The 144,179-nt window shown below is 42.1% G+C and overlaps 4 protein-coding genes across 4 annotated transcripts in view; 2 read left to right on the forward strand and 2 right to left on the reverse strand.

Moving 5' to 3' along the window:
* Positions 1-11,211: 11,211 nt before the first annotated feature.
* On the forward strand, positions 11,212-63,760 carry LOC132867691 (zinc finger protein 345-like). The gene is made up of 6 exons (XM_060900702.1): positions 11,212-12,074; positions 20,845-21,016; positions 24,374-24,645; positions 56,533-56,600; positions 56,771-56,949; positions 61,951-63,760. Exons 1-6 carry the CDS (start codon positions 11,919-11,921, stop codon positions 63,462-63,464), a joined length of 2,361 nt encoding a protein of 786 aa, XP_060756685.1. The 5' UTR covers positions 11,212-11,918; the 3' UTR covers positions 63,465-63,760.
* Positions 63,761-65,815: 2,055 nt separating this feature from the next.
* LOC132867781 (gastrula zinc finger protein XlCGF42.1-like) lies at positions 65,816-66,442 on the forward strand. Its single transcript, XM_060900785.1, has one exon. It carries the CDS (start codon positions 65,833-65,835, stop codon positions 66,076-66,078), a length of 246 nt encoding a protein of 81 aa, XP_060756768.1. The 5' UTR covers positions 65,816-65,832; the 3' UTR covers positions 66,079-66,442.
* Positions 66,443-103,529: 37,087 nt separating this feature from the next.
* On the reverse strand, positions 103,530-104,182 carry LOC132867779 (gastrula zinc finger protein XlCGF42.1-like). Its single transcript, XM_060900783.1, has one exon. The coding sequence runs from the start codon at positions 104,137-104,139 to the stop codon at positions 103,894-103,896; it is 246 nt and encodes an 81-aa protein (XP_060756766.1). The 5' UTR covers positions 104,140-104,182; the 3' UTR covers positions 103,530-103,893.
* A 2,004-nt stretch (positions 104,183-106,186) lies between these two features.
* Positions 106,187-144,179, reverse strand: part of LOC132867702 (histone-lysine N-methyltransferase PRDM9-like) — a 64,116-nt gene continuing 26,123 nt past the window's right edge. Inside the window, exons 4-6 of the mRNA XM_060900710.1 lie at positions 112,971-113,038; positions 112,622-112,800; positions 106,187-107,600 (exon numbers count right to left, since the gene is read on the reverse strand). Coding sequence (XP_060756693.1) covers positions 106,423-107,600; positions 112,622-112,800; positions 112,971-113,038 — 1,425 coding nt within the window. The 3' untranslated portion in view covers positions 106,187-106,422. The remainder of the gene's footprint in view (positions 107,601-112,621; positions 112,801-112,970; positions 113,039-144,179) is intronic.

Below are 144,179 nucleotides of genomic sequence, written 5' to 3' on the forward strand. Positions count from 1 at the left end.
TTTTTAACTTCCTGAAGGCTCTGTTCCTATCCCTCACAACCTCTTCACACTCAGCATTCCACCATGGAACTGCTCTTTTTATAAATTTTCCTGAGCTTTTTGGTATTGCAGTCACTGAAGCCATATAAATACTCTGACGCACCTCTATTTCATTCCTTTCTATATCATCTGTTAACTGGACTGAACTCATGTGCAAATCACTAGTTTCCATAAACTTCTCCCAGTTTGCCTTTTTAAAAATCCACCTCCCATGACTGTCGTCTGTACTCATCCTTACATCAATGTCTAGCTTACATATAATTGGGTAGTGATCACTTCCCATAGTACTTCCTCCATGTACTTCCCACTCACATTTTGATGCCAGTCTGCTAGATAAAATTGTCAGGTCTAGTACTGACTCTTTCCCAGTTCTAATATCAAACCTTTACCATCATTCAAACAAACTAAATCTTTTTCATCCATTAACTCCTCAATCACCTGCCCATTATTATCTATCCTATCTCCCCCCCACAATGTATTATGAGCATTAAAATCACCACACCAAATATTATCTCTATCCTGCCCTTCTATTTCTTCTAACTCTTTTAACTGTATTTGCCTACATGGGTTATAGTAATTAATTACTACTATTTTCATATTGTCTGCCCATATTTCAACTACCACATATTCTTGTTCCTTCCCTATACCCAACACCCTATATGGCATATCCTGTTTTACAAGGGTAATACAGCCCCCACCACTCCCTTCCTCTCTATCCCTCCTAATAGCTATATAGTTAGAAATACCAAAATCAAACCTAGGTTTTAACCATGTTTCCTGGATACATATTATGTCTGGAACCACACTCCTGTTATCTATAAACTGTTTAAACTCTTGGTCATTTGCTAACAAACTCCTTGCATTCCACTGTAAAAGTAACATAACCGGTATGGTCATCCCACACTACTTCCCTCCTGGCCTGCTGATGCCACACTAAGGCCATCATCTTCTTCTTCTTCTTCTTCTTCTTCTTTGTGGTTTTAAGGCAGCCGGCATCCAAAAAGTTGCATTGCTGCCACCTATAGAACTAAAACGCCATTGGTCTAGATCCTTCCGTACAGTCCAGTGTCCAGTAAAAACTTGAAGAAGTGACGTTTGCACTTCACACTTGTCCCCATATCCAACACGCTTTTCAAAGACACCTCTGTCATGCCATTCTGTCTCAAGTGACTGAACAATTCTTGTCTACAGCTGTCATAATTCCTACAAAACAACAAAACATGCTGAACTGTCTCCATCTCCTGGCAAGAGCATAAGCCGTCTTGATGTTTTCCTAAAATAAATAAAGTACTGTTTAGGCCAGTATGACCTATTCTCAATCTAGCAATGATTACATCTTCCTTACGTCTACCACTACTGCAAACTTTAACTGAGTCAGTAACACTACTAGTGATTGAGAACAGAGGTCTTCCCTTTGTGTCATTCTCCCACAGTTGTTGCCATCTCAAAAGAGACTCCTGCCACACAATACTCTTGCCTTCTGATTTTGATAGGCTCACACTGACATCGATGGATTCCCTTTGAGTTGCCTCCTTAGCTAACTTATCCACCTTTTCATTCAGTCTGATTCCTACATGGGCAGGTACCCATAAAAATGATACCTTCACTCCATGTCTTCCAACATCTCTAATTGCCAGTAAAATGTCATGTATCAAATCTTGTCTTGCCTTGGACATTCCCTTCCCAAGACTTCTAATAGCTGACACTGAATCACTGCATATTAATACCTTCTTATTCTATAGTTGTTCAGTCCACCTCACAGCCATCAGGATGGCATATAACTCTACTGAAAACACACTTAAAAAATCAGAAGTTCTCTTCAAGGCCTGCACATTCATTCCCTGAACAATAAAAGCTGCCCCAGTAGCACCTGTGCCCTGATCCTTTGACCCATCAGTAAATATTAAGACATAGTCTTGATACCTATTTTCTACATGACAATAAAAGTTATATACCAGCTCTGCTTCAGGATCCCTTTCCTTAATTTTTAGCAACATTAAGTCAGTGTCTGGGACCCCCAGCTGCCACACAGGAATCAACGGCCACAATACTCCTGGGCAAAAGGTACTATGGTACATGGTTTTCATGTCCTGGGCCACAGATTCTACCGTCCATCCAAAGCTTGACAGATTTGCCACCTCTTTCTCCCAGCTTGGCTCAATTATTCCCCTAACAGGGTGATCAGGTCCTTGTCCCATCAGATTTACCCAATAATTGGCCTGCAGCTGTTTTCTCCTCAAACCAAGAGGCATTTCTCCTACCACAACTTGCAAGGAACATACTGGGGAAGAACATATGGCTCCGGTACACAATCTCAAAGCAACAGCTTGGACTACATCCAGCCTGGCCAGTACAGTCGCCACTGCATATGCATAGGCCAAACACCCATAGTCAATTATTGCTCTAATTAGGTAAATATAAATCTGTTTTAAAGACGTCAAATCTGCCCCCCATTCCTTTCCAGTAAGACACCTCATTAAGTTCAGTACAGTTTTACATTTATCTACCACTCTGGAGATATGTGCTCTCCATGTAAAGTCTTGTGTCAAAAAACACACCTAGGAATTTAAAACAAGGAACTCTCTCCAAGGGATGGTTGTAAAATTGTAGTTCCAGACTGTCACATATCTTCTTCCTGGTAAGAAACATTACTTTGGTTTTCTCAACTGAAAATCTAAAACCCAACTTCCTACTCCAATTCCCCACAATGGTTAGGGCTTCCTGAATCCTCTTCAAAGTGTGTCTTACATTTTTCCCCCTTTTCCACAAACTACCATTGTCTGCAAACAGAGACTGGCCAATGTCTGGTTGAACATTACAAAAAATATCATTGATCATAATATTAAATAACAGTGGACTGATCACGCTCCCTTGTGGAGTTCCATTTTCAGCTAGACATTGTCTTGATATGTCTGTCCCTATTTTGACCTGAATGCTTCTGCCACCCAAAAAATTCATTACCCAGTTAAAGATATTTCCCCCAATGCCCAACAAATGCATCTTAATTAAAAGTCCCTCCACCCAAAGCATATCATACGCTTTTTCAATATCTAAAAACACTGCCACAACAGCTTCTTTCTTTACCTGTGCTTTTCTAATTGTATCTTCAAGACATAGAATAGAGTCAGTTGTATTCCGCCCCTTCCTGAAACCACTCTGATACTTTGTCATCAACCCCTTCTCCTCAATTAAGTGCATTAATCTCCCATTAACTAATCTTTCCATCAATTTACCCAACTGGCATGTCAAAGCTATCGGCCGGTAATTGGCAGGGTTACTTGCATCTTTTCCTGGTTTTCTAATCGGAATAATGACAGCCTCTTTCCAGCCTGCAGGAATCCGTCCCTCCTCCCACACCCTATTATATAATTTTAGGACTGTCTTCAAACTCTCATCACTCAGATGACACAGCATTTTATAACAGACTTCATCACGGCCGGGGGCTGAATTTCTACACCTTTCTAAAGCATTTTTAAGTTCCAACAGTGTGAAAGGAACATTATACTTGTCCTCAGAGTTATCTTTTCTTTGAACAGCCTCACCATAAACCCTCATTGTCTCTTCCCTACCCTGTCTTTCCTCTTCTGACAGATTATCAGAGCTATGAACCTTGCTCAAAGTCTTCACAAACATTTCTGCTTTTTCCATGTTAGATACGGCCAACTGGTCTCCATCTGAAAGAATTGGATAGTTCCATTCTCTTCTGTTACCCTCCATTTTTTTAATCATGCCCCATACTTCATTTATATCAACACTGTTACCTATTGAGCTGCAGTAATCTCTCCAGTAGGTCTTTTTCCTTTGTCTGATAACCCTCCTGACTATTGCTTGCGACTGTTTATATTCAATTAAATGTTTAAAATTATGTGTTCTTTTCAGCCTTCTAAAAGCCCTGTTTCTACCTTTCACAGCCTTCTCACACTCATCATTCCACCATGGTACTGCACTCCTAACCAATTTCCCTGAACTTTTGGGAATTGTTTCCATCGCAGCCATACAAATCCTCTGGCGCACCTCCATTTCATGTCCCTCAATATCATCTGTGTCTGAAACTGACCTAAGATATATTAAATCACTAATTTCCACGAACCTTACCCAATCTGCCTTTTCGAATGTCCACCTCCCTGACCTCACTCCTGGTCTTAATCTTATCTCAACATCCAAGGTACAAACAATAGGATAATGATCGCTCCCTAAAGTATGTCCACACACTTCCCATTCACATCTTGGGGCTAATCTATTTGATAAGAGTGTGAGATCTAGCACTGACTCACGGCCCGTCCTCACATCAAACCTAGTTCCCCTACCATCATTTAAACAAACTAGGTGCCTATCATTTACCAAATCTTCAATTACCTGACCATTGCTGTCAGTTCTATCTCCACCCCATAATGTGCTGTGGGCATTAAAATCCCCAACCCACATCACATTTCCTCTATCCTGTCCTTCTATTCCCTCTAGATCAGTTAGTCCCAACTGTTTGCAAGGATTATAATAATTTATAATTACTATATTTCTATTACCTGCCCAAATTTCCACCACCACATATTCCTGCTCTTGCCCTACACCCAATACCCTATATGGCATCCCCTGCCTCACAAAGGTAGCACATCCCCGTCCATTTCCTCCCATTCTGTCCCTCCTTACAGTTATATAATTAACCAAAACAAAGTCAAACCTGGGTTGAAGCCATGTTTCTTGGACACAAATAACATCTGGTTTTATGATCATACCATCTATATACTTTTTAAACTCTTGCCCATTTGCAAGCAAACTCCTTGCATTCCATTGAAGAATTAACATAATGTAAAAGATCAACCTGCGCCTCCCTCCGGATTTGCTGGTACTATACTAAGACCATCCCTCACCTCCTCCCATTTCAAGCCCACCATACCCAGATGCTGGATTGCTGCCTTTGTAATAATCTGAATTCTTTCAGTCTTCGATTTGACCTCCGCTGTTGCATTTATCACACCTGCAATAAATATGACCAGGTCTCTTTTCTCCTTCCATTCATATTCCTTTGTTTTAACAGATGCTAGCCCAACCCCCCCTATCTTTAGCTGCAGCCAAGTCCCCTCTGACATTTCTTCCGTCCTTTCTAGCCTGATCCACCTTTTTAACTGCTTCCGCATACATTATTTTGTTTTTCAACTTTACATTATGAATTTCAATCTCCCTTCTCATGACTTCGCATCCCCAATATGCTGCACTGTGCGCTCCTCCACAATTACAACACTTAGGACTCGTTCCCACATCACACTTCCGTATTCGTGAGCTCCCCCACATTTTGCGCATGTTTGCACCCCTTTACAAACTTTGGCAATATGATTGAATTTTTTGACATTTAAAGCATCTCATAGGCTTATGAATGAACTCCCTCACCTTATACCTCATGTACCCAAGATAAAGCTCAGTTGGTACTTCTCTAGTGCTAAACTGAATCAGAATTGATTCAGTCTCCTTTTTCTCAACTCCCCTGGTCAATCGAGTTGCACTCTGAACCGCTTCACACTTTTCTTTTAGATTCTTTACCAAATCGCTCATCTGCACTGACAGAGGAATGCCATATATCACACCTTTACTTCCCTCACTACCAACTCTCACCACTCGCACAACTTTTGCCTTCCCAACAACTTGCAACCTTTCAGCCTTCGGTATCTGTTCCTCAGACACACATCCAATTAATAAATTACCATCATCCAATATTCTGGCATTATTTATTGTCCCAACCTGGTTTTTAAGTATATTCGTCAGTTTTATTGGGTCCATATTTTTAACACCACCTCCTTCAAACCTCACAACAACAAAATAGCATTTCTCCCTCTCTCCCCCCTTGTCTCTAGTCATAGCCAATCTAAACCTTTTCCTCGATTGCCAGCTACCATCATCATCATCAATGCCATCCATACTAAAACACTCATCTCCCTGACTCTCCGCCATGGCAGAGCACTCATACAGGCCATCGGCCGACACCCTCACAGAGTTCTCCAAACACAACCTAGCCCTAACCTAAACAAACAACCAATCGAACAAACAGAAAACAAAATCCGCCTTTCTCTCTCTCGCCTCACTTCACCCCGGATCAATGAGTTGGCCGGTGAGTCCACTAAGGCCATCTCTGATCTCCTCCCATTTTAAACCCAACATACCCAGATGTTGAGTCGGTGCTTTGGCAATAATCTGAATTCTCTCTGTTTTGGACTTAACTTCAGCTGTTGCATTAATCACCCCTGCAATAAAGATAACTAGATCTCTCTTTTCCACCCATTCCTTTTTCTCCTTCTCTTTAACAATTTCTTGTCTCATCAACCATTCTTTATCTGTGGCTAATTCCCCTCTAATGCTTCTTCCATTAGTCCTTGACTGTTCCACCCTTTTAACTGCTTCTGCATAGATAACTTTGCTTTTCATTTTCACATTCTGAATTTCTGTCTCCCTTCTCATTACTTCACACCCCCAATAAGCTGCACTATGACGTCCTCCACAATTACAACATTTAGGAGTAGTTCCTTCTACACACTCTCCATAATCATGAGCCCCACCACATTTTGCACATCTTTTCTCCCCTTTACACATTTTAGCAACATGACCAAATTTTTGACACTTGAAACATCTCATTGGCTTGTGGGTGAATTCTCTCACACTGTATCTCATGTATCCAAAATAAAGCTCTGTAGGCATCTCTTTAGTACTAAACTGAATTAAAATCGACTCAGTTTCCACTTTCTCAAATCCCCTAGTTAACCGCTTTGCACTCTGAACAGCGTCACACCTTTCTTTTAGATGCCAAACTAGCTCCTTGATCTCCACTGACAAGGGAATCCCATAGATCACACCTTTACTCCCTTGATCACCAACTCTAACCACCTTCACTACCTTTGCTTTTCCAATAGCTTGCAACTTTTCAGCTCTCCCAGCTTGCTCTTCAGACGTACATCCTAGTAATAAATTGCCATCATTTAGAATCCTAGCATATTTAACCTCTCCAACCTGATTCGTAATTATTTTTGTCAGCTTTATTGGATCCATGTTTTTAACTCCACCATCTTCAAACCTCACAACAACATTCCATCTCTCCTCAGAACCTTTAACTCTCAGTCGTTTAGCTTTATGCATTTTCCTTAATTGCCAACTACAGGGATGTGATTTGGGGCTGGTGAAATTATCTGAAAATTTTAGCCGGGGGTCTGGGGGCCGCAGGCCCCCAGCTGGTCCAGGGCAGCGGCCTGGTGGGGGGACAAGGGGGGAAGCCCCCCGAAGCTCCTGGGTTCTGGGGTTTTCTGACTTAAAAATTGTACTAAAATGGCAAGCAAACACACAAGAAAAAAACTTGTCATGATTAACAAATTCAAGCCAATTTAATGGTCAACATGCAACTCTGACACACACACACACGCGCGCGCGCGCTCTCTCACTCTCTCTCACACCCCCCCCCCAAAGAACCAGCGCGAGCAGGGCCCGCTAGCCCCGCGCCTTGTGACGTAATTCGCCCCGAGGCGAGCCGCGGTTTTTCTCCAACCATTCCCAGCGGAACTTTTTTTTCACTATTCTGTCGATTTCTTTAACTCGATTTGCATCTTTACGCTCGATCATGGAGGCTGCCATCTTTCAACTCTTTGTACAGCTATCTAACAAGCGCGTTCATTGGTTGTTAGCGTGATGAGCCAATCACGTACCTCGTTTCATCTCATTGACGTAATTACGTCAATGAGATGAAACGAGGTACGTGATTGGCTCATCGCTCTGTAACAACCAATGAACGCGCTTGTTAGATAGCTGTACGTAAGCTCGCTTCAAACAAAGAGTTGAAAGATGGCAGCCTCCATGATCGAGGCGTAAAGATGCAAATCCGAGGCTGCCATCTTTCAAACAAAGTTGGAACGAATAGGATACGAATGTGGATGAGGGAAAAATCGGAAAAAAAAATGTTCTTCAAGTTTTGAGGTGAAAAAAGCGGAATTCCGCGAATTCGTGGAAAAATCACATCCCTGCAACTACCATCATCCCCATCTAAATCATCCATGCTCCAGCAATCCTCCTCTTCCTGACTACACGCCATGGTAGAGAATATTGTGCAAGTGTATCGTCTACCGGACCTATACAGGCCATCGGCCGATACTCCCACAAAATACCCCCTCCACTCAAACTACTATAATCCTAATAAGCAAAGAAAAGGAAAATAGAATGATGCTGTATTATGTAACACCACAAACTTTCCAAGAACTGCGATTGACACCAACCACCGCCCCGTCGAAGCAGCTCTCCAACCAGGAGGAAGCTTTCTGTATCTCGCCCTCCTCTTCCTCTAAATTGACGGTAGGCAATTATCCAACTTCCAGCGAGTGCAGCATCATTAGATGTGCCACCTACCATAGGGGAGTGTGTACAGAAGGGAACGCCTCTCTGCCTGTTTAGCCGTGCGTAAGGCGTAATTGATCGATCGCAAGTGGTTGGCGCGACGCAATGGGTAGCCTAGATCAGATAGATAAACTAGATTTTTTTTTTTCTAGCGTGAGAAATCGGAGGTAAGGCGTGTGAGCGTGTGAAGACAATCAAATGCGTGTGTTTCACGCTCATTGCATGAGAGTTGGCAGCCCAGTCTTAGATTCTGGCGTAAAGGCCAGAGGATTTTAAAAATCTAACTAGACTGGATGCAACTTTAGAATCCTTCAGTTGAAGCAGAACAGGGAGGGAAACAGTAGTAACACCCAAGCCGGACAAGTCGTTAAAAAACGTACATCTAGACTCACAAACTCGCACTTCCTGTCTCACGGAAACTGACTTGAGAAGGGTTCGTGATGGCTTTGCGACACCAGCGATGCATTTGCGGCTATTTTGAGAGAAATTTTGTCGCACTAATTTCTTGAACATGTTCAAAATATCAGTGATGAAGGAGCGACACTTTGCAACTCATGCGAGGAAATTGAGAAGCCCCGCGAATGTTTCAAGACACTTTTGAAACTCTCTCGCGCATGACGTTCGCAATTTGTCGCAGCCCAGTGAGATCCTGGCTTTTGGGTTGAGCTGGGATAGGCGTCCTCCACCCTGAAACTCCGCTCCAGTCCAGGTGGTGGCGGTAACGCGTCCAGTAGCTGCTTCTCCAACCGCCAGAAAACACTGGAGAAGAAAAAACCGCTGCTCGTCTGAGCCGCTTTAGCCCCTCGAGTTATAAAAATAAAAACACGTTATTGTGTCTGGCTCTGAGGATTTAAAACCCTGAGGTAAGTTAAACTGAAGGTGTGTGGTCGAATCCCAAATATATCTCCACTTTACTGTTTCAGGAACTCCGTTCAGTATGAAATAATGCCGTGTGCACCCTAGATAGTGCACTATTTATCCACTCAGGAGAGAGTTGTAGTTTGGCTAACCTGTTTAGTTGTATATTGAAAGTATTTAAATCTTCACTTCAAGTTTATTTCCATCACGGGTTGTTTTTTTTTCCTCTTTCTCTAAATTGCGACTTCCTCGCAATTCCAACTTTTTATTTCTCAAAATTTCAACTTGATTTCTCACAGACTTTTTTTTTTTCCCTCGGGGTTTTTATTTATTTTTTAAAATTATTATTGTTAAGCTAATCAGGCAGCCTCACCCCCTCTGTAGTGTGTTGAGAAGAAAGCTTTACACACTGAAAATGAAAATAGATGAAATCATAGGGGACTGTTTTAGGCATGGTTTCCCGAACCGGGAGGTCTGGGTAACACCAGACCATATCACAAGTGAAATATGGTCTAGAATCCGCCTATTGAATTTCTCGTAGGGGAGGTGTGGTGTACGATTGTCAACGGCCGTTTATTGGACGTTGTGAATGTCTCTCATTTGGCGTATATGTAGCCCATGGCCAATCATGGCAGTTGTACCCGGTGATGTAGTTAGAGCGACGAAGAGGCAACTCTTGATAGCATTTTCCTGCTCTGGACCAAGTTGTGCCGCAGAAATCCCGAGATCGCCTGCCTCCTTTACCTGGTCTTCCACCAAGGCAGTCAGTGGCGAGACTACCGCAACGACCAGGGTTTGGCTAAACCCCATCTGCTTAGCCACTAAGGGGCCTAGTTGGTAAATGAGACTTTTACCAAACCCTGTCGGTAGCAAGGCAAAGGCATCTGTCTTCGTGTCAACGAAAGACTGTAACGCCAAATGATGTTGTTTTTTTTTAAACAAACTTTCACTCTAAACTATTCAGAACAGTGTCTAAAGCTTGATCGAAAGTTTGGTTCGTATCGCTCGCCGCCATGTTAAATGTGATCCGTAAACAGTCCCAAATAAACTACAAGCTTCCGTTTGTCGAGTAGTACGCGTCACTGTCTTTCCACCCCTCCCCACTCTCTGATTGGCTCCCTAACTCAGGCGAGCCTTTAGACCATAGTTTCTATGCTGTCTTTTCAGATCGGAACGATTGTGCAAAGCAGCATGGGATTTCCCAGGCTACGAACCGGGAGGTCTTGTTGTTGGAAGAATCGTATGGTGTTGAGCTCGAAGCCTCTGATCCCTGGAGAGAGAGAACTGTGTCTAACAATTAGCTCTGGCAGCAATGAAACCTCTTACTTTAACTCAGGGCTGGTTTTATACGCAGGGCTTTATTAGGCACTGCAAACTCTTCTTCTTCTGCGTGTTTCTTCTTCTTAAACTTATTCATCTTCCGTACAAATTTCGATTTCGAATAACCCAATAACTGTACATCGCACACAGACAAACAATACATCAAAATGTGTGGCTCGATTGGACTCGCTGTGCTATTACTTTGTTCAGCATTCTATGATTTTTTTTTCGACGTAGTCGCGAAAAAATCACGCAAAATTTCCCATTCATTTCAATGGGAATAAATGAAGAAAAAATAGCACATTTTCAACGTTTTTCGAACATCCGCTGCTCTGGCATGCTTTCACCTAGAGACATGATTCAAACTTTAAAATGGAGACAAACTTCTCCTGTGTGGATCTGGCATTCAACTTTTTTGCTAGGTTCTATACTTTTTGATCAGTCACAGATCAATCCCCATGATAAATTCTGGAGAAATTCAGACTTTGTAATGGGTGTCTATGCAGTCGAGTTAGTGTACACAGCTTTTTTTAAAAAATGCTCTACATTTCTCATTAAAGCTGTGTTTTCAGCCACAAATTTCACTCTACCAGAGCATTTTTTAACATAGTTACTGTGAGACCAAATGGTCTCCCAGTGGCCAGATTTGGTCTCCGAGTCAATGCCAAACCAGCTTCACTGGGAGACCAAATTTTAAACCAAGTTATGTCTTATCATTTGGTTCAATCAGTTGCAATTAATTAACCAAGTACCATGTAAGTATACATTTAACAAGGAAAACGAAGATCTATGTTATAAGATATACACACAAGATCATGTTGGTTAAGAAAAACAAAACTAAAATTTGGTTACTGAGATGGCTGATGTCAGAATCCGATGTCATTACTGTGTAACTTTGAGTGTCTTTGACATAACACAAGGGCAAATACAGCCCCAATTACATACCGTATAACGGCGCCCAAATTACGGGCTTGTCAAAAGGCCCAAAATAGAAGAAAATATCCTGTTTCATAAGGGTGGAGAATCCAAAATATTTTTAAATTATGTCATTTTTTTGGCATATATATTTCAATTTGTTGTTCAGTCGCTTCATAACATGAAGTGAACATGAAATGCGTCTAGTGATTACCGTAAACCGTGTCTGAGTCTCTGACGTCTGAATGTCATAAAATATACTTTCTTTGTTTATGTTGTGAAATTCTCAACGATTCATGATAACACGTGGCTGTCGGTTTGTGATGCTGTTGATAGTATAGATTGACAAGTGGTCGTCATGCCGGGTCGTGGTAGACCTAAGACAACTGGTAAATCGCATAATAAGAACAGCAGTTCATATATTCATGGAAAACGCACAATCGATGGCATTATTAAGTCTACAGGCGGGGGAATGGGGAGGTTTATCACACGACAGAACAGTCAGAAGACATCAGACGATATTGTTGACAAGGTCGAGGTCATTGACTTGTCGTCTGCAACAGCTGCCTTACAGTTGCCAGGTACGCTATGGATTTTTATTACATATTTTATGTGAGACTTTTATGTAATCTGCTTTGTACCAGCTTATTTTTAAACTTAAGTGAAAATTATTTTTATCCCATTTATGCCCAAATTAATTTATACCAAATTATATTGGAAGTTGAATTGAAATAGATGTGCGCCCAAATAGATGCTGTGATCATAATTAGGCTTACAAAATATTTTTATCTTTTTTATTTATTCAGAATGTTGGAGAAAACCTTTGACTTTTTAGATACAGCACTACTTTATACTTGCACATGATTATGTAATTTATATTATTTTTATTGCTCGATATATTTATAATTGGTTAAAAAAATTACAAAAAAATGATACGTCAAAAATTTTCGGCACGCTACGCGCGAAAATAGTAAAAAAAAAAAGTTTAAGCTCGCCATGGTGCCCAAATTAAAAACCTGTCTTTGCCCCTGTAACATTTGTGCTTGGTAATTGCTCTTGATAGCTGTGTAGTCACTCACTACGTTTACATGCACATAGAGAGAATCGAATTTCTGCCGTTGCTCGACTGAAATCGAAGTTCAAAATGCCATGTATACACCTTAATTCGGCTGAAATTGAACCGAACTTGATTTCTCGGAATCGAGCTACACGACCTAGTTTATGCGATTTCTGCCGAGCTACTTTGTGCATGTATACCCTATCGAGCTAGTTGTCGAGCTACTTCCGGAAGTGACAAGTGACGAGACCACAAGCGGGAAACACAACAGCCTCGGTCGGCATGACAACAGTAGTAGCGAGCAGCAGAAGAGGTCAGGAGGAACAAATGAAGAAGAGAAAATGTGGATGTAGAGCTCTCTGAAGTGTGGGTGGAGCACAGAGGACGGCAGGACAAAGCTTCTGGTACTAATAGGCTTTTTATTGTCAGACTTTTCAGTTTAACAGCCTACTTTTATTCTTGAGAGAAGCACGCACGCGCGCAGTGTTCTAGTCCTGGGATGAGCTTTCCCCTCTGCTCTCCCTCTGCCTCCTTAAATAGGGCGTGGTTACTGGGAAGACACACAAACACAGGTTAATTACCGTCGGGTGTACCGTTATTCTGCCACTCACCTTCCCTGGCTCCGCCCTCCTGTCACAGACCGGCGCTTGACCACGCCCCCACCGCCACAGGCAAGCAGAAACGTGCACTTCTGGAGCAATGAGGAGAAAGAGTTCATGCTCATTCAGCTTAAGGAGTTGAATATATTAAAATTCATGGACGGGAGAAAAACGCGCAATGGAGAACACAGAACTGATAACTTTGTTTACACTCTTGAATAGCTCTTCTTCATGACGACAACTGGAAGTGTACCAACACGATGGGGCGTGTAGCGCCACCTGTGGCTTGGGTGCACAATGCACCTCACACAATAGCCCGATTTCATTGTGTGCATGTAGGATTGGATTTCTCTGGCACCCTGCTGGGACCTTCAGCTCGATTACCGACAGCAGCTCGATTTGGATGTGCATGTAAACGTAGTCACTGTAGTGTGTTTGTCTGTATGGTGATTGGTGAACCATTTTGCATCACAGAATATGCCGCAGCGGTGCAGCCGCATGGACTCTGGGGCCTGTGATTGTATTGCCCAGACCAGTTGGTCTCCTAGTGGAAAATCCTTAAAAAATGCTCTGCACTCTACACACACAATTTTCTCAAAAGTTGGAGTCACACTTGTCTTGATTCACACGATGTGTCTACCTAAACGATAGGATTTACAGTTTTCGCACAAGAAGCCTCAAAGTGACAGGTTCACAGCCCAACTGCTCCATTGACTCCCATTATAATCCCGACAGTGCTTTTACTACAAAATCAGAAATGTCAGTTGTTTTCAACTCGCTCTGTTGTCCACATTTTTTACACTAGGGACAAAAAATTACATCAATGTGTTCATGAGAGCCTTGTAGCGCTCAATATGAAAGAATTTTGTGAATACCTCCTTTCATTTTCGTGTAAATCGTTGTTGTTCGAGAAGAAGGAAATCTGAGAAAAAGCTCTCTCTGCCTGTAATCTTATGTCTCTGCCTCGACCTGTGCACCGTCACCAAGGCAACCAGCTCCAGTCAGGGAGCAGATGGGGGAGGGGCTGCTCTCTCTCTCTCTCTCTGTCTCTCAAACACACACATGATCATAGCATCGGAGCGTCATAGCAAGTCATACATTCACACAGTACAGTACAACTCCTGCAATAGCGACTGCTACGCCCACTGCATCACTCTCACGATTTCCGGATCATAATTACACGACTGCCAGATCATAATTACAGTAAACTAGTAAATACAGTAAAGGAAAAACTTGAGACTGAAAGGTTTTAACAGTCATCCAAATGACTGAACGTAAACATTGCTACAGTAACATACTAGCTACTATGTTGTTGACATTAGCTAGTGCTAACAGCTAGCTGCTAGTACACTGCTACAACACAGACACCGACCCTAATAATACAGTTCTTGGTCATTGCCTGGTAACAGCAAATTTATAACGGGCCATGTCTCAACAGACTAAGAAGTTATTTCAATGACATTTAATAACATTTTGTTTATCCTGAGGACCGAAAGTAAATGAAAATGTGAACAAACCTTAGCTGTAATAAGATGGCGACCATCGGCTCCAGGGACGACCCACTGATGTAGGCATGTTACCCAGCCTGACACAAAATATTTGTAGGCATCCAAACTCTTATACACTTTCAGATCAATACCTGTGTATGGCGATGGGTTTTTAACGACATAGGTATACAGATCATGTGGGCCGAAGTCAGGTAAAGACGAGGGCTTCGTGTCCTTCCGTACGTCAGTGAAAAATCCTGGTGGAAGCAGGTAAACGTCGTTCTCTAAGCCTGCTAACCTCAATTTTTGCAAATACCTCTCCCTCTGCTCGCGCTGTAAATGCCCTACGTTGCTGGATAGTGAAGGTGTTTTCTGCATCTCGCTCCTTTTTCTTTTATGTTTTTCGTTTGTCGCCTTCCTCGCATTCAAACTGATTCGAGCTGTGACGTCCAAAATGGCAGCCTAACGATGCATGAGGGTCTAATTCATGCCGTGACGGCACTTTTTTCCCACTAGTTCCATATCATGCGAATTCCCTTTACTGTCTATCTGCGCATCTCAGAATGACACAGGACAATGGGCGAACTAGATTTTTTTTTTTCCCCAGCCACGGTATGCCGGAAATCCGGCGCGGCGCCGGAATGCTATCACCCCTAGGTCACGTGGGTGAAAAACCTCAATATCCCTTTGTTAAATCCAGTGTTGAATAAAAGTGAGCAGCATCTAACCGATCAAGCAACTCATCAATGCAAGGCATTGGGTATGTGTCGAATTTAGACACCACGTTGACTTTTTTCTATAGTTTACAAAGAACCGGACCGATCTATCAGTCTTGGGTACCAGGACCGCCGGGCTGCTCCAGTCACTGTGTGACTCCTCAATCACAGACGCGGAAGGAGAATACAGGAGGACACCACTGGTGCGGTGGGCCAGCTGTGGGGAGCCGGCCAGCTGTGGGGAGCCAGCCCCCTTCTCTGTCGTGGGGGAATGGGGTGGGGACGGGAAGAGAAGGGAGAAGAGGCGACCCATCCGCCTGCTGTCGGAACCGGCATCAGATGGCCCTCCACCAACCTGATGGCTTGCTCCAGGGACGCTGAGCGATGATGCTGGACCCAGTCTGCCGTTCCTTCCGGAAGTTGAGCGATAAACTGTTCCAGTGTCACCAGATCGATGATCCTGTTGGTGTCATGGTCTTCCACCCTCAGCCGCTATTGGTCGAATGCTGGCAGTTTGGCTGGCTGACCTCTTCCAACGTCCATGTCCAGAAGCACTGGCTATGTTGTTCCGGAGAGTGGCCGACACACTGCAGGATGACTCTCTTCAGGTCGGTGTATATGAGCTGGCTGCCGGCAGCGAGCTGCTGTGTGGCTGGCTGTGCCTCGCCAGTCAGGAGTGGAAGTAGGCATGCTGCGCGCTGCTCAACTGGCCACCCCCACACTTTGGCTGCTGGCTCGAAGTGAGCAATTAAAGCCTTCCGGATCGTTGTACGGGCCCATCTTTGTGAGGGTGCTGTGGGGAGGGTCCGCTGCGGTCGAGGTCCCCGACAACACAAGCAGATGCCGGAACGCTTGGCGATCTTCCTGCTGGGCCAGTATCAAGGCTTCAAAGCATTGCTCTTGTTCCTTCCGGAGGGCGGTCAGCGCTTGATTCTGGTTCTGCTGGGCAGTAGCGAGGGCATGGATGAGATCCTTCAATGGGGAAGACTTCATGTCGTGGTTCCCTTCTGTACTCCCGGGTTTCGGCACCACTCTAATACGTCCCTCATGTGGGTGGAGTACAGAAGCATGGCAGGCGAGAGATGACGCTCACACACACCTTTTTTGTGTTGTTTTTCAGCTTTAACGTCCATTTAGGTACACAGACGTGTGCGTACACAGAGTTGTGTTTTGGTCTGGGGAAATCTCTTCTCTCTGCTCTCTCCCTCTTTTTCTGTTCTCCACAGTAGAGGTCTGCGGGGGTCGGATTTTTCAGTCCCGCTCGCTAGAGCTGTGGTCAAAAAATCGATCCACGATTTGATATCGATTCACGCGAAAAAAAAAAACACGATATCGATCCAACAACATGTGAATCGATTTCTTCCAGGTGCCTATAACACTATTTTCTCGAACGCGCAAGGGACTATTTTCTCCAACGCGCAAGGAGCACTATAAAAGCGGGTGCCGGCAAAACGAAACTTATAAAGAAAACAAGAAGATGGACGAAGCTGCCCGGTTAAAAACACCGCCGGGGATGAAGTCGGATGTGTGGAAACACTTCGGCTTCAAACGGTATGAGGACAGAGACGAACTGGACAAAACGAATGCAGTTTGCAAGTTGTGCCAAATAGAAGTAAAATATCTGGGCAATACCACCAATCTAAAGAAACCATTTATCCAGGCACCACCCCGAGACAGCTAGTGCTAAACCTGACGCGAAGCAGACGGCACTTGAAAATGCATTTGGTGTGAAATTTCCCCCACAGTCTAATGCCGCTTTTCCACTACAAACGCGGCTGAGCCGTGCCGTGCCGAGTCGAGCTGAGCGGGGCTGTTGGAGTTGCATTTCGACTACAACCGCGCTGAACCGTGCTGGCTGGAAGTGGGTGGACACATTGGGTGGAGTTAGCGAAAGTGGGTGGACGTCATGTGATGTCGTTAAGCAGCGCAAACAGTGACATCAGTGACAGTGGCGGAACAAGTCAGAGCCGGGCCGGGGGCGGGGCAAATGACCGGGCCCTTTATTAAAGCTTATCATAACATCATTTTAGGCTACAAAATGTCCACAACTGCGGTGTTTACCAATTTCAACACTACCGGGTGCAACTATGTTATTTAGTACATTAAGTCCTTCAAACGAACATGTAACTCAGAAACAAAAAACATTAGGATACTGTACATGGCTCATAATAAAACATCAATAGCCTATACTGCGCACATTATTTGAAGGGCATACGAATGAGCGCTCAGAGGTTGCAACGGTGACAGGAAGAGTCAGAAATAAAAGGAGGGCGGTGCAAACCTCACTGAATGCACTGTGTTTACCAATTTCAACACTACGGGGTGCAACTATGTTATTTTGTACATTAAGTCCTTCAAACGAACATGTAACTCAGAAACAAAAAAACATTCGGCGACATACTGTACATGGCTCATAATAAAACATCAATAGCCTACTGCGCGCATTATTTGAAGGGCATACGACGAGCCTTGCGCTCCGCGAACTCGTCCACGATGCTCTGTATGTCACTGATTCAGTGATCTTTTAAGCAGTAGTCTCACGACCCGAATAGTAAACAATAAACATGGAGTCGTTAGTGTTGCTGGTCTTGGTGCTGTGGCTTGTTGTCACCGACAACGCGGACAGATACTGGCAAGAGCGTATAGATGAGGCGAGGCGCATAAGGCTTCAGGAATTCTCGTAATTCGTAATTATTCTTCTTCCGGGTTTGCGGTGTTTACAGATCCCAGCGCGCTCATGGGGCGTGTGTGGGCATGTGAGGACACGCCTCCTCACCAATCAGTGCACAGGGGAGTGTCTGCTCACGCCCCCAACCTCACTCGGCACGGCTTGGCTCGCTTCAGCCCCACTCCAAAACGGTGCGAGTTTTAGGGGCTAAGCAGGGCTGAAACGAGCTGAGTCGTGCTGGTTTTTGGTAGTCGAAACGCGAGCCGTGTCGGGCTGAAGCGAGCTGAAGTGAGCTGAAAAAGGGTAGTGGAAAAGGGCCATATGCGTGCTATGAGCCTTACAGAGGGAGTCGGGATCTTTATTTGTAAAGACCTCCGCCCCTACAGCGTAGTCGAAAATGCTGGGTTTAGGCTACTAGTAAAGAGGTTAGAGCCACGCTACGTCTTGCCCAGCCGAAAACATCTAAGCGAGACAGTAATTTCTTGACTGATGAGCTATTTTTTTTTTTTTTGTGTTCAGAAACCCAGACCTGGGTATGTTATTTAACTAAAAGAGGGCCACCAAATGTCATAGTTTGTTACACTCTGAGACTTATCAGTCAAACATAATTTCTTGACTGATGAGCTATTTTTTTTGTGGTCAGAAACCCAGACCTGGGTATGTTATTTAACTAAAAGAGGGCCACCAAATGTCATAATTTTGATTTAGACTTCAAATAAAACCTGGATATGTTTCATTCCAAAATAAATAAGCTTTCTTTCAAACTTGAACTCTTGTCTCTCTGTGTGTCCCTCTTACACATACACAGATACAAGCACAAACAGACATGGAGCTGTTTGTCAATAGGGTCAGTTTTTATTTAAAAGTTTTAAAGTGACAATACAGCAATATGTACATGAATCGATATCTGATCGAATCGGATCGTGACCTAATGAATCGAAATCGAATCGATCCAGGAAATCCCGAACGATTCCCAGCCCTACCGCCCGCGCCCGCATTGTGCAGTCCCACTCCCGCCCGCGCCCGCAAAGAATTATGATTTTCAGTCCCGCTCCTGCCCGCGCCTGCCATATTTTGTCCCGCTCCCGCCCGCAAATCCCGCATGATGCAGATGTTCGCGTTATTTCTCAGGAAAGTTCTTGTCTTGACACAGCGTGATGGTGCCCCGCCCCCTACTTTGAGTGGATTTGAGCATAAATATCTACAGCTCACGTTTGTTATTTACCTTGTTTCTGAATTCAGCATGTAGTGTCTCTAATAATAATAATTAGTGCTGTCAAGTAATTAAAATATTTAATAGCAAATCGCACATTTGTCACATGAGAAACCATTGTAATTCTCTGATCAGCATAAAGTGAATGGGCTTGCTTTGTACCAATGTTTTTTTTTTTGTTTTTTTTTTTTTATATTGCAAAGCAGAGCTAGCAAGAGAACCATGAGTGAACAACTCTAATCAGAGAGACAGGTTACACAGTGACGGTAGGCTTGACTCAATGCTATCCAAGAAATCCTTCCTGTAATATGCAAATTTGGCCGCCTCTGATTGGACAGCCAAATTTGCATATTACAGGAAGAATTTCTGGGATAGCATTGAGTCAAGCCTACCGTCACTGTGTAACCTGTCTCTCTGATTAGAGTTGTAGACTAACTCAAACAGTAAATCACTTTACTCATGGTTCTCTTGCTAGCTGGGTGTGAACGGCGAGTCATTAGAGTTATCAAAGGATTTCCCGTTAGCGTGATCAATGGCAAATTTAGGCATCTTAAAATGTTTTTATTAATGCCAAATAAAATATCCAGCACAAATTATATATGATAGATATAAATTAATAATTTATAAATTTTATTTCAAACACATTTTTAGTTAGCGGGACTGCAGCTTATCACCGCTCCCGCCCGTGCCCGCATATGTGCGCTCCCGCCCGTGCCCGCATATGTGCACTCCCGCTCCCGCCCATGTGCACTCCCGCTCCCACCCGTGCCCGCATATGTGCACTTCCGGTCCCGCCCGCGCCTGCAATGAGCTTTCAAAATTTGTCCCGCGCCGCATTGCTTTGCGGTGGGTCCCGCGAGTCCCGCGGGAGTGCAGGGCTCTACTCCAGTCACTGCAACAAACACACACACACTTAATTGGCAACAGGTGCATTGACTTTGCCACTCACCTTCCCTGGCCCCGCCCTACATTCACAAACTGACATTAAGCCACGCCCCCACTGCCACAAATGCATTTGAAGTTCTTCATACTAACTGTCCAGGTTTTTGTGTCATACTGAGATAATCATTATAAAGAATCACGATGCCTTCTCTGCCAGTTAGACGAGGCTGGTGTATATAACTGCAACCAGGAGGACTAGTTTCATTTAATGCTACAGACTCCTTTGGTTTAATCCATGTTTCTGTTTAAACACAGTACATTAAACTGCTGATCAGTAAGAAGTTCATTAACAGTTCGTGCTTCAGACATAAGAGAGTACATATTTAAGTCTTAGCTTTTACAGTAGGTCAAAGGTGCTGGCAGCGGCTGTACAGTCAGTATGATCTAATTTTATATTAATTAGATTATTAGAACAAACTGAGTATTTCTACTTTTTTGTATAGCTCGGGGAACAGGCACAGTCTCAATGTAATGAAACCTGTGTGATGACTCTGTGCAGGTAGCAGACACAGTTTAGCCTGTCCGTCTGCTCCCTGGCCTTGGCTCTGGATTGTCGTGGATTAACTAGGCCTGTTCTGAGACTATGAGCTATGCTGCGAGAAATGAGAGCAGCATCTTCCTGAGTGGGATGGATACCATCCTGCCCTAACAGATTTGTTTGATTTTTAGCTGTGTGAGGACATGAAAACAGAGACATCCATGGATGGAGAGACCTCAGAAGCCTGTGTGAAGAAAGAGGAGACGCTGGAGCTGAATATCTACAGCTATGGAGACGATCTCGACAACCCACCTGAAGGTCTCTCCATTAAAGTGGAAGATCCTGATGATAAAGACTATCTCTGTAAGACATTAGGCCACTCTGGCGCTCAGTAACACTCGCTGTTTATTCTACCCTGCACACTATCTGGTGCACTAAAAGTTCAATACAGTACATTTGGCATGTAGCCTCAGTCTCTCTTATAATTTTAATCAACAAATTGACATTGAAATTTAGATTTTTTATTGATTAAAGTATGAACTTTGTTTACAGAGCGTGTAACATGGTAGCGAGGAGTGAGAGAAACTTTATTTGTTTATTTATTTAAAATACTTTAGTCGTTATAAACCGAGGATGTTAACCTGAACAAAAAAAGCATGGAATATCACATGATGGGTGTGTATTAAAAAAATCTATGCTGCATGGTTTTATTTTCATGTTACAGCATGGCCCAAAATGTATGATTCCCCTCAAACCATAGTGATTTGCTTGTTATTGCAATTTTGAATTTATTAATGAATGACACATTCAATGTTTAATTTGTTTCTGTTTACATTTAATGTGGCATAATGTCTGTCATTCTCTCCAGCCACTCCTGTGTTTTATTCTGAGACAAAAAAATATATGTGGGATGTCGTGTGACTGAGAAACCAGAAAGCACAAAGTCCTCTGTCCTGAAGACTCTTCCATCTTGGGAAACTTACTGACTGATACCTGGGTCTCCTTCCATAAATGTTAAATAAATGTGTCGTAACGTCTTCACCACATTAGAAGATTATAGGTTTTTCCCCCCTCTTTCTTCCACCCATTTGTCGTCCAGTGTGGTCACCTGCTAGTATCCACCCACTAGCCAGGTCTCTCTAACCATGTGAGTGAAGGCTAACACGTACTTCCTCCAAGACATGTAAAGCCATCAAACTCCTCTTTTTCAATTGCAGCTCATGCTGTGTCACATGATAGCAAAATACACCTGGAGGACAGTGTTATGTGCTCTGTTCCCCACATGCATAAGCTCGCAGAAGATCCCAACCAGCTGTGATTTAATAGGGGACAGAAAGTATGCCCCTCATTACGCCTCTGGAATGGAATGTTCAATAAGAGACAGTGGCTGTGAGAGACAGGAGTCCAAATATACGGATTTTGGGGCATCACAGTGGTGCAGCTCCGGGGTCCTGGATTCGATTTTAAGCTCTGGTTGCTGTCTGTGTGAAGTTTTGCAAGTTCTCCTCCCCGTTGGACTATTTATTTATTTACTTTCTTACTTGCTGTGTGGACAGAAGAAGAAGAAACTTTTTATTTGTCACATGCACACTTCAAGTACAGTGAAATTCATCCTCTGCATTTAACCCATCTGAAGCAGTGAACACACACGCGTGCGCACACACCCAGAGCAGTGGGCAGCCACACCAGAGTGCCCGGGGAGCAGTCAGGGGTGATTTTCATAACAAATTTGGGAAATTCTGTTCCCCAGAAGATAAGCAAACAAGTAGCTGAATTTAAAACAACCCTGCCCAGGCAAGTCCTATGAGAATACTGTAAATACGTCATGCAGTGCCACAGTCATATGAACATTCGTTTTATTTTGCCCTGCAAGCTTCGTATCTGACCATTTGTTTACTCCCACAAGGAAGTAAAAAAAAAAAAAACCTCATACTCGTATACAGTGCTGGCACAAAATAAGGCAATGCCTAGGAAAAGATCGATTTTGCATACTTAATCCGTGCAAATGACATCAGAATCTGCACTGAAGGCAACTGAAATACATTATGAAGATACAGAGACACATTTTAACCACAATTTTATACTTTACCCATGAAAATACTAGCAGTTTTGGCCATCGTTGTGTGATAAACATCATAAAAATATTGGAAATAGTATCTCTTTTTGTTTAGTTTAGCCCCAAAAACCACCTTAATCACTCCTTGTTGGGCAATCCTACCATGATATGCTAATTATTCCACAGGTGAAAACCATTAACTAAATCATGTGGTCTCTACAAATAATTCATTAGAAAAAGTATTTATCCTCTGACTACAGCCAGGCAACAGGCAGAAATGGCATCAGAGAGAGAAACTACAGAAGAGCAGCGTATTAGGATGAAAGTTTTGCGGGAGGAGGGCCATTCATAATGAGCCATAGCAAAGAAACTGCATGTGACCCACAGTGCTGTCTGGAAATGCCTCAAGCATCACCAGAAGACTGGGAACTTCAAGAACATTTCAGGCAGAGGAAGGAAGAAAAAGTTGACTAAAGCTGATGTCCAGTACCTCAAGACTCCATCCCTACGAGAGAGGAAGAAATCCAGCAAGGAACTGGCACAGGACCTCCAAGATGCTACAGGCAAGGATGTCTCCCCACACCTGGTTAGGAAGACACTCTCAGCAGAAGGCCTCAAAGGTCATGTGTCAGTGTGCAAAACTTTTGTTGAGAGGTGGAAATAAGCAGAAGAGATTTAACTGGGCAAAAATTCACAGGAGTTGGACTTCTGAGCAGTGGACAACGGTCATGTTCTCAGATGAGAAGAAATTTAGAATTATTTGGCAACGCTATGCAACAGTAAGTCAGGTGCAGAAAGGGAGAAAGATGCAAGGCAAACTGTATTTCTCCCACAGTAAAACATGGCGGAGGGGTCCTGCAAGTATGGGGAGCCATCACCTACAATGGAGCTGGTCATCTCTACAAACTAGATGGGACCCTCACTGCTGACAAGTACAGACAAATCCTTATCCATCATGCTGTGCCTTCTGGAAGAGCTCTCATTGGCAACAACTTTATCTTCCAGTAAGATAATGACCCAAAACACACAGCTGGGATGGTTAAACAGTATTTACAAAACAAAGAACAAGATGTCAGCTTGACAATTCTTGATTGGCCAGCCCAAAGTCCTGACATGAATATAATTGAGCAAGTCTGGAACTACATGGAGCGAGAGAAGGTGAAAAGGGCTCCTTTAAACCTGCCACAGCTCTGGGAAATGTTGCAAGACATATGGAGATCAATTCCACTTGATTTTATTCATAAACTTTATGATGGCATGCCTGATCGTGTCAGTGCACTTCAGTGTCAAGGGGTTCCATACCAAATATTGATAATATTTTAGAATGATTTACTCTGGTTACTTGTAACATTTGTTTGTTATGATGAAAATGTTTAGTTTATTAAGAGAACTTGAGAACAAAAGGTCAAATTGTGGTGTTTTGTCATTTTGGTAGGTGTTTCCATATTTTTTGCCAATACTGGTACTTTGTTGTGTCCTGTTTGATCCCAGTCCTGATGGACACCTCTAGTCTCAACCAGATGCTCAGTGAACCTTACTGGCAAGCTTTCTTAGGATAATCTTTATACAGTACTAATGTACCGTATATGGTCTTAGAGAGACACACACAGATTGCACACACATTTGGGCCTCATTTCTTCCTGTTGTGTTTTCTCTACTCCTAGACTGTGAAGTTTGCAAATCCTTTTTCCTCAACAAATGCGAGGTTCATGGACCACCCCTCTTCATCCCCGATACTCCTGTTCCCATGGGAGTCCCTGACCGAGCCAGACAAACCCTTCCTCCTGGGCTAGAAATCCAGAAGTCCAGTATTCCTGATGCAGGCCTGGGAGTGTTTAATAAGGGGGAGACTGTTCCAGTAGGTGCACACTTCGGCCCCTGCCAGGGAGAGCTGGTGAACCGAGAGGAAGCCAAGAACAGTGGAGACTCCTTGGTTGTGAGTTTGTCATAAATTTTATTATAAAGATTGTATATTTTTATGTAACAAAATATGATGACTAGATGAAGGTAGCTCCAATTAATATCAATTTCTTCTTGCAGATGATATGTGGAGTAGTGGTGTAAATCGCAAGTTTGAGCACAATGCGGTCCGACATCGGTTCTTTTAGCCAATGTGGTGGAACTTGTCTGTTAATAAAAATACTAGTAACACCTCAGTGCTCAAGTTGTCTGTGTCTATGCGTCAGCCCTGTGATGACCTGGCGACTTGTCCAGGGTGTACCCCGCCTTTCGCCCGTAGTCAGCTGGGATAGGCTCCAGCTTGCCTGCGACCCTATAGAACAGGATAAAGCGGCTAGAGATGATGAGATGAGACAGTATATACCCGGTGTGCTGTGAGAGAAAGTGAAGTGTGCTGTGGAATTTTGAGCAACCCCATGCATTTTCATGCAGGCTCATGAAATAATATATTTTTTAAATACAACAATGACTGTACTTTTTCATTAAAAATGTTTGTAGGTAGTCACTTTTTTTTTTAATGTAAATGGCCTTTAATTCCATTTTGAAAATAAATTTGGCTCCAGGGAGGAGGATTATTCATGTAGCGACCAGAAAAGGCAGTCGCTTTAGTTGTTGCCAGTTCCACGGAGCCTTGCCAGAGTGCAAAGGCTCATGGGGCTGTTAATGTTAAAGCTTGGAGAACATTAGGGGCTAAATAGCAATGAGCCACCTTGACCAAGACTCCTGCAGTAATTGACCACCTCTGTCCAGTATTTCTGATAGGCATGTATCTTGTAGTAAAATAAAACAACATCTAGAACCATGTTATGTACAGAGCATAGGATGTCACATAAGTCAATCAGTCCCTATACCAGTCCACCATCCCACCCTGCCTGAAGTCCTCTACCATCTTCCATTGCCAAAAAAAGACCATTAGCAGCCTGAATGACCACTAACCAGTGGCACTTACTTCCGTCATCATGAAGCACTTTGAGCAACTGGTTCAGACTTGCATCATCTCAAGTCCCCCACCCATGTTAGACACCAGTATACTTGTAGAGCTAATGGGTCTACAGAGGACGCCATAGCAACAACTCTCCACACTGCCCTCACTCACCTTGAGCAGCAGAAGAGCTATGCTAGGCTTTTCTTTGTGGACTTTAGCTCAGCATTCAACACCATTCTCCCTCACAGACTGGTGTCCAACCTGACAGACCTGAGACTGTCTTAATCCATCTGCCTCTGGATAAAGGACTTCCTGTCTGATGGCCTCAGCAATGGCTCCCCACTCTTCACCCTCTAGTCAAGTCAAGTTTATTTGAATAGCGCTTTTAACAATAGATATTGTCGCAAAGCAGCTTTACAGAATTTGAACGACTTAAAACATGAGCTAATTTTATCCCTAATCTATCCCCAATGAGCAAACCTGTGGCAAGGAAAAACTCCCTCAGACGACATGAGAGAGAAACCTCGAGAGGAACCAGACTCAAAAGGGAATCCATCCTCATTTGGGTGATAAGAGACAATGTGATTCTAACATTTTTAACATGAAATCAGTTTTGTTGATGTTCTAACTCTTCATTGATGGAAACTTGAGTGCAAAACTGTTCATGACAACTGCAGTCCTAAAGTTAGCAAGTCAGATGTAGTCCTCAGCCATAAAAGCATTACTGTAAGAGTCCAGAGCATCTTCCGAGTGTGACTTTCAACTGTCCATATGGGGCCATCCTCCACAGGAGCGACGTGATGAGACTCCAACCAGATGTAGGGCATCAGAATGGATCAGGCAGGTCTGGGGAGCAGAAGAGGTCAGGATTGCCGTGTAACTCAGAGGGACAGATGGGGGGAGAGAAAGAGAGAAAACGCAGGTTGTTGGGTATGCCCAATGTCACCTGATGAGTAGGAACAGTATACATTTTGCACTCAGTACAAACAGGGACTCCGGCAACTAACTATGACAGCATAACTAAAAGGGGAGAGCCAGAAGGTAGCACAGGCATGAGGGAGCCCCGGGACATAAAGCAGCAGCCACTACAGGATCAACAAACTCGAGCGAGCAAGTGAGTGGGGGACTGACAGCATCCATACATCCCAGTTTACCAAAACACTCTGTCTGAGGACCCTCCAGATCTACTCCTTTACCTCATAAACACCATTAATAAAAGGCTTGACTAAACAGATATGTTTTCAGCCTAGACTTAAACACTGAGACTGTGTCTGATTCCTGAACACTACTTGGAAGGCTATTCCATAACTGTGGGGCTTTGTAAGAAAAAACTCTGCCCCCTGATGTAGCCTTCACTATGGGAGGTACCAGCAGATAGCCTGCACCTTTTGATCCAAGTAGGCGTGGCGGGTCATAGAGGAGCAGAAGTTCACTCAGGTACTGTGATGTGAGACCATTCAGTGCTTTAAAGGTCAATAGTAGTACATTATAATGAATACGATAATATACGATAATACGATATAATGAATCTACACCTTTACCTCATAAACACTCTTAACAAAAAGCTTGGCTAAACAGATATGCGCTCAGCCTTGACTTCAACATGGAATGTTTCTGATTCCCGAACACTATTTGGGAGGCTGTTCCATAACTGTGGAGCTTTGTAAGAAACGGCTCTGCCCCCTGATGTAGCCTTCACTATAGGAGGTACCAGCAGATAGTCAGTCAAGTTTATTTGTATAGCGCTTTTAACAATAAACATTGTCGCAAAGCAGCTTTACAGAATTTGAACGACTTAAAACATGAGCTAATTTTATCCCTAATCTATCACCAATGAGCAAGCCTGTGGCGACGGTGGCAAGGAAAAACTCCCTCAGACGACATGAGGAAGAAACCTCGAGAGGAACTAGACTCAAAAGGGAACCCATCCTCATTTGGGCAACAACAGACAGCCTGACTATAATATTAACAGTTTTAACATGAGGACAGTTTCATTGATGTTATAACTCTTCATTGATGGAAACTTGAGTGCAAAACTGTTCATGATAACTGCAGTCCTAAAGTTAGCAAGACAACTGTAGTCCTCAGCCATAAAAGCATTACTATAAGAGTCCAGAGCATCCTCCAGGTATAACCCTCAACTGTCCTCATGGGGCCGTCCTTCACAGGAGCGGTGCGATAAAACTCCGACCAGACACAGGGCACCAGGATGGATCAAGCAGGTCCGAGGGGCAGAAGAGGCCAGCATCTCAATCACAGGACCAACATGTAACTCAGAGGGACAGATTGGGGGGGGGGAGAGAGAGAGAAAGAAAACACGTTGTTAGGTATGCCCTAAAAATGACAAGTATTCAATCTGTGTGGTAGGCTCGCAGAGACGAGAGTCTTTACATCAGGCATAACACACAACAATGGCATGTTAATATGGTAAAAAATATATCATGACCTGCTCTGGCTTGATGCTTGATTGGGTGATGGGAGCACACTCCTCAGCAATGATGAGATGCAGATGGGACCCTTAGGGCTGGCCAAGACAATTCAGTTACATTTCACCGGGTCTGGGACATGCGACAGAAAGTCTGACGGCCGATTCCCTGCAGGCTACGATAGCCAGTCGAGGTCTCCACCAAAAGATTTCCTGTTGACTCCATGTAACTCAGAGGGACAGATTTGGGGTGGGGGGGGAAGAAAACACAGGTTGTTAGGTATGCCCAATGTCACCTGAATAAGTAGGAGCAGTATACATATTGCACCGAGTACAAGCAGGGACTCCGGCAACTAACTATGACAGCATAACTAAAAGGAGAGAGCCAGAAGGTAACACGGGCATGAGGGAGCCCCGGGACATAAAGCAGCCAGCCACTACACCGTCAACAAACTCGAGTGAGCAAGCGAGTGGGGACTGACAGCATCCATACATCCCAGTTTACCAAAACACTATGTCTGAGGACCCTCTAGATCTACACCTTTACCTCATAAACACCATTGACAAAAGGCTTGACTAAACAGATATGTTTTCAGCCTAGACTTAAATGCTGAGACTGTGTCTGATTCCCGAACATTACTTGGAAGGCTGTTCCATAACTGTGGGGCTTTGTAAGAAAAGGCTCTGCCCCCTGATGTAGCCTTCACTATACGAGGTACCAGCAGATAGCCTGCACCTTTTGATCTAAGTAGGCGTGGCGGGTCATAGAGGAGCAGAAGTTCACTCAGGTACTGTGGTGTGAGACCATTTAGTGCTTTAAAGGTCAATAGTAGTATTTTATAATCAATACAAAATTTGATTGGGAGCCAATGCAGTGTGGATAAGACAGGCGTGATGTGGTCATATTTTCTAGTTCTAGTAAGGACACTTGCTGCTGCATTTTGAACTCACTGGAGCTTGATTATGCACTTATTGGAACATCCAGACAGTAAGGCATTACAATAATCCAACCTGGAGGTAACAAAAGCATGGACTAGTTTTTCTGCGTCACGCAATGACATTAAATTTCTTATCTTTGCAATATTTCTGAGATGAAAGAAAGCTATCCGGGTGATGTTATCAATGTGAGTTTCAAATGAAAGACCGGGGTCAATAATCACTCCGAGGTCTTTTACTGCTGCACGTGAAGAAACAGAAAGGCCATCCAGAGTCACTGTGTAATCAGAAAACTTACTTCTAGCTGTATGTGGTCCTAGCACAAGTACTTCAGTCTTGTCAGAGTTAAGCAGAAGGAAATTAATAAGCATCCAGTGTCTAATGTCCTTAACACATTCCTCAATTCTATTAAGCTGGTGTCTCTCATCAGGTTTTGCAGAGGGGCAATTCCAGCGTTATGGACGTGACACTTGAACTCAAAATGGCAACAAATGACCCAGTGCATGTTTTATTGTCTCCCAGTATTTAAACAGGTGTTGCATATTTTAAGGCTGTACCATACTGGAGAAGTGATAGAACAAGAACAATTCCCATAGTACATCTAGGGCATGCCAGAAAACGCCAATAAAAGATGCGTTATGGATGTGACAGAAAAAGTATCACTTTTCTTGGGTGACTGTACATTTTTATCGAACTCTGTGAAATTGTAAACCTAATGTCGAAATGGAGATATCCATTTGATAGAGGGGTCCAAGGTGAATATTAAAAAACCTTTGTTTAAAATATTTTGTATTTCATGCAGAGTTTTGGAAGGAAAAGTCAGCGTTATGGATGTGACGAAATTCCGTTATGGATGTGACGCGTCTGAAATAGACATGGCATATGTTTAGAAAATCAGCAATTTAACCACCATAACCCTTTGAAAAACTCTCTAAATATCAGCTAAAACTATCAAAGTTCTTAAATAATATTTAGGATGGCTATTGTTTTGCTGTTTTGTGGATTTTAGCATACGTTTCTGTGGCTTGTGGCAATAATATAGAATTGTACATGATCAAAGTTGATTTTAGCTTGGGGTTTACATTATAAGAAAGACTGACAGTGACATATTAGGTTGGTTACAAATTGGTTCAACTTATTCACATCTGTAAAATACAGGCCTAGGTGATATCTCTGGGAGTGGTTTTGATGCATTACATGTTGCTTTATTTTTGCATGGTGAGGTTGACATTTACATGGAATTGCCCACAGACATACAACTGTGTGTCATCAGCATAACAGTGGAAACTAATACAATGTTTATGAATAATATTACCCAGAGGGAACATATATAAAGAAAAAAGCAGTGGACCCAAGACAGAACCTTGTGGAACACCAAAATTTACCTTGGTACGTCTAGAAATATCACCATTTATATCAACATACTGATAACGATCAGTTAGATAAGACCTGAGCCAGGAGAGGGCCATTCCCTTAACTCCCACACCATTTTCTAGTCTATCCAGAAGAATGGAATGATCAATGGTATCAAATGCTGCACTAAGGTCAAGCAACACAAGTAGTGAGACACAGCCCTGATCAGACGCCAACAGTAGGTCGTTTACTACTTTAACCAGTGCTGTCTCTGTGCTATGATGAGGTCTAAATCCTGACTGATACATTTCATGGATGTTATTCCTATGTAAATATGAGCATAACTGCTGTGCCACAGCTTTTTCAAGGATCTTGGAGATAAAGGGGAGGTTTGATATTGGCCGATAATTGGACAGCTGACAGGGATCAAGGTCAGGTTTTTTACTCAGGGGTTTGATAACTGCTAGTTTAAAGGATTTGGGTACATAGCCAATCATAAGAGAAGAATTTATTATTTTTAGAAGCAGTTCAATTACTCCAGGCATTATCTGTTTGAATAGACGTGTAGGTAAGGGATCTAGTACGCAAGTTGAGGCTTTTGATGTAGAGACTAATGAAAGTAATTCCGTTTCTTTAAGGGGAGTAAAACATTCTAACTGATGATCTGATACAGTTATATAGTTAACTACAAGGTCACTTTGATTGTCTGACCTTAACTTAGTAGTTTGAATTTTTTGTTGGATATTCTCAATTTTGTCATTAAAAAAAATTCATGAAGTCGTTGCTACTACATACTGCAGGTGTGCATGTGTCTATAGTGGACTTATTCCTGGTTAATTTTGCTACAGTATTAAATAGGAATCTAGGATTATTTTTGTTATCTTCTATTAGGGAGGAGAAATATGTTGATCTCGCAGCACTAAGAACTTTTCTATACTTCAGGAAGCTCTCCTTCCAAGCTAATTTGAACACTACCAATTTTGTTTGATGCCATTTATGTTCCAATTTTCGAGTGGTCTGTTTTAATGTGCGAGTGTCATCATTATACCAGGGTGCTAATTTTTTGTCTCTGACCATTTTCCTTTTTAGAGGAGCTATATTATCTAAAGTATGGCGGAATGTTGACTCTAAGCATTCAGTTGCCTGATCAAGTTCTGCAGGGGCTGACAGTGACCCAATCAAAGTTGACAACTCTGGGAGATCATATATAAAGCTCTGTGTAGTAGTTGACGTGAAAGTACGTTTAATACAGTAGCGTGGTGAGGTGCATATATTATTACTCAGACATAGTTTGAATGAGATGAGATAATGATCTGAGATAACTTCAGACTGTGGAAGTATGACTATATTGTCTACGTTTAATCTGAATGTTAGTATTAGATCAAGGGTGTGACCACCATTATGGGTCGGTCCTATGACATTCTGCTTAATCCCGACTGAATCTAAGATGGACACAAACGCTGTTTTTAAAGGGTCTTCTGGGTTATCGAAGTGAATATTAAAATCTCCGACAACTAAAGCTTTGTCGAAGGAAATAACCAGATCTGAGATAAAATCTGCAAAATCAGAAAGAAACTCAGAATATGGCCCCGGGGGCCTGTAAATAATAAGCAATGGAATTAACTGGGTAGACTTATTTTTTGAGGCTACATACATTATATGAGTATGAAGAACTTCAAATGTATTAAATTTATAACCAGGTTTGTGTGTTACACCTAGATAATCGTTATAAATAACCGCAACGCCTCCTCCTCTGCCAGTTAGACGAGGCTGGTGTATATAACTGTATCCAGGAGGACTCGCTTCATTTAATGCTATATATTCATTTGGCTTAATCCATGTTTCAGTTAAACAAAGTACATTAAACTCCTGATCAGTAATGAGTTCATTAACCATTAGCGCTTTAGATGTAAGAGATCTAATATTTAATAGCCCCACCTTTAGATCAAAGGTGCTGGCAGCAGCTGTACAGTCAGTATGATCTAATTTTATATTGATTAGGTTACTGGAACAAACTCTCTGAACATTTTTTACCTTTTTGTTGAGCTCGAGGAACAGACACAGTCTCGATGTAGTGGACCCTGAGTGACGACTCTGTGCAGCTAGCAGACAGTCGGTTTAGCCTGTTCGTCTGCTCCCTGGCCTTGGCTCTGGATTGTCAGAAATTCACTAGGCCTGTTCTGAGACTATGACCTATGCTGCAGGAAATGAGAGCAGCACCTTCCCGAGTGGGATGCAGCCCACTCGGGATAGCCTGCACCTTTTGATCTAAGTAGGCGTGGTGGGTCATAGAGGAGCAGAAGTTCACTCAGGTACTGTGGCATGAGACCATTCAGTGCTTTCAAGGTCAAGAATAGTATTTTACAATCAATGTGAAATTTGATTGGGAGCCAATGCAGTGTGAATAAGACAGGGATGATGGGGTCATTTTCTAGCTCTAGTAAGGACTCTTGCTGCTGCATTTTGAACTAACTGGAGCTTGTTTATGCACTTCTTGGAACATCCAGACAGTAAGGCATTACAATAATCCAACCTGGAGGTAACAAAAGCATGAACTAATTTTTCTGCGTCGTGTAGTGACATTGAATTTCTTCTCTTAGAAATATTTCTGAGATGAAAGAAAGCTAACCGGATAATGTTATTGATTTGAGTTTCGAATGAAAGTCCGGGGTCAATAATCACTTCGAGGTCTTTTACTGCTGCACGTGAAGAAACAGAAAGGCCATCCAGAGTTACTGTGGAATCAGAAAACTTACTTCTAGCTGCATGTGGTCCAAGTACAAGTACTTCAGTCTTGTCAGAGTTAAGCAGAAGGAAATTAATAAGCATCCAGTGTCTAATGTCCTTCACACATTCCTCAATTCTGTTAAGCTGGTGTCTCTCATCTGGTTTTGCAGAAACGTGCAACTATGTGTCATCAGCATAACAGTGGAAACTAATATCATGTTTATGAATAATATCACCCAGAGGTTGGTTTTATATATATATATATATATATATATATATATATATATATATATATATATATATCTCAGGGCTTTACATTAACTTTTTTGCTCACCGGCCACTGTGGCTAGTGTTTTTCCTGAGTCACTAGCCATTCAGCCTTTTCACTAGCCACAATTTTGTTGCCAGGAAATCGCAGTTTTTTTCTTCACCATGATATGTTAAAGTTGGGAAGATCTAGGTTTAATTATGAATGGCAGCGTATAATGTATCTGTACAGTAGCACTCAAGTATTCAGTGCTGTTAAGGTAGCTCCCTCTATGAAAACATGGAACCAATTCAGACAAAAATATAAGCAGAGTATTCTGTTTATTGAACTCAAATTCAAGCCCCTTTCAATATGAAATCGTATATGAAAAATAACATTCAGTACAACTGAACTGATTCTAATATTAAAAGTCCAATTCAAAACATTTATCATTGAAAAACATTTGATGTTTTGATATGCAAGTATTATGTGTATTATCAAGTATTATTATGTATATTATGTATTATCTATTAAGTGTGTGTGTGTGTGTGTGTGTGTGAGAACATGTGTAGAGAGAGACATTAAATGTCCTCATTACATTCATCATCAGATGAGTCTGAATGGTCCATGAAAAATGGTCTTCGTGACCTGAGGCTTCCAGCAGGTCATAAGTTGATAGCTGGGGCGGGATCAACTTCTTTACAATCATGTGAACGTTTCTAAACGGCAGCTCCATCCTCTCCAGCTCAGCCGACTTCATGACAGCCAGGGACTGAAAGCAATGCTGTCCTGTAGTGAACCAGCCGTCTTCGCCGGTTTTGATGTTATAGTACCGATGTGTGCATTTGACTTTTCGTGGTCCTTTTTATAGTTTCGAGTTTAAAATTACTGGTGCCTGTCTTTGCCAGACTTTCTGCAGTCTTCGCAGTACATGGTATTTTCGGTTTTGCTATGAACGAGCCAATCTGGGCGGCATGGTGGTGTAGTGGTTAGCGCTGTTGCCTCACAGCAAGAAGGTCCGGGTTCGAGCCCTGTGGCCGGCGAGGGCCTTTCTGTGCGGAGTTTGCATGTTCTCCCCGTGTCCGCGTGGGTTTCCTCCGGGTGCTCCGGTTTCCCCCACAGTCCAAAGACATGCAGGTTAGGTTAACTGGTGACTCTAAATTGACCGTAGGTGTGAATGTGAGTGTGAATGGTTGTCTGTGTCTATGTGTCAGCCCTGTGATGACCTGGCGACTTGTCCAGGGTGTACCCTGCCTTTCGCCCGTAGTCAGCTGGGATAGGGTCCAGCTTGCCTGCGACCCTGTAGAACAGGATAGAGCGGCTAGAGATAATGAGATGAGATGAGATCTCGTGTGGTGTGTAATTCACCCCTCTCATTTAAATATGGGGAACTTTTTTCAGCGCGCGCTTTGCGCATCACGGACCTCGGTGATTTTAAAATGCTGCTCCGGCCCTGCTCATTTCTGCCCCTTTTTTCCTGAGCAGCAGGGTTTGAAACTCCAGCTATATGCTGCCACACAGTGCGCTTGTCAGTCGTCAGCAACTTTGTTGCTTTGTTCATTAACCGCAGGTTACCGTATCATTTGATTTTATCTGAGACGTTAACGAACATTCTAAACAATTCTAACATGTTGTCAGAATGTTTACGCAGGTGCTCATGGGAGTTGTAGGCGTGTAATATTACATTGCAATGTGTTTATTATATCAGATGCCTTCAGAGAAAACTACAATTAAAATATATTGTCATACCACAGAATAAACCACCCGCCAAAGTGGCTAGTGAGACTAAAGTTATTACCCGCCAAAGCCGAATTTTACCCGCATTTGGCGGGTGCTAATGTAAAGCCCTGAGATATAAAAAATGCAGTATGTCTAGAAAAATCACCATTTACATCAGCATACTGATAGCGATCAGTTAAATAAGAGCTGAGCCAGGAGAGGGCCGTTCCCTTAAAGGAACAGTCCACCGTACTTCCATAATGAAATATGCTCTTATCTGAATTGAGACGAGCTGCTCCGTACCTCTCCGAGCTTTGCGCGACCTCCCAGTCAGTCAGACGCAGTCAGACGCGCTGTCACTCCTGTTAGCAATGTAGCTAGGCTCAGCATGGCCAATGGTATTTTTTGGGGCTGCAGTTAGATGCGACCAAACTCTTCCACGTTTTTCCTGTTTACATAGGTTTATATGACCAGTGATATGAAACAAGTTCAGTTACACAAATTGAAACGTAGCGATTTTCTATGCTATAGAAAGTCCGCACTATAATGACAGGCGTACTAACACCTTCTGCGCGCTTCGACAGCGCATTCATACCTGTCGAAGCACGCAGAAGGTGTTAGTACGCCTGTCATTATAGTGCGGACTTTCTGTAGCATAGAAAATCGCTACGTTTCAATTTGTGTAACTGAACTTGTTTCATATCACTGGTCATATAAACCTATGTAAACAGGAAAAACGCGGAAGAGTTTGGTCGCATCTAACTACAGCCCCAAAAAATACCATTGGCCATGCTGAGCCTAGCTACATTGCTAACAGGAGTGACCGCGCGTCTGACTGACTGGGAAGTCGCGCAAAGCTCGGAGAGGTACGGAGCAGCTCGTCTCAATTCAGATAAGAGCATATTTCATTATGGAAGTACGGTGGACTGTTCCTTTAACTCCCACAACGTTTTCTAGTCTATCCAGAAGAATGGAATGATCAATGGTATCAATGCTGCACTAAGGTCAAGCAACACAAGCAGCAAGACACAGCCCTGATCAGACACCAACAGTAGGTCATTTACTACTTTAACCAGAGCTGCCTCTTTGCTATGATGAGGTCTAAATCCTGACTGATACATTTCATGGATGTTATTCCTATGTAAATATGAGCATAACTGCTGTGCCACGGCTTTATCTAGGATTAAACAAGTTGTTGTTCTACACTTACAACTGCACCCTGCTCGCTCCTGTAATGGCATCATCATATTTGCGGATGATACTACCATAGTGGGGCTCATTTCTGGGGGGAAGGAGTCTGCTTATCAGCACAAGGTTGAGCAGCTGTCTGGGTGGTGCTGAGACAACAAACCTGGTCCTCAACCACCAAAACCAAGGAGCTGATCATAGACTTCAGGAAAAAGAAAACGGACTTTCAGCCTATTCTCATCAGTGCGCAATATGTGGAGAGGATCCTGGACTTCTGGTTCCTTGGGGTGCACATAGAGGAGGAGCTGACCTGGAGCTCTAATGCCACACAGTGATAAAGAATGCACAGCAGAGACTTTACTTCCTGATGATCCTCAGGATGAACGACCTCCCTCAAAAACTGCTTGTGTCCTTCTATTGTTGCTCCATGGAGAACATACTTACATACATACTGCATCAGTGTGTGGTTTGTCAGCTGCACAGGAGCAGAGAGAAAAGTGCTCCAGAGGGTTGTCACCACCACCCAGATGATCATCGGATGCCCTCTTCCCTGCCTGGAAGAGCTTTACGGTTCCTGCTGCCTCAAAAGAACCCTCAATATATTAAAAGATCCGTCCCACCCCAGAAATTCTCTGTTTGAACTGCTGCCCTTGGGCAGGCAGTTCAGGTCAATTAAGAGATGGACAAATAGACCCCTTGCACATGACGTTACGCATCACGTGATAATTGACCCCCAGGTGAAAAGACACCAGTTTTCGTGTAAGCAAGGCTTAACCAGTCTTAAATATGGTTCATTTTTGCGCTGTTTTTGGTTGTTCCAATCATTTAAATCGAGGAATAGATAAAAGATATTACCATTTCCCTGCTATGAAGAAAATTGTTAACAAAGAGAAGCAAATGCTTCAAGAACAATGAAGAAATGAGTGGTTAAAGAGAATACAGCGAGAGGAGTTAACCCTGAAAACTCCAGAGAAATTTGTGACTATTTAAAAGGGTTTTTTTTTAAAATAGACAGGCGCAACAGAGTATGGAAGAGTTTGTTTAAGAATCTCCTTTTATTTCTGCTCACATTTGAATTAGCTTCTTCATGAAAGTGTTCAGACAAAATCAAATGATTTTCTTCCAGATGAACCAACTTCCTCATTCGACATGGAAAACCCAGATTGGGTACCAAACAAACAACGCTGACATAATTCGTTAAAAAACCCAACAAGGAGCGACATGCTCCTGATGCATCCTGAAAGAACAGAAAAGATTAAGAGCAAAAAGTGCTGAAGCTTTGCTTCTGTTATCAGAGGAACTCAGTCCTATGCAGAATGTCAACCTGGAGCCAGAGTGTAGTAATGAACCTACAGTTTGAGAGAGTTCTACACAAACGCACTGAACTTTACAACAGCTGCAGGCATGTGAAATGGAAATAAACCGACTAAGGCAGGAAAAACTATTTTGGATAAAATTGTTACTGTCTGTTGCACACTTATCAACCTGTGTAACTCAGTTGTGCCTTTTTGAATAGAGAATAAATGAAGAGGGAACTGAACATGAACAGTTTATTGAAATTATTATTACAAGGGTGATTATAGTTAACTATATGATTATAGTTAGCTATATGACTACAGCTACAACTGGAATGTGCCGATTCTGTTTGCATTTATAATTATTGTACCATCCACTATTAGATAAAATTTAAATAAAATCTTACAACATTGTTTGAAAGTCTAGAGCAAGATAACGTTAGTTTACAAATAATACTACTTCAGAGATTTGTTTCTTTTTTAACAAATCATAAATATCAATGTATAAATTTAGACTTCTTTTGTCCATTAAACTTGCATGAAATGGAAATTTCTCTTTAGTAGTGGCATAAAAGACACACAGAGACAAACACACATCACAGTCAGCATAATACTCAATAAATAAATAAATGGGGAAGAAAAAGTGTTCTTAAGGAACAGTTACTCTGTCCATTTCACTCAGTTAAATATTAAAAAGTTAAAAGAAAAAGATGTAGAAACACCATACTAATACTAAAAACTTTTAAGATGCACAACCTAACTATAATGTGTCACTATCGCTTAGGCAGTTCTTTGTTGAGAATGGTCACAGCTGATGGAATAAATGACCGCTTGTAACCATTCTTCCTAGTCATTGGGACTTTAAGTCTCCGTCCTGATGGCAGCATCTGGAAAGCACAGTGTAGAGGGTGAGTGGGGTCCTGGTAGACTTGAAATGCTTTTTTTGTTAGAGCCTGTGTATATAGGTGTGAAAGTTGCAATTGTTTGTGTCCAATAATTTTTCCAGCCTGGTTGACGATCTGTATCAGTGTGGTTTGTTTGTTTGTTTTTTGACAGAGAGGTGCCCATACCATGACACGATGTTAAATGTCAGCACACACTCTGTCACTGATTTGTAGACCATGGTCATTGTCCGCTGACTAGTGTTCAGGTTCCTGAGTTTCCTCAGAAGAGCCAGGTGCTGTCTCCCTTTTTTGAATGTATAGTCCACATGTTCTTGAAATTGTAACTGACTGTCTATTATTGTTCCAAGGTATTTGAATTGAGTGACCTGCTCCACTTCCTGACCCTTCATGCTGATTGGCCTGAAGGCATGCCCAGAATCTTTGTTGCCTCCCTTCTTGCTGCTTCCCAGCCACATCTCCTTGGTCTTGGTGACGTTGAGATCCAGGAAGCTGCTATCAAACCATGCAGCTAGGGTGTTGATGTACTGCAGGTAGGGGGAGCTGTCTGTGTCCCGCAGGCAAGCAATTAGGGCCATGTCATCTGCATACTTGATGAGGGAGAGGTCATCACTGTTGCATTGTATCTCGTTTGTGTATATGGAGAAAAGCAGGGGTGATAATACACATCCTTGAGGAACACCGGTGTTGAGGACTAGAGAGTCAGAGAGGCAGTTGTTAATACACACACGCTGGGGCCGGTTTCTCAGAAAGTCCCTGATGAGAAGGACTAGGCCACTACTAACTTTCAGGTCACAGAGGCGCTGTAAGAGGAGGTGTGGCTGCACAGTATTAAAAGCTGAGGAGAAATCCATGAAGAGAATGCGGGCATGAGTTTTTGGTTTATCCAGGTGACCTATGTATGTTGTGTAGGAGGGTGTGTGGGGCGTCCTCCACCCCTCTGTTGGTACGATAGGCAAATTGCATAGGGTCCAGTGATCCTGCTACCTGGCGGGTCAGATCATTGCGAATTAGACGCTCCATGCATTTGCTGAGGATGGGTGTGAGAGCAATGGGTCTGAAGTCGTTATTTGTTTTGGCATGGGGAGTTTTAAGTACAGGGATGATAGTCGCTGTCTTCCAAGCTTGAGGATAGAAGTTGCAGTCCAGGAACAGCTGGAATACTTTGGTGATAGTTGGACCTAGTTGGGCCGCACATTCCTTTAACACCCTCCCCTTGAGTCCATCTGGACCTGGGGCTTTGTGAGGGTTAAGCCTCTGGAGTATGGAAGTTACTGTGTGTTCTTGAATAATCATTGGGTCAGAGATCAGACCAGTGCAGACAGCGTCACACTCTTTTTGAAAATCATGTATATCGAATCTAGAGTAAAATCTGTTTAGATTGTTTGCTAGCTGGACAGGGTCCTCGTCACACTGGCAAATGTGTTTTTTCTCCCTACCCATCATTTTGTTCAACCCTCTCCATGCATCTCTAGCATTACCAGTCTTCAGTTTTCCTTCAACCTTATCCTTGTAATCCAGTTGGGCCTTTTTTATTAGCCGTCTGACTTCCTTGGTCAGTTCTTTTGTTTTTTCTAGGTTACTCTCCATGAAGGCTATTTTCTTCAGATTTAAATGGTGTTTCAGTTCTTTAGGCCAAAAAAAAAAAAGTGTGTTTCCGGTTACGTAGATTTCAAAACTAGGGTCGGTAGGCAGGCTTTTTTTTTTTTTTGAATTTTTTTTTCAAGATGGCTGCCATAACCTATATTTAGACAGGAATAATTTCACAAAATTTAATGAATTTCCTTGCAGGTCACCTAAGTTACCACCTTCTGATGAATCTGATGCAGCATGAGACACCTTTTAACATGAATATTTCTGTAAATATAACAGCTCAATGGAGCACTTGCATGTGACGTCACAGCCAATCCAGATTGTGACTGACGCCATCTTGTCGGTCAAACGCCATATTCCGCCTTCTACTTCTGCTTCTGGTTCTACTTCTGCTTTTACTTCTACCTTTTCTTCTGGAAAACCCTACTATATACAATTCTACTACAACGGCTGCGGCTACAAGCTCTCCCTACCTGTGCACGTTTTTTATGTTTTTTGTATGTATTTTTGCGTGTTGTTCGTCTGTACCGGACTTCAATATCCACTACAAACGTATGGACTTACTGGGCATTGGTTTCCAGCAGAAAATGACGGTTTGTAGCGATTTCCATCGCATGCACAACATTCCGGATGAGATAGCGAGACCAGCGGGGTCTCCGTGGATTGTTATTGGAAGCAAAGCGAAGGAGGCGGCGTCGGGAGCGGAAGCAAAAGCGAGGCTGCAGGCAGAGCCGACCTGTTGACTAAGCTCAGAAAACAGCCACTCAAACCTCCACTGCTAAGCCCCTACCTCTCCAACACCAGATCCATGTAAACAAGACGGACGATTTGGAATCACAGCTGGAATTACCTTATTCTATTCTATAATCGGCTGGTCAGTGCTATACTCAATACTTAAGTGACTTACCCATCCAATGAGGATTCTTGTTTACAATATGCCACATCTGAGTCGCTGACAAATCCTGAATTTCTGTAAAGATAACTGTCCAGAGATTTATAGGCACGCAGTGCTTCACCACTGAACAGCAAGGGAAAGTTAATGAGGTAATTATACACGTCCGGGTATTCCGCTGGCAGTTCAAAATCCGGTCGTGAAAACTCCGTCCGGTAAGCCATAAGGGTCACTAATCTGTAGATCATTTATTTTAGACATATATCTAGTTACAGTGGTGCTTGAAAGTTTGTGAACCCTTTCGAATTTTCTATATTTCTGCATACATATGACCTAAAACATCATCAGATTTTCACACAAGTCCTAAAAGTAGATAAAGAGAACCCAGTTAAACAAATGAGACAAAAATATTGTACTTGGTCATTTATTTATTGAGGAAAATGATCCAATATTACATATCTGTGAGTGGCAAAAGTATGTGACCCTTTGCTTTCAGTATCTGGTGTGACCCCCTTGTGCAGCAATAACTGCAACTAAACGTTTGCAGTAACTGTTGATCAGTCCTGCACACCGGCTTGGAGGAATTTTAGCCCATTCCTCCGTACAGAACAGCTTCAACTCTGGGATGTTGGTGGGTTTCCTCACATGAACTGCTCGCTTCAGGTCCTTCCACAACATTTCCATTGGATTAAGGTCAGGACTTTGACTTGGCCATTCCAAAACATTAACTTTATTCTTCTTTAACCATTCTTTGGTAGAACGACTTGTGTGCTTAGGGTCGTTGTCTTGCTTCATGACCCACCTTCTCTTGAGATTCAGTTCATGGACAGATGTCCTGACATTTTCCTTTAGAATTCGCTGGTATAATTCAGAATTCATTGTTCCATCAATGATGGCAAGCCGTCCTGGCCCAGATGCAGCAAAACAGGCCCAAACCATGATACTACCACCACCATGTTTCACAGATGGGAGAAGGTTCTTCTGCTGGAATGCAGTGTTTTCCTTTCTCCAAACATAACACTTCTCATTTAAACCAAAAAGTTCTATTTTGGTTTCATCCGCCCACAAAACATTTTTCCAATAGCCTTCTGGCTTGTCCACGTGATCTTTAGCAAACTGCAGACGAGCAGCAATGTTGTTTTTGGACAGCAGTGGCTTTCTCCTTGCAACCCTGCCATGCACACCATTATTGTTCAGTGTTCTCCTGATGGTGGACTCATGAACATTAAGATTAGCCAATGTGAGAGAGGCCTTCAGTCGCTTAGAAGTTACCCTGGGGTCCTTTGTGACCTCGCCAACTATTACATGCCTTGCTCTTGGAGTGATCTTTGTTGGTCGACCACTCCTGGGGAGGGTAACAATGGTCTTGAATTTCCTCCATTTGTACACAATCTGTCTGACTGTGGATTGGTGGAGTCCAAATTCTTTAGAGATGGTTTTGTAACCTTTTCCAGCCTGATGAGCATCAACAACGCTTTTTCTGAGGTCCTCAGAAATCTCCTTTGTTCGTGCCATGATACACTTCCACAAACATGTGTTGTGAAGATCAGACTTTGATAGATCCCTGTTCTTTAAATAAAACAGGGTGCCCACTCACACCTGATTGTCATCCCATTGATTGAAAACACCTGACTCTAATTTCACCTTCAAATTAACTGCTAATCCTAGAGGTTCATATACTTTTGCCACTCACAGATATGTAATATTGGATCATTTTCCTCAATAAATAAATGACCAAGTGTAATATTTTTGTCTCATTTGTTTAACTGGGTTCTCTTTATCTACTTTTAGGACTTGTGTGAAAATCTGATGTTTTAGATCATATGCAGAAATGTAGAAAATTCTAAAGGGTTCACAAACTTTCAAGCACCACTGTATCTGTTCATTAGAAAAATGAGCCGTGTAGTCCGTCGGTTGAAATTGATCCATTCTGTACACGAGTGCAGCAGTATTCAGCGGTGTTTTTGACCGACAAGATGGCGGTTGTGTACTTTCTGGTCACGTGACTGCAAGATCTCTATACACCCTGGGTGCCCACTACGTCGATCGCGATCGACCGGTCGATCTCGAAGGCAGGGATGGTAGATCTCATGATTGATATGTAAATATTAATATATTTGTTATGAAATTAAAAAAAAAAAAAAAACGTTGTGGTCATTTTTACATGTAAACAAATTCGCTTTTTCCCTGAAGCGAAATGTCAGAGCGCTGCGTCAAAAAAATTGTTACATTAGGTTACCATGACAACCAGCAAAATGAAACTGCTGGTTTCAAAGATGCAGCGCCGTGATTTAGGAAACTTCTGAAACCTCGCCTCGGAGCTGGAGATGCAAGGGAGGGCGTTTGCGCAACTTAACAGTGCACGCTACACTGAGCAGATTGAAATTCTCCAGTCAGAGTTTGAGAAGCGATTTCAAGACTTTGCTTTGCTCAAGCCACTAGCTACATTCATGTGCCACCCATTCGGGGAAGATACTGAGGTGGATTCCCTCGCCTCAAAAGTTGCGGCACTGTTTCAGCTGAACACGTCTGCCGTGGAAGACGAGATGCTGATGCTGCAGTCTGACATCGAGTTGAAGTCCAGGGCGCATGGGCCGTTTTGGAATTTACTCACGGAGGCGAAGTACCCGAACATGCGGCAATGTGCCACCTCCTTAACCGCATTGTTCGGCTCCACTTATTTCGCATATGAAGATCATTAAGTCCAAATACCGCTCCAGTATGTCCAACGATCATCTCGAGGCCTGCTTGAGGCTCGCTACCAGCAGCTACTGTCCGGACTATGCAGCCCTCTCTGACTCCCTCCAGTGCCGATCATCATCGGATTAAGATCTGATTTAGGGCCTACATCAGTATGCTATGTATTAAAGTTGTGCTGTTGCTAAGTTCCACGGTTAAAAAAAAAAGAAAAGAAAGAAGGAAAAAAATATAAAAGAAGGAAAAATGTTTTTATATAAAATTGTTGTAAATGTCAAATCTCTGTCTAGCAGGCTATACAAAAGTCAATTGATGTGAACAAAAATGTTTTGGGGTTTACAATGCCTGTCTGGATGCATTTAACTTTTTTTTCTAAACATAGCCCATTTTTTTTTTTACAGTGGGCTTGTTCCATGTTTACATATTAGTAGTTTGCGGTTTATAAAAGTTAACAGTGATTTGAACAAAAATACGTTTAGGAGTACAAAGCTTATGCATTTAACATAATTTGAATGTAGATTTCAGTCACCTTTTTGTATGCATGTTTGCATATTATTAAACAAATTGCATGTGAATGTTTATAAATCAAAACAAGTGTCATTATTGTTATTATTATTATTATTATTAGTAGTAGTAGTAGTAGTAGTCCTAGTAGTAGTAGTACTAGTAGTCATAGTAGGCCTAGTAGTGGTAACAACCTAGTCCGAGTAGATCATATTAACATGGTCATTTTAAAAGTAGCTCGCGAATCAAAATATTGTGGGCACCCCTGCTATACACCATGAGAGAGAGAGAGAGAGAGAGAGAGCAGCCCCTCCCCTCTCTGCTCCCTGAGTGGAGCTCGTCGCCTTGGTAACGGTGCAGGGAAAAGACACAATATAACAAGCAAAGAGCGCTTTTTCTCAGAGTTCCCTCTCCTCGAACAACGCTGATTTACACGGAAACGAAAGGAGCTATTCACAAAATTCTTTCACACTGAGTGCTACAAGGCTCCCATGAACACACGTATTTTTTTTTTTTTGTCCCTAGTGTAAAAAATGTGGACACTAGAGCGAGTTAAAAACAAGTGACTTTTCTGATTTTGCAGTAAAAGCGCTGCCACGTTTATAATGTGAGTCTATGGGAGAGCGCGGCTGTCCTCTCCTTACTTTCAGGCTTCTCATTCAAAAACTGTAAATCCTATCGCTCAGGGAGACACTTGTCTTGATTCACACAATGTGTGACTACAACTTTTGAGAAAGTTGTGTGTGTAGAGTGAAAATTGTGGCTGAGAAAACAGTTTAAATGAGAAAGTCAGCTTTTTTTTTCAAGCTGCCTACACTCTAAACTCCTGAGCTCCACTGGTGTGTAACGCCATAGACACCCATTATAAAGCCGGAATTTCTCCAGGTGTGATCATGGTGCTTGATCTGTGACTGATCAAAAAGTATAGAGCCTAGCAAAAAGTTGAATGCCAGATCCACAGAGGAAAAGTTTCTCTACGTTTTAAAGTTTGAATCATGTCTCTAGGTGAAAGCATGCCAGAGCAGCGGATGTTTGAAAATGTGTGTAGTTTTTCAAATAATTCCATAGAAATGAATGGGAAATTTATCTAGGTCAAAGAAAATGAAATTAAGCACTGTAAATAATGTAAATGATTTATATGACTAAAGGTTACAATAAAAAAAAACTTGGATTACATTGCTTTGTTTGCACTTATATGATATGACACTTTTATCCAAAGTGACTTTACGGTTTTTTACAGTGTTACAGTCCCTGTAGCAATGTTGGGGTAGGTGCCTTGCTCAAGGGCATTTCATCTATTGATGGTATGGCTGATGGCTTTCAAAACATCTCTGAATGGGGCAACAGGTATATTACATAAAAATGGATAACGGTAATGGTGAAAATGATAAGTTGGCCTTATATATGCCAACAGATATTCAAGGTATAAGTAGATGAAATGAACATAAAAGGGGTCTTATTTTCAACTAAAGTGTACTGCAGATGTAGTGAGTTGAAACATTTTCTGAATGAGCTAGTTGGCCCCTTTAAATAAACGGGTATCTATTCATACAGTGAGATCACCAAAGTTTAATAAACTAAAATGCAATAACTAATTTTGAAGTAGATGATGTATAGGACATGTGTCACTTGTGTTTTGTGACTTATTGTAAAAATGATATAAAAGGTTCAAAATCGCATAGTTACAAATATAATAGTAACTTCATATGATAATATTAACCACTGGTTATTTCAGAGAGGAAAAAAATGGGGACACTATTGCTTCCATTCGGGACAATACAACACAGAATTCGGGACCACTGGGGGACACAAAGAAAAAAAGTTAATTTTGAGCCCTGATCACCTGGCTTCATTTTACAAACTTACTACAGAAAATAAACAGACAAAGACAAATTCGCCACACGCCACTACCGAGGGTCAGCACATACGGATGCGCCCCTCTAGCACGTTGCACATTGTTGAGTGCAAATAGCTCTGTAACTTGATGTCCTTGAGGTTGTTGAGACATGGCGGGCCGGGAATACCATCTAGCCCACAGTTCAAGTAGTAGTCCTTTGAGAGTAAATGCTCAGGCTTTTGCAGCATTCTGTTCCCTAAAGCTGATGTCGGTAAAAATTCTTTACACAAAGGTTTTCTTGTTTATATAGTAGGGTGTGCAGTTTTTTTTTTTTTTTTTTGAACTGTTCTTCCATGTCCGGATTCTTCCGGAAAAGGAAAGTACATTCCAACATGTAGCCAACACTAGGCCACAAATCTGCACCGTCACTCCATTGGTTTTGAGGAATTTTGTACAGATCATAGCCACTAATAAACTCTAATTTCCATGTATCCTTCACTTCTTTAAGATTATCCAAGTAATCCGTTAGTAGAGCTTTTTTAGCTGTCTGAAGAAAACTACAACAGCAACGGACGTCTGACATCTTTGCTTGGCTTCAGTATGTAAACAAAGTTTGCTTGTCCTACAGGTATAGGGTAGGGTAGTAACCATTGCTAACGTAAATGTGATGTCAGTGTAAGGGGTCTATAGACCGAAAAAGAGCTTCTACCCAAGAGCCATAACTGCACTAAACAGTGCTTGTTTTAAAGGGACCGTGCAATTTAAAAACAAAAAACAGCAGTGTGAATGTTTTGTGCGTGTATGTCTTTTTAGAGTTTTTGAGTTGTTAATATATATTATATGGACATATTTCTTTATTTTTAATAAGCAGATGTTGCACTGGTAGGATGGCATCCAATTTCGTTGTACGATATGCAGTGACACGTTTTTATATTCAAAAGTGGAGCTCTCCGTCTCATGATTTCTCCTTCCACACACACTTGCCACATTAGTTCGCTACCTGTCAAGTTAAACGTGTAAAAACAAAAATGTCCAAGTCTATTGCAATACTTCATAAAACTAAACACATTCCAAGCCAAAAATCATTGCACGCACTTTATAATTCTCTGCTTGTTCCATACATAACTTATTGTGTGGAGGTCTGGGGAAATGCAATCACAAACCCGATCTTCATATTGCAGAAAAGAGCTATTGGGATCATACACAACGTATGTTATAGTGAACCAACCAATCAGTTTATAAACTTGAATGGCCTTAAATTTCGTGATTTTGTGGATTACAAAATTGCTCAATTTATGTTTAAAATCAAAAACAAAACTATCCCTGACTGTATTCAGAGTTTTTTTCAAATCAGAGAGAATCATTATGAATTGAAAGGAACTCATATGTTTGTTAAAACAAAGTTCAGAACAAATGTGAAATAGAGGTGTATATCTATAACAGGAGTTAATTTATGGATTGGTCTTGAAAATGAAATTAAACTGTGTAAAGGCCTTAAAGCATACAAACATAAGATTATCAGTAAGTACAAAACTGAGATATGAAATATGTTTGGAAAAAAATGGTTTGATTTAAATTTGATCCAGCTACTTGATATGTAACGCTACAGAATACGAACACGGCAAAATCCAATATGTATGTTTTGGTGTTCATTTGAAATTAAAAGCTGTAAAATTGTATTGAACAAAATGTAACAGATACTATTGTTACTATTATAATTTTAGGGTTTTTTTTCCTTTTTATTTCTTTCCTTAATTCCTTTGGCATAAAAAAAAAGATTTATTAATTTATGAAATGTGATGAGGGTAGACGCATTAAGCTTTTGCTTCAGTCTAATCCTTTTCGGTCTTTCTTGCTGATATGTATGTAACCAGTGTGTGTTATTGAAAGTTGAAATGACCGAAATAAATAATTAAATCTAAAATAAGCAGATGTTGCACTGGTAGGATGGCGTCCAATTTCGTTGTACGATATGCAATGACACACTTTTATATTCAAAAGCGGAGCTCTCCGTCTCATGATTTCTCCTTCCACATACACTTGCCACATTAGTTCACTACCCGTCAAGTTTATTTTTGAACATCAACATGCTTCAGGATATGTTGCATAATCACGATCACCTACTTCTATGTTTGAGTTGAGAGAGATTTCTTTCACAGCTACCCTAACTTGCAAAAGAACAGGTAGCTTTTCCACTGGCAGTAGTTATTTAAAAAAAAACAGACAGAATAATAGTGTTTCCCTCAGGATTTTGTGAAACTAGGGTCAGTGGCCCTCGCTCTGGGGGCATGCTCCCCTGTGAGATAATTTTGTTTATTTTAAAGTTAAATGTATCAAACTGGTGCACTTTGAGAGCAAAATTAAGAGTTTTAGATCTATGAAGAACTTGTACAAAACAATTTTGTGCTTTAGTAATTTAAGCATAAACACACTGGTTGTATCGATATGAATGGTGATGCCACAGCAAAAAGGCCAAACCCGCAAAGCATGGTTAAGGAGTTTCACAGTTCATAAACAGTTAAAAAAATGACTAGAGCATACACTTCAGCCCTCAAAGAAATGAAGCAGAAGTGGTTACCTGTGTTCAACCGGTTTATTTATTTTTTTAGAAAATTTAAAATATTGAATAGAGAACATGCAGAATAATTTCATTTTAGCCAAAAATAAACCTATTTTGAACTCTGGTTAGAGCATGCACTTGTGTTTTGAATGACGAATACATGCTACCGGATGTGTTGGCAGCTTTTCTGACTCAAATAAGCTAAAACTCTACAAATTTAACCGTGCACTGTTTTCAAGCGAGGAGATGAGATTCGGACATGCTGATGTTAACGTTCTCTAAGCTCAAGTTTGATGAATGCTAATTATCAATGCTAACTTCTCCATTGATGTTATCTGTTTGCTGTTTTAAATTGATAACCATTGTATTGTGTTTGGACTAGTGGATGACTGGAGTGGACACTTCATGTTATCAGTCTCAAATCAAATGGTGTTTGTGTTCTGAAAATGCTTCCGTCACTACAGTCTAGGTAACTCATGGAAAACACTGTAATGAGCGTTGCCTCACGTTTTTAATAAATGATACAATTGCCTGTCTGATTTACCTATCTGTTTTAATAATTATTTGACAATCTGCTGTCATGCAATCTGGGTCAAATTTTGCAAATGACCTTCTAGCCCATCATAATGTGTGTGACATTCTTCATAATCGATAGCCAACTTTTAATTTGGTGTGCCTTGACATTCTGATTTGACCTTTAATGTGCTTCAGCCCCAACAAGCTTGGAAATCTCTGGTACATATGATAATCAGTTATGGTTGGGCAAGTTACAGCAGTTTTAAGTGAACATGCAGCCTAGCCCATCTGTAAAGTCCTTCCCGCTCCATGCAGTCAGGCACATTGGGCGGCGCTGACCTTCGTTTCCATAGCCCTCGGCCTCTCACCTATACAGCTAGGGTTACAGGGGGGCTAGTCCTCTGGTAACCGCGAGAGGCAACAGCCTAGTCTATAGCTATGTTTTAATGTCCATTTTAAGCTCTTCATTCTGGTCCTTGAAAATGGCATTGCAGGCCAATTCAGGGTGCTGATGCCCAAACAGTTTGTAGATTTATTTATTTTTTTAAACATTTGGAAGCCTATGCCTCTAATGCCTGGTTTGTTTGTTTTTTTAGCTCCTCCTTAAATTTTTGACCTTTCCATGGCTTTTGTTTCACTGCTGCACACTGCTTTTGCATTAGTGTAGAATGTTAATGTGCATTAGCTAACTTGGTTGTGATTGACCGGTGAGAACACGTATGCTGTCATGTGAACCTGAAATGACAGGCCCACAGAGAGGGCCGGTAAAAGCATGGCAAAACAAAATCTCTGTTCATTATGCCCTGACGAATAAATGTGACCCAAGATAGCTGGTTCTGTTAACACAGTCATCCTAGCTTACTTCTCAAGGGAATTTTTACAGCTAGGGGAAATATCCTGAGCAAAATCCATTCCAGTATGTTGCCTTCCCTCTTTTTCACATTCCTGACCGTAGTTGGGAAGCGGGAGTGAATCCGGTTTGCTAGACTCGCTCACTTCCCTGCTCGTATGGCTTTCATAATGCTCCTGGATTCTAACGGGTATATGAGTCAGGACACACACACGACATTGGTCTGAACAAACATCTTCATATGAAAATAGGGCTCATCACCATTACAGTCATGGCTAACTCCACATACAGTGCTCAGCGTAAATGAGTACACCCCCTTTGAAAAGGAACATTTTAAACAATATCTCAATGAACACAATTTCCAAAATGTTGGCAAGACAAAGTTTAAAATAACATCTGTAATTTATAACGTGAAAGTAAGGTTAATAATATAACTTGGATTACACATTTTCAGTTTTACTCAAATTAGGGTGGTGCAAAAATGAGTACACCCCACAACAAAAACTACTGCATCTAGTACTTTGTATGGCCTCCATGATTTTTAATGACAACACCAAGTCTTCTAGGTATGGAATGAACAAGTTGGCGACATTTTGCAACATCAATCTTTTTCCATTCTTCAACAATGACTTTTAGTGACCGGATGCTGGATGGAGAGTGATGCTCAACTTGTCTCTTCAGAATTCCCCATAGGTGTTCGATTGGGTTCAGATCAGGAGACATACTTGGCCACTGAATCACTTTCACCCTGTTCTTCTTCAGAAATCCAACAGTGGCCTTAGATGTGTGTTTAGGATTATTGCCATGTTGGAAAAGTGCATAACGACCAAGGGCACGGAGTGATGGTAGCATCTTCTCTTTCAGTATAGAGCAATACATCTGTGAATTCATGATGCCATCAATGAAATGCAGCTCCCCGACACCAGCAGCACTCATGCAGCCCCACATAAGGACACTGTCACCACCATGTTTCACTGTAGGCACCATGCATTTTTCTTTGTATTCCTCACCTTTGTGACGCCATACAGTTTTGAAGCCATCAGTTCCAAAAACATTTATCTTGGTCTCCTCACTCCAGAGTATAGAGTCCCAGTAGGCTTCATCTTTGTTAGCATGGGCCCTGGCAAACTCGAGGCGGGCTTTTTTGTGCCTGGGCTTTAGGAGAGGCTTCTTTCGTGGACGGCATCCATGCATGCCATTCCTCTGCAGTGTACGCCGTATTGTGTCACCGGAAATAGTCACCCCAGTTTGGCTTTCTACTTTAGGTAACTGCAGTGAACTTGCATGCCAATTTTCTTCAACCCTTCCCATCAGAAGACGCTCCTGTCGAGGTGTTAACTTCCGTGGACGACCTGGACGTCTCTGTGAGATGGTTGCAGTTCCAGCTTTCTTAAATTTTTGTACCACTTTTTCTACAGTATTCTGACTGATAAGCTTTGCTGATCATCTTGTAGCCTTCACCTTTGTGGTGTAAAGAAATTTATTTTCTTTGGGGAATTCTGAAGAGAAAAGTTGAGCATCACTCTCCATCCAGCATCCAGTCACTAAAAGAGGTCATTGTTGAAGAATGGAAAAAGATTGATGTTGCAAAATATCACCAACTTGTTCATTCCATGCCTAGAAAACTTGTTGATGTCATTAAAAATCATGGAGGCCATACAAAGTACTAGATGTAGTAGTTTCTGTTGTGGGGTGTACTCATTTTTGCACCACCCTAATTTGAGTAAAACTGAAAAAAAAAAAAACGTGTAATCTAAGTTATATTATTAACCTTACTTTCACGTTATAAGTTAAACAGATGTTATATTAAACTTTGTCTTGTCAACATTTTGGAAATTGCTTGTGTTCATTGAGATTGTTTAAAATGTTACTTTTCAAAGGGGGTGTACTCATTTATGCTGAGTACTGTAACTTCTGCATAGTGACAAAACCAGCCATATGCTGGGGGGGAATCCGGCTAAACCCCTCCTGCAACAGGTCCTCTTAAAACTGCAGGGCATATTTTACAAGTACCATGCAACTATCTGAGGAAATTATGATTAAAACATTGATAGAATTAGACTAAAATTAAAATTGAGTTCCATTGATGAAATCTTGACCAAAAAAAAAGACTAAAATGTAACTACTATTTTCAGGACACAAGACTAAAAGTAAATTTAAAATAATTTAAATTAAAGATGAACACTGCTACACTGAACTAAAACAACATTGGCGCCCAAATAAATATTACTTGTACAGATAAAAAAATATTTTATATAAAACCCATTTAGAGACAGAACTGACTTTTAAAGTTGTGTATTTTTGTAGCTGTCTGTTTAGAGACCAAAACACAAGGGACAGATGGATATTTATCAGAGAGGTCTGAGTCACAGCACAGCTTTGCCATGTCAGAAGTAAAGGCTTTTATGAGAAACCTTTCCTTTGGCTAAATTCTGATAAAGCCTTGCCTGCATTTTCCTATAGTTACTAAATTCATCTCGGAGCTTGTCAGCTGTTTTGTGAATCTTACGATACAGTCAAAAACCTTTAATTCAGCCTTTGTGAGGCTTAATAATTTTGGCATGAGTCATTGTTCTTGTTTCTGTAAACCTCATTTAAAGCCATATACAGTGGGGCAAAAAAGTATTTAGTCAGTCACCAATTGTGCAAGTTTTCCCAAAGATGAGAGAGGCCTGTAATTTTCATCATAGGCATACCGCAACTATGAGAGACAAAATGAGAAGAAAAAAAAATCCAGAAAATCACATTGTATGATTTTTAAAGAATTTATTTGCAAATTATGGTGGAAAATAAGTATTTGGTCAATAACAAAAGTTAATCTCAATACTTTGTTATATACCCTTTGTTGGCAATGACAGAGGTCAGACGTTTTCTGTAAGTCTTCACAAGGTTTTCACACACTGTTGCTGGTATTTTGGCCCATTCCTCCATGCAGATCTCCTCTAGAGCAGTGATGTTTTGGGGCTGTCACTGGGCAACACGGACTTTCAACTCCCTCCAAAGATTTTCTATGGGGTTGAGATCTGGAGACTGGCTAGGCCACTCCAGGACCTTGAAATGCTTCTTACAGGGATGAGAATTTTCCACCGATTGGCGGATTTCTGACTTTTTCAGACCAAAATGATCGTTTTTGAGATCGATGTAAATCCGTTGAGAAAAAATTTTTTTTTTGGGGGGGGGGGTATGATTAATGATCTGTGGTCACCTTATAACACAGACATCCCAAGTCTACCGGAAGTTCTGGGAGTCTCCTGCATATTGATAGAAGCGAGCAAGAGCGTGCGCGCGCAACATTAAGGTCTGCATCACGCATCTTAGAATGTGCGCGCGCGAGGGGGTGCGTGAGGGAGACTGTGTGCAGTGTTGCCAGATACTGCTGATGTTTTCCAGCCCAAAATATGTTCAAAACCTGCCAAAAGGCACTTAAAACCACCCAATCTGGCAACACTGCCTGTGTGCCTGTTCATGTAGCGCATGCCAGACAAAGAGCATCTTGATTGGGTTACTCAGCAAAATAAGCCAATCAGCTTTCAGTGTGGGCGGGCTTTTATCTTTTTTTTTTTTCCTCGAGGACCGGAGTTTTCAGTTGTATTGAGTCAGTGCAGCCTACAGGATCGGCATGACAGAGAGCGCGCGCCCCCAAAAATATATATCAATTACATGTCATATATGTGTGTATCTTTTATAAATGGGGTTAGCTTATCTAATGTAGCATGTTGGGGAGAATCATAGTATCATATCTATTGCCGCTTTTCCACTACAAACGCGGCTGAGCCGTGCCGTGCCGAGTCGAGCTGAGCGGGGCTGTTGGAGTTGCATTTCGACTACAACCGCGCTGAACCGTGCTGGCTGGAAGTGGGTGGACACATTGGGTGGAGTTAGCGAAAGTGGGTGGACGTCACGTGATGTCGTTAAGCAGCGCAAACAGTGACATCAGTGACAGTGGCGGAACAAGTCAGAGCCGGGCCGGGGCAAATGACCGGGCCCTTTATTAAAGCTTATCATAACATCATTTTAGGCTACAAAATGTCCGCAACTGCGGTGTTTACCAATTTCAACACTACCGGGTGCAACTATGTTATTTAGTACATCAAGTCCTTCAAACGAACATGTAACTCAGAAACAAAAAAACATTAGGCGACATACTGTACATGGCTCATAATAAAACATCAATAGCCTACTGCGCGCATTATTTGAAGGGCATACGACGAGCCTTGCGCTCCGCGAACTCGTCCACGATGCTCTGTATGTCACTGATTCAGTGATCTTTTAAGCGGTAGTCTCACGACCCGAATAGTAAACAATAAACATGGAGGACATGGAGTCGTTAGTGTTGCTGGTCTTGGTGCTGTGGCTTGTTGTCACCGACAACGCCAACAGATACTGGCAAGAGCGTATAGATGAGGCGAGGCGCATAAGGCTTCAGAAATTCTCGTAATTCTTCTTCTTCCGGGTTTACGGTGTTTACAGATCCCAGCGCACTCGCGGGGCGTGTGTGGGCATGTGAGGACACTCCTCCTCACCAATCACTGCACAGGGGAGTGTCCGCTCACGCCCCCAGCCTCACTCGGCACGGTTTGGCTCGCTTCAGCCCCACTCCAAAACGGTGCGAGTTTTAGGGGCTAAGCAGGGCTGAAACGAGCTGAGTCGTGCTGTTTTTTGGTAGTCGAAACGCGAGCCGTGTCGGGCTGAAGTGAGCTGAAGTGAGCTGAAAAAGGGTAATGGAAAAGGGCCATATATTTCTGATGAAATTTTAAGTATGATAGCATGTATAACTCTCCTACTTATTGCTCATTTCATGGGGGGGGGGGGGGGGGGGGGAATGCTGGTGTGTGCCGCGCGGGAGCATCTGCCCAAATTTTTTAGGCCGAGATGAACTTGTAGTTTTTGATTTAAAAAAAATTTCCAATATGTAATTCCCATTGTACATGCCTGTTCTTTAATTCAAAATCACCATCTCGATCTTCAGATTGACCACATGGTATATGTATTACATTACACAACATCCTGTCCAGATAAAACCTAGTTAGTCCACACAACAGTTGAAAGGGAAGTGATAAGTGATGTTGAATGTTGCCTGCTTAATATGCAAGACCTCCTGATAATATCAGAAGAAAGCTTAAGAGAATTATATGATAGAACTTTTTTCTGGTTTGCACTTCATTTTAAAGGATTAGAGTATTCAAAGACATGAATAGCTAAAATGCAGAAATATAATACTGTAGAGCTCGTTTATATTAAAAGGTGCATTGATTTTTTTGAAATCATCAAATGTGAATTGATTAAAAACAAGTCTCTTGTACCATATTAATCATTTTCACCTGGGAGTCCACCAAGAAGGGGAATTTATTTCCAAATAAATTGCAAATTTTTGCTGATAAAATTAATAGTTTTGGGGTTAAAAAAAAAAAAAAAAGCCAAAAATCATTAGCTCCATGGGCCCCCCCCCCCCCGGGCCCTGCCTCGCCCCGCCCCGCCCCGGTTTTTTCAGACTTTTAAAATATTTTTCATTCTCATCCCTGTTCTTACGAAGCCACTCCTTCGTTGCCCGGGCGGTGTGTTTGGGATCATTGTCATGCTGAAAGACCCAGCCACGTTTCATCTTCAATGCCCTTGCTGATGGAAGGAGGTTTTCACTCAAAATCTCACGATACATGGCCCCATCCATTCTTTCCTTTACACGGATCAGTCGTCCTGGTCCCTTTGCAGAAAAACAGCCCCAAAGCATGATGTTTCCACCCCCATGCTTCACAGTAGGTATGGTGTTCTTTGGATGCAACTCAGCATTCTTTCTCCTCCAAACACGACAAGTTGAGTTTTTACCAAAAAGTTCTATTTTGGTTTCATCTGACCATATGACATTTTCCCAATCCTCTTCTGGATCATCCAAATGCTCTCTAGCAAACTTCAGACGGGCCTGGACATGTACTGGCTTAAGCAGGGGGACACGTCTGGCACTGCAGGATTTGAGTCCCTGGCGGCGTAGTGTGTTACTGATGGTAGCCTTTGTTACTTTGGTCCCAGCTCTCTGCAGGTCATTCACTAGGAACCCCTGTGTGGTTCTGGGATTTTTGCTCACCGTTCTTGTGATCATTTTGACCCCACGGGGTGAGATCTTGCGTGGAGCCCCAGATCGAGGGAGATTATCAGTGGTCTTGTATGTCTTCCATTTTCTAATAATTGCTCCCACAGTTGATTTCTTCACACCAAGCTGCTTACCTATTGCAGATTCAGTCTTCCCAGCCTGGTGCAGGTCTACAATTTTGTTTCTGGTGTCCTTTGACAGCTCTTTGGTCTTGGCCATAGTGGAGTTTGGAGTGTGACTGTTTGAGGTTGTGGACAGGTGTCTTTTATACTGATAACGAGTTCAAACAGGTGCCATTAATACAGGTAACGAGTGGAGGACAAAGGAGCCTCTTAAAGAAGTTGTTACAGGTCTGTGAGAGCCAGAAGTCTTGCTTGTTTGTAGGTGACCAAATACTTATTTTACCGAGGAATTTACCAATTAATTCATTAAAAATCCTACAGTGTGATTTCCTGGATTCTTTCCCCCCCATTCTGTCTCATAGCTGAAGTGGACCTATGATGAAAATTACAGGCCACTCTCATCTTTTTAAGTGGGAGAACTTGCACAATTGGTGGCTGACTAAATACTTTAAAAAAATAAATAAATAAATAAATGTGGTATTTTTCTACAGGTATGCAGGAGCATGCAGTGTGAAGAATACATCAATGCCAAAAGAGAGACGCATGTGAATTGGATGAGGTGAGCAGTACACTAGCTGTTGGGTCGTTTTTGTGATTTGATTTTACAGCTCTTCATTTGTTGGAAGAACTTTATCTTCATGTCATTGATATCTCCACCATGCTTTCTCCAAGTCTGTAACTCTGATCTGATTTTTTACCTTTTTCTGAAACGTTGCCTCACTCTTTTAGGTATGTGAATTGTGCCCGTAATGAAGAAGAACAGAATCTTGTGGCATTTGAGTATCAAGGGAGAATTCTGTATCGTTGCTGTCAATCCATTAACCCAGGACAGGAGCTCTTGGTGTGGTATGAAGAGGAGTACACCAAAGAACTCAGTCCTGCACCTACAGGAACAACCAGACAGCAAGGTGTTACTTTTGTTTAAGAGGTTATAGAGGTTATTTTCTGCATCATTTCGTGACGTTTCTGAGCCTACCAGTGTTTCTGGGATGAAAGCTGTTGTACAATGCAGTCTGCAATAACTAGAGCATTCCCCAGAGAACTCATTTTGGCCTGTTCCACCAACCAGATAGGTCTTCTCGATCATATGACCATGACCAACCAGAGAGGGTGAAGTCTATCAGCTTCCTTTGAGACACGTGAAGTCCGCCCACTGCATATCTTGCTATTGCAAAACTGAATACAGTGTTGCTGGAAAGTTTGTGAACCCTTTAGAATTTTCTATATTTCTGCATAAATATGACCTAAAACAACATCAGATTTTCACCCAAGTTCTAAAAGTAGATAAAGAGAACCCAGTTAAACAAATGAGACAAAAATATTATACTTGGTCATTTATTTATTGAGGAAAATGATCCAATATTACATATCTGTAAGTGGCAAAAATATTGCCGCTTTTCCACTACAAACGCGGCTGAGTCGAGCTGAGCCGTGCCGTGCTGAGTCGGGCTGAGTCGAGCTGAGCGGGGCTGTTGGAGTTGCATTTCGACTACAACCGCGCTGAACCGTGCTGGCTGGAAGTGGGTGGACACATTGGGTGGAGTTAGCGAAAGTGGGTGGACGTCACGTGATGTCGTTAAGCAGCGCAAACAGTGACATCAGTGAGCTTTTAAGCGGTAGTCTCACGACCCGGAGAGTAAACAATAAACATGGAGGACATGGAGTCGTTAGTGTTGCTGGTCTTGGTGCTGTGGCTTGTTGTCACCGACCACGCCAACAGATACTGGCAAGAGCGTATAGATGAGGCGAGGCGCATAAGGCTTCAGAAATTCTCGTAATTCGTAATTCTCCTTCTTCCGGGTTTGCGGTGTTTACAGATCCCAGCGTGCTCGCGGGGCGTGTGTGGGCATGTGAGGGCATGCACAGGGGAGTGTCTGCTCACGCCCCCAGCCTCACTCGGCTCGGTTTGGCTCGCTTCAGCCCCACTCCAAAACCGTGCGAGTTTTGGGGGCTAAGCAGGGCTGAAGCGAGCTGAGTCGTGCTGTTCTTTGGTAGTCGAAACGCGAGCCGTGTCGGGCTGAAGTGAGCTGAAGCGAGCTGAAGTGAGCTGAAAAAGGGTAGTGGAAAAGGGCCATATGTGAACCTTTTGCTTTCAGTATCTGGTGTGACCCCCTTGTGCAGCAATAACTGCAACTAAACATTTCCGGTAACTGTTGATCAGTCCTGCACACTGGCTTGGAGGAATTTTAGCCCATTCCTCCATACAGAACAGCTTCAACTCTGGGATGTTGGTGGGTTTCCTCACATGAACTGCTTGCTTCCGGTCCTTCCACAACATTTTGATTTGATTAAGGTCAGGATTTTGACTTGGCCATTCCAAAACATTAACTTTATTCTTCTTTAACCATTCTTTGGTAGAACAACTTGTGTGCTTAGGGTCGTTGTCTTGCTGCATGACCCACCTTCTCTTGAGATTCAGTTCATGGACAGAGGTCCTGACATTTTCCTTTAGAATTCACTGGTATAATTTAGAATTCATTGTTCCATCAATTTTGGCAAGCCGTCCTGACCCAGATGCGTCAAAACGGGCCCAAACCATGATAGTATCACCACCATGTTTCACAGATGGGATAAGGTTATTATGCTGGAATGCAGTGTTTTCCTTTCTCCAAACATAATGCTTCTCATTTAAACCAAAAAATTCTATTTTTGGTCTCATCCGTCCACAGAACATTTTTCCAGTAGCCTTCTGGCTTGTCCATGTGATCTTTAGCAAACTGCAGATGAGCAGCAATGTTCTTTTTGGAGAGCAGTGGCTTCTCCTTGCAGCCCTACCATACACACCATTTGTTGTTCTGTGTTCTGCTGATGGTGGACTCATGAACAGTAACATTAGCCCATGTGAGAGAGGCCTTCAGTTGCTTAGAAGTTACTCTGGGGTCCTTTGTGACTTCGTCGACTGTTACACGCCTTGCTCTTGGAGTGATCTCTGTTGGTTGACCACTCCTGGGGAGGGTAACAACGGTCTTGAATTTCCTCTACTTGTACACAATCTGTCTGACTGTGGATTGGTGGAGTCCAAACTCTTTAGAGACGGTTTTGTAACCTTTTCCAGCCTGATGAGCATCAACAACGCTTTTTCTGAGGTCCTCAGAAATCTCCTTTGTTCATGCCATGATACACTTCCACAAACGTGTTGTGAAGGTCAGACTTTAATATATCCCTGTTTTTTAAATAAAACAGGGTGCCCACTCACACCTGATTGTCATCCCATTGAAAACACCTGACTCTAATTTTACCTTCAAATTAACTGCTAATCCTAGAGGTTCACATACTTTTGCCACTCACAGATGTGTAATATTGGATCACTTTCCTCAATAAATAAATGACCAAGTATAATATTGTTGTCTCATTTGTTTAACTGGGTTCTCTTTATCTACTTTTAGGACTTGTGTGAAAATCTGATGATGTTTTAGGTCATATTTATGCAGAAATATAGAAAATTTTAAAAGGTTCACAAACTTTCAAGCACCAGTGTATATAGTAAACCACAAGATATTGTTGTAGTTTTATTCATCATGCCCAGCTTAACTAGAAGTAGTGTGAAATGCATGTCCTGTGGATCCCGAGTGGCACAGCAGAAAAGTGTCATCCTCCCCATCATCCAGATATTGCCACTTTCAAATCCTGATGACGCCACAATCATCTGTGGTTGGGAGCTCAAGAGAGCAAAATTGTCTGGGCTCTCTGGGAGGGAGAGATGGCATGCTCTCTCTTCTCTGCCCTGTCAGTTACACTGGCCAGTCATGGGTGTGAGAGAGCACATTTAATAGGAAGTAAGTGGATTGGGCTTTCGTCCGAGTGTGCTTTGCAGCCCCCTGACATTGTATGAGTAAAACATGGTCAACTGGTGTTTCTTGTCTTGGAGGAAGCACATGATAGCCCTCCCTGGTTGGTAGCTGTTATGTGATACTGGAGAGGAGTCTGATGGGTGGGAATTGGCCATGGCTAAATTAGGGAGAAAATTGGGGAGAAATCGGGGGGGGCAATGCCCTGTCACAGCAAACACATAATATAGGATAATGTTAGACCTCCCCATATTACAGAAACACTGGGGGCGGCATTATAATACCTTCAGTGCAATATAACCAGCTGGCTGGAAAGAAGTTAGTTGAACACGCACATGCAGTGTGTCTGAACCAAGCGAAGTTGTTAATTGGATAATGCAGATGTCAATCAAACCCATCAACCATTATAAAAATCAATTGCAACACATTTGCTTTATTTCAGGAGCATATGTGATGGTTATATTATCAAGCAATAACAGTTTTAGTATTTTTATGGAATTCAATAATTCCACAAGAGTCATACCATGGAGAACTTATCTTTTTAATTATGTTAAATTTTAGCTCCTTAAAGTGCATATCACGGGTAAATTCAGGAGCAAGATCAATGTAATTCTCCTATTTTATATTAAACTTTGGTCAAATATCTATAACATTCTGCATTCTCTTAAATTTTTTTACCTTGCGCAATACCAGAAAAATTCAGTTGAAATCAAGCCATTTGAGGCAAGTCGGTCTGCCTCTGGAAAAACTTGACATTTGAATTTCCCGGCAAACACTGATTTTCGTGATGTCGCGTGCGGAACGCCTCCCTCTGAATCCTACATCAGCGCTGGTTTATGAGAAAACGACCTGGTGGTTTTCTGCAAATTTCTTCAACGTTATCACGTAATTATTAAAATGGTTAATAGATGTATCGTAGGAGGGTGTAGCAACACCAATCATGATGGGATTAGTACTTATCGTTTCCCAAAAGACTGGACAATGAGAGAGAAATGGGAGCGCTTGGTCTACACAGGCTGTGCACTTAAACCGTGCAAGCGCTCGCAGCCTACTGACGCTTCCGCAGGTGACGTCACGAATCTGGCTCCAGACTCCCTTGGGATTTTTCCAGACGCATTTTGTTATTTGATTTTTTTCTGCTGTCGACAGATGGTCTTGTGCAAAATTACCCTTCTGGATGAATGTGTAAAGGGACATACTTTTCATATATAAAATAAATAAATTGGTCCAGGATATGCACTTTAAACTCTTGCAGCTGAAGAACTTCAACATGTTAAGGAACAAATAGTGTCTGATGAATTAACGAACAATTAAACACATGGAGGTTTGGTTGCTTTACTACTACAAATCACACAGTGGCATTCTTCAAATACTGCAGTAAGGAAATTCCTACTGCTGCAGACCTACTTGAATGCCATCTGAACCGATGCAGTGTGTCCCTTTTTTTTTTTATACGCCTACATTTAAATTAAATGACTATTGTTATATGTCTTAATTTATGGATGTTGGCTTGCTTTCATCATTTACATTAATATGAATCATGGGGCTTCACAAAATCCCACAAAACTTAATTTCATGAAATTAGTGTGTAATTGAAATTAATAAGTGTTTTTAAACTTGACAACCTAATCCATATAAAAAAATCCAGATAGAAAATACATATTTGCTTGTGTAAATGCTACTAGAAACTATTTGCAAATAAATCTATCCATATCCAGTTTGATAAGGCCCATTTTTGGATCTTTCAGAACCTTGAGTGTGAGGGCTGAATTTCCTTCTCAATCCTGGATGAGATGTAAATAAGGCATTGCCATTACCTAGACTTGACATGATGTCGAACAGGAACCAACAACTCCCCTTTGGTCGCTCAGACCCATGGGGCTATGGCCAATGCTGTGCATAGCTGCTGTTCCAGGACCTTATTGAATCTCCCAGTATTCCAAGCTAGAGGCTGCTATATCTTAGTACGCAACCTTTTGTTTTTGTCTCCGTCTTAATTCATGTAGAATCTTGATTAAGTTTCAGTAAAAACACTCCTTACATTGGGTTAGTGTTGTTATATTTTACAATCTTGTTGCATTTCATGTTCAATTTGTTATTGTTGTCCTTTCATTTCTCCAGAAGTAAAGAACGCTCTGCTGCAAGTCTTTTCATGCTCCACATGCTCTCGTTCCGATGCATCTCCAATTTACCTCGACAAGCATATCAAGAGATGCTACTATGAAGAGTACGTGAGACTGCGAGAATCAGGAGAGATTAAATATAAGCTTCAGATCCCCTCCAAATGCTCCAGTCGTCAACCAACATCAACTGATATTATCCATTCTGATACTTCCCATAATGATATACAGAAGGAAATTCACCACTGCTCAGATTGTGGAAAGAGTTTTAGTTCTCAGAATGCACTCAAGACACACCAGTGCAGTCACACAGGAGAGAAGCCGTATCACTGCTCACAGTGTGGGAAGAGTTTTACTCAGCAGAGGAATCTCCAAACACACCAGCGCATTCACACAGGGGAAAAGCCGTATCACTGCTCACAGTGTGGGAAGAGTTTTACTCAGCAGAGGAATCTCCAAACACACCAGCACATTCACACAGGGGAAAAGCCATATCACTGCTCACAGTGTGGGAAGAGTTTTACTCAGCAGAGTAACCTCCAAACACACCAGCGCATTCACACAGGGGAAAAGCCGTATCACTGCTCACAGTGTGGGAAGAGTTTTACTCATCATAGTAATCTCCAAACACACCAGCGCATTCACACAGGAGAGAAGCCGTATCACTGCTCACAGTGTGGGAAGAGTTTTACTCATCAGAGTCATCTCCAAAAACACCAGCGCATTCACACAGGAGAGAAGCCGTATCACTGCTCACAGTGTGGGAAGAGTTTTACTCAGCAGAGTGATCTCCGAATACACCAGCGCATTCACACAGGAGAGAAGCCGTATCACTGCTCACAGTGTGGGAAGAGTTTTACTCAGCAGAGTCAGTTCCAAATACACCAGCGCATTCACACAGGAGAGAAGCCGTATCACTGCTCACAGTGTGGGAAGAGTTTTACTAATCAGAGTGCTCTCCAAAAACACCAGCACATTCACACAGGAGAGAAGCCGTATCACTGCTCACAGTGTGGGAAGAGTTTTACTCAGCAGAGTGATCTCCGAATACACCAGCGCATTCACACAGGAGAGAAGCCGTATCACTGCTCACAGTGTGGGAAGAGTTTTACTCAGCAGAGTCAGTTCCAAATACACCAGCGCATTCACACAGGAGAGAAGCCGTATCACTGCTCACAGTGTGGGAAGAGTTTTACTAATCAGAGTGCTCTCCAAAAACACCAGCACATTCACACAGGAGAGAAGCCGTATCACTGCTCACAGTGTGGGAAGAGTTTTACTTATCAGAGTGATCTCCGAATACACCAGCGCATTCACACAGGAGAGAAGCCGTATCACTGCTCACAGTGTGGGAAGAGTTTTACTCATCAGAGTAATCTCCAAACACACCAGCGCATTCACACAGGGGAAAAGCCATATCACTGCTCACAGTGTGGGAAGAGTTTTACTTATCAGACTGCTCTCCAAAGACACCAGCGCATTCACGCAGGAGAGAAGCTGCATCACTGCTCATAGTGTGGGAAGAGTTTTACTCATCAGAGTGATCTCCAAATACACCAGTGCATTCACACAAGAGAGAAGCCGCATCACTGCTCATAGTGTGGGAAGAGTTTTACTTATCAGACTGCTCTCCAAACACACCAGCGCATTCACACAGGAGAGAAGCCGTATCACTGCTCATAGTGTGGAAAGAGTTTTACTCGTCAGAGTGATCTCCAAATACACCAGTGCATTCACACAGGAGAGAAGCCGGGTCATTCCATGCCAAATCAACAAGAGGTTATGCTCAACCATCTCAGATTTCAATGAAATTTGGAGGGCTCAGAGATACTATTAAAAGAAGTTAATCCCCAAAACTTGAGCTTCCTATCACCAATAGTTTCAGAGATACAGGCATTTGAATTTTTCAATTTTTTTTGCATTTTGCTCAAAACATACATATTTCAAAGTGCAGTATAATCTTTATTATGCAAGATAGAAACCTAAAATTTTGCACAGAGAGACTCAATGTCTTGTACTACAAGCTTCAACTTAGAATTTCAATGGTCATTGTATATTAGATGGTGATTTTAACAAGGAAATTAAAAAGACAAATTTGCATTTTTTGCATTTTTAATTCATTCTGGAAGCTTGCCTGTGGCAGTAATGCTTAAACTAAGAATGTTATTCAAATCTACACAGAAATATCTACCAATTTCAGTTTTACCAAGTCTCCACTATTCCTAGTTTGTCTGTAATAAGGTTTTGAAATTCAACGATTTCTAAAACATGCCATTTTCAGTAGCAAGAAATCCAATGTGGGATAGCAGTTAGGAACTTGTAAATTTTTTTCAGTAATCCCCAAGACCCATATTTTATATTTCCTAATTTTTGTTCTGTGTCTCAAGTATTTTTAAACTACAGGGGTTTAAAAAATCCATTTTCACCAAATTCGAATTTTTGATATATTTTCATATAACTGATATTTGAGGGTTAATAAATGCTTCAATAAGGCTCAAGTAGGTTAGGAGACATGTTTCTCCCTCAATTTTAAATACAATTTCAATTAATGCTCAGTATTAATTATTTGTAAATTGATTTTAATCTAAGACTGTGCAACATTAGCAATCAATGACCAGCTATTGTGTACCAGTCAACAGCCAGCCTTATCAGTATCAACACAGCACAATAGGTGACCTTTGATACCAGAACAGGTGGCTCATATCTTATAGTTTTAGAGTCTGTAAACTGCATACTTGTTCAGATAACATTTATATTGCTTGGATTATATTAAATACATTGTAATACAGAGCACTGAGAAAATTTACCAGTGTTATTAACTGAATGTGTTTCTTTGCAAGGATTGGATATTTTGAATAGTTGACTAGGGAATTTAATTGTAGTTGCTTTCAATTTGAGATCAGTATAAATGAGTTTGTTCTTAGACATCTAGAAATGGCTGAACTTCCTCCCTGTTCTATAGGAGTTGGACTAAAGAAAGATTCTGACTGCCACAAAGTAACATACAACAGAAATTGTAAGTTAAGTGATTTATCTGAAAAATGACTGACTTCTTTAGTTTTTATATATATATTTACTGAAAAATGTGAAATGTTCATATATTATTTAGCTTATTTCAAAATGATATTTTTAAAGCCATATTTCTGTGACATGAACACAAGTAAAATGTTTCCTTATCTATACAAATCATTTAGTTGTATTTATCAGTCCTTAATCATCAATAAAATGGAAATATCAAAAATTTGAATTTGGAAAAAATGGATTTTTTAAACACCTGTAGCTCAGAAATATTTGAGACACAGAACAAAAACTTGGAAATATAAAATATTGGTCTAGGAGATTACTGAAAAAGATTTACAAGTTCCTAACTGCTATCCCACATTGGAATCCATGCTACTGAAAATGGCATGTTTTAGAAATCGGCGAATTTCAAAACCCTATTACAGACAAACTAGGAATAGTGGAGACTTGGTAAAACTGAAATTGGTAGATATTTCTGTGTAGATTTGAATAACATTCTTAGTTTAAGCATTACTGCCACAGGCAAGCTTCCAGAATGAATTAAAAATGCAAAAAATGCAAATTTGTCTTTTTAAATTCCTTGTTAAAATCACCATCTAATATACAATGACCATTGAAATTCTAAGTTGAAGCTTGTAGTACAAGACATTGAGTCTCTCTGTGCAAAATTTTAGGTTTCTATCTTGCATAATAAAGATTATATTACACTTTGAAATATGTATGTTTTGAGCAAAATGCAAAAAAAATCGAAAAATTCAAATGCCTGTATCTCTGAAACTGTTGGAGATAGGAAGCTCAAATTTTGGGGATTAACTTTTTTTAATAGTATCTCTGAGCCCTCCAAATTTCATTGAAATTTGAGATGGTCGAGCATAAATTTGTCAGATATTTGTTGATTTGGCATGGAATGACCCAGCCGTATCACTGCTCACAGTGTGGAAAGAGTTTTACTCAGCAGAGTAATCTCCAGACACACCAGCGCATTCACACAGGAGAGAAGCCGTATCACTGCTCACAGTGTGGAAAGATGTTTGCTTGTTTAGTTACATTGAAGACCTTCAAGTGCACTAACTCAGAGACATTGCATGATTTAAAGTTGTCAAATTAAATATGGTTATTTAAGTTTTGACTGAAAATGACCTGTACTTTGAACTTTATTTTTCATGTTACACTGGTCAACAATTTTTCAGAAGTTGTCTGCTTCAGAGACGAAATTGGCTATTATGAAATTTGGTGTGTTGAATTAGAAGTGACAGCTAATCAGCTGATTGGCTGTGGCTTCCAAGATATTTAAGATTTTAAATGTTATACTTATGTACATTGTGTAGATCGTAATGTTTTAAATATAAATTGTAAAACTGGGTATCTTCATGTGTTTATGGTCGGTTTACATGATATTTCACCTGTTCTCTTTATGTAACACTAGAAAATCAGCAAAAAGTTTATATAAATAAAATGTATTATGAACCAAATTGCAAAAACCAATTATGTATTAGTAATGAATAGGTTTTGTCCTTATTCTGTGTGTACGCAGTGGGGTTTTTATTTATTTATTTATTTATTGTCAGCTTGTATTCATGAAACGGAGCATCTCTTGTCGAGCAAAGACTTGATCTCGAGTGCATAGCACTGTATGAATTTTTTTTTGAGCTGATATAAGACCAGTTTGTTCAGCGGAGTGATGTCAGTTGACTTATGATTGCATCATCAGTGACTTCTAAGAATAACATAATGTCATGTATGATGCAATACCGGCTTCAGATTGCATCATTCATTGTTTTGCCAAAAAAGTAAGTACTGTCCAAACCCACTCATAGATTTATTCATAGAGCCAATCTTGAAAACGAGCCAATGAACAATTTTAAGTTTCATTTTCGTTCTCAGCGATCCAGAGTTAGTAAAGTTTGACTATATTTATTTCAGAAGCATTTTGGCTGTAGACCAGTGTTTTATGACTGTTTTAAAATATGTAACCTTATAGTGATGTTTAAAATGAGACTGTTAATGTTTTGCTCTTAAGTAGTCATTAATTACCAACATACAAATAATGATTTAACTGTAACACTTATCAGTGTAGTACTGCAGCATGAGACTAATTGTTCATGGAATTATTACTGATCAGGATTTTAATGTTTAATGGAAATGTCGATCAAACCAAATGAGTACGGAGCACTTAAATGAAGCTCGTCCAACTATATACATCCACCTCGTCTCACTGGTTGAGGAGAAGGCATCAAAGTTGTTTATAATAATGTAGGAATTGTACAAAAACCTGAACAAAAATTCAGTATGCTTGAAGTTCTTTATCCTAATGTATGTAGCTAAAAAAAAAATCTACGCAGTTGATTCAACTAATTATTTACAGATCCGTGGTTTAAATTCTGAAGTTGTTTCTGAATTTGCGGAATTTCTCAAACCTGGTTGTATCTTTAGACAACAAATTAAGTGTTAGAGACATTATTTGTTTTGATCACCTGGAAGACTGAGAACAGCATCCGTGTCCATTCTAGATTCAGTAGGGGTAAATCAGAATGTCATAGGACCTAACCCTATTTTTGTTCAGGTTTTTGTATGATTCCTAGTGGTCACACTCTCAATCTAGCACTTGCATTTGTATTAAATATAGAAAATATAGTCATACTTCCACAGTCTGATGCTCCCTCAGACCATTACCTCATCTTTTTTGAAATGTCTTAACAATAATATATGCACCCTGCACACCATCACATCAAAAGTACATTCACAGCAACTACTGTATAAAGTTTTATCAGTAGTTTCCCAGAGTTATCAACTATGATTGGACCTCACAGAACTTGATCAGACAACTGAATGCTTCGAGTCAACATTCTGCTTTACTTTCGATAATGTAGCTCCACTTAAAAGAAAATAATTCAGGAGAAAAAAAAAACCCTAGCACCTTGGTATAGCAATCACACATGTAAAATTAGAAAATGGTGTCAAACAAAATTGATAGTATTCCAATTAGCATGGAATGAGAGCCACTGGAACTCCAGAGACAAGCTTCTAATGCTGTTTGTTCAATGTTTCTCTCCACCATAATAGAAGATTATAAAAATAATCTTACATTTTTATGGAATGCTTTTGCAAAATTAACTAGGAATAAGACCACCACAGAAACATGCAAACCTTCAATATGTAGTAGCGATGGCTTAATGAAGTTTTTTTCAATGGCAAAATTGAAAATATCAGGCAAAAATATCAAACTATTAATTTGAAACGACAATTTGATAGGTATCCAACACTATGAGCAATGATTTGTGTTTTACACTCCTTAAAGAGACCGAACTAATTTCACTTATTCAATCCAAATCTTCAACTTGTGTACTTGTGGGGATTTTTTTCACCCCTTACCTATATGATTCTTTAAACAAATAACACCAGAAGCAATCAAACCTCTTTTTGAAAAACAATCAGTTATTCTTTTAGCAATGGCTATGTACCTAAATCCTTTTACCTAGCAGTTGTCAGACTCTTGATTAAAGAACCTAACCTCAACCCTTGTCAGCTGTCCCATTATAGGCCAATATCAAACCTCCCTTTTATCTCCAAAATCCTAGAAAAAACTGTGGCATAACAGTTATGCTCATATCTACATGGGAATAACATCCATAAAAGGTATCAATCAGGATTTAGATCTCATCATAGCAGAGCCACAGCACTGGTTAATGTAGTAAATTACCAACTAATGGCTCCTGATCGGGGGTGTGTCTCCTTGCTTGTGCTGCTTAACCTTGGTGCAGCTTTTGACACCACTGATCATTCCATTCTGCTGGATAGGCAAGAAAATGTCATTGGAGGTAAAGGAATGGTCCTCTGCTGGCTCAGGTCTTATTTAACTGATCATTGTCAGTTTGTATATGTAAATGGTGACTTTCGTATGCATGCTAAAGTAAAGTTTGGTGATCCAGAAGGTGCTATCTTTGGCCCACTCCCCAAAATAGGCTACCTCTGGTTAGGATTAGGGTAGGGTGAAAGTTTTCCATTGCCCCAGCAAAAGCTGGGGCCTGCGTTCTGCACGGGCCTGTCCAAAGTCCATCTACTCTCTCACCCCCCACAGCCCAGACACCACACTCCCAAGCAAACAATCTTTCTGTACCTTAATCTGGATGTTGGTCGAAGGGGTTGGTGATCAGTCTAATGGTCCTCAACCAGGGTTCGGGAACGGGATCAGGGGAAGGTCTAGATCCAAGATTTGATTTTAGTAGTTGAGATTAGGTTTAAGGGTTGAGGGGTTGGGGTTAGGGTTGGGTACTGGGATCACGGCTAAGTTTAGGTGTAGAGGTTGTGGTTAGGTTCGGGGCTTGTGGGGAATAGCCCTTAAAACAAGTCTGATTGACTGGATACCCCCACTTGGCTTGATTGGCTGCTTACACTCAGAGCCTTCTAATTTTGTATACAATACCTTGACCCTTTTACTAGCAATGATTGCTGTTTTAACCTCAAAACCCTCTAATTCTTGACCCATGACCTTAACCACTTAACTAGCCATAATTGCGTTCTTAAACTCTAAATGTTCTGCTTCTTAACCCAAAACCTTCACCACTGATCAGCAATGATTGTGATTTTTGACCTCAAAATTCTCCGTTTCCCAAGCCAAGCCCTTGCCCAATGATGGATACAATTTAGATAGATAGATAGATGCCTGCCCACCCCCCTTTCTCTGGTGGGTCCAGAGTTGGAATTTGTACTCAAAAGAATAATCCCTGAATCGGGAAAATTCAGTGTCAAAAAATTATGTTCTATAGCAATTTAGTTTCTTGTGATGTTCTTGGGGATTCCTACGCCATCCCCTATGTCGTGCATTGACCATTTCTAAGATGAACCAAGCCTTCTGTTGCAACATAGGCTCCAGCTTGCCTGCCACCCTGTAGAACAGGATAAAGCGGCTAGAGATGATATGAGATGTTGGCCTTGGCCTTAAGTGGAGCCCGGTACATGAAAGGGTTAATTGGTTCACCTGCGCTAATCAGCGGAGCGCGCATGAGTGGTCAAGTGTGTATGGAAAGTTTAGAAGCTTGGAGACGCCAGCAGGCACACGGTTTTGGAAGATTGGAAGCTGCGTTGTCGCACGCTTGTGGATTACTTGTCAGGAGTTCGTGGATGTGGATTTACGTGCTTGTAGGATTGACTGACTTTTCTGGTTGGTGAGAATAAGGCTGAACTGCTGAACGGGCCACCGTGCTCGCATTTGAACTTGAGCCGCCGCGCGCACTTTACAAACTGAACCGGCCTGTGCGCGCGCTGCCTTTCGCTTTTCCTACTGCGCTGTGTTCAACCTTTTTAAGTTAGTAACGAACTTTTGTGTTTAAAGCTTTTGAGTTAAGTTTCAATATGACTGAGGAAGAGACTGAAGACCAGGATTTCTCAAATGAACGAGAACTGTTTAAGTTAATTGTAACACGCAGAGGGAAGCTTGGTGTTCTAACACATAAACGTAACAAAATCAACAGCCTTATTGAATCCGGCCAAGATAAAGAAACTGTTGAGAAACAAATGAAGTTATTTGAGGCATTTTTCGTTGAGTTTAATAACTTGCAAGCATCAGTACAGAGATCGATAAAAGAGGACTCTGAAAGAGAGGCCGATCATACAGACTGGTACGAACCAAAATTTCAGTTTTACAAAGACTTCTGGGATGGCGTTATAAAATGGGTTCAGTGCGAACAAAGTGATGAAAAGGAGGAAGCGGGTGACAAGGAAGAAGAGGGACAGTGTGAACGTGCCTTCAATATTAAACCCCAGGATAGCGCATCTCAAACAGCTCCCAGTGTTCCGCAGAGCTATAAAGCAACACGCGTTCTCATGGTGCGTTTACACGTAGCCGGATATCTATGAAGACATTTATTTATGCGGTTGCACCTCTCATTTACACATAAACAGAGGTTTCAGTCACTGAAAACGGATATCTTTGAAAACTCCGTTGTCATGCCTGCGTGTAAATAGTGGAAAACGGAGTTTTAGGTTTTCCCGACGTCACGATATGCGTCACAGAACAATATTTGCGTCAGGCGCTCAGTATTTTGGTTTGATGGTCTCATGGATGCAACACGGGTGGTCGTCGTTTTTACATATTTGCAAACACTTTTGGTTTGTTTGCATTTGCAAATAGGACTACAACTGCTTTATGAGGAGCAGAGGAGAAGAACTGCGAGGAGGGTCGCAGTTTTTCAGGCACTTTTCCTCCCACCAAGACAAAGGCTTGCTGCTTACCAATGTCACCGCCGCTTTTGGATCCGACCCGGGCGAACTGCTGCCTGGTGGCTAAACTTCACAAATGAAGTTGTTCTCCCGGAGGAATGGCACGAGAACTTCCGAATGTCGCAATCATCGCTGCTCTCGCTTGCGGAGTTACTGCATCTCTACATTGAAGGCCAGACGACTGTCATGCAGAGCCCAGTCAGTGTATTGACAAAATTAGTAGCCTGCACCCCATATTATTTAGCTGATGAGGGTAGAATACGGAAAACGGCAAATACATTCGGGCTCTCTAGGTCGATGGTTTCCATAATAATCAGACAAGTGTGTAAAGCGATTACTGTGCATCTTGGTCCTAAGTACATACGACTGCCGACAACAGAAACTGCTGTCCAACAGCTTGTGCACGGATTTCAGCAAGCGCACGGCCTCCCCCAGTGTCTAGGTGCTGTAGACGGTGCACACACACAGAGATAAAACAACCTTCAGCCAGTTCTACAGATTACATTAACAGGAAAGGCAGGTATACTTTAAATATTCAAGCTACCTGTGACTACAAATAATGGACGTGGTGGTGAAAGGTTCAAGGTATTTTTAATGTCCCCTGAGGGCAATTAATTTTGCAGCCAGCAGAAAAAACACGCACCAACAATTAATACAGTCACAATTGAGACATTAACCAACCATAAATAATTAGAACAATAAAAACATTCATCAAGAAGTGTTTAAAAGGACGGTTACAGTAGGTAAAAAATGAGTTTTTGAATCTGTTGGTTCTACAACCTTTTAAAACAAATCTGCGTCTGGATGGTAAAAGGGAGAACTCTGAGAACAGGGGGTGACTGGGGTCAGCTAAAATTGCCTGTGCTTTTTCGAGTGACCTGATTTTATGGTGAATGGAGATATTGTTCAGGGGAGTATTGGCAATTTTGCTACAGAGACTGATGTTAAAAATACGGTTCTTGTTTTTCTGTGTCAGCAACCCAAACCAGCAGATAAAAGAAAAAGTAAGAACAGATTCAATAAAACAACTGTAAAACATTCTCATAAAACTGCTGTACATGTTAAAATTCCTTAGTTTATGATAAAAAATGCATACGTTGGTGAGCTTTCTTGCATACAGTGTCCACATGTTTGTCAAAAGTAAATCTGTAGTCGATTATGGTACCCAAGTATTTATACTCCTCCACAACTTCAATTACCTGATCACTAATATATGCAGGGGAGATGACATTTGTTTTTTCTAAAATCAATGATCATTTCTTTAGTTTTACTGACGTTTATGTCTAAAAAGGATGACTTACACCAGTTAATAAAATCAGACACCACTGAGCAATGATCAGGATCATCTGACTTTAAAAGAGACACAATAACAGAGTTGTCAGCAAACCTTAAAATATGCCATCCTGTGTGCTGGCTTTGACACAAATTTGTGTATAAAACAAATAAAAGGGGGGAGAGAACACAACCCTGCAGTGAACCAGTGGAGGAGAGCAGAGCATCAGATAAAACATTGTTGACCCTGACACGTTGGGATCTGACGGTTAAAAAACCCATCAACCAAGAAATAAGACCAGGGTCAATGTTATGTGTGTTCTTTAACCTTTTAGCTAAAATATGTGGCTGGATACAGTTAAAAGCAGAGGAAAAATCAATAAAAACAAGACGTGCAAAGGTGTTAGCTGCCTCAAGGTGTGAGAGCACCAAGTTCAGTAAAGTGCATATGGCATCGTCCACCCCTCTACCTGGCCTATAGGCGAATTGCAATGGGTCCAAGCCGGTTTTCACAGTGGATAATAGTGCATTCTTTATCTTCTCAAATGACTTCATAACAAGGGATGTAAGGGCAATAGGCCTTTAGTCATTCAGCTGTTTTGGAGCTCTGTTTTTAGGGACGGGGACAATAATGGAATCTTTCCATGAGCAAGGGACCTTATTGAGATGGAGGGAGCGTCTAAAAATATAGCAAAAAATATCAGACAACTGATCTGCACAATTCTTGAGTAAGTGGCCACTGATACCATCAGGGCCTGGACTTTTCCTCTCCTTCACACCCTGGAAAAGTCTCCGGACCATACCTTCCTCAATGTGGATGGGATTTTGGCCCACTATCACAGCCTTAAAATGGGATTGTTCCACTGCAAAGTTGTGTGTATTAAAACGATTATAAAAAACATTCAGTTCATTGTCAGACATGTTGCCATGGGAAATAGGACATTTTTTGGTTTTCATACCCATCATGGATTTCACCCCTTCCCATGCAGGGCAGGAGCAACTGGCACAAAGCAGGTTCTCCACTCTATAGCTACACTTGACAAGCTTAAGTTCTTTCTTAACTTGTTTTTGTAGCTCTCTATACTTAGTAGTGTCCCCCTGATTAAAACAAATGTTACACTGATTTATTAAGTTTTTAACTGATTTTGAAATCCATGCTTTGTTGTTCGGAAAGAAAGAAACCTGTTTGAGTGGAATAACCAAGTCCTCACAGAAGATTACATATGCTGACACAGTCTCTGTGAGATCATCTAGATCAGTACAGACCTCCTTAAACAAGGCCCAGTCTGTACAGCTGTAGCAGTCCTGTAGACTTTGGATTGATTCCTCCGACCAAACCGGAACCAAATGTTTCACTGGCTTGTGTTCCTTCAGGACTGGTTTATAGGACGGAAGTAAATACACGGCATTGTGATCCGACAAACCAAGTGGGGCTCTGCGCAAGGACTTGTAAGCACCCTTCACAGAACCGTAACAGAGGTCCAGACATTTTCCATGGCGAGTCGGACAAGTCACATACTGGTAAAAATTACACAGGGACTTCCCTGGTTTACAATGGTTAAAATCGCCCATGACAAGGACCGGCGCATCCGGGGAAATCCCTTGTAGCCGCTGCAGCACCTTGACTATAACCTGGGTTGCTAACTCGGCGTTAGCTTTTGGGTGAATGTAGACAAGTGTTACAAATAACTGTGGAAATTCCCTTGGTAAATAAAATGGACAAAGGGACACAGACAACAGTTCAATGTCGGGGGTACATAGTGACTCTCTGATTATCACCGTGCTGCACCAGTTCTTATTAACATAGAGACATAAGCCTCCCCCCAGTGATTTACCTGTCACCGAGGGATCTCTGTCCAAGCAAACAGGCTCCCCAAAGCTGTCGATCCCCAAATCAGACTGGGGGTCATGATCTTTGAGCCATGTCTCAGTCAAGGCAAGGAGACGAGTGTTCTTATACTCAGGTGAAAACTTGACGTTTGCCTGGAGCTCGTCGATCTTGTTGCGAAGTGACTGGATGTTGGCTAAGATGACAGTGGGCAGAGGAATCTGGCGGTGGCCTTGCCTCTTCAGTCTCTGGCGCACACTACCCCGTCTCCCCCTCTTCCTCAATGGCCTGGGACCCCAGCCCTGGTTACCGCTGATGTATACTGGACGGATGATCTCCATGGGGAAGCTGGATGAGGGATCCACACTGCCAGTGTTGTTGTCCGGCAGAAGCAGCAGGAAATCGCGGCCACATAATCCACTCAGTAGGTGACAGAAGAAAGTGATGAGAAATAGAAGGCCCAACATACCGTGGTAAGTCATTGTAATTGTTGCAGTAAATAGTAATGATAGTCCGAACTTGTTAGTAATGACGATAAAGACAAAAAACAAGGAGGTTAGAGCTTTAAAAAAGTGCACTGACATTCATATGCTCACAACGCTCACGCACCACTGCTGCTGCCTGTCACCATTACCAGCGCCACCATCATGTTAAAATAAATGGCTGGTGAGCATCCATGATGCTCGTATGTTTGCAAATTCTAATCTAAACACATACCTGAAAAATGGAAATATTCCACCCTGTCCCAGGCAAATTATTGATGAAGAGGCCATACCAATTTACCTACTGGGCGACCCCGCGTATCCACTGCTCCCATATCTGATCAAAGAATATGCCAATGGGGGGAGCACTGCCCAAGAGCAGTACTTTGGAATGTCTTTGGGCTATGCACGGATGGTAATAGAATGTGCGTTTGGTAGGCTAAAAACCCGGTTTGGAGCCCTGAGAAGGTCAATGGACATCAATCTTGATGACCTCCCTTTTGTCATTTTCCTGGCATTACCGGTAATCTGCCACCACCATATGTAGCCCCCGGTCTGTAGGCCAAATTGAATTTAAAGTGCTGAAGGGTGATACCCAGAGTGATCCGCGTGGTGGTCCCACTGGTCAGAACAGAGGGTGAACGGGTGTCCGAGAAGGTAGTACCGGAGAGTGAGGACTGCCCACTTGATGGGCAAACACTTTTTGTCCATCGATATTTTCCACTCATCCAGCATTCAAGAGTGACCTGGAAAAAGCAGTGTTGTCACACAGATTCGAACTGGAGCTGTTGCGACCACAGTCCCATAAGAGCGTCTGCTAAATGCCTGTAACATATTCTAATGTAATCTCAAAACAAAATTTCGGCTTGCTGTATGTATTTGACGAGGGACAAATTTTGTATCCAGCTGTTTGGATAGAGCCATGACGTAATTGCCCCAGGAGTTGCTGAAATAGCTCAGTTGGGAGTGTGTTAGACTGAAACTCTAAGCATCTTTGGTTCAAGCCCAGATTTCAGCATCAAGGACTGTGGCTTGTGTCCATCTTGGTCTGTGTTTTTTTTTTTTTTTTTTTGCCAGGTCGATGCTAGTAATTTGATGGTTAAAACAATCACACTGTTTGACTTGGGTTCCATGGTGCAATGGTTAGCACTCTGAATCCGGTGATCTGAGTTCAAATCTCAGTGGAACCTGTGAATCCTTCATTTGCAGCTTCCAAACTAAGGTGGGGTTTACATTAGACCATATCAGCGGATCATCAGATTAACGTTTTTAAAACGATTAGTGTGCACACAGCAACGCCAATACACGATTCGCGTGCACACAGCAACGCCAATACACGGATATGCTCGGCTCCGCAGGCATCCTGCGCTCCAAATCACTCTGCCCTGAAAAGCGAGTGCCCTCTGGAGGGTGCGCACTCCGGCCCTGCGCAGCTCACAGAGCACGTGAGTGAAGTGCACAAGCAGTGATTCGGACTGAGCCGCTGTGTGTGTGATCTCAGTGCATATCGGGCATGCGCGTCACTTACCACTTGCAAGTGGAAGGATGGCAAGCCTAAAGACAATCATAACTATTGAATACGTGTTTGAATACGTGGACCCTGGCGGATTCCCGTTTCCCGGCATTTCCAGGCGTTTTAATGTAAACGGACAGTGCAGCCGCGAAGAAAACGAGACAGATACGGTCTAATGTAAACTTGGCCTAACATGCACAGACTGTCTCAACAGAAGACTCCTTTTGGTCAAGCCAGCTTTTATGTCCCAAACCCTTTGTGTCCATCACCATGAAACAACTTCTTTTCAAGATGGGTACGGGCCAGTTCTGCAATTTTGAATCTGGGCTTTATTGCAATATCATCGCAGCTTCAATGGTATTGGCCACTATATGTCTGTATTGATCTTCCAAAAAGCACAAGTGCTGAATGATTTGGCTCCATGGTGTCATGGTTAGCACTCTGGATGGTGAATCCAGGCATCTGAGTTCAAATGTTGGTGGAACCTGTAAAAGATTGTGCCTGCACTGAATGATGGATAAACAAGACAATTTTGTTTCGGTGAGGAAAATCCCACTTTTTATGCAATGCATGATCAAAATACATGAAAAACAGAAATGTACCCCCTTTTAATTACAAAGTTGTACTGATCGGTCAGCATTTTCTCCAATTTGGACAGAGAAATCCTGTTTGTTGTAGAAGAAAGAAACCGTTGCTCCAAGTTGTCATTGTTTCTAGTCAGTGGCCCACTGATGACCCATTCCAGCAATGTCTTAATGGCATATGGACCATTCCTACAGCTGTTGATGACCTCCCAAGGTTCCATTATCTTGGGAGCATTGATACCAATTAACAGCACAACATTTGCCTTAATGCTTGGGATGTACACCTTTGACAAATATGGCCAATTAGTCAGGTCTTCAGGAGTTACCAGATCATTTACAGTGACAGGCATTTCCTTCTGTGTAAAAACCTTGAGAAGGATGTGAAAATCATTGCTGTCCAGACCAGTTATCTCTTAACCAGTCAAAGAATAGGCTGGAACAATCTTTTCTTACCCATAGTCCGCAACAGGAGGCTAGTTCTTCTGCCTGTTACCGGCCCCTGTTGGGCTACATGTTTTGAGTGGGGTCAACTGATTATTGGATGGTTCCTTTGATTGTTCCAGAGTTGCAAGATGCCCCTTAATATGAAGCACGGTAGGATGAGTTTGACTGCATGCTTTAGACATCAAGCACTGCTGGCAATTATGGCTACGTTTACATTAGACCGTATCTGTCTCGTTTTCTTCACGGATGCACTGTCCATTTACATTAAACCACCTGGAAAAGCCGGGAAACGGGAATCCGCCAGCGTCCACGTATTCAATCCAGATCGTGTCAGCTCCGGTGCTGTGTAAACATTGAGATACGCGAATACGCTGTGCTGAGCTCTAGCTGGCGTCCTCATTGGACAATGTCACTGTGACATCCACCTTCCTGATTCGCTGGCATTGGTCATGTGACGCGACTGCTGAAAAACGGCGCGGACTTCCGCCTTGTATCACCTTTCATTAAAGAGTATAAAAGTATGAAAATACTGATGCAAATACTGCCCATTGCGTAGTTATGATTGTCTTTAGGCTTGCCATCCTTCCACTTGCAAGTAGTAAGTGATATGCGCTGGGATCACACACACAGCGGCTCAGTCCCGAATCGTGGCTTGTGCACTTCACTCGCGCGCTGTGTGAGCTGCGCAGGGCCGGAGTGTGCACCCTCCAGAGGGCACTCGCTGTTCAGGGCGGAGTGATTTGGAGCGCAGGATGCCTGCGGAGCCGAGCGTATCTGTGTATTGGTGTTGCTGTGTGCACGGCTAACGGTTTTAGTGTAAACGCAAATCGTTTTAAGAACGTTAATCTGATGATCCGCTGATTCGACGTAATGTAAACGTAGCCTATGACTCAGAAGCCCAGAATGTAAACATGCAAAGCAAACTCCCCTTTCCTTCAGGAAGATTATCTTTTCCTTGTGCCCCTTTCTCTGAAACTTCTTGCACTCATCCAAAGTGTGACTATAAGCACAACAAAGACATTCAACTCCTTTAGATGTCTCTAAATCTGAAGTTGGTTCAAGAACTCCCTCAGACAAATCCATAGATGTTACTGTTGTGGTGACAATATTTCCTTTTATTCTATCCCTGGGCTGCAATTTAAACTTGTTGGGATTCTTTTCCCCTACGGCACCAAATGATGGATCTTGTATGTCATCAAACAAAGGATCGGAGAGAATTTTGACTTGTCGTTCAATGAATGTAACCAGATCACTGAAACAAGCTCTATGGTTACTTGTTTCCATTATTTCATGTGCTTTAGTCCTCCATTGCTCCCTCATCTTAAAAGATAACTTTGAGATGATGGTCCTCATATTCACTGGCATGTCCTGCTCTTGCACATATGGCAGCTCCTCTATTACATTTACAGCAACCATGCAAGAATAAGGAGTAGGCTCGAAGTGATTTAACATCCTCAGATTTTATTGTTTGCCGTGCCAGAGCTCTTTCCATATAGGCAGTTGCAATTTTCTATGGATTCCCAAAGCATTCCTGTAAAAGATCCCTTGCCACTACTGAGGTATTTCACTCACGTGACCAAGTCATGTGATGCTGCCATTTTGGACGGCACGGCTCGAATCAGTTTGAATGCGAGGAAGGCGACAAACGAAAAACATAAGAAAAAGGAGCGAGATGCAGAAAACACCTTCACTATCCAGCGACGTAGGGCATTTACAGGGTGAGCAGAGGGAGAGGTATTTGCAAAAATTGAGGTTAGCAGGCTTAGAGAACGACGTTTACCTGCTTCCACCAGGATTGTTCACTGACGTACGGAAGTACACGAAGCCCTCGTCTTTACCTGACATCGGCCCACATGATCTGTATACCTATGTCGTTAAAAACCCATCGCTATACAGGTATTGATCTGAAAGCGTATAAGAGTTTGGATGCCTACAAATATTTTGTCAGGCTGGGTAACATGCCTACATCAGCGGGTCGTCCCTGGAGCCGGTGGTCGCCATCTGATTACAGCTAAGGTTTGTTCACATTTTCATTTACTTTCGGTCCTCAGGATAAACAAAATGTTATTAAATGTCATTGAAATAACTTCTCAGTCTGTTGAGACATGGCCCGTTATAAATTTGCTGTTACCAGGCAATGACTAAGAACTGTATTATTAGGGTCGGTGTCTGTGTTGTAGCAGTGTACTAGCAGCTAGCTGTTAGCACTAGCTAATGTCAACAACATTGTAGCTGGTATGTTACTGTAGCAATGTTTACGTTCAGTCATTTGGATGACTGTTAAAACCTTTCAGTCTCAAGTTTTTCCTTTACTGGATTTACTAGTTTACTGAGCTAGCGCGCTCGGCCGAGCCGGGAGCCATCGCGCGCTCTCCGGCCGGGCCGTGAGCCATCGCGCGCTCTCCGGCCGGGCCGGGAGCCATTGTGCGCTCTCCGGCCGGGCCGGGAGCCATCGCGCGCTAGCTCAGTAAACTAGTAAATCCAGTAAAGGAAAAACTTGAGACTGAAAGGTTTTAGTCATCCAAATGACTGAACGTAAATATTGCTACAGTAACATACTAGCTACTGTTGTTGACATTAGCTAGCTTGCCGTCCAAAATGGTGGACACCGGGGCGTCACGTGACCCTGTGACGTCAGGTGAAATACCTCAATATACAGTGCTCAGCGTAAATGAGTACACCCCCTTTGAAAAGTAATATTTTAAACAAACCAATTTCCAAAATGTTGACGAGACAAAGTTTTATATAACATCTGTTTAATTTATAACGTGAAAGTAAGGTTAATAATATAACTTAGATTACACATTATTTTTTTTTTTTTAGTTTTACTCAAATTAGGGTGGTGCAAAAATGAGTTCACCCCACAACAAAAACTACTATATCTAGTACTTTGTATGGCCTCCATGATTTTTAATGACCGCACCAAGTCTTCTAGGCATGGAATGAACAAGTTGGTGACATTTTGCAACATCAATCTTTTTCCATTCTTCAACAATGACCTCTTTTAGTGACTGGATGCTGGATGGAGAGTGATGCTCAACTTGTCTCTTCAGAATTCCCCAAAGAAAATAATTTCTTTACACCACAAAGGTGAAGGCTACAAGAAGATCAGCAAAGCTTTACTTATCAGTCAGAATACTGTAGAAAAAGTGGTACAAAAATTTAAGAAAGATGGAACTGCAACCATCTCACATACCCCTTTTCCACCAAATCAGTTCCAGGGCTGGTTCGGAGCCAGTGCTGGTGCTGGTTCACAACTCGTTCAACTTGCGAGCCGGCTGAGAACCAGTTTGCTTTTCCATCGCTCGCGGTGCTAAGCGGAGCCACGTCATTACGTTGCTGTATACGTCAGTTACGTCGCTGTATACGGAAGTTACGGCGCTACGTTTACATAAACCTTGGCGCGAATATCAAAGCAAAAACAACACGGAAGAAGCAGCAGCGGCAACAACAACAACAACAATAATAATAATGGATGACTTCACGTTTGTACAGCTGCTGCTTTTCGTCGCTTAAAAATGGCGATCTTTTACGGTCTTGTTATTGATGTTGGTCTTAACAACTCTGCCCCCCCGCTGACGTAAGTGGTTCTTTCCTCTGGCCCAGCAGAGAGTTGGTGCTAGCCTGGAACCGGTTTTTCTGTCCCCAGAGCCTTTGTCAGTGGAAACAGAAAACCCAGTTCCAAACCAAGCACTGGCCCCGAACCAGCCCTGGAACTGCTTTGGTGGAAAAGGGGCAACAGAGACATCCAGGTCATCCATGGAAGTTAACACCTCAACAGGAGCATCTTCTGATGAGAAGGGTTGAAGAAAATCGGCATGCAAGTTCACTGCAGTTATCTAAAGAAGTAGAAAGCCAAACTGGGGTGACTATTTCCCGTGACACAATACGGCGTACAGTGCAGAGGAATGGCATGCATGGATGCCGTCCACGAAAGAAGCCTCTCCTAAAGCCCAGGCACAAAAAAAAGCCCAGCTAGATTTTTCTAGGGCCCATGCTGACAATGATGAAGACTACTGGGACTCTGTACTCTGGAGTGATGAGAGCAAGATAAAAGTTTTTGGAACTGATGGCTTCAAAACTGTATGGTGTCACAAAGGTGAAGAATACAAAGAAAAATGCAGGGTGCCTACAGTGAAACATGGTGGTGGCAGTGTCCTTATGTGGGCCTGCATGAGTGCTGCTGGTGTCGGGGAGCTGCATTTCCCATCACTCCATGCCCTTGGTTGTCATGCACTTTTCCAACATGACTAAACACACATCTAAGGCCACTGTTGGATTTCTGAAGAAGAACAGGGTGAAAGTGATTCAGTGGCCAAGTATGTCTCCTGATCTGAACCCAATCTAACACCTATGGGGAATCCTGAAGAGACAAGTTGAGCATCACTCTCCATCCAGCATCCAGTCATTAAAAGAGGTCATTGTTGAAGAATGGAAAAAGATTGATGTTGCAAAATGTCGCTAACTTGTTCATTCCATGCCTAGAAGACTTGGTGCTGTCATTAAAAATCATGGAGGCCATACAAAGTACTAGATGTAGTCGTTTTTGTTGTGGGGTGTACTCATTTTTGCACCACCCTAATTTGAGTAAAACTGAAAAATGTGTAATCTAAGTTATATTATTAACCTTACTTTTTCCCGTTATAAGTTACTGATGTTATACTAAACTTTGTCTTTTCAACATTTTGGAAATTGTGTTCATTGAAATATTGTTTAAAATGTTACTTTTCAAAGGGGGTGTACTCATTTTTGCTGAGCACTGTAGCCTCGTTCAGGAGCTATCTGCTGACAGCTGCGCACTAGTTCTTGTGGTCGTCCTCTTGTAAACTGCTCCAAATGGTACAAGCAGTCTGCCTTTCCTGCCTTTTGCTCCACTCCTTGTTCAAAGGCTTTGATAAATGCCCTTTACTGGAGTGGATTCCTTTCAAATATGGGAATTTCTTGGGGTGGCAGGGACAATGTACTGTTGTCACACTCAAGATGCAGCCGTTTTGTCTGTGCATGATGGTAAGGAGGTCACTAGATGAATATTGACCATTTTGCTGCTTTGAGAATTGCCTCTGCTCACCCTCCATTGGTGCCATTGTTGGCTGGCGACAAATTTGTTATAATGTTCCCATAGTATTGGTTTCTTGCTGTTGCTCATTGGGATTGTCTCACTGCTTTGAGGCAGCCTCAGACCACTGTTCCATTTCCTTTCTTTGCACATCCGGTAATTGTGGGTCATTAGATGGAAATGATCCCTTCATCACACTTTTTGTTGGCTTCCAGAATCACAGATTGTATTCCTTCACTATAGATAGTTTTCACATGACGTCACAGAGTCGGGGATTCCCTAGTGGTGGCCATCTTGTGGGTCAAGCTTACCATACGGGTCACTGAGCACACATTGTAACGCGCAAGTACAAAGTCTTCAAAAGAACCCAAGCAGGCTATTTAAAGCTAGCAATGGTGCACACCTGTTGTATTCACGGCTGTCGTAATAGGTCAGATGATGACGTCAAGCGGAGCTTTTATGAAATTCCCACTGTACGGGAGCACGAAGGTGAGCAAACAAAGAAGCTCAGCATACAAAGGAGAACTCTATGGCTTGCGAGAATCAACCGCAAGGATTATCAGCCTTCCAAACACAGCAAAGTCTGCTCCGATCATTTTATAAGTGGTAAGTTGTTTAAATAAGCAATCAGTTGTGTTTAAGTTTGTTTTTGGAAACCAAAACATCATGTAAACAATCTCTGGAGAATGCCTAACTGGAACCGCTGAGTGTACGTTTACATTGTAATGTACACTTAATATCGCTTGTTTGTCACGTTTCTATTTGACACTTGTCACTTCACTCACGCAAGGGTCATTTTTGAAAAACATTTTAGGTCTATGGGATGCAAACAGTGCGCCTTTTGACGGATGCTGCCTTTTTCATGGCTGAATCGCGCAGATCCGATTTTTTTTTTTTTTAGGGGGGGCGTTGGAGTGTCTGATTATAATTTCAAAGTAAATTCTGTATTAAAATTACTAAATAAGCAAATCCGTTACAGTCCATGAAACAGGAAGTATAAGGATGAGAAAAAAACAGTTTAAATCGGAAAGCTGCGCACATGTGCGCAGCTCGCGCAAATGTGCGCAGCTTTGATTTAAACTGTTTTTTTTCTCATCCTTATACTTCCTGTTTCATGGACTGTAACGGATTTGCTTATTTAGTAATTTTAATACAGAATTTACTTTGAAATTATAATCAGACACTCCAACGCCCCCCCCCCCCCCCCCAAAAAAAAAATTGGATTTGCTGTGAAAAAGGCGGCATCCGCCAAAAGGCGCGCTGTTTGCATCCCAATGCATAACATTCAACAGTCTATTTAATGCTAGAATATATAAAGTTGTATATATCAGACAGCCTTTAAAGTTTGATGAAGTCAGTTTCAGGCTTTGGTAGCCCTGCACAGTCACTTGAAAATGCATCTTTGTCCACTTCGTAGGGGTCAATTCTCCCAATCAAGGCCAGTTTGGCTGCATACCGTTGTCGTGAGATGTCGTCTAATGTATCTATATACTTCTGTTTGCTTGATTTTGCCAACATTGATCTTTATTTTAGAAAACTGACTATATAACTTCATAAATTCGTCCGAGATAACGTAGCCGGTTATGGCGATGGTCCATTTTGTTTGACCCACAAGACGGCGGCTGGAGGGCGTTCCCTGGAATGCCGTGACGTCAGTGAAAACTATCTATAGGATTTAAGATGTTGATGGATTGCCATTTCCATTTTTCCCTTTCGAGATAGGAGTTCATGCCATCTGAGGGTGCTTGAGAAGAACTTTACAGATCTGAGGCCTGCAATACAGCCAGTTTAGCAGTTGATGCAGCCAGTTCAGTCTCATCTCAGTTAATTCTATGATAAATTGGACATAAACATTATCCTTCACAATAAAAGGAAATATTTTAAAAATATCAGCATTTGCCCAGAAGACTTTAAGTTTATCAGTCATTCATTTATTTACTTATTTATTAATGTGTTTGTTTATTTTACTGAGACATGCTCAAGTCCCAGGATGAGACAAAGAATGCAAAGGAAGCCAGTATTAAGTAGAAGGAACTTGGAATTTTGCATTCGTGATCTGCATCCAAGACCCTCCAATTTCCCTCTTCTGGTACATGGCTGAATAGGATTGCTCTTGGAAGGTGCATTTCCTGAACGTCAAGTCAAGTTTATTTGTATAGCACTTTTAACAATAAACATTGTCACAAAGCAGCTTTACAGAATTTGAACGACTTAAAATATGAGCTAATTTTATCTCTAATCTATCCCCAACGAGCACGCCTGTGGCAAAGATGGCAAGGAAAAACTCCCTCAGATGACATGACGAAGAAACCTCGAGAGGAACCAGACTCAAAAGGGAACCCACCCCCATCCGGGCAACAACAGACAACATGACTATAACATTAACAGTCCGAACATAAAGTCAGCTTTGCTGATGCTATAAACCCCCCCACCGACGGAGACCCGAGTGCAAAACTGTTCACAACAACCACAGTCCCAAAGTCAACAAGTCAACTGCAGTCCTAAAGTAAGCAAGTCAACTGCAGTCCCCAGCCACAAAAGCACCACTGTAAGAGTCCAGAGCGTCCTCCAGGCGCGACCCCCAACTGTCCATATGGGGCCCACCCTCCACAGGAGTGATGCGATGAGACTCCAACCAGACACAGGGCACCAGGATGGATCAGGCAGGTCCGAGGAGCAGAAGAGATTCAGCATCTCGATCCCAGGACCGACATGTAACTCAGAGGGACAGATTTGGGGGGGGGGGAGGGAACTGAGAGAAAAACACAGGTTGTTGGGTATGCTCAATGTCACCTGAATAAGTAGGAACAGTATACATATTGCACTGAGTACAAGCAGCGACTTCGGCAACTAACTATGACAGCATAACTAAAAGGGGAGAGCCAGAAGGTAATACAGGCATGACGGAGTCCCAGAACATAAAGCATGTTAGTTATGCTGTCATAGTTAGTTGCCGAAGTCGCTGCTTGTACTCAGTGCAATATGTATACTGTTCCTACTTATTCAGGTGACATTGAGCATACCCAACAACCTGTGTTTTTCTCTCAGTTCCCCCCCCCCCAAATCTGTCCCTCTGAGTTACATGTCGGTCCTGGGATCGAGATGCTGAATCTCTTCTGCTCCTCGGACCTGCCTGATCCATCCTGGTGCCCTGTGTCTGGTTGGAGTCTCATCGCATCACTCCTGTGGAGGGTGGGCCCCATATGGACAGTTGGGGGTCGCGCCTGGAGGACGCTCTGGACTCTTACAGTGGTGCTTTTGTGGCTGGGGACTGCAGTTGACTTGATTACTTTAGGACTGCAGTTGACTTGTTGACTTTGGGACTGTGGTTGTTGTGAACAGTTTTGCACTCGGGTCTCCGTCGGTGGGGGGGTTTATAGCATCAGCAAAGCTGACTTTATGTTCGGACTGTTAATGTTATAGTCATGTTGTCTGTTGTTGCCCGGATGGGGGTGGGTTCCCTTTTGAGTCTGGTTCCTCTCGAGGTTTCTTCGTCATGTCATCTGAGGGAGTTTTTCCTTGCCATCTTTGCCACAGGCGTGCTCGTTGGGGATAGATTAGAGATAAAATTAGCTCATATTTTAAGTCGTTCAAATTCTGTAAAGCTGCTTTGTGACAATGTTTATTGTTAAAAGTGCTATACAAATAAACTTGACTTGACGTTCAGGAAATGCACCTTCCAAGAGCAATCCTATTCAGCCATGTACCAGAAGAGGGAAATTGGAGGGTCTTGGATGCAGATCACGAATGCAAAATTCCAAGTTCCTTCTACTTAATACTGGCTTCCTTTGCATTCTTTGTCTCATCCTGGGACTTGAGCATGTCTCAGTAAAATAAACAAACACATTAATAAATAAGTAAATAAATGAATGACTGATAAACTTAAAGTCTTCTGGGCAAATGCTGATATTTTTAAAATATTTCCTTTTATTGTGAAGGATAATGTTTATGTCCAATTTATCATAGAATTAACTGAGATGAGACTGAACTGGCTGCATCAACTGCTAAACTGGCTGTATTGCAGGCCTCAGATCTGTAAAGTTCTTCTCAAGCACCCTCAGATGGCATGAACTCCTATCTCGAAAGGGAAAAATGGAAATGGCAATCCATCAACATCTTAAATCCTATAGATAGTTTTCACTGACGTCACGGCATTCCAGGGAACGCCCTCCAGCCGCCGTCTTGTGGGTCAAACAAAATGGACCATCGCCATAACCGGCTACGTTATCTCGGACGAATTTATGAAGTTATATAGTCAGTTTTCTAAAATAAAGATCAATGTTGGCAAAATCAAGCAAACAGAAGTATATAGATACATTAGACGACATCTCACGACAACGGTATGCAGCCAAACTGGCCTTGATTGGGGGAATTGACCCCTACGAAGTGGACAAAGATGCATTTTCAAGTGACTGTGCAGGGCTACCAAAGCCTGAAACTGACTTCATCAAACTTTAAAGGCTGTCTGATATATACAACTTTATATATTCTAGCATTAAATAGACTGTTGAATGTTATGCATTGGGATGCAAACAGCGCGCCGTTTGGCGGATGCCGCCTTTTTCACAGCAAATCCAATTTTTTTTGGGGGGGGGGGGGGGGCGTTGGAGTGTCTGATTATAATTTCAAAGTAAATTCTGTATTAAAATTACTAAATAAGCAAATCCGTTACAGTCCATGAAACAGGAAGTATAAGGATGAGAAAAAAAACAGTTTAAATCAAAGCTGCGCACATTTGCGCGAGCTGCGCACATGTGCGCAGCTTTCCGATTTAAACTGTTTTTTTCTCATCCTTATACTTCCTGTTTCATGGACTGTAACGGATTTGCTTATTTAGTAATTTTAATACAGAATTTACTTTGAAATTATAATCAGACACTCCAACGCCCCCCCTAAAAAAAAAAAAAATCGGATCTGCGCGATTCAGCCATGAAAAAGGCAGCATCCGTCAAAAGGCGCACTGTTTGCATCCCATAGACCTAAAATGTTTTTCAAAAATGACCCTTGCGTGAGTGAAGTGACAAGTGTCAAATAGAAACGTGACAAACAAGCGATATTAAGTGTACATTACAATGTAAACGTACACTCAGCGGTTCCAGTTAGGCATTCTCCAGAGATTGTTTACATGATGTTTTGGTTTCCAAAAACAAACTTAAACACAACTGATTGCTTATTTAAACAACTTACCACTTATAAAATGATCGGAGCAGACTTTGCTGTGTTTGGAAGGCTGATAATCCTTGCGGTTGATTCTCGCAAGCCATAGAGTTCTCCTTTGTATGCTGAGCTTCTTTGTTTGCTCACCTTCGTGCTCCCGTACAGTGGGAATTTCATAAAAGCTCCGCTTGACGTCATCATCTGACCTATTACGACAGCCGTGAATACAACAGGTGTGCACCATTGCTAGCTTTAAATAGCCTGCTTGGGTTCTTTTGAAGACTTTGTACTTGCGCGTTACAATGTGTGCTCAGTGACCCGTATGGTAAGCTTGACCCACAAGATGGCCACCACTAGGGAATCCCCGACTCTGTGACGTCATGTGAAAACTATCTATAGTGAAGGAATACAATCTGTGATTCTGGAAGCCAACAAAAAGTGTGATGAAGGGATCATTTCCATCTAATGACCCACAATTACCGGATGTGCAAAGAAAGGAAATGGAACAGTGGTCTGAGGCTGCCTCAAAGCAGTGAGACAATCCCAATGAGCAACAGCAAGAAACCAATACTATGGGAACATTATAACAAATTTGTCGCCAGCCAACAATGGCACCAATGGAGGGTGAGCAGAGGCAATTCTCAAAGCAGCAAAATGGTCAATATTCATCTAGTGACCTCCTTACCATCATGCACAGACAAAACGGCTGCATCTTGAGTGTGACAACAGTACATTGTCCCTGCCACCCCAAGAAATTCCCATATTTGAAAGGAATCCACTCCAGTAAAGGGCATTTATCAAAGCCTTTGAACAAGGAGTGGAGCAAAAGGCAGGAAAGGCAGACTGCTTGTACCATTTGGAGCAGTTTACAAGAGGACGACCACAAGAACTAGTGCGCAGCTGTCAGCAGATAGCTCCTGAACGAGGCTACAGTGCTCAGCAAAAATGAGTACACCCCCTTTGAAAAGTAACATTTTAAACAATATTTCAATGAACACAATTTCCAAAATGTTGAAAAGACAAAGTTTAGTATAACATCAGTAACTTATAACGGGAAAAAGTAAGGTTAATAATATAACTTAGATTACACATTTTTCAGTTTTACTCAAATTAGGGTGGTGCAAAAATGAGTACACCCCACAACAAAAACGACTACATCTAGTACTTTGTATGGCCTCCATGATTTTTAATGACAGCACCAAGTCTTCTAGGCATGGAATGAACAAGTTAGCGACATTTTGCAACATCAATCTTTTTCCATTCTTCAACAATGACCTCTTTTAATGACTGGATGCTGGATGGAGAGTGATGCTCAACTTGTCTCTTCAGGATTCCCCATAGGTGTTAGATTGGGTTCAGATCAGGAGACATACTTGGCCACTGAATCACTTTCACCCTGTTCTTCTTCAGAAATCCAACAGTGGCCTTAGATGTGTGTTTAGTCATGTTGGAAAAGTGCATGACAACCAAGGGCATGGAGTGATGGGAAATGCAGCTCCCCGACACCAGCAGCACTCATGCAGGCCCACATAAGGACACTGCCACCACCATGTTTCACTGTAGGCACCCTGCATTTTTCTTTGTATTCTTCACCTTTGTGACACCATACAGTTTTGAAGCCATCAGTTCCAAAAACTTTTATCTTGCTCTCATCACTCCAGAGTACAGAGTCCCAGTAGTCTTCATCATTGTCAGCATGGGCCCTAGAAAAATCTAGCTGGGCTTTTTTTGTGCCTGGGCTTTAGGAGAGGCTTCTTTCGTGGACGGCATCCATGCATGCCATTCCTCTGCACTGTACGCCGTATTGTGTCACGGGAAATAGTCACCCCAGTTTGGCTTTCTACTTCTTTAGATAACTGCAGTGAACTTGCATGCCGATTTTCTTCAACCCTTCTCATCAGAAGATGCTCCTGTTGAGGTGTTAACTTCCATGGATGACCTGGATGTCTCTGTTGCCCCTTTTCCACCAAAGCAGTTCCAGGGCTGGTTCGGGGCCAGTGCTTGGTTTGGAACTGGGTTTTCTGTTTCCACTGACAAAGGCTCTGGGGACAGAAAAACCGGTTCCAGGCTAGCACCAACTCTCTGCTGGGCCAGAGGAAAGAACCACTTACGTCAGCGGGGGGGCAGAGTTGTTAAGACCAACATCAATAACAAGACCGTAAAAGATCGCCATTTTTAAGCGACGAAAAGCAGCAGCTGTACAAACGTGAAGTCATCCATTATTATTATTGTTGTTGTTGTTGTTGCCGCTGCTGCTTCTTCCGTGTTGTTTTTGCTTTGATATTCGCGCCAAGGTTTATGTAAACGTAGCACCGTAACTTCCGTATACAGCGACGTAACTGACGTATACAGCAACGTAATGACGTGGCTCCGCTTAGCACCGCGAGCGATGGAAAAGCAAACTGGTTCTCAGCCGGCTCGCAAGTTGAACGAGTTGTGAACCAGCACCAGCACTGGCTCCGAACCAGCCCTGGAACTGATTTGGTGGAAAAGGGGTATGTGAGATGGTTGCAGTTCCATCTTTCTTAAATTTTTGTACCACTTTTTCTACAGTATTCTGACTGATAAGTAAAGCTTTGCTGATCTTCTTGTAGCCTTCACCTTTGTGGTGTAAAGAAATTATTTTCTTTGGGGAATTCTGAAGAGACAAGTTGAGCATCACTCTCCATCCAGCATCCAGTCACTAAAAGAGGTCATTGTTGAAGAATGGAAAAAGATTGATGTTGCAAAATGTCACCAACTTGTTCATTCCATGCCTAGAAGACTTGGTGCGGTCATTAAAAATCATGGAGGCCATACAAAGTACTAGATATAGTAGTTTTTGTTGTGGGGTGAACTCATTTTTGCACCACCCTAATTTGAGTAAAACTAAAAAAAAAAAAATAATGTGTAATCTAAGTTATATTATTAACCTTACTTTCACGTTATAAATTAAACAGATGTTATATAAAACTTTGTCTCATCAACATTTTGGAAATTGGTTTGTTTAAAATATTACTTTTCAAAGGGGGTGTACTCATTTACGCTGAGCACTGTATATTGAGGTATTTCACCTGACGTCACAGGGTCACGTGACGCCCACCATTTTGGACGGCAAGCTAGCTAATGTCAACAACAGTAGCTAGTATGTTACTGTAGCAATATTTACGTTCAGTCATTTGGATGACTGTTAAAACCTTTCAGTCTCAAGTTTTTCCTTTACTGGATTTACTAGTTTACTGAGCTAGCGCGCGATGGCTCCCGGCCCGGCCGGAGAGCGCACGATGGCTCCCGGCCCGGCCGGAGAGCGCGCGATGGCTCCCGGCCCGGCCGGAGAGCGCGCGATGGCTCCCGGCCCGGCCGAGCGCGCTAGCTCAGTAAACTAGTAAATCCAGTAAAGGAAAAACTTGAGACTGAAAGGTTTTAACAGTCATCCAAATGACTGAACGTAAACATTGCTACAGTAACATACCAGCTACAATGTTGTTGACATTAGCTAGTGCTAACAGCTAGCTGCTAGTACACTGCTACAACACAGACACCGACCCTAATAATACAGTTCTTAGTCATTGCCTGGTAACAGCAAATTTATAACGGGCCATGTCTCAACAGACTAAGAAGTTATTTCAATGACATTTAATAACATTTTGTTTATCCTGAGGACCGAAAGTAAATGAAAATGTGAACAAACCTTAGCTGTAATCAGATGGCGACCACCGGCTCCAGGGACGACCCGCTGATGTAGGCATGTTACCCAGCCTGACAAAATATTTGTAGGCATCCAAACTCTTATACGCTTTCAGATCAATACCTGTATAGCGATGGGTTTTTAACGACATAGGTATACAGATCATGTGGGCCGATGTCAGGTAAAGACGAGGGCTTCGTGTACTTCCGTACGTCAGTGAACAATCCTGGTGGAAGCAGGTAAACGTCGTTCTCTAAGCCTGCTAACCTCAATTTTTGCAAATACCTCTCCCTCTGCTCACCCTGTAAATGCCCTACGTCGCTGGATAGTGAAGGTGTTTTCTGCATCTCGCTCCTTTTTCTTATGTTTTTCGTTTGTCGCCTTCCTCGCATTCAAACTGATTCGAGCCGTGCCGTCCAAAATGGCAGCATCACATGACTTGGTCACGTGAGTGAAATACCTCAGTAGTGGCAAGGGATCTTTTACAGGAATGCTTTGGGAATCCATAGAAAATTGCAACTGCCTATATGGAAAGAGCTCTGGCACGGCAAACAATAAAATCTGAGGATGTTAAATCACTTCGAGCCTACTCCTTATTCTTGCATGGTTGCTGTAAATGTAATAGAGGAGCTGCCATATGTGCAAGAGCAGGACATGCCAGTGAATATGAGGACCATCATCTCAAAGTTATCTTTTAAGATGAGGGAGCAATGGAGGACTAAAGCACATGAAATAATGGAAACAAGTAACCATAGAGCTTGTTTCAGTGATCTGGTTACATTCATTGAACGACAAGTCAAAATTCTCTCCGATCCTTTGTTTGATGACATACAAGATCCATCATTTGGTGCCGTAGGGGAAAAGAATCCCAACAAGTTTAAATTGCAGCCCAGGGATAGAATAAAAGGAAATATTGTCACCACAACAGTAACATCTATGGATTTGTCTGAGGGAGTTCTTGAACCAACTTCAGATTTAGAGACATCTAAAGGAGTTGAATGTCTTTGTTGTGCTTATAGTCACACTTTGGATGAGTGCAAGAAGTTTCAGAGAAAGGGGCACAAGGAAAAGATAATCTTCCTGAAGGAAAGGGGAGTTTGCTTTGCATGTTTACATTCTGGGCTTCTGAGTCATAGGCTACGTTTACATTACGTCGAATCAGCGGATCATCAGATTAACGTTCTTAAAACGATTTGCGTTTACACTAAAACCGTTAGCCGTGCACACAGCAACACCAATACACAGATACGCTCGGCTCCGCAGGCATCCTGCGCTCCAAATCACTCCGCCCTGAACAGCGAGTGCCCTCTGGAGGGTGCACACTCCAGCCCTGCGCAGCTCACACAGCGCGCGAGTGAAGTGCACAAGCCACGATTCGGGACTGAGCCGCTGTGTGTGTGATCCCAGCGCATATCACTTACTACTTGCAAGTGGAAGGATGGCAAGCCTAAAGACAATCATAACTACGCAATGGGCAGTATTTGCATCAGTATTTTCATACTTTTATACTCTTTAATGAAAGGTGATACAAGGCGGAAGTCCGCGCCGTTTTTCAGCAGTCGCGTCACATGACCAATGCCAGCGAATCAGGAAGGTGGATGTCACAGTGACATTGTCCAATGAGGACGCCAGCTAGAGCTCAGCACAGCGTATTCGCGTATCTCAATGTTTACACAGCACCGGAGCTGACACGATCTGGATTGAATACGTGGACGCTGGCGGATTCCCGTTTCCCGGCTTTTCCAGGTGGTTTAATGTAAATGGACAGTGCATCCGTGAAGAAAACGAGACAGATACGGTCTAATGTAAACGTAGCCATAATTGCCAGCAGTGCTTGATGTCTAAAGCATGCAGTCAAACTCATCCTACCGTGCTTCATATTAAGGGGCATCTTGCAACTCTGGAACAATCAAAGGAACCATCCAATAATCAGTTGACCCCACTCAAAACATGTAGCCCAACAGGGGCCGGTAACAGGCAGAAGAACTAGCCTCCTGTTGCGGACTATGGGTAAGAAAAGATTGTTCCAGCCTATTCTTTGACTGGTTAAGAGATAACTGGTCTGGACAGCAATGATTTTCACATCCTTCTCAAGGTTTTTACACAGAAGGAAATGCCTGTCACTGTAAATGATCTGGTAACTCCTGAAGACCTGACTAATTGGCCATATTTGTCAAAGGTGTACATCCCAAGCATTAAGGCAAATGTTGTGCTGTTAATTGGTATCAATGCTCCCAAGATAATGGAACCTTGGGAGGTCATCAACAGCTGTAGGAATGGTCCATATGCCATTAAGACATTGCTGGAATGGGTCATCAGTGGGCCACTGACTAGAAACAATGACAACTTGGAGCAACGGTTTCTTTCTTCTACAACAAACAGGATTTCTCTGTCCAAATTGGAGAAAATGCTGACCGATCAGTACAACTTTGTAATTAAAAGGGGGTACATTTCTGTTTTTCATGTATTTTGATCATGCATTGCATAAAAAGTGGGATTTTCCTCACCGAAACAAAATTGTCTTGTTTATCCATCATTCAGTGCAGGCACAATCTTTTACAGGTTCCACCAACATTTGAACTCAGATGCCTGGATTCACCATCCAGAGTGCTAACCATGACACCATGGAGCCAAATCATTCAGCACTTGTGCTTTTTGGAAGATCAATACAGACATATAGTGGCCAATACCATTGAAGCTGCGATGATATTGCAATAAAGCCCAGATTCAAAATTGCAGAACTGGCCCGTACCCATCTTGAAAAGAAGTTGTTTCATGGTGATGGACACAAAGGGTTTGGGACATAAAAGCTGGCTTGACCAAAAGGAGTCTTCTGTTGAGACAGTCTGTGCATGTTAGGCCAAGTTTACATTAGACCGTATCTGTCTCGTTTTCTTCGCGGCTGCACTGTCCGTTTACATTAAAACGCCTGGAAATGCCGGGAAACGGGAATCCGCCAGGGTCCACGTATTCAATCCAGATCGTGTCTGGTCCGGTGCTGTGTAAACATGGAGGATACGCGGATACGCTGCGCTGAGCTCTAGCTGACATCATCATTGGACAATGTCACTGTGACATCCACCTTCCTGATTCGCTGGCGTTGGTCATGTGACGCGACTGCTGAAAAACGGCGCGGACTTCCGCCTTGTATCACCTTTCATTAAAGAGTATAAAAGTATGAAAATACTGATGCAAATACTGCCCATTGTGTAGTTATGATTGTCTTTAGGCTTGCCATCCTTCCACTTGCAAGTGGTAAGTGACGCGCATGCCCGATATGCACTGAGATAACACACAGCGCCTCAGTCCGAATCACTGCTTGTGCACTTCACTCACGTGCTCTGTGAGCTGCGCAGGGCCGGAGTGCGCACCCTCCAGAGGGCACTTGCTGTTCAGAGCAGAGTGATTTGGAGCGCAGGATGCCTGCGGAGCCGAGCATATCCGTGTATTGGCGTTGCTGTGTGCACGCGAATCGTGTATTGGCGTTGCTGTGTGCACGCTAATCGTTTTAAAAACGTTAATCTGATGATCCGCTGATATGGTCTAATGTAAACCCCACCTTAGTTTGGAAGCTGCAAATGAAGGATTCACAGGTTCCACTGAGATTTGAACTCAGATCACCGGATTCAGAGTGCTAACCATTGCACCATGGAACCCAAGTCAAACAGTGTGATTGTTTTAACCATCAAATTACTAGCATCGACCTGGCAAAAAAAAAAAAAAAAAAACACAGACCAAGATGGACACAAGCCACAGTCCTTGATGCTGAAATCTGGGCTTGAACCAAAGATGCTTAGAGTTTCAGTCTAACACACTCCCAACTGAGCTATTTCAGCAACTCCTGGGGCAATTACGTCATGGCTCTATCCAAACAGCTGGATACAAAATTTGTCCCTCGTCAAATACATACAGCAAGCCGAAATTTTGTTTTGAGATTACATTAGAATATGTTACAGGCATTTAGCAGACGCTCTTATGGGACTGTGGTCGCAACAGCTCCAGTTCGAATCTGTGTGACAACACTGCTTTTTCCAGGTCACTCTTGAATGCTGGATGAGTGGAAAATATCGATGGACAAAAAGTGTTTGCCCATCAAGTGGGCAGTCCTCACTCTCCGGTACTACCTTCTCGGACACCCGTTCACCCTCTGTTCTGACCAGTGGGACCACCACGCGGATCACTCTGGGTATCACCCTTCAGCACTTTAAATTCAATTTGGCCTACAGACCGGGGGCTACATATGGTGGTGGCAGATTACCGGTAATGCCAGGAAAATGACAAAAGGGAGGTCATCAAGATTGATGTCCATTGACCTTCTCAGGGCTCCAAACCGGGTTTTTAGCCTACCAAACGCACATTCTATTACCATCCGTGCATAGCCCAAAGACATTCCAAAGTACTGCTCTTGGGCAGTGCTCCCCCCATTGGCATATTCTTTGATCAGATATGGGAGCAGTGGATACGCGGGGTCGCCCAGTAGGTAAATTGGTATGGCCTCTTCATCAATAATTTGCCTGGGACAGGGTGGAATATTTCCATTTTTCAGGTATGTGTTTAGATTAGAATTTGCAAACATACGAGCATCATGGATGCTCACCAGCCATTTATTTTAACATGATGGTGGCGCTGGTAATGGTGACAGGCAGCAGCAGTGGTGCGTGAGCGTTGTGAGCATATGAATGTCAGTGCACTTTTTTAAAGCTCTAACCTCCTTGTTTTTTGTCTTTATCGTCATTACTAACAAGTTCGGACTATCATTACTATTTACTGCAACAATTACAATGACTTACCACGGTATGTTGGGCCTTCTATTTCTCATCACTTTCTTCTGTCACCTACTGAGTGGATTATGTGGCCGCGATTTCCTGCTGCTTCTGCCGGACAACAACACTGGCAGTGTGGATCCCTCATCCAGCTTCCCCATGGAGATCATCCGTCCAGTATACATCAGCGGTAACCAGGGCTGGGGTCCCAGGCCATTGAGGAAGAGGGGGAGACGGGGTAGTGTGCGCCAGAGACTGAAGAGGCAAGGCCACCGCCAGATTCCTCTGCCCACTGTCATCTTAGCCAACATCCAGTCACTTCGCAACAAGATCGACGAGCTCCAGGCAAACGTCAAGTTTTCACCTGAGTATAAGAACACTCGTCTCCTTGCCTTGACTGAGACATGGCTCAAAGATCATGACCCCCAGTCTGATTTGGGGATCGACAGCTTTGGGGAGCCTGTTTGCTTGGACAGAGATCCCTCGGTGACAGGTAAATCACTGGGGGGAGGCTTATGTCTCTATGTTAATAAGAACTGGTGCAGCACGGTGATAATCAGAGAGTCACTATGTACCCCCGACATTGAACTGTTGTCTGTGTCCCTTTGTCCATTTTATTTACCAAGGGAATTTCCACAGTTATTTGTAACACTTGTCTACATTCACCCAAAAGCTAACGCCGAGTTAGCAACCCAGGTTATAGTCAAGGTGCTGCAGCGGCTACAAGGGATTTCCCCGGATGCGCCGGTCCTTGTCATGGGCGATTTTAACCATTGTAAACCAGGGAAGTCCCTGTGTAATTTTTACCAGTATGTGACTTGTCCGACTCGCCATGGAAAATGTCTGGACCTCTGTTACGATTCTGTGAAGGGTGCTTACAAGTCCTTGCGCAGAGCCCCACTTGGTTTGTCGGATCACAATGCCGTGTATTTACTTCCGTCCTATAAACCAGTCCTGAAGGAACACAAGCCAGTGAAACATTTGGTTCCGGTTTGGTCGGAGGAATCAATCCAAAGTCTACAGGACTGCTACAGCTGTACAGACTGGGCCTTGTTTAAGGAGGTCTGTACTGATCTAGATGATCTCACAGAGACTGTGTCAGCATATGTAATCTTCTGTGAGGACTTGGTTATTCCACTCAAACAGGTTTCTTTCTTTCCGAACAACAAAGCATGGATTTCAAAATCAGTTAAAAACTTAATAAATCAGTGTAACATTTGTTTTAATCAGGGGGACACTACTAAGTATAGAGAGCTACAAAAACAAGTTAAGAAAGAACTTAAGCTTGTCAAGTGTAGCTATAGAGTGGAGAACCTGCTTTGTGCCAGTTGCTCCTGCCCTGCATGGGAAGGGGTGAAATCCATGATGGGTATGAAAACCAAAAAATGTCCTATTTCCCATGGCAACATGTCTGACAATGAACTGAATGTTTTTTATAATCGTTTTAATACACACAACTTTGCAGTGGAACAATCCCATTTTAAGGCTGTGATAGTGGGCCAAAATCCCATCCACATTGAGGAAGGTATGGTCCGGAGACTTTTCCAGGGTGTGAAGGAGAGGAAAAGTCCAGGCCCTGATGGTATCAGTGGCCACTTACTCAAGAATTGTGCAGATCAGTTGTCTGATATTTTTTGCTATATTTTTAGACGCTCCCTCCATCTCAATAAGGTCCCTTGCTCATGGAAAGATTCCATTATTGTCCCTGTCCCTAAAAACAGAGCTCCAAAACAGCTGAATGACTAAAGGCCTATTGCCCTTACATCCCTTGTTATGAAGTCATTTGAGAAGATAAAGAATGCACTATTATCCACTGTGAAAACCGGCTTGGACCCATTGCAATTCGCCTATAGGCCAGGTAGAGGGGTGGACGATGCCATATGCACTTTACTGAACTTGGTGCTCTCACACCTTGAGGCAGCTAACACCTTTGCAAATCTTGTTTTTATTGATTTTTCCTCTGCTTTTAACTGTATCCAGCCACATATTTTAGCTAAAAGGTTAAAGAACACACATAACATTGACCCTGGTCTTATTTCTTGGTTGATGGGTTTTTTTAACCGTCAGATCCCAACGTGTCAGGGTCAACAATGTTTTATCTGATGCTCTGCTCTCCTCCACTGGTTCACTGCAGGGTTGTGTTCTCTCCCCCCTTTTATTTGATTTATACACAAATTTGTGTCAAAGCCAGCACACAGGATGGCATATTTTAAGGTTTGCTGACAACTCTGTTATTGTGTCTCTTTTAAAGTCAGATGATCCTGATCATTGCTCAGTGGTGTCTGATTTTATTAACTGGTGTAAGTCATCCTTTTTAGACATAAACGTCAGTAAAACTAAAGAAATGATCATTGATTTTAGAAAAAAACAAAGATGTCATCTCCCCTGTATATATTAGTGATCAGGTAATTGAAGTTGTGGAGGAGTATAAATACTTGGGTACCATAATCGACTACAGATTTACTTTTGACAAACATGTGGACACTGTATGCAAGAAAGCTCACCAACGTATGCATTTTTTATCATAAACTAAGGAATTTTAACATGTACAGCAGTTTTATGAGAATGTTTTACAGTTGTTTTATTGAATCTGTTCTTACTTTTTCTTTTATCTGCTGGTTTGGGTTGCTGACACAGAAAAACAAGAACCGTATTTTTAACATCAGTCTCTGTAGCAAAATTGCCAATACTCCCCTGAACAATATCTCCATTCACCATAAAATCAGGTCACTCGAAAAAGCACAGGCAATTTTAGCTGACCCCAGTCACCCCCTGTTCTCAGAGTTCTCCCTTTTACCATCCAGACGCAGATTTGTTTTAAAAGGTTGTAGAACCAACAGATTCAAAAACTCATTTTTTACCTACTGTAACCGTCCTTTTAAACACTTCTTGATGAATGTTTTTATTGTTCTAATTATTTATGGTTGGTTAATGTCTCAATTGTGACTGTATTAATTGTTGGTGCGTGTTTTTTCTGCTGGCTGCAAAATTAATTGCCCTCAGGGGACATTAAAAATACCTTGAACCTTTCACCACCACGTCCATTATTTGTAGTCACAGGTAGCTTGAATATTTAAAGTATACCTGCCTTTCCTGTTAATGTAATCTGTAGAACTGGCTGAAGGTTGTTTTATCTCTGTGTGTGTGCACCGTCTACAGCACCTAGACACTGGGGGAGGCCGTGCGCTTGCTGAAATCCGTGCACAAGCTGTTGGACAGCAGTTTCTGTTGTCGGCAGTCGTATGTACTTAGGACCAAGATGCACAGTAATCGCTTTACACACTTGTCTGATTATTATGGAAACCATCGACCTAGAGAGCCCGAATGTATTTGCCGTTTTCCGTATTCTACCCTCATCAGCTAAATAATATGGGGTGCAGGCTACTAATTTTGTCAATACACTGACTGGGCTCTGCATGACAGTCGTCTGGCCTTCAATGTAGAGATGCAGTAACTCCGCAAGCGAGAGCAGCGATGATTGCGACATTCGGAAGTTCTCGTGCCATTCCTCCGGGAGAACAACTTCATTTGTGAAGTTTAGCCACCAGGCAGCAGTTCGCCCGGGTCGGATCCAAAAGCGGCGGTGACATTGGTAAGCAGCAAGCCTTTGTCTTGGTGGGAGGAAAAGTGCCTGAAAAACTGCGACCCTCCTCGCAGTTCTTCTCCTCTGCTCCTCATAAAGCAGTTGTAGTCCTATTTGCAAATGCAAACAAACCAAAAGTGTTTGCAAATATGTAAAAACGACGACCACCCGTGTTGCATCCATGAGACCATCAAACCAAAATACTGAGCGCCTGACGCAAATATTGTTCTGTGACGCATATCGTGACGTCGGGAAAACCTAAAACTCCGTTTTCCACTATTTACACGCAGGCATGAAAACGGAGTTTTCAAAGATATCCGTTTTCAGTGACTGAAACCTCTGTTTATGTGTAAATGAGAGGTGCAACCGCATAAATAAATGTGTCTTCATAGATATCCGGCTACGTGTAAACGCACCATGAGAACGCGTGTTGCTTTATAGCTCTGCGGAACACTGGGAGCTGTTTGAGATGCGCTATCCTGGGGTTTAATATTGAAGGCACGTTCACGCTGTCCCTCTTCTTCCTCGTCACCCGCTTCCTCCTTTTCATCACTTTGTTCGCACTGAACCCATTTTATAACGCCATCCCAGAAGTCTTTGTAAAACTGAAATTTTGGTTCGTACCAGTCTGTATGATCAGCCTCTCTTTCAGAGTCCTCTTTTATCGATCTCTGTACTGATGCTTGCAAGTTATTAAACTCAACGAAAAATGCCTCAAATAACTTAATTTGTTTCTCAACAGTTTCTTTATCTTGGCCGGATTCAATAAGGCTGTTGATTTCGTTACGTTTATGTGTTAGAACACCAAGCTTCCCTCTGCGTGTTACAATTAACTTAAACAGTTCTCGTTCATTTGAGAAATCCTGGTCTTCAGTCTCTTCCTCAGTCATATTGAAACTTAACTCAAAAGCTTTAAACACAAAAGTTTGTTACTAACTTAAAAAGGTTGAACACAGCGCAGTAGGAAAGGCGAAAGGCAGCGCGCGCACAGGCCGGTTCAGTTTGTAAAGTGCGCGCGGCGGCTCAAGTTCAAATGCGAGCACGGCGGCCCGTTCAGCAGTTCAGCCTTATTCTCACCAACCAGAAAAGTCAGTCAATCCTACAAGCACGTAAATCCACATCCACGAACTCCTGACAAGTAATCCACAAGCTTGCGACAACGCAGCTTCCAATCTTCCAAAACCGTGTGCCTGCTGGCGTCTCCAAGCTTCTAAACTTTCCATACACACTTGACCACTCATGCGCGCTCCGCTGATTAGCGCAGGTGAACCAATTAACCCTTTCATGTACCGGGCTCCACTTAAGGCCAAGGCCAACATCTCATATCATCTCTAGCCGCTTTATCCTGTTCTACAGGGTCGCAGGCAAGCTGGAGCCTATGTTGCAACAGAAGGCTTGGTTCATCTTAGAAATGGTCAATGCACGACATAGGGGATGGCGTAGGAATCCCCAAGAACATCACAAGAAACTAAATTGCTATAGAACATAATTTTTTGACACTGAATTTTCCCGATTCAGGGATTATTCTTTTGAGTACAAATTCCAACTCTGGACCCACCAGAGAGGGGGGGGCGGGCAGGCATCTATCTATCTATCTATCTATCTATCTATCTATCTATCTATCTATCTATCTAAATTGTATCCATCATTGGGCAAGGGCTTGGCTTGGGAAACAGAGAATTTTGAGGTCAAAAATCACAATCATTGCTGATCAGTGGTGAAGGTTTTGGGTTAAGAAGCAGAACATTTAGAGTTTAAAAACGCAATTATGGCTAGTTAAGTGGTTAAGGTCATGGGTCAAGAATTAGAGGGTTTTGAGGTTAAAACAGCAATCATTGCTAGTAAAAGGGTCAAGGTATTGTATACAAAATTAGAAGGCTCTGAGTGTAAGCAGCCAATCAAGCCAAGTGGGGGTATCCAGTCAATCAGACTTGTTTTAAGGGCTATTCCCCACAAGCCCCGAACCTAACCATAACCTCTACACCTAAACTTAGCCGTGATCCCAGTACCCAACCCTAACCCCAACCCCTAACCTCTCAACCCTTAAACCTAATCTCAACTACTAAAATCAAATCTTGGATCTAGACCTTCCCCTGATCCCGTTCCCGAACCCTGGTTGAGGACCATTAGACTGATCACCAACCCCTTCGACCAACATCCAGATTAAGGTACAGAAAGATTGTTTGCTTGGGAGTGTGGTGTCTGGGCTGTGGGGGGTGAGAGAGTAGATGGACTTTGGACAGGCCCGTGCAGAACGCAGGCCCCAGCTTTTGCTGGGGCAATGGAAAACTTTCACCCTACCCTAATCCTAACCAGAGGTAGCCTATTTTGGGGAGTGGGCCAAAGATAGCACCTTCTGGATCACCAAACTTTACTTTAGCATGCATATGAAAGTCACCATTTACATATACAAACTGACAATGATCAGTTAAATAAGACCTGAGCCAGCAGAGGACCATTCCTTTACCTCCAATGACATTTTCTTGCCTATCCAGCAGAATGGAATGATCAGTGGTGTCAAAAGCTGCACCAAGGTTAAGCAGCACAAGCAAGGAGACACACCCCCGATCAGGAGCCATTAGTTGGTAATTTACTACATTAACCAGTGCTGTGGCTCTGCTATGATGAGATCTAAATCCTGATTGATACCTTTTATGGATGTTATTCCCATGTAGATATGAGCATAACTGTTATGCCACAGTTTTTTCTAGGATTTTGGAGATAAAAGGGAGGTTTGATATTGGCCTATAATGGGACAGCTGACAAGGGTTGAGGTTAGGTTCTTTAATCAAGAGTCTGACAACTGCTAGGTAAAAGGATTTAGGTACATAGCCATTGCTAAAAGAATAACTGATTGTTTTTCAAAAAGAGGTTTGATTGCTTCTGGTGTTATTTGTTTAAAGAATCATATAGGTAAGGGGTGAAAAAAATCCCCACAAGTACACAAGTTGAAGATTTGGATTGAATAAGTGAAATTAGTTCGGTCTCTTTAAGGAGTGTAAAACACAAATCATTGCTCATAGTGTTGGATACCTATCAAATTGTCGTTTCAAATTAATAGTTTGATATTTTTGCCTGATATTTTCAATTTTGCCATTGAAAAAAACTTCATTAAGCCATCGCTACTACATATTGAAGGTTTGCATGTTTCTGTGGTGGTCTTATTCCTAGTTAATTTTGCAAAAGCATTCCATAAAAATGTAAGATTATTTTTATAATCTTCTATTATGGTGGAGAGAAACATTGAACAAACAGCATTAGAAGCTTGTCTCTGGAGTTCCAGTGGCTCTCATTCCATGCTTTGGTTTGATCGACATTTCCATTAAACATTAAAATCCTGATCAGTAATAATTCCATGAACAATTAGTCTCATGCTGCAGTACTACACTGATAAGTGTTACAGTTAAATCATTATTTGTATGTTGGTAATTAATGACTACTTAAGAGCAAAACATTAACAGTCTCATTTTAAACATCACTATAAGGTTACATATTTTAAAACAGTAATTGAACACTGGTCTACAGCCAAAATGCTTCTGAAATAAATATAGTCAAACTTTACTAACTCTGGATCGCTGAGAACGAAAATGAAACTTAAAATTGTTCATTGGCTTGTTTTCAAGATTGGCTCTATGAATAAATCTATGAGTGGGTTTGGATAGGACTTACTTTTTTGGCAAAACAATGAATGATGCAATCTGAAGCCGGTATTGCATCATACATGACATTATGTTATTCTTAGAAGTCACTGATGATGCAATCATAAGTCAACTGACATCACTCCGCTGAACAAACTGGTCTTATATCAGCTCAAAAAAAAAATTCATACAGTGCTATGCACTCGAGATCAAGTCTTTGCTTGACAAGAGATGCTCCGTTTCATGAATACAAGAGACAAGCTGCCAATAAATAAATAAATAAAAAACCCACTGCGTACACACAGAATAAGGACGAAACTTATTCATTACTAATACATAATTGGTTTTTGCAATTTGGTTCATAATACATTTTATTTATATAAACTTTTTGCTGATTTTCTAGTGTTACATAAAGAGAACAGGTGAAATATCATGTAAACCGACCATAAACACATGAAGAGACCTAGTTTTACAATTTATATTTAAAACATTACGATCTACACAATGTACATAAGTATAACATTTAAAATCTTAAATATCTTGGAAGCCACAGCCAATCAGCTGATTAGCTGTCACTTCTAATTCAACACACCAAATTTCATAATAGCCAATTTCATCTCTGAAGCAGACAACTTCTGAAAAATTGTTGACCAGTGTAACATGAAAAATAAAGTTCAAAGTACAGGTCATTTTCAGTCAAAACTTAAATAACCATATTTAATTTGACAACTTTAAATCATGCAATGTCTCTGAGTTAGTGCACTTGAAGGTCTTCAATGTAACTAAACAAGCAAACATCTTTCCACACTGTGAGCAGTGATACGGCTTCTCTCCTGTGTGAATGCGCTGGTGTGTCTGGAGATTACTCTGCTGAGTAAAACTCTTTCCACACTGTGAGCAGTGATACGGCTGGGTCATTCCATGCCAAATCAACAAATATCTGACAAATTTATGCTTGACCATCTCAAATTTCAATGAAATTTGGAGGGCTCAGAGATACTATAAAAAGAAGTTAATCCCCAAAATTTGAGCTTCCTATCTCCAACAGTTTCAGAGATACAGGCATTTGAATTTTTCGATTTTTTTTGCATTTTGCTCAAAACATACATATTTCAAAGTGTAATATAATCTTTATTATGCAAGATAGAAACCTAAAATTTTGCACAGAGAGACTCAATGTCTTGTACTACAAGCTTCAACTTAGAATTTCAATGGTCATTGTATATTAGATGGTGATTTTAACAAGGAATTTAAAAAGACAAATTTGCATTTTTTGCATTTTTAATTCATTCTGGAAGCTTGCCTGTGGCAGTAATGCTTAAACTAAGAATGTTATTCAAATCTACACAGAAATATCTACCAATTTCAGTTTTACCAAGTCTCCACTATTCCTAGTTTGTCTGTAATAGGGTTTTGAAATTCGCCGATTTCTAAAACATGCCATTTTCAGTAGCATGGATTCCAATGTGGGATAGCAGTTAGGAACTTGTAAATCTTTTTCAGTAATCTCCTAGACCAATATTTTATATTTCCAAGTTTTTGTTCTGTGTCTCAAATATTTCTGAGCTACAGGTGTTTAAAAAAATCAATTTTTTCCAAATTCAAATTTTTGATATTTCCATTTTATTGATGATTAAGGACTGATAAATACAACTAAATGATTTGTATAGATAAGGAAACATTTTACTTGTGTTCATGTCACAGAAATATGGCTTTAAAAATATCATTTTGAAATAAGCTAAATAATATATGAACATTTCACATTTTTCAGTAAATATATATATAAAAACTAAAGAAGTCAGTCATTTTTCAGATAAATCACTTAACTTACAATTTCTGTTGTATGTTACTTTGTGGCAGTCAGAATCTTTCTTTAGTCCAACTCCTATAGAACAGGGAGGAAGTTCAGCCATTTCTAGATGTCTAAGAACAAACTCATTTATACTGATCTCAAATTGAAAGCAACTACAATTAAATTCCCTAGTCAACTATTCAAAATATCCAATCCTTGCAAAGAAACACATTCAGTTAATAACACTGGTAAATTTTCTCAGTGCTCTGTATTACAATGTATTTAATATAATCCAAGCAATATAAATGTTATCTGAACAAGTATGCAGTTTACAGACTCTAAAACTAAGATATGAGCCACCTGTTCTGGTATCAAAGGTCACCTATTGTGCTGTGTTGATACTGATAAGGCTGGCTGTTGACTGGTACACAATAGCTGGTCATTGATTGCTAATGTTGCACAGTCTTAGATTAAAATCAATTTACAAATAATTAATACTGAGCATTAATTGAAATTGTATTTAAAATTGAGGGAGAAACATGTCTCCTAACCTACTTGAGCCTTATTGAAGCATTTATTAACCCTCAAATATCAGTTATATGAAAATATATCAAAAATTCGAATTTGGTGAAAATGGATTTTTTAAACCCCTGTAGTTTAAAAATACTTGAGACACAGAACAAAAATTTGGAAATATAAAATATGGGTCTTGGGGATTACTGAAAAAAATTTACAAGTTCCTAACTGCTATCCCACATTGGATTTCTTGCTACTGAAAATGGCATGTTTTAGAAATCGTTGAATTTCAAAACCTTATTACAGACAAACTAGGAATAGTGGAGACTTGGTAAAACTGAAATTGGTAGATATTTCTGTGTAGATTTGAATAACATTCTTAGTTTAAGCATTACTGCCACAGGCAAGCTTCCAGAATGAATTAAAAATGCAAAAAATGCAAATTTGTCTTTTTAATTTCCTTGTTAAAATCACCATCTAATATACAATGACCATTGAAATTTTAAGTTGAAGCTTGTAGTACAAGACATTGAGTCTCTCTGTGCAAAATTTTAGGTTTCTATCTTGCATAATAAAGATTATACTGCACTTTGAAATATGTATGTTTTGAGCAAAAAACAAAAAAAATTGAAAAATTCAAATGCCTGTATCTCTGAAACTATTGGTGATAGGAAGCTCAAGTTTTGGGGATTAACTTCTTTTAATAGTATCTCTGAGCCCTCCAAATTTCATTGAAATCTGAGATGGTTGAGCATAACCTCTTGTTGATTTGGCATGGAATGACCCGGCTTCTCTCCTGTGTGAATGCGCTGGTGTGTCTGGAGATTACTCTGCTGAGTAAAACTCTTCCCACACTGTAAGCAGTGATACGGCTTCTCTCCTGTGTGAATGCACTGGTGTATTTGGAGATCACTCTGACGAGTAAAACTCTTCCCACACTATGAGCAGTGATACGGCTTCTCTCCTGTGTGAATGCGCTGGTGTGTTTGGAGATTACTCTGCTGAGTAAAACTCTTCCCACACTGTGAGCAGTGATACGGCTTCTCTCCTGTGTGAATGCGCTGGTGTCTTTGGAGAGCAGTCTGATAAGTAAAACTCTTCCCACACTGTGAGCAGTGATATGGCTTTTCCCCTGTGTGAATGCGCTGGTGTGTTTGGAGATTACTCTGATGAGTAAAACTCTTCCCACACTGTGAGCAGTGATACGGCTTCTCTCCTGTGTGAATGCGCTGGTGTATTCGGAGATCACTCTGATAAGTAAAACTCTTCCCACACTGTGAGCAGTGATACGGCTTCTCTCCTGTGTGAATGTGCTGGTGTTTTTGGAGATGACTCTGATGAGTAAAACTCTTCCCACACTGTGAGCAGTGATACGGCTTCTCTCCTGTGTGAATGCGCCTGTGTGTTTGGAGATTACTCTGATGAGTAAAACTCTTCCCACACTGTGAGCAGTGATACGGCTTTTCCCCTGTGTGAATGCGCTGGTGTGTTTGGAGGTTACTCTGCTGAGTAAAACTCTTCCCACACTGTGAGCAGTGATATGGCTTTTCCCCTGTGTGAATGTGCTGGTGTGTTTGGAGATTCCTCTGGTGAGTAAAACTCTTCCCACACTGTGAGCAGTGATATGGCTTTTCCCCTGTGTGAATGCGCTGGTGTGTTTGGAGATTACTTTGCTGAGTAAAACTCTTCCCACACTGTGAGCAGTGATACGGCTTTTCCCCTGTGTGAATGCGCTGGTGTTGTTGGAGATTACTCTGATGAGTAAAACTCTTCCCACACTGTGAGCAGTGATACGGCTTCTCTCCTGTGTGACTGCACTGGTGTGTCTTGAGTGCATTCTGAGAACTAAAACTCTTTCCACAATCTGAGCAGTGGTGAATTTCCTTCTGTATATCATTATGGGAAGTATCAGAATGGATAATATCAGTTGATGTTGGTTGACGACTGGAGCATTTGGAGGGGATCTGAAGCTTATATTTAATCTCTCCTGATTCTCGCAGTCTCACGTACTCTTCATAGTAGCATCTCTTGATATGCTTGTCGAGGTAAATTGGAGATGCATCGGAACGAGAGCATGTGGAGCATGAAAAGACTTGCAGCAGAGCGTTCTTTACTTCTGGAGAAATGAAAGGACAACAATAACAAATTGAACATGAAATGCAACAAGATTGTAAAATATAACAACACTAACCCAATGTAAGGAGTGTTTTTACTGAAACTTAATCAAGATTCTACATGAATTAAGACGGAGACAAAAACAAAAGGTTGCGTACTAAGATATAGCAGCCTCTAGCTTGGAATACTGGGAGATTCAATAAGGTCCTGGAACAGCAGCTATGCACAGCATTGGCCATAGCCCCATGGGTCTGAGCGACCAAAGGGGAGTTGTTGGTTCCTGTTCGACATCATGTCAAGTCTAGGTAATGGCAATGCCTTATTTACATCTCATCCAGGATTGAGAAGGAAATTCAGCCCTCACACTCAAGGTTCTGAAAGATCCAAAAATGGGCCTTATCAAACTGGATATGGATAGATTTATTTGCAAATAGTTTCTAGTAGCATTTACACAAGCAAATATGTATTTTCTATCTGGATTTTTTTATATGGATTAGGTTGTCAAGTTTAAAAACACTTATTAATTTCAATTACACACTAATTTCATGAAATTAAGTTTTGTGGGATTTTGTGAAGCCCCATGATTCATATTAATGTAAATGATGAAAGCAAGCCAACATCCATAAATTAAGACATATAACAATAGTCATTTAATTTAAATGTAGGCGTATAAAAAAAAAAAGGGACACACTGCATCGGTTCAGATGGCATTCAAGTAGGTCTGCAGCAGTAGGAATTTCCTTACTGCAGTATTTGAAGAATGCCACTGTGTGATTTGTAGTAGTAAAGCAACCAAACCTCCATGTGTTTAATTGTTCGTTAATTCATCAGACACTATTTGTTCCTTAACATGTTGAAGTTCTTCAGCTGCAAGAGTTTAAAGTGCATATCCTGGACCAATTTATTTATTTTATATATGAAAAGTATGTCCCTTTACACATTCATCCAGAAGGGTAATTTTGCACAAGACCATCTGTTGACAGCAGAAAAAAAATCAAATAACAAAATGCGTCTGGAAAAATCCCAAGGGAGTCTGGAGCCAGATTCGTGACGTCACCTGCGGAAGCGTCAGTAGGCTGCGAGCGCTTGCACGGTTTAAGTGCACAGCCTGTGTAGACCAAGCGCTCCCATTTCTCTCTCATTGTCCAGTCTTTTGGGAAACGATAAGTACTAATCCCATCATGATTGGTGTTGCTACACCCTCCTACGATACATCTATTAACCATTTTAATAATTACGTGATAACGTTGAAGAAATTTGCAGAAAACCACCAGGTCGTTTTCTCATAAACAAACCAGCGCTGATGTAGGATTCAGAGGGAGGCGTTCCGCACGCGACATCACGAAAATCAGTGTTTGCCGGGAAATTCAAATGTCAAGTTTTTCCAGAGGCAGACCGACTTGCCTCAAATGGCTTGATTTCAACTGAATTTTTCTGGTATTGCGCAAGGTAAAAAAATTTAAGAGAATGCAGAATGTTATAGATATTTGACCAAAGTTTAATATAAAATAGGAGAATTACATTGATCTTGCTCCTGAATTTACCCGTGATATGCACTTTAAGGAGCTAAAATTTAACATAATTAAAAAGATAAGTTCTCCATGGTATGACTCTTGTGGAATTATTGAATTCCATAAAAATACTAAAACTGTTATTGCTTGATAATATAACCATCACATATGCTCCTGAAATAAAGCAAATGTATTGCAATTGATTTTTATAATGGTTGATGGGTTTGATTGACATCTGCATTATCCAATTAACAACTTCGCTTGGTTCAGACACACTGCATGTGTGTGTTCAACTAACTTCTTTCCAGCCAGCTGGTTATATTGCACTGAAGGTATTATAATGCCGCCCCCAGTGTTTCTGTAATATGGGGAGGTCTAACATTATCCTATATTATGTGTTTGCTGTGACAGGGCATTGCCCCCCCCCCCCCCGATTTCTCCCCAATTTTCTCCCTAATTTAGCCATGGCCAATTCCCACCCATCAGACTCCTCTCCAGTATCACATAACAGCTACCAACCAGGGAGGGCTATCATGTGCTTCCTCCAAGACAAGAAACACCAGTTGACCATGTTTTACTCATACAATGTCAGGGGGCTGCAAAGCACACTCAGACGAAAGCCCAATCCACTTACTTCCTATTAAATGTGCTCTCTCACACCCATGACTGGCCAGTGTAACTGACAGGGCAGAGAAGAGAGAGCATGCCATTTCTCCCTCCCAGAGAGCCCAGACAATTTTGCTCTCTTGAGCTCCCAACCACAGATGATTGTGGCGTCATCAGGACTTGAAAGTGGCAATATCTGGATGATGGGGAGGATGACTGGGACAACACTTTTCTGCTGTGCCACTCGGGATCCACAGGACATGCATTTCACACTACTTCTAGTTAATCTGGGCATGATGAATAAAACTACAACAATATCTTGTGGTTTACTATATACACTGGTGCTTGAAAGTTTGTGAACCTTTTAAAATTTTCTATATTTCTGCATAAATATGACCTAAAACATCATCAGATTTTCACACAAGTCCTAAAAGTAGATAAAGAGAACCCAGTTAAACAAATGAGACAACAATATTATACTTGGTCATTTATTTATTGAGGAAAGTGATCCAATATTACACATCTGTGAGTGGCAAAAGTATGTGAACCTCTAGGATTAGCAGTTAATTTGAAGGTAAAATTAGAGTCAGGTGTTTTCAATGGGATGACAATCAGGTGTGAGTGGGCACCCTGTTTTATTTAAAAAACAGGGATATATTAAAGTCTGACCTTCACAACACGTTTGTGGAAGTGTATCATGGCATGAACAAAGGAGATTTCTGAGGACCTCAGAAAAAGCGTTGTTGATGCTCATCAGGCTGGAAAAGGTTACAAAACCGTCTCTAAAGAGTTTGGACTCCACCAATCCACAGTCAGACAGATTGTGTACAAGTAGAGGAAATTCAAGACCGTTGTTACCCTCCCCAGGAGTGGTCAACCAACAGAGATCACTCCAAGAGCAAGGCGTGTAATAGTCGACGAAGTCACAAAGGACCCCAGAGTAACTTCTAAGCAACTGAAGGCCTCCCTCACATCGGCTAATGTTACTGTTCATGAGTCCACCATCAGCAGAACACAGAACAACAAATGGTGTGTATGGTAGGGCTGCAAGGAGAAGCCACTGCTCTCCAAAAAGAACATTGCTGCTCGTCTGCAGTTTGCTAAAGATCACATGGACAAGCCAGAAGGCTACTGGAAAAATGTTCTGTGGACGGATGAGACCAAAAATAGAATTTTTTGGTTTAAATGAGAAGCATTATGTTTGGAGAAAGGAAAACACTGCATTCCAGCATAATAACCTTATCCCATCTGTGAAACATGGTGGTGATACTATCATGGTTTGGGCCCGTTTTGACGCATCTGGGTCAGGACGGCTTGCCAAAATTGATGGAACAATGAATTCTAAATTATACCAGTGAATTCTAAAGGAAAATGTCAGGACCTCTGTCCATGAACTGAATCTCAAGAGAAGGTGGGTCATGCAGCAAGACAACGACCCTAAGCACACAAGTTGTTCTACCAAAGAATGGTTAAAGAAGAATAAAGTTAATGTTTTGGAATGGCCAAGTCAAAATCCTGACCTTAATCCAATCAAAATGTTGTGGAAGGACCGGAAGCAAGCAGTTCATGTGAGGAAACCCACCAACATCCCAGAGTTGAAGCTGTTCTGTATGGAGGAATGGGCTAAAATTCCTCCAAGCCAGTGTGCAGGACTGATCAACAGTTACCGGAAATGTTTAGTTGCAGTTATTGCTGCACAAGGGGGTCACACCAGATACTGAAAGCAAAAGGTTCACATATGGCCCTTTTCCACTACCCTTTTTCAGCTCACTTCAGCTCGCTTCAGCTCACTTCAGCCCGACACGGCTCACGTTTCGACTACCAAAGAACAGCACGACTCAGCTCGCTTCAGCCCTGCTTAGCCCCCAAAACTCGCACGGTTTTGGAGTGGGGCTGAAGCGAGCCAAACCGAGCCGAGTGAGGCTGGGGGCGTGAGCAGACACTCCCCTGTGCATGCCCTCACATGCCCACACACGCCCCGCGAGCACGCTGGGGTCTGTAAACACCGCAAACCCGGAAGAAGGAGAATTACGAATTACGAGAATTTCTGAAGCCTTATGCGCCTCGCCTCATCTATACGCTCTTGCCAGTATCTGTTGGCGTTGTCGGTGACAACAAGCCACAGCACCAAGACCAGCAACACTAACGACTCCATGTCCTCCATGTTTATTGTTTACTCTCCGGGTCGTGAGACTACCGCTTAAAAGCTCACTGATGTCACTGTTTGCGCTGCTTAACGACATCACGTGATGTCCACCCACTTTCGCTAACTCCACCCAATGTGTCCACCCACTTCCAGCCAGCACGGTTCAGCGCGGTTGTAGTCGAAATGCAACTCCAACAGCCCCGCTCAGCTCGACTCAGCCCGACTCAGCACGGCACGGCTCAGCCCGACTCAGCCGCGTTTGTAGTGGAAAAGCGGCAATATTTTTGCCACTTACAGATATGTAATATTGGATCATTTTCCTCAATAAATAAATGACCAAGTATAATATTTTTGTCTCATTTGTTTAACTGGGTTCTCTTTATCTACTTTTAGAACTTGGGTGAAAATCTGATGTTGTTTTAGGTCATATTTATGCAGAAATATAGAAAATTCTAAAGGGTTCACAAACTTTCCAGCAACACTGTATTCAGTTTTGCAATAGCAAGATATGCAGTGGGCGGACTTCACGTGTCTCAAAGGAAGCTGATAGACTTCACCCTCTCTGGTTGGTCATGGTCATATGATCGAGAAGACCTATCTGGTTGGTGGAACAGGCCAAAATGAGTTCTCTGGGGAATGCTCTAGTTATTGCAGACTGCATTGTACAACAGCTTTCATCCCAGAAACACTGGTAGGCTCAGAAACGTCACGAAATGATGCAGAAAATAACCTCTATAACCTCTTAAACAAAAGTAACACCTTGCTGTCTGGTTGTTCCTGTAGATGCAGGACTGAGTTCTTTGGTGTACTCCTCTTCATACCACACCAAGAGCTCCTGTCCTGGGTTAATGGATCGACAGCAACGATACAGAATTCTCCCTTGATACTCAAATGCCACAAGATTCTGTTCTTCTTCATTACGGGCACAATTCACATACCTAAAAGAGTGAGGCAACGTTTCAGAAAAAGGTAAAAAATCAGATCAGAGTTACAGACTTGGAGAAAGCATGGTGGAGATATCAATGACATGAAGATAAAGTTCTTCCAACAAATGAAGAGCTGTAAAATCAAATCACAAAAACGACCCAACAGCTAGTGTACTGCTCACCTCATCCAATTCACATGCGTCTCTCTTTTGGCATTGATGTATTCTTCACACTGCATGCTCCTGCATACCTGTAGAAAAATACCACATTTATTTATTTATTTATTTAAAGTATTTAGTCAGCCACCAATTGTGCAAGTTCTCCCACTTAAAAAGATGAGAGTGGCCTGTAATTTTCATCATAGGTCCACTTCAGCTATGAGACAGAATGGGGGGGAAAGAATCCAGGAAATCACACTGTAGGATTTTTAATGAATTAATTGGTAAATTCCTCGGTAAAATAAGTATTTGGTCACCTACAAACAAGCAAGACTTCTGGCTCTCACAGACCTGTAACAACTTCTTTAAGAGGCTCCTTTGTCCTCCACTCGTTACCTGTATTAATGGCACCTGTTTGAACTCGTTATCAGTATAAAAGACACCTGTCCACAACCTCAAACAGTCACACTCCAAACTCCACTATGGCCAAGACCAAAGAGCTGTCAAAGGACACCAGAAACAAAATTGTAGACCTGCACCAGGCTGGGAAGACTGAATCTGCAATAGGTAAGCAGCTTGGTGTGAAGAAATCAACTGTGGGAGCAATTATTAGAAAATGGAAGACATACAAGACCACTGATAATCTCCCTCGATCTGGGGCTCCACGCAAGATCTCACCCCGTGGGGTCAAAATGATCACAAGAACGGTGAGCAAAAATCCCAGAACCACACAGGGGTTCCTAGTGAATGACCTGCAGAGAGCTGGGACCAAAGTAACAAAGGCTACCATCAGTAACACACTACGCCGCCAGGGACTCAAATCCTGCAGTGCCAGACGTGTCCCCCTGCTTAAGCCAGTACATGTCCAGGCCCGTCTGAAGTTTGCTAGAGAGCATTTGGATGATCCAGAAGAGGATTGGGAAAATGTCATATGGTCAGATGAAACCAAAATAGAACTTTTTGGTAAAAACTCAACTTGTCGTGTTTGGAGGAGAAAGAATGCTGAGTTGCATCCAAAGAACACCATACCTACTGTGAAGCATGGGGGTGGAAACATCATGCTTTGGGGCTGTTTTTCTGCAAAGGGACCAGGACGACTGATCCGTGTAAAGGAAAGAATGGATGGGGCCATGTATCGTGAGATTTTGAGTGAAAACCTCCTTCCATCAGCAAGGGCATTGAAGATGAAACGTGGCTGGGTCTTTCAGCATGACAATGATCCCAAACACACCGCCCGGGCAACGAAGGAGTGGCTTCGTAAGAACAGGGATGAGAATGAAAAATATTTTAAAAGTCTGAAAAAACCGGGGCGGGGCGGGGCGGGGCAGGGCCCGGGGGGGGGGGGCCCATGGAGCTAATGATTTTTGGCTTTTTTTTTTTTTTAACCCCAAAACTATTAATTTTATCAGCAAAAATTTGCAATTTATTTGGAAATAAATTCCCCTTCTTGGTGGACTCCCAGGTGAAAATGATTAATATGGTACAAGAGACTTGTTTTTAATCAATTCACATTTGATGATTTCAAAAAAATTAATGCACCTTTTAATATAAACGAGCTCTACAGTATTATATTTCTGCATTTTAGCTATTCATGTCTTTGAATACTCTAATCCTTTAAAATGAAGTGCAAACCAGAAAAAAGTTCTATCATATAATTCTCTTAAGCTTTCTTCTGATATTATCAGGAGGTCTTGCATATTAAGCAGGCAACATTCAACATCACTTATCACTTCCCTTTCAACTGTTGTGTGGACTAACTAGGTTTTATCTGGACAGGATGTTGTGTAATGTAATGCATATACCATGTGGTCAATCTGAAGATCGAGATGGTGATTTTGAATTAAAGAACAGGCATGTACAATGGGAATTACATATTGGAAATTTTTTTTAAATCAAAAACTACAAGTTCATCTCGGCCTAAAAAATTTGGGCAGACGCTCCCGCGCGGCACACACCAGCATTCCCCCCCATGAAATGAGCAATAAGTAGGAGAGTTATACATGCTATCATACTTAAAATTTCATCAGAAATATATGGCCCTTTTCCATTACCCTTTTTCAGCTCACTTCAGCTCGCTTCAGCTCACTTCAGCCCGACACGGCTCGCGTTTCGACTACCAAAAAACAGCACGACTCAGCTCGTTTCAGCCCTGCTTAGCCCCTAAAACTCGCACCGTTTTGGAGTGGGGCTGAAGCGAGCCAAACCGTGCCGAGTGAGGCTGGGGGCGTGAGTAGACACTCCCCTGTGCAGTGATTGGTGAGGAGGAGTGTCCTCACATGCCCACACACGCCCCGCAAGCGCGCTGGGATCTGTAAACACCGTAAACCCGGAAGAAGAAGAATTACGAATTACGAGAATTTCTGAAGCCTTATGCGCCTCGCCTCATCTATACGCTCTTGCCAGTATCTGTTGGCGTTGTCGGTGACAACAAGCCACAGCACCAAGACCAGCAACACTAACGACTCCATGTCCTCCATGTTTATTGTTTACTATTCGGGTCGTGAGACTACCGCTTAAAAGATCACTGAATCAGTGACATACAGAGCATCGTGGACGAGTTCGCGGAGCGCAAGGCTCGTCGTATGCCCTTCAAATAATGCGCGCAGTAGGCTATTGATGTTTTATTATGAGCCATGTACAGTATGTCGCCTAATGTTTTTTTGTTTCTGAGTTACATGTTCGTTTGAAGGACTTAATGTACAAAATAACATAGTTGCACCCCGTAGTGTTGAAATTGGTAAACAGAGTGCATTCAGTGAGGTTTGCACCGCCCTCCTTTTATTTCTGACTCTTCCTGTCACCGTTGCAACCTCTGAGCGCTCATTCGTATGCCCTTCAAATAATGTGCGCAGTATAGGCTATTGATGTTTTATTATGAGCCATGTACAGTATCCTAATGTTTTTTGTTTCTGAGTTACATGTTCGTTTGAAGGACTTGATGTACTAAATAACATAGTTGCACCCGGTAGTGTTGAAATTGGTAAACACCGCAGTTGCGGACATTTTGTAGCCTAAAATGATGTTATGATAAGCTTTAATAAAGGGCCCGGTCATTTGCCCCGCCCCCGGCCCGGCTCTGACTTGTTCCGCCACTGATGTCACTGTTTGCGCTGCTTAACGACATCACGTGACGTCCACCCACTTTCGCTAACTCCACCCAATGTGTCCACCCACTTCCAGCCAGCACGGTTCAGCGCGGTTGTAGTCGAAATGCAACTCCAACAGCCCCGCTCAGCTCGACTCGGCACGGCACGGCTCAGCCGCGTTTGTAGTGGAAAAGCGGCAATAGATATGATACTATGATTCTCCCCAACATGCTACATTAGATAAGCTAACCCCATTTATAAAAGATACACACTTATATATGACATGTAATTGATATATATTTTTGGGGGCGCGCGCTCTCTGTCATGCCGATCCTGTAGGCTGCACTGACTCAATACAACTGAAAACTCCGGTCCTCGAGGAAAAAAAAAAAAAGATAAAAGCCCGCCCACACTGAAAGCTGATTGGCTTATTTTGCTGAGTAACCCAATCAAGATGCTCTTTGTCTGGCATGCGCTACATGAACAGGCACACAGGCAGTGTTGCCAGATTGGGTGGTTTTAAGTGCCTTTTGGCAGGTTTTGAACATATTTTGGGCTGGAAAACATCAGCAGTATCTGGCAACACTGCACACAGTCTCCCTCACGCACCCCCTCGCGCGCGCACATTCTAAGATGCGTGATGCAGACCTTAATGTTGCGCGCGCACGCTCTTGCTCGCTTCTATCAATATGCAGGAGACTCCCAGAACTTCCGGTAGACTTGGGATGTCTGTGTTATAAGGTGACCACAGATCATTAATCATACCCCCCCAAAAAAAAAATTTCTCAACGGATTTACATCGATCTCAAAAACGATCATTTTGGTCTGAAAAAGTCAGAAATCCGCCAATCGGTGGAAAATTCTCATCCCTGTAAGAAGCATTTCAAGGTCCTGGAGTGGCCTAGCCAGTCTCCAGATCTCAACCCCATAGAAAATCTTTGGAGGGAGTTGAAAGTCCGTGTTGCCCAGTGACAGCCCCAAAACATCACTGCTCTAGAGGAGATCTGCATGGAGGAATGGGCCAAAATACCAGCAACAGTGTGTGAAAACCTTGTGAAGACTTACAGAAAACGTCTGACCTCTGTCATTGCCAACAAAGGGTATATAACAAAGTATTGAGATTAACTTTTGTTATTGACCAAATACTTATTTTCCACCATAATTTGCAAATAAATTCTTTAAAAATCACACAATGTGATTTTCTGGATTTTTTTTCTTCTCATTTTGTCTCTCATAGTTGCGGTATGCCTATGATGAAAATTACAGGCCTCTCTCATCTTTGGGAAAACTTGCACAATTGGTGACTGACTAAATACTTTTTTGCCCCACTGTATATGGCTTTAAATGAGGTTTACAGAAACAAGAACAATGACTCATGCCAATATTATTAAGCCTCACAAAGGCTGAATTAAAGGTTTTTGACTGTATCGTAAGATTCACAAAACAGCTGACAAGCTCCGAGATGAATTTAGTAACTATAGGAAAATGCAGGCAAGGCTTTATCAGAATTTAGCCAAAGGAAAGGTTTCTCATAAAAGCCTTTACTTCTGACATGGCAAAGCTGTGCTGTGACTCAGACCTCTCTGATAAATATCCATCTGTCCCTTGTGTTTTGGTCTCTAAACAGACAGCTACAAAAATACACAACTTTAAAAGTCAGTTCTGTCTCTAAATGGGTTTTATATAAAATATTTTTTTATCTGTACAAGTAATATTTATTTGGGCGCCAATGTTGTTTTAGTTCAGTGTAGCAGTGTTCATCTTTAATTTAAATGATTTTAAATTTACTTTTAGTCTTGTGTCCTGAAAATAGTAGTTACATTTTAGTCTTTTTTTTTGGTCAAGATTTCATCAATGGAACTCAATTTTAATTTTAGTCTAATTCTATCAATGTTTTAATCATAATTTCCTCAGATAGTTGCATGGTACTTGTAAAATATGCCCTGCAGTTTTAAGAGGACCTGTTGCAGGAGGGGTTTAGCCGGATTCCCCCCCCCCAGCATATGGCTGGTTTTGTCACTATGCAGAAGTTACAGTACTCAGCATAAATGAGTACACCCCCTTTGAAAAGTAACATTTTAAACAATCTCAATGAACACAAGCAATTTCCAAAATGTTGACAAGACAAAGTTTAATATAACATCTGTTTAACTTATAACGTGAAAGTAAGGTTAATAATATAACTTAGATTACACGTTTTTTTTTTTCAGTTTTACTCAAATTAGGGTGGTGCAAAAATGAGTACACCCCACAACAGAAACTACTACATCTAGTACTTTGTATGGCCTCCATGATTTTTAATGACATCAACAAGTCTTCTAGGCATGGAATGAACAAGTTGGTGATATTCTGCAACATCAATCTTTTTCCATTCTTCAACAATGACCTCTTTTAGTGACTGGATGCTGGATGGAGAGTGATGCTCAACTTTTCTCTTCAGAATTCCCCAAAGAAAATAAATTTCTTTACACCACAAAGGTGAAGGCTACAAGATGATCAGCAAAGCTTATCAGTCAGAATACTGTAGAAAAAGTGGTACAAAAATTTAAGAAAGCTGGAACTGCAACCATCTCACAGAGACGTCCAGGTCGTCCACGGAAGTTAACACCTCGACAGGAGCGTCTTCTGATGGGAAGGGTTGAAGAAAATTGGCATGCAAGTTCACTGCAGTTACCTAAAGTAGAAAGCCAAACTGGGGTGACTATTTCCGGTGACACAATACGGCGTACACTGCAGAGGAATGGCATGCATGGATGCCGTCCACGAAAGAAGCCTCTCCTAAAGCCCAGGCACAAAAAAGCCTGCCTCGAGTTTGCCAGGGCCCATGCTAACAAAGATGAAGCCTACTGGACTCTATACTCTGGAGTGAGGAGACCAAGATAAATGTTTTTGGAACTGATGGCTTCAAAACTGTATGGCATCACAAAGGTGAGGAATACAAAGAAAAATGCATGGTGCCTACAGTGAAACATGGTGGTGGCAGTGTCCTTATGTGGGGCTGCATGAGTGCTGCTGGTGTCGGGGAGCTGCATTTCATTGATGGCATCATGAATTCACAGATGTATTGCTCTATACTGAAAGAGAAGATGCTACCATCACTCCGTGCCCTTGGTCGTTATGCACTTTTCCAACATGGCAATAATCCTAAACACACATCTAAGGCCACTGTTGGATTTCTGAAGAAGAACAGGGTGAAAGTGATTCAGTGGCCAAGTATGTCTCCTGATCTGAACCCAATCGAACACCTATGGGGAATTCTGAAGAGACAAGTTGAGCATCACTCTCCATCCAGCATCCGGTCACTAAAAGTCATTGTTGAAGAATGGAAAAAGATTGATGTTGCAAAATGTCGCCAACTTGTTCATTCCATACCTAGAAGACTTGGTGTTGTCATTAAAAATCATGGAGGCCATACAAAGTACTAGATGCAGTAGTTTTTGTTGTGGGGTGTACTCATTTTTGCACCACCCTAATTTGAGTAAAACTGAAAAATGTGTAATCCAAGTTATATTATTAACCTTACTTTCACGTTATAAATTACAGATGTTATTTTAAACTTTGTCTTGCCAACATTTTGGAAATTGTGTTCATTGAGATATTGTTTAAAATGTTCCTTTTCAAAGGGGGTGTACTCATTTACGCTGAGCACTGTATGTGGAGTTAGCCATGACTGTAATGGTGATGAGCCCTATTTTCATATGAAGATGTTACTTTGTTCAGACCAATGTCGTGTGTGTGTCCTGACTCATATACCCGTTAGAATCCAGGAGCATTATGAAAGCCATACGAGCAGGGAAGTGAGCGAGTCTAGCAAACCGGATTCACTCCCGCTTCCCAACTACGGTCAGGAATGTGAAAAAGAGGGAAGGCAACATACTGGAATGGATTTTGCTCAGGATATTTCCCCTAGCTGTAAAAATTCCCTTGAGAAGTAAGCTAGGATGACTGTGTTAACAGAACCAGCTATCTTGGGTCACATTTATTCGTCAGGGCATAATGAACAGAGATTTTGTTTTGCCGTGCTTTTACCGGCCCTCTCTGTGGGCCTGTCATTTCAGGTTCACATGACAGCATACGTGTTCTCACCGGTCAATCACAACCAAGTTAGCTAATGCACATTAACATTCTACACTAATGCAAAAGCAGTGTGCAGCAGTGAAACAAAAGCCATGGAAAGGTCAAAAATTTAAGGAGGAGCTAAAAAAACAAACAAACCAGGCATTAGAGGCATAGGCTTCCAAATGTTTAAAAAAAAAATAAATCTACAAACTGTTTGGGCATCAGCACCCTGAATTGGCCTGCAATGCCATTTTCAAGGACCAGAATGAAGAGCTTAAAATGGACATTAAAACATAGCTATAGACTAGGCTGTTGCCTCTCGGGGTTACCAGAGGACTAGCCCCCCTGTAACCCTAGCTGTATTGGTGAGAGGCCGAGGGCTATGGAAACGAAGGTCAGCGCCGCCCAATGTGCCTGACTGCATGGAGCGGGAAGGACTTTACAGATGGGCTAGGCTGCATGTTCACTTAAAACTGCTGTAACTTGCCCAACCATAACTGATTATCATATGTACCAGAGATTTCCAAGCTTGTTGGGGCTGAAGGACATTAAAGGTCAAATCAGAATGTCAAGGCACACCAAATTAAAAGTTGGCTATCGATTATGAAGAATGTCACACACATTATGATGGGCTAGAAGGTCATTTGCAAAATTTGACCCAGATTGCATGACAGCAGATTGTCAAATAATTATTAAAACAGATAGGTAAATCAGACAGGCAATTGTATCATTTATTAAAAACGTGAGGCAACGCTCATTACAGTGTTTTCCATGAGTTACCTAGACTGTAGTGACGGAAGCATTTTCAGAACACAAACACCATTTGATTTGAGACTGATAACATGAAGTGTCCACTCCAGTCATCCACTAGTCCAAACACAATACAATGGTTATCAATTTAAAACAGCAAACAGATAACATCAATGGAGAAGTTAGCATTGATAATTAGCATTCATCAAACTTGAGCTTAGAGAACGTTAACATCAGCATGTCCGAATCTCATCTCCTCGCTTGAAAACAGTGCACGGTTAAATTTGTAGAGTTTTAGCTTATTTGAGTCAGAAAAGCTGCCAACACATCCGGTAGCATGTATTCGTCATTCAAAACACAAGTGCATGCTCTAACCAGAGTTCAAAATAGGTTTATTTTTGGCTAAAATGAAATTATTCTGCATGTTCTCTATTCAATATTTTACATTTTCTAAAAAAATAAATAAACCGGTTGAACACAGGTAACCACTTCTGCTTCATTTCTTTGAGGGCTGAAGTGTATGCTCTAGTCATTTTTTTAACTGTTTATGAACTGTGAAACTCCTTAACCATGCTTTGCGGGTTTGGCCTTTTTGCTGTGGCATCACCATTCATATCGATACAACCAGTGTGTTTATGCTTAAATTACTAAAGCACAAAATTGTTTTGTACAAGTTCTTCATAGATCTAAAACTCTTAATTTTGCTCTCAAAGTGCACCAGTTTGATACATTTAACTTTAAAATAAACAAAATTATCTCACAGGGGAGCATGCCCCCAGAGCGAGGGCCACTGACCCTAGTTTCACAAAATCCTGAGGGAAACACTATTATTCTGTCTGTTTTTTTTAAATAACTACTGCCAGTGGAAAAGCTACCTGTTCTTTTGCAAGTTAGGGTAGCTGTGAAAGAAATCTCTCTCAGCTCAAACATAGAAGTAGGTGATCGTGATTATGCAACATATCCTGAAGCATGTTGATGTTCAAAAATAAACTTGACGGGTAGTGAACTAATGTGGCAAGTGTATGTGGAAGGAGAAATCATGAGACGGAGAGCTCCGCTTTTGAATATAAAAGTGTGTCATTGCATATCGTACAACGAAATTGGACGCCATCCTACCAGTGCAACATCTGCTTATTTTAGATTTAATTATTTATTTCGGTCATTTCAACTTTCAATAACACACACTGGTTACATACATATCAGCAAGAAAGACCGAAAAGGATTAGACTGAAGCAAAAGCTTAATGCGTCTACCCTCATCACATTTCATAAATTAATAAATCTTTTTTTTTATGCCAAAGGAATTAAGGAAAGAAATAAAAAGGAAAAAAAACCCTAAAATTATAATAGTAACAATAGTATCTGTTACATTTTGTTCAATACAATTTTACAGCTTTTAATTTCAAATGAACACCAAAACATACATATTGGATTTTGCCGTGTTCGTATTCTGTAGCGTTACATATCAAGTAGCTGGATCAAATTTAAATCAAACCATTTTTTTCCAAACATATTTCATATCTCAGTTTTGTACTTACTGATAATCTTATGTTTGTATGCTTTAAGGCCTTTACACAGTTTAATTTCATTTTCAAGACCAATCCATAAATTAACTCCTGTTATAGATATACACCTCTATTTCACATTTGTTCTGAACTTTGTTTTAACAAACATATGAGTTCCTTTCAATTCATAATGATTCTCTCTGATTTGAAAAAAACTCTGAATACAGTCAGGGATAGTTTTGTTTTTGATTTTAAACATAAATTGAGCAATTTTGTAATCCACAAAATCACGAAATTTAAGGCCATTCAAGTTTATAAACTGATTGGTTGGTTCACTATAACATACGTTGTGTATGATCCCAATAGCTCTTTTCTGCAATATGAAGATCGGGTTTGTGATTGCATTTCCCCAGACCTCCACACAATAAGTTATGTATGGAACAAGCAGAGAATTATAAAGTGCGTGCAATGATTTTTGGCTTGGAATGTGTTTAGTTTTATGAAGTATTGCAATAGACTTGGACATTTTTGTTTTTACACGTTTAACTTGACAGGTAGCGAACTAATGTGGCAAGTGTGTGTGGAAGGAGAAATCATGAGACGGAGAGCTCCACTTTTGAATATAAAAACGTGTCACTGCATATCGTACAATGAAATTGGATGCCATCCTACCAGTGCAACATCTGCTTATTAAAAATAAAGAAATATGTCCATATAATATATATTAACAACTCAAAAACTCTAAAAAGACATACACGCACAAAACATTCACACTGCTGTTTTTTGTTTTTAAATTGCACGGTCCCTTTAAAACAAGCACTGTTTAGTGCAATTATGGCTCTTGGGTAGAAGCTCTTTTTCGGTCTATAGACCCCTTACACTGACATCACATTTACGTTAGCAATGGTTACTACCCTACCCTATACCTGTAGGACAAGCAAACTTTGTTTACATACTGAAGCCAAGCAAAGATGTCAGACGTCCGTTGCTGTTGTAGTTTTCTTCAGACAGCTAAAAAAGCTCTACTAACGGATTACTTGGATAATCTTAAAGAAGTGAAGGATACATGGAAATTAGAGTTTATTAGTGGCTATGATCTGTACAAAATTCCTCAAAACCAATGGAGTGACGGTGCAGATTTGTGGCCTAGTGTTGGCTACATGTTGGAATGTACTTTCCTTTTCCGGAAGAATCCGGACATGGAAGAACAGTTCAAAAAAAAAAAAAAAAAACTGCACACCCTACTATATAAACAAGAAAACCTTTGTGTCAAGAATTTTTACCGACATCAGCTTTAGGGAACAGAATGCTGCAAAAGCCTGAGCATTTACTCTCAAAGGACTACTACTTGAACTGTGGGCTAGATGGTATTCCCGGCCCGCCATGTCTCAACAACCTCAAGGACATCAAGTTACAGAGCTATTTGCACTCAACAATGTGCAACGTGCTAGAGGGGCGCATCCGTATGTGCTGACCCTCGGTAGTGGCGTGTGGCGAATTTGTCTTTGTCTGTTTATTTTCTGTAGTAAGTTTGTAAAATGAAGCCAGGTGATCAGGGCTCAAAATTAACTTTTTTTCTTTGTGTCCCCCAGTGGTCCCGAATTCTGTGTTGTATTGTCCCGAATGGAAGCAATAGTGTCCCCATTTTTTTCCTCTCTGAAATAACCAGGGGTTAATATTATCATATGAAGTTACTATTATATTTGTAACTATGCGATTTTGAACCTTTTATATCATTTTTACAATAAGTCACAAAACACAAGTGACACATGTCCTATACATCATCTACTTCAAAATTAGTTATTGCATTTTAGTTTATTAAACTTTGGTGATCTCACTGTATGAATAGATACCCGTTTATTTAAAGGGGCCAACTAGCTCATTCAGAAAATGTTTCAACTCACTACATCTGCAGTACACTTTAGTTGAAAATAAGACCCCTTTTATGTTCATTTCATCTACTTATACCTTGAATATCTGTTGGCATATATAAGGCCAACTTATCATTTTCACCATTACCGTTATCCATTTTTATGTAATATACCTGTTGCCCCATTCAGAGATGTTTTGAAAGCCATCAGCCATACCATCAATAGATGAAATGCCCTTGAGCAAGGCACCAACCCCAACATTGCTACAGGGACTGTAACACTGTAAAAAACCGTAAAGTCACTTTGGATAAAAGTGTCATATCATATAAGTGCAAACAAAGCAATGTAATCCAAGTTTTTTTTTATTGTAACCTTTAGTCATATAAATCATTTACATTATTTACAGTGCTTAATTTCATTTTCTTTGACCTAGATAAATTTCCCATTCATTTCTATGGAATTATTTGAAAAACTACACACATTTTCAAACATCCGCTGCTCTGGCATGCTTTCACCTAGAGACATGATTCAAACTTTAAAACGTAGAGAAACTTTTCCTCTGTGGATCTGGCATTCAACTTTTTGCTAGGCTCTATACTTTTTGATCAGTCACAGATCAAGCACCATGATCACACCTGGAGAAATTCCGGCTTTATAATGGGTGTCTATGGCGTTACACACCAGTGGAGCTCAGGAGTTTAGAGTGTAGGCAGCTTGAAAAAAAAAGCTCTGACTTTCTCATTTAAACTGTTTTCTCAGCCACAATTTTCACTCTACACACACAACTTTCTCAAAAGTTGTAGTCACACATTGTGTGAATCAAGACAAGTGTCTCCCTGAGCGATAGGATTTACAGTTTTTGAATGAGAAGCCTGAAAGTAAGGAGAGGACAGCCACGCTCTCCCATAGACTCACATTATAAACGTGGCAGCGCTTTTACTGCAAAATCAGAAAAGTCACTTGTTTTTAACTCGCTCTAGTGTCCACATTTTTTACACTAGGGACAAAAAAAAAATACATTTATGTGTTCATGGGAGCCTTGTAGCACTCAGTGTGAAAGAATTTTGTGAATAGCTCCTTTCGTTTCCGTGTAAATCAGCGTTGTTCGAGGAGAGGGAACTCTGAGAAAAAGCGCTCTTTGCTTGTTATATTGTGTCTTTTCCCTGCACCGTTACCAAGGCGACGAGCTCCACTCAGGGAGCAGAGAGGGGAGGGGCTGCTCTCTCTCTCTCTCTCTCTCTCTCATGGTGTATAGCAGGGGTGCCCACAATATTTTGATTCGCGAGCTACTTTTAAAATGACCATGTTAATATGATCTACTCGGACTAGGTTGTTACCACTACTAGGCCTACTATGACTACTAGTACTACTAGGACTACTACTACTACTAATAATAATAATAATAATAATAACAATAATGACACTTGTTTTGATTTATAAACATTCACATGCAATTTGTTTAATAATATGCAAACATGCATACAAAAAGGTGACTGAAATCTACATTCAAATTATGTTAAATGCATAAGCTTTGTACTCCTAAACGTATTTTTGTTCAAATCACTGTTAACTTTTATAAACCGCAAACTACTAATATGTAAACATGGAACAAGCCCACTGTAAAAAAAAAAATGGGCTATGTTTAGAAAAAAAAGTTAAATGCATCCAGACAGGCATTGTAAACCCCAAAACATTTTTGTTCACATCAATTGACTTTTGTATAGCCTGCTAGACAGAGATTTGACATTTACAACAATTTTATATAAAAACATTTTTCCTTCTTTTATATTTTTTTCCTTCTTTCTTTTCTTTTTTTTTAACCGTGGAACTTAGCAACAGCACAACTTTAATACATAGCATACTGATGTAGGCCCTAAATCAGATCTTAATCCGATGATGATCGGCACTGGAGGGAGTCAGAGAGGGCTGCATAGTCCGGACAGTAGCTGCTGGTAGCGAGCCTCAAGCAGGCCTCGAGATTTGGACTTAATGATCTTCATATGCGAAATAAGTGGAGCCGAACAATGCGGTTAAGGAGGTGGCACATTGCCGCATGTTCGGGTACTTCGCCTCCGTGAGTAAATTCCAAAACGGCCCATGCGCCCTGGACTTCAACTCAATGTCAGACTGCAGCATCAGCATCTCGTCTTCCACGGCAGACGTGTTCAGCTGAAACAGTGCCGCAACTTTTGAGGCGAGGGAATCCACCTCAGTATCTTCCCCGAATGGGTGGCATATGAATGTAGCTAGTGGCTTGAGCAAAGCAAAGTCTTGAAATCGCTTCTCAAACTCTGACTGGAGAATTTCAATCTGCTCAGTGTAGCGTGCACTGTTAAGTTGCGCAAACGCCCTCCCTTGCATCTCCAGCTCCGAGGCGAGGTTTCAGAAGTTTCCTAAATCACGGCGCTGCATCTTTGAAACCAGCAGTTTCATTTTGCTGGTTGTCATGGTAACCTAATGTAACAATTTTTTTGACGCAGCGCTCTGACATTTCGCTTCAGGGAAAAAGCGAATTTGTTTACATGTAAAAATGACCACAACGTTTTTTTTTTTTAATTTCATAACAAATATATTAATATTTACATATCAATCATGAGATCTACCATCCCTGCCTTCGAGATCGACCGGTCGATCGCGATCGACGTAGTGGGCACCCAGGGTGTATAGAGCTCTTGCAGTCACGTGACCAGAAAGTACACAACCGCCATCTTGTCGGTCAAAAACACCGCTGAATACTGCTGCACTCGTGTACAGAATGGATGAATTTCAACCGACGGACTACACGGCTCATTTTTCTAATGAACAGATACAGTGGTGCTTGAAAGTTTGTGAACCCTTTAGAATTTTCTACATTTCTGCATATGATCTAAAACATCAGATTTTCACACAAGTCCTAAAAGCAGATAAAGAGAACCCAGTTAAACAAATGAGACAAAAATATTACACTTGGTCATTTATTTATTGAGGAAAATGATCCAATATTACATATCTGTGAGTGGCAAAAGTATATGAACCTCTAGGAATAGCAGTTAATTTGAAGGTGAAATTAGAGTCAGGTGTTTTCAATCAATGGGATGACAATCAGGTGTGAGTGGGCACCCTGTTTTATCTAAAGAACAGGGATCTATCAAAGTCTGATCTTCACAACACATGTTTGTGGAAGTGTATCATGGCACGAACAAAGGAGATTTCTGAGGACCTCAGAAAAAGCGTTGTTGATGCTCATCAGGCTGGAAAAGGTTACAAAACCATCTCTAAAGAATTTGGACTCCACCAATCCACAGTCAGACAGATTGTATACAAATGGAGGAAATTCAAGACCATTGTTACCCTCCCCAGGAGTGGTTGACCAACAAAGATCACTCCAAGAGCAAGGCATGTAATAGTTGGCGAGGTCACAAAGGACCCCAGGGTAACTTCTAAGCGACTGAAGGCCTCTCTCACATTGGCTAATCTTAATGTTCAAAGATTTGGTTATTTCCTTAGACAAAGCTTTAGTTGTCGGAGATTTTAATATTCACTTTGATAACCCAGAAGACCCTTTAAAAACAGCGTTTGTGTCCATCTTAGATTCAGTCGGGATTAAGCAGAATGTCATAGGACCGACCCATAATGGTGGTCACACCCTTGATCTAATACTAACATTCAGATTAAACGTAGACAATATAGTCATACTTCCACAGTCTGAAGTTATCTCAGATCATTGTCTCATCTCATTCAAAATATGTCTGAGTAATAATATATGCACCTCACCACGCTACTGTATTAAACGTACTTTCACGTCAACTACTGCACAGAGCTTTATAAATGATCTCCCAGAGCTGTCAACTTTGACTGGGTCACTGTCAGCCCCTGCAGAACTCGATCAGGCAACTGAATGCTTAGAGTCAACATTCCGCCATACTTTAGATAATGTAGCTCCTCTAAAAAGGAAAATGGTCAGAGACAAAAAATTAGCACCCTGGTATAATGATGACACTCGCACATTAAAACAGACCACTCGAAAATTGGAACGTAAATGGCGTCAAACAAAATTTGTAGTGTTCAAATTGGCGTGGAAGGAGAGCTTCCTGAAGTATAAAAAAGCTCTTAGTGCTGCGAGATCAACATATCTCTCCTCCCTAATAGAAGATAACAAAAATAATCCTAGATTCCTATTTAATACTGTAGCAAAATTATCCAGGAATAAGTCCACTATAGACACATGCACACCTGCAGTATGTAGTAGCAACGACTTCATGAATTTTTTTAATGACAAAATTGAGAATATCCGACAAAAAATTCAAACTACTAATTTAAGGTTAGACAATGAAAGTGAACTTGTAGTTAACAATATAACTGTATCAGATCATCAGTTAGAATGTTTTACTCCCCTAAAAGAAACTGAATTACTTTCATTAATCTCTACATCAAAAGCCTCAACTTGCATACTAGATCCCTTACCGACACATCTATTCAAACAGATAATGCCTGGAGTAATTGAACCGCTTCTAAAAATAATAAATTCTTCTCTTATGATTGGCTATGTACCCAAATCCTTTAAACTAGCAGTTATCAAACCCCTGATTAAAAAACCTGACCTTGATCCCTGTCAGCTGTCCAATTATCGGCCAATATCAAACCTCCCCTTTATCTCCAAGATCCTTGAAAAAGCTGTGGCACAGCAGTTATGCTCATATTTACATAGGAATAACATCCATGAAATGTATCAGTCAGGATTTAGACCTCATCATAGCACAGAGACAGCACTGGTTAAAGTAGTAAACGACCTACTGTTGGCGTCTGATCAGGGCTGTGTCTCGCTACTTGTGTTGCTTGACCTTAGTGCAGCATTTGATACCATTGATCATTCCATTCTTCTGGATAGACTAGAAAATGTTGTGGGAGTTAAGGGAATGGCCCTCTCCTGGCTCAGGTCTTATCTAACTGATCGTTATCAGTATGTCGATATAAATGGTGATATTTCTAGACGTACCGAGGTAAAGTTTGGTGTTCCACAAGGTTCTGTCTTGGGTCCACTGCTTTTTTCTCTATATATGTTACCTTTGGGCGATATTATTCGTAAACATTGTATTAGTTTCCACTGTTATGCTGATGACACACAGTTGTATGTCTCTGCAAAACCTGATGAGAGACACCAGCTTAATAAAATTGAGGAATGTGTTAAGGACATTAGACACTGGATGCTTATAAATTTCCTTCTGCTTAACTCTGACAAGACTGAAGTACTTGTGCTAGGACCACATAAAGCTAGAAGTAAGTTTTCTGATTACACAGTAACTCTGGATGACATTTCTGTTTCTTCACGTGCAGCAGTAAAAGACCTCGGAGTGATTATTGACCCCAGTCTTTCATTCGAAACTCACATTGATAACATCACCCGGATAGCTTTCTTTCATCTCAGAAATATTGCAAAGATAAGAAATTTAATGTCATTGCATGATGCAGAAAAACTAGTCCATGCTTTCGTTACCTCCAGGTTGGATTATTGTAATGCCTTACTGTCTGGATGTTCCAATAAGTGCATAAACAAGCTCCAGTTAGTTCAAAATGCCGCAGCAAGAGTCCTTACTAGAACTAGAAAATATGACCACATCACGCCTGTCTTATCCACACTGCATTGGCTCCCAATCAAATTTCGTATTGATTATAAAATACTACTATTGACCTTTAAAGCACTAAATGGTCTCGCACCACAGTACCTGAGTGAACTTCTGCTCCTCTATGACCCGCCACGCCTACTTAGATCAAAAGGTGCAGGCTATCTGCTGGTACCTCGTATAGTGAAGGCTACATCAGGGGGCAGAGCCTTTTCTTACAAAGCCCCACTGTTATGGAACAGCCTTCCAAGTAATGTTCGGGAATCAGACACAGTCTCAGCATTTAAGTCTAGGCTGAAAACATATCTGTTTAGTCAAGCCTTTTGTTAATGGTGTTTATGAGGTAAAGGAGTAGATCTGGAGGGTCCTCAGACATAGAGTGTTTTGGTAAACTGGGATGTATGGATGCTGTCAGTCCCCACTCGCTTGCTCACTCGAGTTTGTTGACGGTGCAGTGGCTGGCTGCTTTATGTCCCGGGGCTCCCTCATGCCTGTGTTACCTTCTGGCTCTCTCCTTTTAGTTATGCTGTCATAGTTAGTTGCCGGAGTCCCTGCTTGTACTCGGTGCAATATGTATACTGTTCCTACTTATTCAGGTGACATTGGGCATACCTAACCACCTGTGTTTTCTTTCTCTCCCCCCCCCCCCCCCCCCCACCCCCACCCCAAATCTGTCCCTCTGAGTTACATGGAGTCAACAGGAAATCTTTTGGTGGAGACGGTGGGGACCTCGACTGGCTATCGTAGCCTGCAGGGAATCGGCCGTCAGACGTTCTGTCGCATGTCCCAGACCCGGTGAAATGTAACTGAATTGTCTTGGCCAGGCCTAAGGGTCCCATCTGCATCTCATCATTGCTGAGGAGTGTGCTCCCATCACCCAATCAAGCATCCAGCCAGAGCAGGTCATGATATATTTTTTACCATATTAACATGCCATTGTGCGTCATGCCTGATGTAAAGACTCTCGTCTCTGCGAGCCTACCACACAGATTTAATACTTGTCATTTTTAGGGCATACCTAACAACGTGTTTTCTTTCTCTCCCCCCCCATCTGTCCCTCTGAGTTACATGTTGATCCTGGGATTGAGATGCTGGCCTCTTCTGCCCCTCGGACCTGCTTGATCCATCCTGGTGCCCTGTGTCTGGTCGGAGTTTTATCGCCCCACTCCTGTGAAGGACGGCCCCATGAGGACAGTTGAGGGTTATACCTGTTAAAACTGTTAATATTATAGTCAGGCTGTCTGTTGTTGCCCAAATGAGGATGGGTTCCCTTTTGAGTCTGGTTCCTCTCGAGGTTTCTTCCTCATGTCGTCTGAGGGAGTTTTTCCTTGCCACCGTCGCCACAGGCTTGCTCATTGGGGATAGATTAGGGATAAAATTAGCTCATGTTTTAAGTCGTTCAAATTCTGTAAAGCTGCTTTGCGACAATGTTTATTGTTAAAAGCGCTGTACAAATAAACTTGATTTGATTTGATTTGATGTTCATGAGTCCACCATCAGGAGAACACTGAACAATAATGGTGTGCATGGCAGGGTTGCAAGGAGAAAGCCACTGCTGTCCAAAAACAACATTGCTGCTCGTCTGCAGTTTGCTAAAGATCACGTGGACAAGCCAGAAGGCTATTGGAAAAATGTTTTGTGGGCGGATGAAACCAAAATAGAACTTTTTGGTTTAAATGAGAAGTGTTATGTTTGGAGAAAGGAAAACACTGCATTCCAGCAGAAGAACCTTCTCCCATCTGTGAAACATGGTGGTGGTAGTATCATGGTTTGGGCCTGTTTTGCTGCATCTGGGCCAGGACGGCTTGCCATCATTAATGGAACAATGAATTCTGAATTATACCAGCGAATTCTAAAGGAAAATGTCAGGACATCTGTCCATGAACTGAATCTCAAGAGAAGGTGGGTCATGAAGCAAGACAACGACCCTAAGCACACAAGTCGTTCTACCAAAGAATGGTTAAAGAAGAATAAAGTTAATGTTTTGGAATGGCCAAGTCCAAGTCCTGACCGTAATCCAATGGAAATGTTGTGGAAGGACCTGAAGCGAGCAGTTCATGTGAGGAAACCCACCAACATCCCAGAGTTGAAGCTGTTCTGTACGGAGAAATGGGCTAAAATTCCTCCAAGCCGGTGTGCAGGACTGATCAACAGTTACTGCAAACGTTTAGTTGCAGTTATTGCTGCACAAGGGGGTCACACCAGATACTGAAAGCAAAGGGTCACATACTTTTGCCACTCACAGATATGTAATATTGGATCATTTTCCTCAATAAATAAATGACCAAGTACAATATTTTTGTCTCATTTGTTTAACTGGGTTCTCTTTATCTACTTTTAGGACTTGTGTGAAAATCTGATGATGTTTTAGGTCATATTTATGCAGAAATATAGAAAATTCGAAAGGGTTCACAAACTTTCAAGCACCACTGTAACTAGATATATGTCTAAAATAAATGATCTACAGATTAGTGACCCTTTTGGCTTACCGGACGGAGTTTTCACGACCGGATTTTGAACTGCCAGCGGAATACCCGGACGTGTATAATTACCTCATTAACTTTCCCTTGCTGTTCAGTGGTGAAGCACTGCGTGCCTATAAATCTCTGGACAGTTATCTTTACAGAAATTCAGGATTTGTCAGCGACTCAGATGTGGCATATTGTAAACAAGAATCCTCATTGGATGGGTAAGTCACTTAAGTATTGAGTATAGCACTGACCAGCCGATTATAGAATAGAATAAGGTAATTCCAGCTGTAATTCCAAATCGTCCGTCTTGTTTACATGGATCTGGTGTTGGAGAGGTAGGGGCTTAGCAGTGGAGGTTTGAGTGGCTGTTTTCTGAGCTTAGTCAACAGGTCGGCTCTGCCTGCAGCCTCGCTTTTGCTTCCGCTCCCGACGCCGCCTCCTTCGCTTTGCTTCCAATAACAATCCACGGAGACCCCGCTGGTCTCGCTATCTCGTCCGGAATGTTGTGCATGCGATGGAAATCGCTACAAACCGTCATTTTCTGCTGGAAACCAATGCCCAGTAAGTCCATACGTTTGTAGTGGATATTGAAGTCCGGTACAGACGAACAACACGCAAAAATACATACAAAAAACATAAAAAACGTGCACAGGTAGGGAGAGCTTGTAGCCGCAGCCGTTGTAGTAGAATTGTATATAGTAGGGTTTTCCAGAAGAAAAGGTAGAAGTAAAAGCAGAAGTAGAACCAGAAGCAGAAGTAGAAGGCGGAATATGGCGTTTGACCGACAAGATGGCGTCAGTCACAATCTGGATTGGTTGTGACGTCACATGCAAGTGCTCCATTGAGCTGTTATATTTACAGAAAAATTCATGTTAAAAGGTGTCTCATGCTGCATCAGATTCATCAGAAGGTGGTAACTTAGGTGACCTGCAAGGAAATTCATTAAATTTTGTGAAATTATTCCTGTCTAAATATAGGTTATGGCAGCCTTCTTGAAAAAAAAATTCAAAAAAAAAAAAAAAAAGCCTGCCTACCGACCCTAGTTTTGAAATCTACGTAACCGGAAACACACTTTTTTTTTTTTGGCCTAAAGAACTGAAATACCATTTAAATCTGAAGAAAATAGCCTTCATGGAGAGTAACCTAGAAAAAACAAAAGAACTGACCAAGGAAGTCAGACGGCTAATAAAAAAGGCCCAACTGGATTACAAGGATAAGGTTGAAGGAAAACTGAAGACTGGTAATGCTAGAGATGCATGGAGAGGGTTGAACAAAATGATGGGTAGGGAGAAAAAACACATTTGCCAGTGTGACGAGGACCCTGTCCAGCTAGCAAACAATCTAAACAGATTTTACTCTAGATTCGATATACATGATTTTCAAAAAGAGTGTGACGCTGTCTGCACTGGTCTGATCTCTGACCCAATGATTATTCAAGAACACACAGTAACTTCCATACTCCAGAGGCTTAACCCTCACAAAGCCCCAGGTCCAGATGGACTCAAGGGGAGGGTGTTAAAGGAATGTGCGGCCCAACTAGGTCCAACTATCACCAAAGTATTCCAGCTGTTCCTGGACTGCAACTTCTATCCTCAAGCTTGGAAGACAGCGACTATCATCCCTGTACTTAAAACTCCCCATGCCAAAACAAATAACGACTTCAGACCCATTGCTCTCACACCCATCCTCAGCAAATGCATGGAGCGTCTAATTCGCAATGATCTGACCCGCCAGGTAGCAGGATCACTGGACCCTATGCAATTTGCCTATCGTACCAACAGAGGGGTGGAGGATGCCCCACACACCCTCCTACACAACATACATAGGTCACCTGGATAAACCAAAAACTCATGCCCGCATTCTCTTCATGGATTTCTCCTCAGCTTTTAATACTGTGCAGCCACACCTCCTCTTACAGCGCCTCTGTGACCTGAAAGTTAGTAGTGGCCTAGTCCTTCTCATCAGGGACTTTCTGAGAAACCGGCCCCAGCGTGTGTGTATTAACAACTGCCTCTCTGACTCTCTAGTCCTCAACACCGGTGTTCCTCAAGGATGTGTATTATCACCCCTGCTTTTCTCCATATACACAAACAAGATACAATGCAACAGTGATGACCTCTCCCTCATCAAGTATGCAGATGACATGGCCCTAATTGCTTGCCTGCGGGACACAGACAGCTCCCCCTACCTGCAGTACATCAACACCCTAGCTGCATGGTTTGATAGCAGCTTCCTGGATCTCAACGTCACCAAGACCAAGGAGATGTGGCTGGGAAGCAGCAAGAAGGGAGGCAACAAAGATTCTGGGCATGCCTTCAGGCCAATCAGCATGAAGGGTCAGGAAGTGGAGCAGGTCACTCAATTCAAATACCTTGGAACAATAATAGACAGTCAGTTACAATTTCAAGAACATGTGGACTATACATTCAAAAATGGGAGACAGCACCTGGCTCTTCTGAGGAAACTCAGGAACCTGAACACTAGTCAGCGGACAATGACCATGGTCTACAAATCAGTGACAGAGTGTGTGCTGACATTTAACATCGTGTCATGGTATGGGCACCTCTCTGTCAAAAAAAAAAAAAAAAACCACTGGTACAGATCGTCAACCAGGCTGGAAAAATAATTGGACACAAACAATTGCAACTTTCACACCTATATACACAGGCTCTAACAAAAAAAGCATTTCAAGTCTACCAGGACCCCACTCACCCTCTACACTGTGCTTTCCAGATGCTGCACTGATCGCTGTCGAAGCGCGCAGAAGGTGTTAGTACGCCTGTCATTATAGTGCGGACTTTCTATAGCATAGAAAATCGCTACGTTTCAATTTGTGTAACTGAACTTGTTTCATATCACTGGTCATATAAACCTATGTAAACAGGAAAAACACGGAAGAGTTTGGTCGCATCTAACTACAGCCCCAAAAAATACCATTGGCCATGCTGAGCCTAGCTACATTGCTAACAGGAGTGACAGCGCGTCTGACTGACTGGGAGGTCGCGCAAAGCTCGGAGAGGTATGAAGCAGCTCGTCTCAATTCAGATAAGAGCATATTTCATTATGGAAGTACGGTGGACTGTTCCTTTAAGGGAACGGCCCTCTCCTGGCTCAGCTCTTATTTAACTGATCGCTATCAGTATGCTGATGTAAATGGTGATTTTTCTAGACATACTGCATTTTTTATATCTCAGGGCTTTACATTAGCACCCGCCAAATGCGGGTAAAATTCGGCTTTGGCGGGTAATAACTTTAGTCTCACTAGCCACTTTGGCGGGTGGTTTATTCTGTGGTATGACAATATATTTTAATTGTAGTTTTCTCTGAAGGCATCTGATATAATAAACACGTTGCAATGTAATATTACACACCTACAACTCCCATGAGCACCTGCGTAAACATTCTGACAACATGTTAGAATTGTTTAGAACGTTCGTTAACGTCTCAGATAAAATCAAATGATACGGTATCCTGCGGTTAATGAACAAAGCAACAAAGTTGCTGACGACTGACAAGCGCACTGTGTGGCAGCATATAGCTGGAGTTTCAAACCCTGCTGCTCAGGAAAAAAGGGGCAGAAATGAGCAGGGCCGGAGCAGCATTTTAAAAATCACCGAGGTCCGTGATGCGCAAAGCGCGCGCCGAAAAAGCTCGCCATATTTCAATGAGAGGGGTGAATTACACACCACACAAGAGATCTCATCTCATTATCTCTAGCCGCTCTATCCTGTTCTACAGGGTCGCAGGCAAGCTGGATCCTATCCCAGCTGACTACGGGCGAAAGGCGGGGTACACCCTGGACAAGTCGCCAGGTCATCACAGGGCTGACACATAGACACAGACAACCATTCACACTCACATTCACACCTACGGTCAATTTAGAGTCACCAGTTAACCTAACCTGCATGTCTTTGGACTGTGGGGGAAACCGGAGCACCCGGAGGAAACCCACGCGGACACGGGGAGAACATGCAAACTCCGCACAGAAAGGCCCTCGCCGGCCACGGGGCTCGAACCCGGACCTTCTTGCTGTGAGGCAACAGCGCTAACCACTACACCACCATGCCGCCCAGATTGGCTCGTTCATAGCAAAACCGAAAATACCATGTACTGCGAAGACTGCAGAAAGTCTGGCAAAGACAGGCACCAGTAATTTTAAACTCGAAACTATAAAGGACCACGAAAAGTCAAATGCACACATCGGTACTATAACATCAAAACCGGCGAAGACGGCTGGTTCACTACAGGACAGCATTGCTTTCAGTCCCTGGCTGTCATGAAGTCGGCTGAGCTGGAGAGGATGGAGCTGCCGTTTAGAAACGTTCAGGTGATTGTAAAGAAGTTGATCCCGCCCCAGCTATCAACTTATGACCTGCTGGAAGCCTCAGGTCACGAAGACCATTTTTCATGGACCATTCAGACTCATCTGATGATGAATGTAATGAGGACATTTAATGTCTCTCTCTACACATGTTCACACACACAATTAATAGATAATACATAATATACATAATAATACACATAATACTTGCATATCAAAACATCAAATGTTTTTCAATGATAAATGTTTTGAATTGGACTTTTAATATTAGAATCAGTTCAGTTGTACTGAATGTTATTTTTCATATACGATTTCATATTGAAAGGGGCTTGAATTTGAGTTCAATAAACAGAATACTCTGCTTATATTTTTGTCTGAATTGGTTCCATGTTTTCATAGAGGGAGCTACCTTAACAGCACTGAATACTTGAGTGCTACTGTACAGATACATTATACGCTGCCATTCATAATTAAATCTAGATCTTCCGAACTTTAACGTATCATGGTGAAGAAAAAACTGCGATTTCCTGGCAACAAAATTGTGGCTAGTGAAAAGGCTGAATGGCTAGTGACTCAGGAAAACCACTAGCTACAGTGGCCGGTGAGCAAAAAAGTTAATGTAAAGCCCTGATATATATAAAACCAACCTCTGGGTGATATTATTCATAAACATGATATTAGTTTCCACTGTTATGCTGATGACACATACAGGTCCTTCTAAAAAAATTAGCATATTGTGATAAAGTTCAATATTTTCCATCAGTTATTTAAGAAAGTGAAAATGTTATATATTATAGACTCATTACACATAAACTAAAATGTTTCAAGCATTTTTCTATTTTAATTTTAATCAGTATGGCATACAGTACAAAAACATTAAAAAAAAAACATCTCAAAATATTAGAATATTTCATTTCGAGTTTGAGTAAAACAGTATGAACACAGTGTATCTCTCGGTCTAGTTCAGTACACACAACCACAATCATGGGGACGACTGCTGACTTGACTGTTGTCCAGAAGATGATCACTGATGCCCTCCACAAGGAGGGTAAGCCACAAAAGGTCATTGCTGAAAAGGGTGGCTGGAAAAGGTGCGCAAGCAACAGGGATGGCTGCAGTCTTGAGAGGATTGTCAAGAAAAGTTGATTCAAGAACTTGGGAGAGCTTCACAATGAGTGGACTGAGGCTGGTGTCAGTGTATCAAGACCCATCATGAACAGACATCTTCAAGAAAGGGGATACAACTTTCGCATTCCTAATATCAAGCTACTCCTGAGCCAGAGACAATGTCAGAAGTGTCTTATCTGGGCTAAGGAGAGAAAGAAATGGACTGTTGCTCAGTGGTCCAAAGTCCTCTTTTCAGATGAAAGTACATTTTGCATTTACTTTGGAAATCACGGTTCTAGAGTCTGGAGGAAGAGTGGAGAGCCACAGAATCCAAGGTGTTTGATGCCCAGTGTGAAGTTTCCACAGTCTGTGATGATTTGGGGTGCCATGTCATCTGCTGGTGTTAGTCCACTGTGTTTTATCAAAGGCAAGGTCAATGCAGCTAGCTATCAGGAGATTTTGGAGCACTTCATGCTTCCATCTGCTGAAAAGCTTTATGGAGATGAAAATTTCATTTTTCAGCACGACCTGGCACCTGCTCACAGTGCCAAAACCACTGGTAAATGGTTTACTGACCATGGTATTACTGTGCTCAACTGGCCTGCCAACTCTCCTGACCTCAACCCCATAGAGAATCTGTGGGGTATTGTGAAGAGGAAGTTGAGAGACACCAGACCCAACACTGTGGATGAGCTTAAGGCCGCTATCGAAGCATCCTGGGCCTCCATAACACCTCAGCAGTGCCACAGGCTGATTGCCTCCATGCCACGTCGCACTGAAGCAGTCATTTCTGCCAAAGGATTCCCGACCAAGTATTGAGTGCATAACTGAACATAATTATTTGAAGGTTGACTTTTTTTGTATTAAAAACACTTTTTTTATTGGTCAGATGAAATATGCTAATTTTTTGAGATAGGGATTTTTGGTTTTCCTTTACTTTTTTGCCAAAATCATCAATATTAAAACAATAAAAGGCTTGAACTACTTCAGTTGTGTGTAATGAATCTAAAATATATTAAAGTCTAATGTTTATGAGTACATTACAGAAAATAATGAACTTTATCACAATATGCTAATTTTTTGAGAAGGACCTGTAGTTGTACGTCTCTGCAAAACCAGATGAGAGACACCAGCTTAATAGAATTGAGGAATGTGTGAAGGACATTAGACACTGGATGCTTATTAAATTCCTTCTGCTTAACTCTGACAAGACTGAAGTACTTGTACTTGGACCACATGCAGCTAGAAGTAAGTTTTCTGATTCCACAGTGACTCTGGATGGCCTTTCTGTTTCTTCACGTGCAGCAGTAAAAGACCTTGGAGTGATTATTGACCCCGGACTTTCATTCGAAACTCACATCAATAACATTACCCGGTTAGCTTTCTTTCATCTCAGAAATATTTCTAAGAAAAGAAATTCAATGTCATTACACGACGCAGAAAAATTAGTTCATGCTTTTGTTACCTCCAGGTTGGATTATTGTAATGCCTCACTGTCTGGATGTTCCAAGAAGTGCATAAACAAGCTCCAGTTAGTTCAAAATGCAGCAGCAAGAGTCCTTCCTAGAGCTAGAAAATGACCCCATCATCCCTGTCTTATTCACACTGCATTGGCTCCCAATCAAATTTCACATTGATTGTAAAATACTATTCTTGACCTTGAAAGCACTGAATGGTCTCATGCCACAGTACCTGAGTGAACTTCTGCTCCTCTATGACCCACCACGCCTACTTAGATCAAAAGGTGCAGGCTATCCCGAGTGGGCTGCATCCCACTCGGGAAGGTGCTGCTCTCATTTCCTGCAGCATAGGTCATAGTCTCAGAACAGGCCTAGTTAATTTCTGACAATCCAGAGCCAAGGCCAGGGAGCAGACGAACTGGCTAAACCGACTGTCTGCTAGCTGCACAGAGTCGTCACTCAGGGTCCACTACATCGAGACTGTATCTGTTCCTCGAGCTCAACAAAAAGGTAAAAAATTTTCAGAGAGTTTGTTCCAGTAACCTAATCAATATAAAATTAGATTATACTGACTGTACAGCTGCTGCCAGCACCTTTGATCTAAAGGTGGGGCTATTAAATATTAGATCTCTTACATCTAAAGCGCTAATGGTTAATGAACTCATTACTGATCAGGAGTTTAATGTACTTTGTTTAACTGAAACATGGATTAAGCCAAATGAATATATAGCATTAAATGAAGCGAGTCCTCCTGGATACAGTTATATACACCAGCCTCGTCTAACTGGCAGAGGAGGAGGCGTTGCGGTTATTTATAACAATTATCTAAGTGTAACACACAAACCTGGTTATAAATTTAATACATTTGAAGTTCTTCATACTCATATAATGTATGTAGCCTCAAAAAATAAGTCTACCCAGTTAATTCCATTGCTTATTATTTACAGGCCCCTGGGGCCATATTCTGAGTTTCTTTCTGAATTTGCAGATTTTATCTCAGATCAGGTTATTTCCTTAGACAAAGCTTTAGTTGTCGGAGATTTTAATATTCACTTCGATAACCCAGAAGACCCTTTAAAAACAGTGTTTGTGTCCATCTTAGATTCAGTCGGGATTAAGCAGAATGTCATAGGACCGACCCATAATGGTGGTCACACCCTTGATCTAATACTAACATTCAGATTAAACGTAGACAATATAGTCATACTTCCACAGTCTGAAGTTATCTCAGATCATTATCTCATCTCATTCAAACTATGTCTGAGTAATAATATATGCACCTCACCACGCTACTGTATTAAACGTACTTTCACGTCAACTACTACACAGAGCTTTATAAATTATCTCCCAGAGTTGTCAACTTTGATTGGGTCACTGTCAGCCCCTGCAGAACTCGATCAGGCAACTGAATGCTTAGAGTCAACATTCCGCCATACTTTAGATAATATAGCTCCTCTACAAAGGAAAATGGTCAGAGACAAAAAATTAGCACCCTGGTATAATGATGACACTCGCACATTAAAACAGACCACTCGAAAATTGGAACGTAAATGGCATCAAATAAAATTGGTAGTGTTCAAATTAGCTTGGAAGGAGAGCTTCCTGAAGTATAGAAAAGTTCTTAGTGCTGCGAGATCAACATATTTCTCCTCCCTAATAGAAGATAACAAAAATAATCCGAGATTCCTATTTAATACTGTAGCAAAATTAACCAGGAATAAGTCCACTATAGACACATGCACACCTGCAGTATGTAGTAGCAACGACTTCATGAATTTTTTTTAATGACAAAATTGAGAATATCCAACAAAAAATTCAAACTACTAATTTAAGGTCAGACAATCAAAGTGACCTTGTAGTTAACTATATAACTGTATCAGATCATCAGTTAGAATGTTTTACTCCCCTTAAAGAAACGGAATTACTTTCATTACACTGTGTGCACAATTATTAGGCAAGTTGTATTCCTGATGATTAATTTTATCGTTGAACAAATACAGTGCTCTCAGTCAATCCAAATTGTTAATAAACCTAAAACCAGAATGATTAACAAAGGAAAGGGGAGTTTAGGCCTTCTCAGGGGAATATATAAGTGTGCACAATTATTAGGCAACATTTAGTGTGCAGAATTATTATGCAACTAAATGAAAAGCTTAAAGTTTCCCATCTCGTCTCGTCTCGTCTCGTCTCGTCTTCTTCCGCTTATCCAGGACCGGGTCGCGGAGGCAGCAGTCTAAGCATGGAAGCCCAAACTTCCCTTTCCCCAGACACCTCGGCCAGCTCCTCGGGAAGAACACCGAGGCGTTCCCAGGCCAGCCGAGAGACATAGTCCCTCCAGCGTGTCCTGGGTCTTCCCCGGGGCCTCCTCCCGGGGGGACATGCCTGGAACACCTCCCCAGGGAGGCGTCCAGGAGGCATCCGAAAAAGATGCCCGAGCCACCTCAGCTGGTTCCTCTCGATGTGGAGGAGCAGCGGCTCTACTCCGAGCTCCTCCCGAGTGACTGTGCTTCTCACCCTATCTCTAAGGGAGCGCCCAGCCACCCTGCGAAGGAAACTCATTTCAGCCGCTTGTATCCGCGATCTTGTTCTTTCTGTCATTACCCAAAGCTCATGACCATAGGTGAGAGTCGGAACGTAGATCGACCGGTAAATTGAGAGCTTCGCCTTTTGGCTCAGCTCCTTCTTCACCACGACGGACCGGTAAAGCGACCGCATCACTGCGGAGGCTGCACCGATCCGCCTGTCGATCTCACGCTCCATCCTTCCCTCACTCGTGAACAAGATCCCGAGATACTTAAACTCCTCCACTTGAGGCAGGACTTCTCCACCAACCTGGAGAGGGCAAGCCACCCTTTTCCGGTCGAGAACCATGGCCTCGGACTTGGAGGTGCTGATTCTCATCCCAGCCGCTTCACACTCGACTGCAAACCGCCCCAGTGCATGCTGAAGGTCCTGGTTTGAAGAAGCCAACAGGACAACATCATCCGCAAAAAGCAGAGATGAAATCCTGTGGTTCCCAAACAGGATTCCTTCCGGCCCCTGGCTGCGCCTAGAAATTCTGTCCATAAAAATTATGAACAGAACCGGTGACAAAGGGCAGCCCTGACGGAGTCCAACATGCACTGGGAACAGGTCTGACTTACTGCCGGCAATGCGAACCAGACTCCTGCTCCGTTCGTACAGGGACCGGACAGCCCTTAGCAAAGAGCCCCGAACCCCATACTCCCGAAGCACCCCCCACAGAATACCACGGGGGACACGGTCGAATGCCTTCTCCAGATCCACAAAGCACATGTGGACTGGTTGGGCAAACTTCCATGAACCCTCGAGCACCCTATGAAGGGTATAGAGCTGGTCCAGTGTTCCGCGACCAGGACGAAAACCGCATTGTTCCTCCTGGATCCGAGGTTCGACTATCGGTCGAATTCTCCTCTCCAGTACCCTGGAGTAAACTTTCCCTGGGAGGCTGAGAAGTGTGATTCCCCTATAATTGGAGCACACTCTCCGGTCCCCTTTCTTAAAAAGAGGGACCACCACCCCAGTCTGCCACTCCAGAGGCACTGTCCCCGACCGCCACGCGATGTTGCAGAGGCGTGTCAACCAAGACAGCCCCACAACATCCAGAAACAGCCCGAAGAGGCGACGTGGGCCCGACCTCCTGTGGGTTCACCACCCACAGAGGTAGCAGTAGGGGTTTGGTGCAGTGTGGATTGGGTGGCAGTCGAAGGCAGGGGCCTCGACGACCTGACCCCCGGACACAGCGGCTGGCTGTTGGGACATGGAATGTCACTTCGCTGGGGGGGAAGGAGCCTGAGCTTGTGCGGGAGGTTGAGAGGTACCGGCTAGAGATAGTCGGGCTCACCTCCACGCACAGCTTGGGCTCTGGAACCCAGCTCCTCGAGAGGGGCTGGACTTTCCACTTCTCTGGAGTCGCCCATGGTGAGCGGCGGCGGGCTGGTGTGGGCTTCCTTATAGCTCCCCAGCTCAGCCGCCATGTGTTGGAGTTTACCCCAGTGAACGAGAGGGTCGCCTCTCTGCGCCTTCGGATTGGGGAGAGGGCTCTTGCTGTTGTTTGTGCCTACGGGCCAAATAGCAGTATAGAGTATCCGGCCTTCTTGGAGTCCCTGGGAGAGGTACTGAGGGGTGCTCAGACTGGGGACTCCATTGTGCTACTGGGGGACTTCAATGCTCACGTGGGCGATGACAGTGACACCTGGAGGGGCGTGGTTGGGAGGAACGGCCTCCCCGATCTGAACCCGAGTGGTGTTTTGTTATTGGACTTCTGTGCTAGTCACGGTTTGTCCATAACGAACACCATGTTCGAGCATAGGGGTGTCCATAAGTGCACGTGGCACCAGGACACCTTAGGTCGGAGGTCGATGATCGACTTTGTAGTCGTGTCATCTGATCTCCGACCCTATGTCTTGGACACTCGGGTGAAGAGAGGGGCTGAGTTGTCAACTGATCACCACCTGGTGGTGAGTTGGATCCGCTGGCGGAGGAGGAAGCTGGACAGACCTGGCAGGCCCAAACGTATGGTGAGGGTCTGCTGGGAACGTCTGGCCGAGCACTCTGTTGGGGAGGTCTTTAACTCCCACCTCCGGGAGAGCTTTTCCCAGCTTCCGAGGGAGGCGGGGGACATTGAGTCTGAGTGGACCATGTTCTCTACCTCCGTTGTGGACGCAGCTGTTCGGAGCTGTGGCCGCAAGGTCTCCGGTGCCTGTCGTGGCGGCAATCCCCGAACCCGGTGGTGGACACCGGAAGTAAGGGATGCCGTCAAGCTGAAGAAGGAGTCCTATCGGGCCATGTTGACCTCCGGGACTCCTGAGGCAGCCGACGGGTATCGGCAGGCCAGGCGTGCTGCAGCTCGGGCAGTTGCGGAGGCAAAAACTCGGAACTGGGAGGAGTTCGGGGAGGCCATGGAGAAGGACTATCGGTCGGCCTCGAAGAAATTCTGGCAAACCGTCCGGCGCCTCAGGAGGGGGAAGCAGTACTCTGCCAACA

This window comes from Neoarius graeffei, chromosome 19 (assembly GCF_027579695.1).
Source record: "Neoarius graeffei isolate fNeoGra1 chromosome 19, fNeoGra1.pri, whole genome shotgun sequence".
In the NCBI taxonomy this organism is placed as follows: domain Eukaryota; kingdom Metazoa; phylum Chordata; class Actinopteri; order Siluriformes; family Ariidae; genus Neoarius; species Neoarius graeffei.

What these genes read in the sequence shown, in the direction of transcription:
- LOC132867691 (XM_060900702.1), top strand. Translation starts at nt 11,919, where the DNA reads ATGGAAAACGCACAATCGATGGCATTATTAAGTCTACAGGCGGGGGAA. An exon ending in ACGCATGTGAATTGGATGAG is followed by an intron (nt 56,601 to 56,770) that starts GTGAGCAGTACA and finishes TCACTCTTTTAG; the next exon opens with GTATGTGAATTGTGCCCGTA. An exon ending in AGGAACAACCAGACAGCAAG is followed by an intron (nt 56,950 to 61,950) that starts GTGTTACTTTTG and finishes TCATTTCTCCAG; the next exon opens with AAGTAAAGAACGCTCTGCTG.
- LOC132867781 (XM_060900785.1), top strand. Translation starts at nt 65,833, where the DNA reads ATGGTCGAGCATAAATTTGTCAGATATTTGTTGATTTGGCATGGAATG.
- LOC132867779 (XM_060900783.1), bottom strand. Translation starts at nt 104,139, where the DNA reads ATGGTCAAGCATAAATTTGTCAGATATTTGTTGATTTGGCATGGAATG.